General features: G+C 42.8%; 1 protein-coding gene across 1 annotated transcript; it reads right to left on the bottom strand.

Annotated features, from left to right (window-relative positions):
* Positions 1 to 25,751: 25,751 nt before the first annotated feature.
* Positions 25,752 to 85,846, bottom strand: LOC115106817 (solute carrier family 13 member 2-like). The gene is made up of 12 exons (XM_029629930.2): positions 85,469 to 85,846; positions 69,781 to 69,909; positions 69,466 to 69,602; positions 68,431 to 68,684; positions 67,893 to 68,073; positions 63,129 to 63,251; positions 31,446 to 31,655; positions 31,170 to 31,285; positions 30,138 to 30,256; positions 29,874 to 30,035; positions 29,551 to 29,688; positions 25,752 to 29,255 (listed from the first exon to the last, which is right to left on the bottom strand). Exons 1-12 carry the CDS (start codon positions 85,565 to 85,567, stop codon positions 29,121 to 29,123), a joined length of 1,803 nt encoding a protein of 600 aa, XP_029485790.2. The 5' UTR covers positions 85,568 to 85,846; the 3' UTR covers positions 25,752 to 29,120.
* Positions 85,847 to 109,876: the final 24,030 nt, after the last annotated feature.

Genomic DNA, 109,876 nt, shown 5'->3' with positions numbered 1-109,876 from the left:
CCCTTAGCCCCCAGCTGTGCCCTGGACACCATATTTGAATTGATTGCCCCCCATCTATCTTCAGAGTTCGTACTGTTAGGTGACCTAAACTGCGACATGCTTAACACACCGGCCATCCTCCAATCTAAGATAGATGCCCTCAATATCACACAAATTATAAAGGGGACCTACCAGGTACAACCCTAAATCCATAACCATGGGCACCCTTTTAGATATCATCCTGACTGCTTCCGTAATTGGTCCGCGGGTCAAACGACCACCCCTCATGACTGTCAAACGCTCCCTAAAACACTTCAGCGAGCAGGCCTTTCTATTCGACCTGGCCAGGGTAACCTGGAAGGATATTGACCCCATCCCGTCAGTAGAGGATGCATGGTTGCTCTTTAAAAGTGCTTTCCTCGCCATCTTAACTTCTTCAATATAGGGGGCGCTCTTTTAATTTTGGGATTAAAAAAAACGTTCCCGTTTTAAACAAGATATTTTGTCACGAAAAGATGCTCGACTATGCATATAATTGACAGCTTTGGAAAGAAAACACTCTGACGTTTCCAAAACGGCAAAGATATTATCTGTGAGTGCCACAGAACTGATGCTACAGGCGAAACCAAGATGTAACCTCAAACAGGAAATGAGCTGAATTTCTGAAGCTCTGTTTTACTATCGTCTCCTTATATGGCTGTGAATGTGCTGTGAACGAGCTTATGCTCTCTGCCGTTGGTCCAAGATGTCTGCAGCATTGTGACGTATTTGTAGGCATATCATTGGAAGATTGGCCATAAGAGACTACATTTGCCAGGGGTCCGTCCGGTGTCCTTTGTCTAAGTTGGTGCGTAATTCCCAGTGGCATCATCATTTTACCATGCGATAACAGAGGGAGAAGCACACTTCCAGGAATGATACATCATTGAAGAGATATGTTAAAAACACCTTGAGGATTGGTTCTAAACAACGTTTGCCATGTTTCAGTCGATATTATGGAGTTAATTTGGAAAAAAGTTCGGCGTTTGGATAACTGAATTTTCGTTTTTTTTTTGTAGCCAAAAGTGACGCACCAAACGGACCGAGTTCTCCTGCACAAAAAATCTTTCAGGAAAAACGGAACATTTGCTATCTAACTGAGAGTCTCCTCATTGAAAACATCCGAAGTTCTTCAAAGGTAAATGATTTATTGAATGTTTTTGCTGGTTTTTGTGAAAATGTTGCCTGGTGATGCTAACGCTAAATGCTAATGCTAAATGCTAACGCTAAATGCTAGTTTTGCTATGGTAGAGAAGCATATTTTTGAAAATCTGAGATGACAGTGTTGTTAACAAAAGGCTAAGCATGAGAGCTAGCATATTGATTTCATTTCATTTGCGATTTTCATGAATAGTTAACGTTGCGTTATGGTAATGGGCTTCAAATCAAATCAAATGTTATTTGTCACATACACATGGTTAGCAGATGTTAATGAGAGTGTAGCGAAATGCTTGTGCTTCTAGTTCCAACAATGCAGTAATAACCAACAAGTAATCTAACTAACAATTCCAAAACTACTGTCTTATACACAGTGTAAGGGGATAAAGAATATGTACATAAGGATATATGAATGAGTGATGGTACAGAGCAGCATAGGCAAGATACAGTAGATGGTATTGAGTACAGTATATACATATGAGATGAGTATGTAAACAAAGTGGCATAGTTAAAGTGGCTAGTGATACATGTATTACATAAGGATGCAGTCGATGATATAGAGTACAGTATATACACATATGCATGTGAGATGAATAATGTAGGGTATGTAACATTATATAAGGTAGCATTGTTTAAAGTGGCTAGTGATATATTTACATAATTTCCCAACAATTCCCATTATTAAAGTGGCTGGAGTTGAGTCAGTGTCAGTGTCAGTGTGTTGGCAGCAGCCACTCAAAGTTAGTGGTGGCTGTTTAATAGTCTGATGGCCTTGAGATAGAAGCTGTTTTTCAGTCTCTCGGTCCCAGCTTTGATGCACCTGTACTGACCTCGCCATCTGGATGATAGCGGGGTGAACAGGCAGTGGCTCGGGTGGTTGATGTCCTTGATTATCTTTATGGCCTTCCTGTAACATCGGGTGGTGTAGGTGTCCTGGAGGGCAGGTAGTTTGCCCCCGGTGATGCGTTGTGCAGACCTCACTACCCTCGGGAGAGCCTTACGGTTGTGGGCAGAGCAGTTGCCGTACCTCGATTGTGCATCTGTAGAACTTTGTGAGTGCTTTTGGTGACAAGCCAAATTTCTTCAGCCTCCTGAGGTTGAAGAGGCGCTGCTGCGCCTTCTTCACGATGCTGTCTGTGTGAGTGGACCAATTCAGTTTGTCTGTGATGTGTATGCAGAGGAACTTAAAACCTGCTACCCTCTCCACTACTGTTCCATCGATGTGGATAGGGGGGTGTTCCCTCTGCTGTTTCCTGAAGTCCACAATCATCTCCTTAGTTTTGTTGACGTTGAGTGTGAGGTTATTTTCCTGACACCACACTCCGAGGGCCCTCACCTCCTCCCTGTAGGCCGTCTCGTCGTTGTTTGTAATCAAGCCTACCACTGTTGTGTCGTCCCCAAACTTGATGATTGAGTTGGAGGCGTGCGTGGCCACGCAGTCGTGGGTGAACAGGGAGTACAGGAGAGGGCTCAGAATGCACCCTTGTGGGGCCCCAGTGTTGAGGATCAGCGGGGTGGAGATGTTGTTGCCTACCCTCACCACCTGGGGGCGGCCCGTCAGGAAGTCCAGTACCCAGTTGCACAGGGCGGGGTCGAGACCCAGGGTATCGAGCTTGATTAGTTTGATGACGAGCTTGGAGGGTACTATGGTGTTGAATGCCGAGCTGTAGTCGATGAACAGCATTCTCACATAGGTATTCCTCTTGTCCAGATGGGTTAGGGCAGTGTGCAGTGTGGTTGAGATTGCATCGTCTGTGGACCTATTTGGGCAGTAAGCAAATTGGAGTGGGTCTAGGGTGGAGGTGATATGGTCCTTGTCTAGTCTCTCAAAGCACTTCATGATGACGGAAGTGAGTGCTACGGGGCGGTAGTCGTTTAGCTCAGTTACCTTAGCTTTCTTGGGAACAGGAACAATGGTGGCCCTCTTGAAGCATGTGGGAACAGCAGACTGGTATGGAGATTGATTGAATATGTCCGTAAACACACCGGCCAGCTGGTCTGCGCATGCTCTGAGGGCGCGGCTGGGGATGCCGTCTGGGCCTGCAGCCTTGCGAGGGTTAACACGTTTAAACGTCTTACTCACCTCGGCTGCAGTGAAGGAGAGTCCGCATGTTTTCGTTGCAGGCCGTGTCAGTGGCACTGTATTGTCCTCAAAGCGGGAAAAAAAGTTATTTAGTCTGCCTGGGAGCAAGACATCCTGGTCCGTGACTGGGCTGGATTTCTTCTTGTAGTCCGTGATTGACTGTAGACCCTGCCACATGCCTCTTGTGTCTGAGCCGTTGAATTGAGATTCTACTTTGTCTCTGTACTGACGCTTAGCTTGTTTGATAGCCTTGCGGAGGGAATAGCTGCACTGTTTGTATTCGGTCATGTTACCTTGCCCTGATTAAAAGCAGTGGTTCGCGCTTTCAGTTTCACACGAATGCTGCCATCAATCCACGGTTTCTGGTTAGGGAATGTTTTAATCGTTGCTATGGGAACGACATCTTCAACGCACGTTCTAATGAACTCGCACACCGAATCAGCATATTCGTCAATATTGTTATCTGACGCAATACGAAACATATCCCAGTCCACGTGATGGAAGCAGTCTTGGAGTGTGGAGTCAGCTTGGTCGGACCAGCGTTGGACAGACCTCAGCGTGGGAGCCTCTTGTTTTAGTTTCTGTCTGTAGGCAGGGATCAACAGAATGGAGTCGTGGTCAGCTTTTCCGAAAGGAGGGCGGGGCAGGGCCTTGTATGCGTCGCGGAAGTTAGAGTAACAATGATCCAAGGTTTTTCCACCCCTGGTTGCGCAATCGATATGCTGATACAATTTAGGGAGTCTTGTTTTCAGATTAGTCTTGTTAAAATCCCCTGCTACAATGAATGCAGCCTCCGGATAAATGGATTCCAGTTTGCAAAGAGTCAAATAAAGTTCGTTCAGAGCCATCGATGTGTCTGCTTGGGGGGGGGGATATATACGGCTGTGATTATAATCGAAGAGAATTCTCTTGGTAGATAATGCGTTCTACATTTGATTGTGAGGAATTCTAAATCAGGTGAACAGAAGGATTTGAGTTCCTGTATGTTTCTTTCATCACACCACGTCACGTTAACCATCAAGCATACGCCCCCGCCTCTCTTCTTACCAGAAAGATGTTTGTTTCTGTCTGCGCGATGCGTGGAGAAACCAGCTGGCTGCACCGATTCCGATAGCGTCTCTCCAGTGAGCCATGTTTCCGTGAAGCAAAGAACGTTAGTCTCTGATGTCCCTCTGGAATGCTACCCTTGCTCGGATTTCATCAACCTTATTGTCAATAGACTGGACATTGGCGAGAAGAATGCTAGGGAGTGGTGCACGATGTGCCCGTCTCCGGAGTCTGACCAGAAGACCGCTCCGTTTCCCCCTTTTACGAAGTCGTTTTTTTGGGGTCGCCGGCTGGGATCCATTCCGTTGTCCTGGGTGAAAGGCAGAACACAGGATCCGCTTCGCGAAAGTCATATTCTCGGTCGTACTGATGGTGAATTGACGCTGCTCTTATGTTCAGTAGTTCTTCTCCACTGTATGTAATGAAACCTAAGATGACCTGGGGTACTAATGTAAGAAATAACACGTAAAAAAACAAAAAACAATTGCATAGTTTCCTAGGAACGCGAAGCTGCCTGAAGTATGGAGTCAGTTTGTTGTTGCCAGCCATAGCTTTCCCCCAGCACCGTACCAGCCTCCAGTCCAACCAGCTCTGGGATGTTGACCTGTCACAGTGCTGTCCTTCACAACACCAGCAATCTCAGACAAAGTGTTCACTCTGTTCTTTCTGAAGCGCTGCTTGATGAGGTCGAAGCACCAGCCATGGGCAAACTTGGTGTGGCCTGTGTTCAGGAAGTGAAGGTCCAGATTGTGGTGGAGGTTGTGAATACCATTGCACAAACTTGTTCTTGTTTTGGCCACTGCAGTTATCACAATTCAGGTCCACGGGTGTTTTCCCAACTCCGTATTTGAAGAAATGGTGCCTGTAGTTGATGACAGTGCTGCTGCCTTTGATTGCTTGGGCCAGCTCTCTTTTTGATGACTGGTGAATTAGAGTCAGGTGAGTTCTACTGATTGATGCTGACAGACAAATTCCAGATACAAATATTTTAGCATTATTTTACAATAGATGCAAAAAAATGGCATTCTGCTTTATCACTACACACAGTTCAGACAGGGAATGTTAACTAGCATTACAGTTAGCTACAGTAGCTAAAGCTTGCTAACAGATTTGCTAGCTATGACAATGTTAACTTCTTTGGGGTAGTGGGCAGTATTTTCACGTCCGGATGAAAAGCGTGCCCAGAGTAAACTGCCTGCTACTCAGGCCCAGATCATAGGATATGCATATTATTAGTAGATTTGGATAGTAAACACTCTGAAGTTTCTAAAACTGTTTGAATGATGTCTGTGAGTATAACAGAACTCATATGACAGGCAACAACCTGAGGAAAAAAATCCAACCAGGAAGTGGGAAATCTGAGGTTTGTAGGTTAACTCTTTGCTTATCCAAGATAGTGGAAATGGGGTCATGTTGCAATTCCTAATGCTTCCACTAGATGTCACTTTGTCCGTACTTTCTGCTGGACTTAAATTCTGTACTGATCACGCGAACAACAAGGAGGAATTTGGACATAATCGAACAAATCAAACATTTGTGGAACCGGGATTCCTGAGAGTGCATTCTAATTAAGAGCATCAACGTTAAGTGAATATTTAATGCTATTTCTGACTTCTGTTGACTATAACATGGCGGATATCTCTTTGGGTTGATTTGTCGTCTGAGCGCCGTACTCAGATTGCATGGTTTGCTTTTCCCGTAAAGTTTTTTAAAAATCTGACAGCGGTTGCATCAAGGAGAAGTGGATCTAAAATTCCATGTATAACACGTGTATTTTCATCAACATTTATGATGACCTTCTAGAAATTGATGTGGCTCTCTGCAAAAATCACCAGATATTTTGGAACTACTGAACATAACTCGTCAATGTAAACTCAGATTTTTCTATATAAATATGATCTTTACCGAACAAAAACATACATGTATTGTGTAACATGAAGTCCTATGAGGGTCATCTGATGAAGATCAAAGGTTAGTGATTAATTTTATCTATATTGTGACTCCTCTCTTTGGCTGGAATTTTTATTTATTTTTTCTGTGACTTGGCTCTGACTTAACATAATAGTTTGGTTTGCTTTCGGCGTAAAGCCATTTTGAAAATCGAACACTGTGGCTGGATTTACAACAAGTGTGTCTTTAAAATGGTGTAAAATACATGTATGTTTGAAGATTTTGAATTTTGGGATTTCTGTTGTTTTGAATTTGGTGCCATGCAGTTTCACTGGCAGTTGACGAGGTGAGATGCTACCGTCCCACATACCCTAGAGAGGTTAACCAATAGGTTCAATATTAGCTAGCGAACATTAGGCTATCACTTGCCATGTGAAATACCATTCTGAGAAAACTACACCAACGTTACACACACTTAATTCACATAAGTTAACGCCTAGTTTCCTGAATCAGGTCACAAAGTAACCCGTTTTTCCCACATACAAGTCTCTCAACTGAGCCCTACCTCTATTCTGTCTGGTCCATTTCTCCCACCAGTACAGCAGGAGCATGAGAGAAGTTTGAATGTTCTCTCTCCATACTCACTCCACATGTGTGGTCTCAGGACTCATGACGCACTCCTGCTGCCCATACCCAGGTTACAGATAGGAGTGTTAAAAGTCACTTTCGCATTGAAAGCCTTGGTTCTTTCTTCAGCCGGTTAGGGAGGGGTTTTAGGTTCACACTGTTCGGTTCAATTATCTCTTTCATTCATTAAGATACCATCTGATGGCCCTCCCGAGTGACACAGTGGTCTAAGCTGTGCCACTAGAGATTCTAAGTTTGAGTCCAGGCTCTGTCGCAGCCGGCCGCGACCGGGAGGCGGCGCACAATTGGCCCAGCGTCGTCCGGGTTAGGCCAGCAGGGATATCCTTGTCTCATCGCGTACTAGCGACTCCTGGGGCGGGCCGGGCACAGTGCACGCTGACACGGTTGCCAGGTGTACGGTGTTTCTTCTGACACATTGGTGCGGCTGGCTTCCGGGTTGGATGGGCATTGTGTCAAGAAGCAGTGCGGCTTGGTTGGGTTGTGTTGCGGAGGACGCATGGCTCTCGACCTTCGCCTCTCCCGAGTCCGTACGGGAGTTGTAGCGATGAGACAAGACTAACTACTACCAATTGAATACCACAAAATTGGGGAGAAAAAAGGGCTGACAAATACAACAAAAAAAGATACCGTTTCACATTTGCCATAACTGGAGTGAGAACAGAGCAAAACAATCTGTTTAAGACACTTTGAATCTGGAAATCCAGACCATCCATTATGATAAATTATATTCTCAATACCAATATCTCTAAGAAAAATGTCAGAGTATAACATGCGGTTACTGTTGAAACCATTTTCAAAATGTAATCATACTCCCTTTTCTTTTTACTGGCCACCTCTCCGAAGAGTTACCAGATCAGGGCGTTAGTACCCCAACCCAAGGGGGGGTCCCAAACAATCCAGCAGACCCAATCTGGTGAAATTTGTATCGAAACGAAGACAAAAATTAAGTCAGCAATACACATGTCACAATCCATTTGGAGTAACTGTCATCCCTTAACATATTTTTCCTTCTATATACAGTGTTGCCGCCTGCTACCGACCCCCCTCAGCTCCCAGCTGCGCCCTGGACACCATTTGTGAATTGATTGCCCCCCATCTAGCTTCAGAGTTTGTTCTGTTAGGTGACCTAAACTGGGATATGCTTAACACCCCGGCAGTCCTACAATCTCACACAAATCATCAAGGAACCCACCAGGTACAACCCTAAATCTGTAAACAAGGGCACCCTCATAGACGTCATCCTGACCAACTGGCCCTCCAAATACACCTCCGCTGTCTTCAACCAGGATCTCAGCGATCACTGCCTCATTGCCTGTATCCGCAGTCAAACGACCACCCCTCATCACTGTCAAACGCTCCCTAAAACACTTCTGTGAGCAGGCCTTTCTAATCGACCTGGCCCGGGTATGTACCTCCTTTTTGTTCAGCATTTAGTACAGTAATCCAAATGCGCAGGCACAAGGTCCAGACAAGTCAAAAAGTTATATCATAGTTCGTAGAAACATGTCAAACGATGTATATAATCAATCTTTAGGATGTTTATCATAAATCTTCAATAATGTTTGGGAACGGATGAAAGGGAACGGAGCTAACTCACGGGCCATGACTCAATCAGCTCTCATTCTCTCCCACTTCACAGTAGAAGCCTGAAACAAGGTTCTAAAGACTGTTGACATCTAGTGGAAGTCTTAGGAAGTGCAATATGACCCCAGACACTGTATATTGGATAGGCCAAGACTTGAAAACTTCAGATTTCCCACTTCCTGGTTGGATTTCTCAGGTTTTTGCCTGCCATAGGAGTTCTGTTATACTCACATACATCATTCAAACAGTTTTAGAAACTTCAGAGTGTTTTCTATCCAATACTAATAATATGCATATATTAGCATCTGGGACAGAGTAGCAGGCAGTTTACTCTGGGCACCTTACTCAACCAAACTACTCAATACTGCCCCCCTGTCACCAAGAAGTTAATGGGGTTGTGCTCAACGTATTTGCTGCATTGCATCAGAAATCCCTGACATTTCCCAGGTGAACAGTCATATTTTACAGGCGTGTGTATGAACAAAGGAGGGCTATGGGTTACGATACCTGGCATCAGAGGAGTAGGGATAGGCTGGCAGAGAAGATGGCACATTTCCTCCATAAACTCCTCTTGCTGGGTTAGGCGCATTTCCTCCATAAGCTCCTCTTGCTGGGTTAGGCGCCACTGTAGCTCCGCTGAATCCATTCCATTTTTAGGTGAGAGTGTGTAATGGATACTCATGCAGAAAAAAAAGTGTTGATACACACGCAGAGCGTGGCATATGTTTATTAAGCCTTCGCAGAAGGCAGGAATCGTGATCGCAGGCAATGGTCAAACACAGGTAGGCAGTCAAAAACAATACCTCACAACCATACAAACAGAAAGAACTGAACTAAATAGGGAGCTGATGAGACCAGGTGAGAAATGAACAAAAATTCAAGACAGGGCTACGTTCCAGAAAACAAAGAAACAGGGCTAAGTTCAAAGAAAAAGAAGACAAGGTTGACTAAGAAAAGAAAAGCAGAACCTTACACAACCCCAGTTCAAACCCCCGATGTTCCCTTTATGAGACCTGCTAGATGTGAACTACATGACCAAAAGTATATGGACACTTGATCATCGAACATCTCATTCCGAAATCATGTGCATTAATATGGAGTTGGTCCCCTCTTTGCTGCTATAACAGACTCCACTCTTCTGGGAAGGCTTTCCACTAGATGTTGGAACATAGCTGTGGGGCCACAAGAGCAGTAGGAAGGTCGGGATCTGACGGTGGGCGATATGGCCTGGCTTTCAGTCAGCATTCCAATTCATCACAAAGGTGTTCGATGGGGTTGAGGTCAGGGCTCTGTGCAGGCCAGTCCAGTTCTTCCACACTAATCTCAACAAACCATTTATGTATGTATTGACCTCGCTTTCTGCATGTGGCCATTGTCATGCTAAAACAGGAAAGGAACTTCCCCAAACTGTTGCCACAAAGTTGGAAGCACAGAATTGTCTAGAATCTTATTGAATGCTGTAGTGTTAAGATTTCCCTTCACTGCAATTAAGGGTCCTGAACCATGAAAAACAGCCCCTGACCATTATTCCTTCTCCACCAAACATTACACTTGGCACTATGCATTGGGGCAGGCAGCGTTCTCCTGGCATCCACCAAATCCAGATTTGTCCGTCGGACTGCTAGATGGTGAAGCGTGATTCATCACTCCAGTGAACATATTTCCACTGCTCCATTTTCCAATGGCGGCGAGCTTTACTCCATTCCAGCTGACACTTGTGTGGGGCTGCTTGGCCACGGAAACCCATTTTATGAAGCTCTCGAAGAAAAGTTATTGTGCTGACGTTGCTTCCAGAAGCAGTTTGGGTACTGAGTGTTTCAACCGAGGACAGATGATTTTTACACGCTACGCACTACAGCACTCGGCGGTCCCGTTCTGTGAGCTTGTGTGACCAACCACTTCACGGAGACATTTCCACTTCAGCTCTAGCAGGGCAGACATTTGACGAACTGACTTGTTAGAAAGGTGGCATCCTATGACGTTGCCACATTGAAAGTCACTGAGCTATTCAATAAGGCCATTCTAACGCCAATGTTTGTCTATGGAGATTGCATGGATGTGTACTCGATTTTACATTCTTCTCAGCAACGGGTGTGGCTAAAATAGCCGAATCCACTAATTTGAACGGGTGTCCACATAGTTTTGTAGTATTTATAGTGTGTGTAGTTTACATTTACATTTAAGTCATTTAGCAGACGCTCTTATCCAGAGCGACTTACAAATTGGTGCATTCACCTTATGACATCCAGTGGAACAGTAGTGCATCTAAATCTTTTAAGGGGGTGAGAGGGATTACTTTATCCTATCCTAGGTATTCCTTAAAGAGGTGGGGTTTCAGGTGTCTCCGGAAGGTGGTGATTGACTCCGCTGTCCTGGCGTCGTGAGGGAGTTTGTTCCACCATTGGGGGGCCAGAGCAGCGAACAGTTTTGACTGGGCTGAGCGGGAACTGTACTTCCTCAGTGGTAGGGAGGCGAGCAGGCCAGAGGTGGATGAACGCAGTGCCCTTGTTTGGGTGTAGGGCCTGATCAGAGCCTGGAGGTACTGAGGTGCCGTTCCCCTCACAGCTCCGTAGGCAAGCACCATGGTCTTGTAGCGGATGCGAGCTTCAACTGGAAGCCAGTGGAGAGAGCAGAGGAGCGGGGTGACGTGAGAGAACTTGGGAAGGTTGAACACCAGACGGGCTGCGGCGTTCTGGATGAGTTGTAGGGGTAGTCTTCAAACAGTGTATGTCTGTTTCATTAGATCCTTACACAACTAAAAGCCACACCCTGTGGTTACTGACAGTGTACTGCCGGTCAGTTCACAACTCTGTTTAATGTAATCCTTACTGTGTGTATTTACAGCAGCATCCTGGTTCTTATCCTGAGTGGCTCAGTGGAATAAGACCAAGCCCTCATTGGTCAAAGGCCAGTTTGGAGGTTCAGGGTGATGATGTCATCAAAACAGTGGTAGTGAATGGTATCATCATCATACTCCATTACATTTCCAGGTGTGGGGAATTTGGGTAGAGAGGTGAGGTGACCAGAGTGAGCGAGCAATTCGAGGGCAGAGACAGACAATTATGTTTCCATGATAACACTGTTGACAGTGATAAGAAGGCCATGCATCCCAGAGTCAGTTGGCCTTGTTAGGGCCGTCATGGTGATTAATTATACAATTATAAGTGGGTCTCCTACTCATTCAAGGGTTTTTCTTTATTTTTACTATTTTCTACATTGTAGAATAATAGTGAAGACATCAAAACTATGAAATAACACATATGGATTCATGTAGTAATCAAAAAAAGTGTTAAACATATCAAAATATATTTTATATTTGAGATTCTTCGAAGTAGCTACCCTTTGACTTGATGACAGCGTTGCACACTCCTGGCATTCTCTCTACCAGATTCACCTGGAATGCTTTTCTTGAAGGAGTCTTGAAGGAGTTCCCACATATGCTGAGCACTTGTTGGCTGCTTTTCCTTCACTCGGTGGTCCGACTCATCCCAAACCATCTCAATTTGGTTGAGGTCAGGGGATTGTGGAGGCCAGGTCATCTGATACAGCACTCCATCACTCTCCTTCTTGGTAAAATAGCCCTTACAAAGTTTGGAGGTGTGTTGGGTCACTGTCCTGTTGAAAAACAAATGATAGTCCCACTAAACCCAAACTAGATAGGATGGCGTATCACTGCAGAATGCTGTGGTAGCCATGCTGGTTAAGTGTGCCTTGAATTCTAAATAAATCACAGACAGTGTCACCAGCAAAGTACCCCCACACCATAACACCATCTCCTCCATGCTTTACAGTAGGAAATACACATGCGGAGATCATCCGTTCACCCACACCGCATCTCACAAAGACATGGCAGTTGGATCCAAAAAATCTCCAATTTGGACAGATTTCCACCGGTCTAATGTCCATTGCTCATGTTTCTTGGCCCAAGCAAGTTTCTTCTTCTTTTGGTTGTCCTTTAGTAGTTGTTTCTTTGCAGCAATTCAACCACGAAGGCCTGATTCACATAGTCTCCTCTGAACAGTTGATGTTGAGCTGTATCTGTTACTTGAACCCTGTGAAGCATTTATTTGGGCTGTAATTTCTGAGGCTGGTAACTCTAATGAACTTATCCTCTGCAGCAGAGGTAACTCTGGGTCTTACATTCCTGTGGCAGTCCTCATGAGATCCAGTTTCATCCTAGCGCATGATGGTTTTTGCTACTACACTTCTTGAAATGTTGCATATTGACTGACCTTCGTGTCTTAAAGTAATGATGGACTGTCAATTCTCTATGCTTATTTGAGCTGTTCTTGCCATAATATGGATTTGGTCTTTTACCAGATAGGGCTATCTTCTGTATACCACCCCTACCTTGTCACAACACAACTGATTGGCTCAAATGCATTAAGGGAAGAAATTCCACAAATTTACTTTTAACAAGGCACACCTGTTAATTGAAATGCATTCCAGGTGACTACCTCATCCTTCAGGGCCTGAGCTACAGGCAGTTTGGTTAAGGTATGTAATTTTAGGTGAAAATTTTAAAAAGGGGCTAATCCTTAAGAGATTTTTGAATGACTACCTCATCTCTGTACCCCACACATACAATTATCTGTAAGGTCCCTCAGTCGGGCAGAGATTTTCAAACACAGATTCAACCACAAAGGGAGAAAAACAGACATTGAATTTCCCTTTGAGCGTGGTGAAGTTATTCATTACACTTTGGATGGTGTATCAATACACACAGTCACTACAAAGATAGGAAACCGCTCAGGGATTAACAATGAGGCCAATGGTGACTATAAAACAGTTACAGAGTTTAATGTCTGTGACAGTAGAAAACTGAGGATGGAGCAACCGCATTGTAATTACTCCACAATACTAACCTAATTGACAGAGTGAAAAGAAGGAAGCCTGTACAGAACACATATATTCCAAAACATGCATCCTGTTTGATACAAGGCACTAAAGTAATAACAATAAAAATGTGGCAAATAAATTAACTTTTTGTCCTGAATTAATACAAAGTATTATGTTTGGCGCAAATCCAGTACAACACATTACTGAGAATCCGAGAGGAAAACCTGGTTCAGTCTGCTTTCCACCAGACACTGGGGGAGATTAATTCACCTTTTAGCAGGGCCAAATCTACACCGGAGTTGCTTACCAAGAAGTCAGTGAATGTAACTGAGTGGCCAAGTTACAGTATAATTGTCACGCCCTGACCTTAGAGAGCCTTTTTATGTCTCTAGTTGGTTTGGTCAGGGTGTGATTTGGGTGGGCATTCTATTCTATGTGTTGTATTTCTTTCTGTTTGGCCGAGTGTGGTTCCCAATCAGAGGCAGCTGTCTATTGTTGTCTCTGATTGGGAATCATACTTAGGTAGCCTTTTCCCCATCTATGTTGTGGGATCTTATCCTTGTATTGTTGCTGTTGAGCCCTACAAGGCTGCACGTGACGGTGGTTCTCTTTTTCTTGTTATCAGTAAAGAATATGATTAACCTACCCCACGCTGCATCTTGGTCTAATTCCACGAAAGCCGATCAGTACAATAATAGGCAAATATTGTACAATCCAGGTGTGGAAAGGTCTCACTTACCCAGAAAGACTCACAGCCGCAATTGCTGCCAAAGGTGATTCTAACATGTGTTGACTCAGACTTATGTAAATTAGATATTTCTGTATTTCATTTTCAATAAATTTGCGTGGATCTGTTTCTACATCTGGATTGCTGGCTGTCTTGGGTTTTAGGCTGGGTTTCTGTACAGCACTTTTTTACATCGGCTGATGTAAAAAGGGCTTTATAAATCAATTTGATTGATAGTGAACCACATCAAGTTCCACTCTCGCTCTCTCTCTCTCTCTCTCTCTCTCTCTCTCTCTCTCTCTCTCTCTCTCTCTCTCTCTCTCTCTCTCTCTAGTGAACCATGGGAAATTTCCTAAGCAGGAGGACTTGCATGCGTTCGAGGAGGACAGCAGCAGTGGCAGTCTGTCTCCAGAGCAACACCACAGTGATGAGTCACAGGGGTCCGCATGCCTAAGTGCAGCACCAGCCCTCAATAGCCCTAAACAGGTAATAGTCCTTCTCCTCCCTCTTACCTCTTTCCTTACCAGACCCAAATAGGCCTATCGTCCTCTCATTTCCCCTCCATCTCTGTTTCCCTCTTCTTCTTGCTGCTTCTTCTCTTCATTATCCTCCTCCCTCTTGATAATGTATCATAACATAAACTATCCTCCATGAGTGCACACACTATGAACAAAAGGTGCACCAAAGCCTCCCCTATTCATTCACAAACATAACCAAGTAAGTTATATGGTGTATGTTAGTTATAGTTATATGGTATACATTTTGAGCTTAACAAACAAGAACCCTCTACCTGGACACACAGTCCCAAATGGCACCCTATTCCCTTTATAGTGTACTACTTTTGACCAGGGCTCATTGGGCACTATATAGGGAATAGGGTGCCATTTGAGATGTGTGCGCAGTCATCAGTCAAATGATTTGTTAAGGACATTGAATTGTTGTGATCTTATTGTCTGGATAAGAAACTGTTAAAAATGACAACCATATAGATCCATGCAACACAAAATCATGTAGCCTAATATGTGATGATGCTACTGCATATTACATATTGTATCTGGTTCAAAAAATAACCACAATAACAAGTTCAAAGTACAAGTAGAATTGTATTCATTTAATTTAAACGTATTCACAGTGCCGATACCATGCCCTCTGCTTTAGCTATAAGAATATATGTTGAGGATCAATAACTTTTTTACATTTATTTAACCTTTACTACACTGTAAAAAATGTTTTTGCATTTAAGTTAAAATAACTTTATTTAATCTATTCAAGTCAATTAAATGTGAAAAAATGTGTTGATTTGACAAATCATGTTAAGTTGACTTCAATTCAACAAAAGCTGTAAAAATAAAAATAAATTAGTTCAGTTAGCAAATAACAATTTGCTCAGTCAACTTTCAAATCAGAACTAATAAGTCAAACTAAAACAAGATCCTAGTTGTGCTGACGAAAAATGGCAAGTTATATATAATAACTACAAGTCATTACATTGTCTTAACTTGTGGCGGCAGGGTAGCCTAGTGTTTAAAGTGTTGGACTAGTAACCAAAAGGTTGCAAGTTTGAATCCCTGAGCTAACAAAGTACAAATCTGTTGTTCTGCCCCTGAACAGGCAGTTAACCCACTGTTCCTAGGCCGTCATTGAACACAAGAATTTGTTCTTAACTGACTTGCCTAGTTAAATAAAGCTAAAATAAATAAATAAAACTTACAAAATCAAGTTGAATCAGCTATTAACTATGTGTTCACTCAACTTTCAAATTAGATCCAATAAGTCAAATGAACTAAATAAAGACAACAGTTGTTTTGACTTTATACACACATGACTTTACTTACAAAATTAAGTTAAATCAGCTAAGACCTGTGTTTATTTATTTTATTTATTTCACCTTTATTTAACCAGGTAGGCAAGTTGAGAACAAGTTCTCATTTACAATTGCAACCTGGCCAAGATAAAGCAAAGCAAGTCATGTGTGTTTATAAATGTGTTTATAAAGCAAGTCAGAACCAATAAGTCAAATCAACAACACCAACATAACAGTTGTGTTTACTAAATATTTCAAGTTATGATAACTACAATGAATTACACTGTCTTAACTTACAAAATCAATTTGAATCCCCTAAGAACAATTTGTTCAGTCAACTTACAAAAAAAAAAGAAAGTTAAATAAACTAAAACAAGATCCCAGTTGTGTTGACAAAAAATGACATGTTATATTAAGTCATTACATTGTCTTTGCTGATTCAACTTGGTTTTATAAGTTATGAACTATGTGTTCCCTCAACTTTCAAATTAGATCCAATAAGTCAAATTAACTAAATGAAGACAAAAGTTGTCATGTCTTTAAATGTCAAGTCAGGATAACTACAAATCTGTACATTAACTAACTTAAAATTAATATGTGCTTATTTAACTTCTAAGTCAGAACCAAGAATCAAGAAGTAAAATCAGTGGTCTGTGCAACTGCCTCCGGTGCACATGTACTGGTGTGTGGGTTGGAGTCTGGGTTTGAACTTCTTAATTATAGCCCAAATAGTGCACCCATTGCTAGTGGAAGCCATTTTTTTTGTTGTGTGTTTTTGCCTTTCCACATTGTGATTGATGAAAAATGCCTTATTTTTAAATCCCAGTTAAAGGGAGCCATGGAAGGGCACAATAGAGTTCCTTTTTTCATACGTAAGAATCCCTATTGGGTGCCAACAATTGTTCCAATTGTCATTTTGTGGATGGTTTGTTTTAAATCGAATTTGATTGGTGCAACTTTGCTGGAGTGACTTCCCCCATATTCCTTGCAGCCAATAAATTCATTTTTTGTCTCTGAGGGCAAAAGTCACATGTAATATCTCATTTTCTCATTTCTGACACCACTGCAGCTAATGTTAAAGAATATGGAGCCACATAGCATGAACTGTGCCAATTGTATGGGTTATGGGTTCATTGTCACGCCCTGGTCTAAGTATTTTGTGTTTTCTTCATGTATTGGGTCAGGCCAGGGTGTGGCATAGAGTTTTTGTATTGTGGTGTGTTTTGTCTTGGGATTTTGGAATGTGTGTATAGTGGGATTGTAGCTTAGTGGGGTGTTCTAGGAGAGTCTATGGCTGTCTGAAGTGGTTCTCAATCAGAGGCAGGTGTTTACCGTTGTCTCTGATTGGGAACCATATTTAGGCAGCCATATTCTTTGGTTGTATTGTGGGTGATTGTCCTGTGTGTCTTGATGTCCTGGTTAGAGGTTAGTAGACACTTGTATAGGCTGTTTTCGGTTTTCGTTTCGTAGTGTTAGTGTGTTACGTTGGTTTATTAAAGATGAATCACAATAGACACGCTGCAGTTTGGTCCGACTCTCCTTCACCATTAGAAAGCCGTTACAGAATCACCCACCACAGGACCAAGCAGCGTGTCAACAGGCAGGAGCCACAGGAGAAGCAACAGAGGCAGCAGCAGCAGGAGCAGCAGCAGCTACAGTGGGAGAGATTGCACTACCTGGAGAAATGGACATGGGAGGAGGTACTGGACGGTAAAGGACCCTGGGATCAGCCTGGAGATTATTGTCGCCCCAAAGCCGAGCTGGAGGCAGCAAAAGCAGAGAGGCGGCATTATGAGGAGCTAGCACGGCAGAGCGGATGGAAGCCTGAGAGTCAGCCCCAAAAATTTCTTGGGGGGGGGCTCACAGGGAGTATGGCTACGCTAGGTAGGAGACCTACGCTAACTTCCTGTGGTTACCGGGGGCTAGAGAGACCGGGCAGGCACCTTGTTATGCAGTGGTGCGCACGGTCTCCCCAGTGCGGGTGCATAGCCCGGTGCGGTATATTCCAGCTCCTCGTATCGGCCGGGCTAGAGTGGGCATCGAGCCAGGTAAGGTTGGGCAGGCTCGGTGCTCAAGAGCTCCAGTGCGCCTGCACGGTCCGGTCTATCCAGTACCACCTCCACACCCCAGCCCTCCGGTAGCAGCTCCCCGCACCAGGCTTACTGTGCGTGTCCTCGGTTCATTACCACCAGTGCCAGCACCACGCATCAGGCCTACAGTGTGTCCCGCCTGTCCAGCGCTGCCGGAGCGTCCCGCCTGTCCGGCGCCGCTGCCGGAGTTCTCGCCTGTCCGGCGCCGCTGCCGGAGCCTCCCGCCTGTCCGGCGCCGCTGCCGGAGCCTCCCGCCTGTCCGGCGTCGCTGCCGGAGCGTCCCGCCTGTCCGGCGTCGCTGCCGGAGCGTCCCGCCTGTCCGGCGCCGCTGCCGGAGCCTCCCGCCTGTCCGGCGCCGCTGCCGGAGCCTCTCGCCTGTCCGGCGCTGTCAGAGCTACCGCCCCTCATGCCAGAGGCACCAGTACTCCTCTGTTCAGCGCAGCCAGAGCTGTCAGCCTGCATGAAGCATCCAGAGCTGTTAGTCTGCCCAGCGCCGTCTGAGCTACCCGTCTGCCCAGCGCAGTCTGAGCTACCCGTCTGCCCAGCGCCGTCTGAGCTACCCGTCTGCCCAGCGCCGTCTGAGCTACCCGTCTGCCCAGCGCCGTCTGAGCTACCCGTCTGCCCAGCGCCGCCAGTGCCGCCAGTCTGCCCAGAGCCGCCTGAGCTACCAGTCTGCCCAGCACCGCCAGTCTGCCCAGCATCGCCAGTCTGCCCAGTCTGCCCAGCGCCGCCAGTCTGCCCAGCGCCGCCAGTCTGCCCAGCGCCGCCAGTCTGCCCAGCGTCGCCAGTCTGCCCAGCGCCGCCAGTCTGCCCAGCGCAGTCTGAGCCACCCGTCTGCCCAGTGCCGCCAGTCTGCCCAGCGCCGCCTGAGCTACCAGTCTGCCCAGCGCCGCCAGTCTGCCCAGCGCCACCAGTGCCGCCAGTCTGCCAGGATCAGTTAGATCCGCCATTCAGCCAGGATCCGCCAGTGTGCCAGGATCCGCCAGTCAGCAAGGATCCGCCAGTCAGCCAGGATCTGCCAGATCCGCTAGTCAGCCAGGATCCGCCAGTCGGCCAGGATCTGCCAGATCCGCTAGTCAGCCAGGATCCGCCAGTCGGCCAGGATCAGCCAGGATCCGCCAGTCAGCCAGGATCTGCCAGATCCGCTAGTCAGCCAGGATCCGCCAGATCCGCCAGGATCCGCCAGATCCGCCAGGATCTGCCAGATCCGCCAGTCAGCCAGGATCCGCCAGTCAGCCAGGATCTGTCGGAACCACCAGCCAGCCAGGATCTGGTAGATCCATTAACCTGCCTGAGCTTTCTCTCACTCCCGAGCTTCCTCTCACTCCCGAGCTTCCTCTCACTCCCGAGCTTCCTCTCACTCCCGAGCTTCCTCTCACTCCCGAGCTTCCTCTCACTCCCGAGCTTCCTCTCACTCCCGAGCTTCCTCTCACTCCCGAGCTTCCTCTCACTCCCGAGCTTCCCCTCAGTCCCGAGCTGCCTCAGTCCCGAGCTGCCCCTCAGTCCCGATCTGCTCCTCAATCCAGTGGGTTTCTGGGTGAGGACTACTAGGCCATGGTCGGCGGCGAGGGTGGACTATCCAGGGACGCGAGGAGAGGGGACTAAGACATTAATTGAGTGGGGTCCACGTCCCGCGCCGGAACCGCCACCATGGACAGACGCCCACCCGGACCCTCCCTATTTGTTTTGAGGTGCGTTCGGGAGTCCGCACCTTAGGGGGGGGGGGTTCTGTCACGCCCTGGTCTAAGTATTTTGTGTTTTCTTCATGTATTGGGTCAGGCCAGGGTGTGGCATAGAGTTTTTGTATTGTGGTGTGTTTTGTCTTGGGATTTTGGAATGTGTGTATAGTGGGATTGTAGCTTAGTGGGGTGTTCTAGGAGAGTCTATGGCTGTCTGAAGTGGTTCTCAATCAGAGGCAGGTGTTTACCGTTGTCTCTGATTAGGAACCATATTTAGGCAGCCATATTCTTTGGTTGTATTGTGGGTGATTGTCCTATGTGTCTTGATGTCCTGGTTAGAGGTTAGTAGACACTTGTATAGGCTGTTTTCGTTTTTCGTTTTGTAGTGTTAGTGTTTTGTTGTGTGTTACGTTGGTTTATTAAAGATGAATCACAATAGACACGCTGCAGTTTGGTCCGACTCTCCTTCACCATTAGAAAGCCATTACATTCATATTGTGTTAGCTGAGAGTTACAGGTTTTTACTGCATGAAGGTCTACACGTGTAAGCTGCTTGCTTAGTAAGTAGGCATATTGCTTATTCCTGTCAGACTAACTGTTAGTCGCTCTGGATAAGGGTGTTGATTGATAGGGGATATTGATCAAACTTAGTTTTCAGTGGTAATTTATAGGCAGCGGCGCATTTCAGGAAGCGGATTGATCAAGACCACGCTTCGGCAACTCCTATACTGCATTCAACGTCTTTCCAAGCAGGAGTGAGTAGCTTGGCAAAATGTGTTTATAAAAATAATGACAACTTTTCAGCACAAGAATAGCAAGGACATTAGCCACTGTGTTACATGCTAGCTAGCTGGTTAGCACCACACACACCATGTTAAAATGGTAATTTGGTTAAATTAAGAAAGAAAATCAGATGTTTGGCAAATAGTATTTTACTATATCAGTTAAAATCAGATTACTTGTGCAATTCTGCTATGTGTACTGTAGTATAATTGCAGCTAAGCTTGCTGTTATCGTGCTGTTAAATAGCACCTCTCTAGCTAGCAGCACACATGGCGCCAACTGACTAACTAACTAACTTGTCATTTGTTTGATAACCTGCATAACAGTAGCTAGCTACAAAAGCCAACTGTAGCTATGCTTATAGTTATAATTACTATTAGATTGGGTGGTAATGCCCTGTTATCAGTTTATTTTACTATTGTGGTTATATTCAGTGACTTGCTCGTCAAAAATCGAAAAGTCAAGCTAGTCAAAAATCAGATATCAAACATCAAACAATAGCATGGTTGTGCTGCCATCCTGTTAGAAGGTAATATATTATTTTATTACAATGGTTAACCTTTCAGGGCCACATGATCCCCTTTGGGATCAAGCCCCACCCCCCCTGAGCTGTAATGTGGCGCAGGGAACGCAAGAAATAATCCTAAAAATATTTAACCCCCACAGAATCGCTTGAAAAATGGCTCAAATGAAAGTTATTTATCTACCCAGCAAGTCAGATTTCTAAAATGTTTTACGGCGAAAACATAGCACATTTATGTCCAACCACCACTGCATACATACCTCATTAGCTTAGCCAAGTAGGAAAAAATATGCAATCAACAAACGCAGGATTAAAAGAAAAATCATTTCACTAACCTTTTGAAATCTTCATCAGATGACAGTAATATAACATGTTACACAGTACATTCATTTTTTTTTCAATAATATGCAATATATATCCATAAATCTCTGTTTACAATTATGCATCGTTCAAAAAATGCATGTTTTACATATGTATGGCAAGATAAACTTCTTCTAAATGCAATTGCTATGTTACAATTATTTTTAACGTTACATTTGGCGTTTACTAGGCTATAATAGAGAGTCGGCGCTCTCATTTAGCATGCTGACTCCTCTATCATGGAGTCGACAGAAACCCAAAATGAAGACGTAAATATTCCCTTACCATGGCTGTTCTTGCTTCAGAAGACGTGGAAGGGTTAATACTCACCAAGTTAGCGTTCAGTTTTCAAGTCTGTCTTTCCGTTCTCAAACTAGACACTTTTCGGTCGAAATGTATGCAAATTTCAAGTGGATGCGCACCAAAACGTCGAAAGTATACATTATATTTCGAGTAAACTTGTCAAACTATGTTTATAATTAAGCCTTAGCATGTTATAAAGGTCTACAGCAATCGTGAGGGCGAACAGATTAGCACACGTTGTTCAGTCTGTCCTGGGAGAAAGAGAGAAATTTCCCATCTACCATTGGTGAAACTTTTTTTTTGCGTCACCGGGACGTTTGGTCACGCTGAACGTCTCGTGAGCGCGCGATTCTCACAGTTACACGCCTCATCGAAAGCAGGCTTCACGCTGAAGACATAGAAAGTGTTTCCATGGTTATAGCTGTTTGGGAAGTGTGTATACGATGACGTCAAAGTGATGGCAACTTTTCCCATTACAAGAGAGACTTTGGGAGAATGCATGCCCTGAGACTTCTGCTTTAGCTAGAGACAAAATTTTAACGGTTTTATAAGCTTTAGAGTTTCCTATTCGATAACAATTTTTAATTGCATATATTAGCAACTTTTGACAAAAATTTATCATGGTTTATATGGGTGCCGAATTCCTCCAGAAGGGGCAGTAATTCAGGCCTGTCCCTATGTTAAGGTGGATTTTCATTGTGTTCCATGGTATTATTCGCCCCCTAGTGGAGCTTTCTGGTACTTAGAAAGACTGTACGCAAACAAGAAGTAGAGAATTTGTTCTGCACGCTTAGAAGCAGCTAAAAACAACGCTACGGTGCAGGTCTTTTAGTGTAGTTATTTCTTGTTACTCTTCAGCCTCGGAAAATATTTGTTTAAGTTCAATTGAAGCATTTAGCTAGTGATGATAATCTTGTTATTGATGGAGTTGCTTACATATCAATGTTAGTTGGTTGCATTTACTCACACAAATTGCAATGCCTTTCATGTATGCCGTTAGCTGTAATACTTTGCTCATGTGTCATGCAAACTAATTGTAAAATATACAATACTGTAGTTTTGTTACTGTTTTCTAGTGTAACATGCTTTGTTATTCTACAGAGATGGTTGTACATTATTAGAGTAATGAAAGGAGTTAGCCAATTACCATATAAGTAACAATTAGCTATATGGTTTGGCATCATGCCAGATGCATGGTACCTTAGCACGTGCTTTGTATTTATGCAACTTCAAATGTATAATGTACAGCTATAGTATGTCGGTGTGAATTGAATAATAAAGTATATTCTTTTCTGTATTTTGCAGTTTCACAACAAACGTTTTGAACATATTCATTCAAGAAAAGTCACGCCTTGGGAGTTTTATTGAAGACTTAGTTTTTAGCTATCTGTCTAGTTTTGCATGGGAAAGCAATTCAAGGGCAGAATAATGGTATTATTTCACTCTAATAGCTACTATAAATTGGACAGTGCAGTAAGATTAACAAGAATTTAAGCTTTTTGCCAGTATCAGATATGTCTATGTCCTGGAAAATGTTCTTGTTACTTACAACCTCATGCTAATCGCATTAGCCTACATTAGTTCAAGCGTTCCATGGAAGGGACACCGATCCCAAAGAAGATTTATAGGGTTTTTTAACAAGTGTTTGAGTTTATTGGCTAATTGGCTATTTTGCTTGATGGCCTTTAGTGCCCAGGCTGATTGTTTTGGTGCACTGGCAGATTAATCACCCCTTAAGACATAGTGGCCTTGTCCCTAAAATTCATTTCCTGGTATGTTGTGTTCTTCAAACAGGTTGCTCTGGAATTCATGAGACTGGTATCTGTGGACCTCAAGAAGATATTTTATGAAGGCCTGGACAGTCATCTTTCCAAGCTCCTTGAATTCTACCGGGGCAAGACCGATGGAGGGATGGAGCTAAAACACCTTTTTGACAAAGACATAGGTTCCATTATATTCACATTAAAGTATTTTGTAAATGTATTACCTACGTTTTGCTGTATTGATAATTGCTACTTTTTTAAATACACATCAATATTGGGGGTGAGACCTTAATATTGACAACTACATTAACAATGTTGTAAAACATCCAATCAAAGGAAGAGAGAGGCTGTGCTCCGAGGATTGCCATACTTCCTGCGAGAAGACCCTATAATTTTTTTTTAAAGATGTGAGGCATACAACTCTAACGTTCAATGGGGTCAAGTTGAATGTCTGTCACCATCTGAAGTGATTGTAGCACACAGGCCAAATCAAATGTGAACCAACTACAGTATATAAGGGCATCTCTTTTAGCAATGTTTTAGATGTTTTACTTTTACTCCCTTGCTAGACATTCAATTGAGAATAGTGATTTAGCATGCTTTTTGTCCAGAAGAAACTAAGTCTTTATCTTGGACAACTTCATCTTGGACTGCAAAGCAAAAATCAGGACCATACATTAAACACAATACTAGGTTTGGGCGATAATACCTAACTACCATGTAAACTACTATTGATAGCTGTTGTCGACGGTTGTTAAATGTAAGTATGCGCAGGTTTTTGGATATTTAAATGTATTAGACATCCCGTGTGTCTCCAGCACACAATACTGCTGTGCCCTTAGTGATATGTCAAATTACCCATTACACAATTAACAGAATTAAAGTGGCACTGTGAGGAATTCCAAATTCTATACCAAAGCTGTAAAAATATGTATTATTGATGGGACAATTAATCCCTACACCATGCAGTGCTGATTTTGCCATTTGAACAAGAATTGCAATCCGTTTTGCTTCAACATTGTTTGTCAGTGGGCTCGCTCCGGTCCGTCTTCAATATAAACTTAGCATTTTAGGCTATACTTTTGTGTAACAAACGAATTGCTTAATGTAGGGAATCATTGTCCTATTTTTAACATTTCTAGAGAGATAGTTTTTGCAGCTTTTGTAAGCTGGTCATTTAAAAAGAAAGTAGAGGTGGAATTCTACATAGTGCACCTTTTAATATAATGAATGTTGTAGATTGCTAAAACAGCACTGAATGATGCTTTACATGGTTTTTTCCCTTAGGGTAGCCTAGTGGTTAGAGTGTTGGACTAGTAACCGGAAGTTCAAACCCCCGAGCTGACAAGGTACAAACCTGCCATTCTGCCCCTGAACAGGCAGTTAACCCACTGCTCCTAGGCCGTCATTAAAAATAAGAATTTGTTCTTAACTGACTTGCCTAGTTAAATAAAGTTACAATGTAAAAAAATTCAGTGTTGAATGAACGTAGGCCTTTGCGGCGTTATAGCAGACAATCCAAAAATTTGAGAAAATAGGAAAATAACAGACATGTTTTACCTCAACTAAGAACACATTATTTCTAGACCTGGGAGCAATCATGGTTAACTGACGTGCTTGAGGACCATGCTTGTTTACTGGCGCAACGCTCTTGACCACTAGGCTACCTGCCACCCCACTTGCCTGCATCAATATGCAACAGTACATTTGCTGACATTTCCACAGAAAAAAATGTATTGTAGGATGTTTTGTAGGGCAATGGCTTTATTCTTTGCCTCTTTTTGTTCTGTTTTTCAGAAGACCACTGATTCTGAGGAAGTCACCCATGGATTGAAAATACACTTGTCGTTGTGGTTGGAGCTGCAGCAGATGACCCAATGCCAGCTGACAATGTGGACGTTGCCCTTGTGATAGAAGAGCAGGTGATCATACATGAGCTTCACAATGTCCCAAATGCCTTTGCCACTTTGATTGGACTTCTTTATTGTCTGAACATGGGTTACCCAAAAATGTTTGAGGTAGTTCAGAAAATATTCTTGAAGATCTTGGTGCAGAAAACTACAGCAGAAGTGCATGGGCTGAAGAACCGTCTTCGTTATTTCACCTAATTGGTGTGTTTTTTTTGTTTTTTTTCGCAGTAGTTGAGTTAATTCCGAGGACAATGATGCTGTTATTTGCCTAAATCTTACAAATCTCAATTTTGGGAAGACTTAAGTTACCCTATTTTTACGTGTGAACTTCAGTCTACAAACTACAACTGTCTTTTGTTAGAGACCATTGATTTGCTATCATCTCTTCCCATTAACTACAGTGCATTCTGAAAATGTTTACAGCATGTTATAGAATTTCTTTTCACAGTCAACACCCACTTCTCTTAGAAATCATTGTGAAGGCTGTCTTTGCTCAGTGTTTGAATTATTAATTACCGTGCCATAAAACCATGCTTTAACGGTGCCATTTACAAATGTGTATGGGTTTATTGGACAGTGGAATAAATAAAACTTTGACAAAACATTTTATCTTAATTTTTTCTTTTTTAAAATCTTCCCTGATATTGGTTAAAATACCAATTAGTGACAGCAGAATTTGGCTGCCCGTTTAAATGCACCCAAAGACATTAATCTAAAAATATGCGTTAGATTTATTTTTAATAACAATAAAAATGCATTCTAGGGAACGATACATTGTTGCAAATGTATTTGTTAATACATAGTGTAATAAATGTTCTGAAATACACAAAAGGACTATTTTGTCATTACAAGCTAGATAGAATGAATTGATTTCAATGTAAGTTGTTGAATCGATCAATGTCCTCTTGATAGTAAAACAATCATTGTAAATATTAAGTCATTTTAAAATGGAGATAAGCTTTACTAAATCTGAACTTTGTTCAACTGTACATGCGGGGTTATATTAAGTTTACAATTTGTATTAGTCAGTCATTTTGTTGAGTTAAAACAGTGGTTCTCAACCTGCAGCCTATGGCAATCTTGTCTGTCATTAATAGTATAGTTATTTATTTGTGTGTGGCCTGCTTGACTTGCTCGTAGCCACAGTCTAGCGCCACCAGCCAAACAGGTTGAGAACTATGTGTTACAATAACTCAGTATGACGTAGGCTTGACTCTTTTTTAAAATGTGACATTCAATTAGATAACTCACACTTTAATGTTGTTTCAACTTGTTATTTCCAGTCATCTAGTTGCGTGGCCTTTTTCAAGCTCAGAGCACTTAACATGTCACGTTATCCTTGCATAGACCATTTTGTTATGTAAACTTTAAATGTAGTTACGACAACTATTACTAGTTACAGTAACTTAATTGAAAGTTGACTTAACAAAATGTGAAATTGGCAACAATAATGTAGATTTAGTTATTAGAATTCCACATTTATTGTTAACATAAAAGGTTTAAGTTGATTCAAATAATAATATTAAATTAACAATTTACAAACATCAAATTAACAATCTATTGTTAGTCAAAATAAATGTAATCAAAGCGAGGATACCGTGAAATGTGAAGTACTCTGAGCTTGAAAAAGGCCACTGGAAATAATAAATTGAAACAAAAAATATTTTTTTTACAGTTATGTAAGTCAGTTAAGAACAAATTCTTATTTACAATGACAGCCTACCCCGACCAAACCCTCCGCTAACCCAGACGAAGCTGGGCCAATTGTGCGCCTCCATATGGGACTCCAGATCACAGCCGGTCGTGACAAAGCCCGGGATTGAACCACTGCGCCACTCGGTCTACATTCCTACTTATATGCTATATTTCTATATATATATATATATATATATATATATATATATATATATATATATATATATATATATATATGTATATATATATATATATACATATACACACATACACATTCCTGCACAATGCTTGCTTTGAAGAAGTAGTCTCGTTTTAAGGATATCCTTGTCTGGAACTGGGACAGACTCGATTCAAAGGAGTGCATTACTGTGTTGAAGCACCATTCAACCCTATTCTGCTTCACCAGATTTACAATTACATGTAATGAACACTAGGGGGCAATGGTACTGTATTGTAATGTATGGCCCAGTCCAGGAACCACGAAGACCCTAGTTCCCTAGCCCCTTGCCCTGACCACCTAGGCACTTTTAACAGCAGACTTAGCCTATCAGAGGGCAAGGTAGAGCTGCAACCATATTGTATATGGTATCTTATTTCTAAACTGTCCTAAATTAAGGAGAAGATACTGTAGCTGGTGTACTTGTTCATTGTCACTTCAACATTATGTGTGTGTGCTTAATCTCCCTTTCCCATTCGCTTTGTCTCTCTCTGTCTATGTCTGACTTTCTGTTTGCCTGTCAGTCCACATTTACAGTACCAGTCAAAAGTTTGGACACACCTACTCCTTCAAGGGTTTTTCTTAGTTTTGCACTATTTTCTACATTGTAGAATAATAGTGAAGAAATCAAAACTATGAAATAACATCTATGGAATCAAGTAGTAACCAAAAAAGTGTTAAACAAATCAAAATATATTTTATGTTTGAGATTCTTCAAAGTAGCCACCCTTTGCCTTGATGACAGCTTTGCACACTCTTGGCATCCTCTCAACCAGCTTCGCCTGGAATGCTTTTCCAACAGTCTTGAAGGAGTTCCCATAAATGCTGAACACTTGATGGCTGCTTTTCCTTCATTCTGCGGTCCAACTCATCCGAAAACCATCTCAATTGGGTTGAGGTTGGGTGATTTTGGAGGCCAGGTCATCTGATACAGCACTCCATCACTTTTCTCCTTGGTCAAATAGCCCTCACACAGCCTGGAGCCACACATGAGATCATCCATTCACCTACTCTGCGTTTCACAAAGACATGGCGGTTGGAACCAAAAATGACAAATTTGGACCATCAGACCAAAGGACAGATTTCCACCCGTCTAATGTCCATTGCTCGTGTTTCTTGAACCAAGCAAGTCTCTTCTTATTGGTGTCCTTTAGTAGTGGTTTCTTTGCAGCAATTTGATCATGAAGGCCTGATTCACAAAGTCTCCTCTGAACAGTTGATGTTGAGATGTATCTGTTACTTGAACTCTGTGAAGCATTTATTTGGGCTGCATTTTCTTAGGCTGGTAACTGTAATGAACGTATTCTCTGTAGCAAAGGTAACTCTGGGTCTTCCTTTCCTGTGGTGGTCCTCATGATAGCCAGATTCATCATAGTGCTTGATGGTTTTTGCGACTCCGCTTTAAGAAACTTTCAAAGTTCTTGAAGTGTTCCATATTGACTGACCTTCATGTCTTAAAGTAATGATGGACTGTCATTTTACTTTGCTTATTTGACTTGGTCTTTTCCCAAATAGGGCTATCTTCTGTATGCCCCCACCACCTTGTCACAACACAACTGATTGGCTTAAAAGCATTAAGCAGGAAAGAAATTCCACAAAATAACTTTTAACAAGGCACACCTGTTAGTTGAAGTGCATTCCAGGTGACTACCTCATGAAGCTGGTTGAGAGAATGCCAAGGCAAATGAGAATACCCGGGCAACTGGTGGCTACTTTGAAAAATCTCATATAAAATATGTTTTTATTTGTTTAACACTTTTTTGATTACTACATGATTCCATTCACATTTTTGATGTCTTCACTATTATTCTACAATGCAGAAAATAGTAAAAATGAAGAAAAACCTTGAATGAGTAGGTGTGTCCAAACTTTTGAATGGTAATGTCTGTCTGCCTGCCTGCCTCTCTCTCTCTCTCTCTCTCCCTTGCTCTCGTTGGTGCTCATATCAAAATCCTCCCTCCATCCTCCTCCTTCCTCCTGCCTCTCTCTCCTCCCCCTCTCAGGGCTTGGTCCCATGTGTGATGTTGGCCCAGTCAGGGAAAGTGCTGAGCTGGAACATTGCGTCTCCCCAGGTGTTGATGCCCATGTTGATGGTCAGGATCCCGATCATGTTCAGCATGAAGCCTGCCTTCACCTGGACAACACAACAACACAAATTCAGGGTATACAGTAAACACTGTTGTATCTGAATGTGTAATAACATAATATATGCCTTTTAGCTGACACTTTAATCCAAAGCGATTTACAGTAGTCTGTGCATACTTTTCAGTGTATGTGACCCCAGTGGGAATTGAACCTAATATGTTGGTGTTGCAACACTATGTTACCATCTGAGCAACACAAAACCACTACTATGGTTGTGTGTCTGTGTCTATCCATTTGTGTGTGTGCACTTATGCACCTGTGTGTGTGCATGTGTTGGGTCTCACCATGTCCATGACTTTGAGATTTCCATAGGAGAAGACGATGGCATTGGGAGGTGTTGCCACAGGCAACATGAATGCCAACGAGGCACAGATGGTGCAGGGCAGCATCACGTACAGAGGATGCAGCTTAATAGCTGTGGCCTGATGGGAAGTAGAAAGGAACACACCAAGTCAGTCAACACACTTGGACATGTGTATGAGAGAGACAGTCAGAGAGAGGGAGTGTGTGTGTGTATGCAAATGTGCATGCATGCATACGTGCATTATTGTGTGTGTGCGTTCGTTCGTGCATGAGTGCGCATGTGTATGTTTGTGTGTGTGGTTACCATAGAGGCCAGTATGGGCAGGAACAGTGTGGTAGTAGCTGTGTTGCTGGAGCACTCAGTGAAGGTCCCCACCAACAGACAGAGTAGCAGAGAGATACCGAAGGGAGGAATGGACTGTAGAGGAGCTAGACTCTCACCCAGCCATTGAGACAGACCAGATGCCTAGAGAAACAGATGGGGTGGGCGAGATGAGGGGGGTGAGTGGAGGTGAGAGCGAGAGAGACAAGATACAGGGAATTTTGAACTAGATGCCTGCACACAAACCTCGCTACCGCTGGCCAAAGCAAAACCTCCTCCCAGCAATAGGATGATATTCCAGGGCATGCGTTCGTGGACCACATGCCAGTTCAACAGAGCAGCTGGGGCCTTTTGCTTCTTCTTGCCTGGAGAGTGGGAGGGGAGTAAGAGAAGGAATAAGTGAAGTTAACATTAACAATGCAAATTAAAGGCCTATCTCTTCATTAGAGAGTGAAACTGAACTTTGTCTCATTGAGTCTTCTTAACTGAAAAGAATCTGCAGACAAAGATACAGTTGAAGTCGTTTACATACACCTTAGCCAAATACATTTACATTTAAGCTCAGTTTTTCACAATTCCTGACATTTAATCCTAGTAAAAATTCCATGTCTTACGTCAGTTAGGATCACCACTTTATTTTAAGAACGTGAAAAGTCAGAAACATAGTGTAGATTGATTTATTTCAGCTTTTATTTCTTTGATCACATTCCCAGTGGGTCAGAAGTTTACAAACACTCAATTAGTATTTGGTAGCATAGCCTTTAAATTGTTTAACTTGGATCAAACGATTCGGGTAGCCTTCCACAAGCCTCCCACAATAAGTTAGGTGAATTTTGGCCAATTCCTCCTGACAGAGCTGGTGTAACTGAGTCAGGTTTGTAGGCCTCCTTGCTCGCACATGCTTTTTCAGTTCTGCCCACATATTTTCAGTTCTGCCCACATATTTTTAGCCTATCAGAAGCTTCTAAAGCCATGAAATCATTTTCTGGAATTTTCCAATTTTAACGGCAGTCAACTTAGTGTATGTAAACTTCTGACCCACTGGAATTGTTTTCAGTGAATTATAATTTAAATAATCTGTCTGTAAACAATTGTTGGAAAAACTACTTGTGTCATGCACAAAGTAGATGTCCTAACCGACTTTCCAAAACTATAGTTTGTCAACAAGAAATTTGTGTGGTTAAAAAATGAGTTTAAATGACTCCAACCTAAGTGTATGTAATATTCAGAATTCAACTGTATTTGTTATTGTGTCTCTTTCATTGAACCCCCCCTCACCTTCCTCCCCAGCCTCTCCATCCTCTTCCTCAGCACTCCCACAGCAGAACGGCCGTGAGGGGATAATGAAGAAGAGCGTGGACATGAAGATGGCAACTGTCCCGTCTGTCACAAACCTGAAGGACACAACACAGCGAAAGAGTTTAGAATTCAGTTAGAAGAACAGACATTCACATTTTATTGGTGTGTGTTTGTGTGTGCGTGCATGCATCTGACTGCATGCCTGCCTGTGCCAGCCTGTGTGCATGAATGTATCTGTATGTGTGTGCTACTCACGCTCCATCCTTGTTAAACAGTACAGTGGCCCAGCCTGGCATGAAGCCTGGTTCTCTGGTGAACCACATCACCACGAGCAGGACAAAGATGGTCAGCACAGCCCCCTCGGCGAAGGTCATGCTCCCCAGCTTCCTGTACTCCTCCTTCATCACTGCGAACGCCTCCTTGTCTCCCTCGTTCTTCTTCCCGCAGCCAAATGACTTCTTCATGCTGTCAACGACACACACGGACAAGGAGTGAGACCTCACAGAATCAATTCATATTAAACTTAATTGAATTAGGAGCTATTAGTTAGAAGTAATGTAGCATGTTCAGTGGCTTCTGTTAAAGTGATGTTTCACCGCTGCGCTTTCGATGTACATGTCCATTAATTTGTTATTTAAAAAAAAGTAGAGAATTGCATCACTACACAGAAATACCAGTGTTTCCTCTGTTAATTGTCCTCATTATTAGGACTATGATTTACTCCTCATATTGTAGCATACAATATGTGTCTCCACACACCTAGGCTATTGATGGATTCAAGACAACGTTGTTTTCATTGATTTCAGATAATCAGTTTGTCAGCCTGACTTTTTGATCATTTGTGCTTTCAAGACAAGAAAAAAAATGAGGTCGAATCATGACGTCAGTGATCTTCAGGTCGGAACTTTGGGCATTTAGAAAGAGGCCAGGGTTCCCCACTTGAAATTCTGAGTTGGCTGACCATTCAAACATATTTTCCCAGTCGGAGATCGTTTTTTCCCGATTTCCCAGTTGTTGAACGCACTGAAGTTGGAAGTCTGAGATTTCCTAGCTCTGAGTTCCCAGTTTTGAACATGACATTAAAAAGATTATGCCTATGTCTCCAATCACGTAAAATGACATAGAATTGCATAAAATACATTTATAAAAGGCAACAAAAAAATCCCATGTGTGCAACTTCTGTAAGTGCCTCTACTCTACTGCTCTATACCATTTCGCAAATGTGATGATATGCATGCAATGCTTTACTACCAAGGTAAAAAATAATTCTCATGTTTTCCAGTCCCCAGGTCACCCCCCCCCCCCCCCCCCCCCGTCTCACACTCACTTTTTGTTCCATCACCTCCCGATTTACAAATTAAGCACTGGCTGGCGGCAGTAGAGAACGCTGCCTATGATGTGAAACCTCCTGTGGAGAAATATCCAAGTGTGTATGTTGGTTGCCAGCACTTTCAGCCAGAGAATTTCGAAACAGACCTGAAGTCTTAACTGATGGGGTTGCCAGGTCGTAGAACATTGAAATGTGAAGCTATTCCATCGATTTGCACCTTCACTTCAAAGAGGAAGCATTCCGATCAGCCAACATCAGCGCAGCATAAAATAAGTCAAGCAGCAGTAATGTAGTTAACTAGCTAGCCAGTGGCGACCCGTCATTCAGGGCAGATGTTCACCTGTTTTGAGCCCCACCTGTAAAACATTATTTTTTTGCAGTAATTTGTGTCATATCAATTTGCAAATAATGTAAAAACAAATGTATTGAGTGAATAAAGCCACATTCTCTTTTTCTTGCATTCTTGAGTAAGGCAGCTCCAAAATGCAGGTGTTTCAGCCTAGACCAGTGCTTTCTATGGTGGAAGGGCAGCCAGTGGAAAATACAGAGCGTAGGTGTTGGTAATCTTCTCTTCTCAGTGTTCTGTCATTCATGGGGACACTACGTCACCGCGTAATCTACAGGGAGAGCTAGGCAGTTGAAGCCCCCTTGGGTGCTGCCATAGATTTACATTAGAAGTTCTCATCCAAGAAGGCTCGAGGTCATAGGCCACAGATAAAATGACTTTAAATCACGTTATATGTGCTGTAGTTTTGATTGGACTGATCGTTGTCAACATCATACTTTCAAAATCTTAACTAGACATCAGGAATCACCTCGACAATCTACTGGCAAATCCTTTCTAATCCTTATCGTATGAAGAGAAATGATAGATAAAAGGTATTGGTGCTCATCGGCCATTGGACCGAAAATTACAAATTCAACAATGAGTGGATTGGAGGAAATAAGTGGCTAACTGCAAGAGTTGCAAAGCACTCACCCTGCCTGCTATAAGTTTGAATACATTGGCCATGCTGTGACTCCAGCATGACTTCTGCCAATTTCAAAACAACTGGAAACTCAGAACTGGGAAATCTCATACTTCACTAAGTTCAAGACAACTGGGAACTCTGGAAAAAAATTATCTCAGACTGGTGAAAATACATCTTGAATGGTCAGCCAACTCAGAATTCCAAGTCGAGAACTCAGCCTCTTTCTAGAGCTCTGACCTGAAGTCATGTTTCGACCATGTCATGATTCGAGTTCCCAGTTGTCTTGAAAGCATCATAAATCCAGAGAATGTCAGACTTTTATGACAAAGTTTGATGATAAAGGACCGCTGCGCCACCTTCCTGTTCAAGTGGGCACAGCACAACGAAGGTAGTACAAAAATGTATTGTATGCTGCTGCATCAATGATGTAATATGCCAGGGAGATATGTATACTGTAGATAAGAAAGTAATACTAAGTGTATGTTGTGTAGTAAGCTGTTACTATACCATGTGCTTCACCCTAATAATGTTGTCCCTTTTTCCCCCTTAGCACTTGGTGGTGCACATGTAGCCTATAGCCTGTTTTAGAGAAATGTCATCATCAAACATTGTAAGAGCTTTCTTTGTCTGCTTATATGCCCCCTTTATTTATCCTATGTTTCTGACTTGGTGTACATGGAGAACACTGTAAAAATGGCCCATGTTCTGAATTCTGTCTCTGTACATTTCAAAAGTGCTGAACAAATAGTTATATTGACTAAGTCCATATTGGCTTGGTCATTAATGTCTTAATCGAAATTACGGATTGCCTCGTCTGCTAATCATTCGCTTTTGCCATAGTTTGTACATCTCAACAGTCTCTTCCCATTCAATTATTTGTTTCAACAAACAGTTCAGTAATAGACCCATGTAATTCAGTTGATATTGCGAGGGTTGTTCTGTTTGCGCAATGCGCTGTCTGTGAGTCTGTGTATTGTCTATAAAATAGATCTTCATGATTTGTATTTTAGTTTGGGTGACTGACGGGTGTCTGTTGGGGGTAGGTATTGTGAGGGAAGGTCAGTGTGCATGATCTATTGATACGAGGGAGATGGATGCTTATAGTACAGTGCCTTCAGAATTTTTTCCGTCCCTTTACTTTTTCCACATTTTGTTGTCTTACGGCCTGAATTTAAAATAGTTTAAATGGAGATTGTGTGTCACTGATTTACACAAAATACCCCATAATGTCAGTGGGATTGTGTTTTAAGAAATGTTTAACAAATTAATAAAAAATTAAAAGCTGTCTTGAGTCAACCGGTTTAATGGCCAAACAAGGAGTAAAGATGTGCTTAATAAGTTGCATGGACTCTGTGTTTTAATAATAGTGTGTAACATGATTTTTACATAACTACCCCAGCTCTGTACCCCACACATATAATTATCTGTAAGGTCCCACATTCGAGCAGTGAATTTCAAGCACAGATTCAACCACAAAGAATAGGGAGGCATTCCAATGGTTCTCAAAGAAGGGCACCAATTGGTAGATTGGTAAAATAAACAAAAATCAGAAATTGAATATCCCTTTGCGCATGGTGCAGTTATTAATTATACTTTGGATGCTGTCTCAATACACCCGGTCACGACAAAAATACAAGTGGCTTTCCTAACTCAGTTGCCGGAGAGGAAGGAATCCATTCAATTGATTTTAACTTAAAAAACTAAACATGGCGGTCTCGCCTTAGCAATCTCACTGCAATAAAGACCTCCTCTGTTCCTGTTATTATTGTAAGAGATTGTGATATCTCTCAACTCAAAATAGAGCTAGTCACTTCCAAGGCAGTCAGTCAGTTAACTAATAACTGATCATAACATTGATGTGATTGGCCTGACTGAAACATGGTTCAGTGGGGTTCAGTGGGGTTTGTCCAGCATGTCTAAGGACCTACGCATTGCCACAGTCATACCCTGGATCTAGGTTTGTCTCGTGGAATACAATTTGTGAATCTAAATGTTTTTCCTGATAATCCTGGACTATCGGACCTCCATTTTATTACAATTGAAATCTCTAAAAAAAATCTGCTAAAACCCCAACAAACTGTTATTAAAACCTGCAAAAAAATTATCGGACGACCCAAAGACTCCCTCCACCTACCCAATGACACCGGAGTACAACAATCAGTTAACCACCTACATTTAGGCTTGCATAATACCCTAGATGCAGTCACACTTCAAAAAACATTTTTCAAAATAAATGAGCTCCCTGAAATACAGAAAATACCCGACCCTTGAGGCAAGCTTCCAGAAAATTGAAACGGAAATACGCTCCACTAAACGAAGTCTTCCGACTAGCTTGGAAAGACAGTAAAGTGCAAGATTGAAGAGCCCTCACTGCTCCTCGATCAGTCTACTTATCCAACCTGAGTAAGGAGAATAAAACAATCCAAAACATATTGTTGATACTGTTGCAAAGCTAACTAAAAAGCAGCAATCCCCAAGTGAGGAGGGCCTTCACTTCAGCAATGATGAATTCATGAACTTCTTAGATTAAAACATTATGATTATTAGAAAGCAAATTACGGACTCCTATTTAAATCAAGTCAGGTAAGGCAGGTCCTCACCAGACACCAACGGCAACAATGTCGCCTATGGGCACAAATCCACCATCGCTGGACCAGACAGGACTGGCAAAAATTGCTCTTCACTTCTTCGTTACACCGAGGCTTGTACTCTGGAGCGGGATCGATTTTGAGGTGGAGGATCCGTCATGGTCTGGGGTGGTGTGTCACAGCATCATTGGACTGAGCTTGTTGTCATTGCAGGCAATCTCACCTCTATGCGTTACAGGGAAGACATCCTCCTCCCTCATGTGCTACCCATCCTGCAGGCTCATCCTGACATGACCCTCCAGCATTTCACCAGCCATACAGCTCGTTCTGTGTGTGATTTCCTGCAAGACAGGAATGTCAGTGTTCTGCCATGGCCAGCGAAGAGCCCGGATCTCAATCCCATTGAGCACGTCTGGGACCTGTGAGGGTGAGGGCTAGGGCCATTCCCCCCAGAAATGTTCTGGAACTTGCAAGAGCCTTGGTGGAAGAGTGGGGTAACATCTCACAGTAAGAACTGGCTTATCGGGTGCAGTCCATGAGGAGGGGATGCACTGTAGGACTTTATGCAGCTGGTGGCCACACCAGATACTGACTGTTACTTTTGATTTGGACCCCCCTTTGTTCAGAGACACATTATTTCATTTATGTTAGTCACATGTCTGTGGAACTTGTTCAGTTTATGTTTCAGTTGTTGAATCTTGTTATGCTCATACACATATTTACACATTAAATTTGCTGAAAATAAACGCAGTTGACAGTGAGAGGACATTTCTTTTTTTGCTGAGTTTATATCGGCCTATATTGAATCTTCCTTTCCTGTCAAAATTTTTTGAAAAAGTTGTTTAGCAGCTACTCACTGCCTTCCTGAGGACAAATAATGTATATGAAACACTCAAGGCTGGTTTTAGACCCCATCATAGAGACTGCACAGTCCCCTCTATATTGGGTTCCTGTTAAGGCTAAGGCTGATTTCAAGGTTTTACTGCTAACCTAAACAGCAATAAATTAACTTGCTCCTACCTATCTCTCCAATTTGGTCCTGCCTTACATATTTACATGTACTCTATGCCACAAGACACAGGACTCTTTATTGACCCTAGAATTTCTAAGCAAACATCTTGAGGCAGGGCTTTCTCCTATAGAGGTACATTTTCATGGGATTGTCTGCCTATTTATGTGGGAGACGTCTCAACCTTTAAGTCTTTACTAATGATTAATCTCTTCAGTAGGTCCTATGATTGAGTGTAGTCTGGCCAAGTGGTGCGAAGGTGAACGGCAAGGCACTGGAGTGACAAACCGTCCTTGCTGTCTCTTCCTGGCAGGCTCCCCTCTCTTCATTGGGATTCTCTGCCTCTGACGCTATTATGGGGGCTGAGCCACTGGTTTACTAGTGCTTTTCTATTCCATCCCTAGGAAGGGCGATGGACTAGAGTGGGTTGAGTCATTGATATTGATATCGCTTTAGTGGTTGGGGGCTATTCCCTGGCAAAGTGGGTGGGGTTATCTCTCTCTCTTTCTCTCTCGGTCTACCTCTGGCTCTCTCTCTGTTTCTCTCTCTCCTTCTTTCTACCTCTCTACTGCACCTGCTGTCTCTGAATGCTCGGCTATGAAAATCCATTTGACATTTACTCCTGAGGTGCTGGCCTGTTGCACCCTCTACAACCACTGTGATTATTATTTGACCCTGCTGGTCATCTATGAATGTTTGAACATGTTGAAGAACAATCTGGCCTTAATGGCCATGTACTCTTATAATCTCCACCCGGCACAGCCAGAAGAGAACTGGCCACCCCTCAGAGCCTTCTTCCTCTCTAGATTTCTTCCTAGGTTCCTTTCTTTTCTAGAGGGGTTTTCCAAGCCACCATGCTTCTACATCTATATTGCTTTCTGTTTGGGGTTTTAGGCTGTGTTTCTGTATAAGCGCTTTGTGACATCTGCTGATGTAAAAAGGTCTTTATAACTACATTTGATTTGATTTGACATTGAATGTTCCTGAGTGGTCTAGTTACCGTTTTGACTTAAATTGGCTTGAAGATCTATGGCAAAATTGACCATTGCTGTCTAGCAATGATCAACAACCAACTTGACAGAGCTTGAAGAATTTGTAAAATAATAATGGGCAAATATTTTACAATCCAGGTGTGCAAAGCTCTTAGAGACTTACCCAGAAAGATTAACCGCTGTAATCGCTGACAAAGTGTCACGCCCTGACCTTAGACTCTCTAGGGTAGGGGGCAGCATTCGGAATTTTGGATGAAAAGCATGCCAGAATTAAACGGCCTGCTACTCGGGCCCAGAAGATATGATATGCATATAACTGGTAGATTTGGATAGAAAACACCATCACTAGTTTCCAAAACTGTTACAATAGTGTCTGTGAGTATAACATAACTGATTTGGCAGGCTAAAACCTGAGAAAAATCCATTCAGGAAGTACTTTTTTTGTTGGTTTTGTAGTTTTCTATTCAATGCCATTACATTAAGCCTACCCCTTACTTTTTCGAACATTCTGTTAAAAATTTCAGCGTCCTGCTACTCATACCAGGAATATAGTATATGCATATGATTAGTATGTGTGGATAGAAAACACTCTGACGTTCCTAAAACTGGTTAAATCACGGCTGTGACTATAACAGAATGTGTGTTTCATCGAAAAGCGCAAGAAAAACTGATCACCGAAAACTGGAAAAAATATCAATCAAATTACAAATGTACAAAGCATCACCAATCACGACGTGGCCTTATCTCCTAAATGGAAAATATTTCGAAGCCAAAACTTGGTGAGCATAGGTTTGGCATAATGGGCAGTTGGCCCCGAATAAGAGGACGTCTAGGTTTTTGAGTTATGGCCATTTTTCGGGGATAAAAGTTCCAAAATGAAAATAGAGCAATAATTTTTCCGCTTCACATCAAAGTAAAGGAACCTACGGTGTCAATAAAAAAAGAACCAGCCATTTATCTATAGTCATTTAAGAGAAATCGTACAATGTCAAATTAGTGATGTTCAAAAATAGTTTTTTTTTTTTTTAAACAGTTATCGATCCAGTTGCAGCATGTTCATACGAATCTTTTTAAAGTGTGCTTCGGAGCTCTGCGAGATTTCTGTGATTTTCTGAAATAATAAACATTCACTAAACCCTCCGCAAATAAGTCAGTTCTTAATGTAAAGACTTAAAACTCAATATTCTATAATTGTCTACCCCAAGGAGGATATGTGTTCACTTTCAGCTTCCTGTGTAAACTGGAAGTGCCTTAAAATGGTGTCATAGGTGCTGTTTCGAAGGGTTTCAAAACTTCATATGTGTGATTAGGCAACCCTCATGAACTGTATGTCAGTCATTTCTCCCAACAGATATCAAAGGGCGGCAGGGTAGCCTAGTGGTTAGAGCATTGGACTAGTAACCGTAAGGTTGCAAGTGCAAACCACCTTGCTGACAAGGTACAAAGCTGTCATTCTGCCCCTGAACAGGCAGTTAACCCACTGTTCCTAGGCCGTCAATAAAAATAAGATTATTTTCTTAACTGACTTGCCTAGTAAAATAAAGGGGGAAAAAATCTCTCTCACACACACACACACAGCAAGGATGGAGTGACAAAGTGCAGTGCTTAAAGACACACAGAGCCTGCAATGGCATTTCCATATTCTCAAGGCTGTGCCGAGTTCAACGAGATGCCCCGCTTGACCATAGCACGCTCTGAGTGCAGTGACCGTGAAAAAAGTAGGCCCAAAATTAAGCCTGGCCCTAAATGTCATTTGCTTTTGGGTGACAGTGAGAGAAGGGTTAGGGTGAGAAACACAATTCGACCTCAGGTACGTTCCTGAGGTCCTCCCGATCTGTGCAAGCCTAACCTTGACCGTGGCATTAACCCTTTAACAGTTAATCAGGGTTTTTTGATCTCACAGATTACAATGACATCTCTCCCCATAGGAATACATTGCCTGCTCCTCTAAAGTCAACCTGAAGCCTATGTGGGTTATGAATGCCCTATGAACCTGTCTTCAATGACAATCCATCAGGCCACTATGAGGTCTACCTGTGTTGATTCTAAGCCTTCCTGGAGCAACCGGAAGTGGTTAAAATCACCCTAAAAATGTTTTTCCATACCCAAGCAGCAGTTTGTGATAAATAGTGCATTCAACCCTGTGTAAATTGGTCAGTTCTTAACGTAAACACAGTAAAGATTCTGTAAAGGCATATCCCAATCAGGATATGTGTTTACTTATAGCTTCCTGTGCCAATCGGAAGTGCCTTAAATGGTGTCATAGGGGCTGATTCAAAGGGTTAACTTCTTCGAGATATGGGGCGCTCTTTTAATTTTTGGATAAAAAACGTTCCTGTTTAAACAATATATTTTGTCACGAAAAGATGCTCGACTATGCATGTAATTGACAGCTTTGGAAAGAAAAAACTCTGACGTTTCCAAAACTGCAAATATATTATCTGTGAGTGCCCCAGAACTAATGCTACAGGCGAAACCAAGATGAAATTTCATACAGGAAATGCCCCAGATTCTGAAGGCGCTGTGTTCCAATGTCTTCTTATATGGCTGTGAATGCGCCAGGAATGAGCCTGCCCTTTCTGTCGTTTCCCCAAGGTGTCTGCAGCATTGTGACGTATTTGTAGGCATATCATTGGAAGATTGACCATAGAGACTACATTTACCAGGTGTCCGCCCGGTGTCCTGCGTCGAAATTATTGCGTAATCTCCAGGTCCATGCGCGTTCCATTTCTTCAGAGGAGAAACTAAACTGCCACGAATGACTTATCATCAAATAGATATGTGAAAAACACCTTAAGGATTGATTCTAAACAACGTTTGCCATGTTTCTGTCGATATTATGGAGTTAATTTGGAAAAAAGTTTGCGTTTTAATGACTTAATTTTCGGGTTTTTTCTTACCCAAACGTGATGAAGAAAACGGAGCGATTTGTCTATAATATTTTTGTAAAAACTGAACATTTGCTATCTAACTGAGAGTATCCTCATTGAAAACATCTGAAGTTCTTCAAAGGTAAATTATTTTATTTGAATGCTTTTCTTGTTTTTGTGAAAATGTTGCATGCTGAATGCCAGGCTTAATGCTAGGCTATCAATACTGTTACACAAATGCTTGTTTAGCTATGGTTCAAAAGCATATTTTGAAAATCTGAGATGACAGTGTTGTTAACAAAAGGCTAAGCTTGAGAGCTAATACATTTATTTAATTTCATTTGCGATTTTCATGAATAGTTAACGTTGTGTTATGCTAATGAGCTTGCCTAGAGAATTACACTCCTGGATACAGGTTTTTTTCGTAGCCAAACGTGATGAACAAAATGGAGCGATTTGTCCTACACAAATAATATTTTTGTAAAAACTGAACATTTGCTATCTAACTGAGAGTCTCCTCATTGAAAACATCTGAAGTTCTTCAAAGGTAAATGATTTTATTTGAATGCTTTTCTTGTTTTTGTGAAAATGTTGCATGCTGAATGCTAGGCTAAATGCTATGCTAGGCTATCAATACTCTTACACAAATGCTTGTTTAGCTATGGTTCAAAAGCATATTTTGAAAATCTGAGATGACAGTGTTGTTAACAAAAGGCTAAGCTTGAGAGCAAATATATTTATTTAATTTCATTTGCGATTTTCATGAATAGTTAACGTTGCGTTATGGTAATGAGCATGAGGCTGTATTCACGATCCCGGATCCGGGATGGCTAGAATCAAGAGGTTATAAAGGTCAGATCTTTTCAAAACTTCATATGTGTGATTAGGCAACCCCCATGAACTGTAAATCAATCATGTCTCCCATAAAGTTTCCAAGAAAAAAATCACACACACACACACAGCTAGGACAGGGGGACACAGTGTGGTGCGTAGAGACAGACAGTGCCTGCAATAGTTACCTTTGTTCGAGCTAAAAAATAACCGTCAGACTTAGAGTTCTGAAACTTTAGAAACCTGTTCTAGACCTCAGGTCGATAGTGCATGGTGAGTTACTTGGCTCTAGAAGGTTCTCGGACCGAGAAAAAGCCTCGTACATTTGCTATGACTTCAATTCATTTTGACCATTACGAAAATGACGACATTTAGAAAAGTCTCAGAGACACAAGACTAGGTGCATTGAAACCGGCTCGGCCCATAGAGACGGACCCCAACGTTTCTGTCCGATAGCTCATTCATGGACCCCGTAGCAAGGCATGGAAAAAAGTGGATTTTCAGCACCAATTAAGGTCTTGCTCGGGCACCGAAGGACCTATTGAGCCGAAACTCGGGATTCGGGGTCGCCTCATATAGGCCTACACATAATGTCAGAACTGGACCCGCAGCTAGAACGTAACTATGTGTTTTACGTTTTTATTATGTTTTAAACTGAAGGCGCTGTGAATTATGGGCCTGCTCTGATATATGTGATAGTTGGCTTCTAAATGAGTTGGAAAAAGTGGGTTTGGTGTCAGATGGTATCAGTTTGGTGTCAGAATGACATCTAATTGACTGACGGACACTGACTTGCTAGTTAACCTTTGTACATTTGCAATATGTTTAAACGGAGAGGGACCAACGGATCACCAAAATGGCATTCTGAAATCAACACTAAAAATGGAATAACCATAGTCTCCAGACTGTGCTGAGTTCAATGAAACACCCGATGGACCATAGCTCGCTCTGAGTGCAGCAACAGTGGAAAAAAAGCAGGCTCAAAATGAGGCCTGGTCCTAAATTTCAGGGGCTTTTGGGGGACAGCGGCGGAACCGTTAGGTTTAGATAGCCTAGCATAGCATTTTGTCCAGCTAGCAGCAGGTAACTTGGTCACGGAAATCAGAAAAGCAATCAAATTAAATCGTTTACCTTCGATGAGCTTCGGATGTTTTCACTCACGAGACTCCCAGTTAGATAGCAAATGTTCCTTTTTTCCCAAAATATTATTTTTGTAGGCGAAATAGCTCCGTTTGTTCTTCACGTTTGGCTGAGAAATCGCCCGGAAATTGCAGTCACGAAAACGGAGAAAAATATTCAAAATTAGCTCTATAATATCGACAGAAACATGGCAAACGTTGTTTATAATCAATCCTCAAGGTGTTTTTCAAATATCTATTCGATAATATATCCATCGGGACAATACATTTTTCAGTAGGACCGATTGGAGTAATGGCTACCTCTGTATTTTACGCGAGAATCTCTCTGGGAGCATCAGGTGACCACTTGCGCAATGTAGCCACCTATGGGTATTCTTCAACATAAATGCGTAAAACTACGTCACAATGCTGTAGACACCTTCGGGAATACGGAGAAAGAGTAATCTGGTTGATAGCCCATTCACTGCTCAGTAGGGATGTATTGGAACGCAGCGCTTTCAAAACATGAGGCACTTCCGGATGGGATTTTTCTCAGGCTTTCACCTGCAACATCAGTTCTGTTATACTCACAGACAATATTTGTACAGTTTTGGAGACTTTAGAGTGTTTTCTATCCTAAGCTGTCAATTATATGCATATTCTAGCATCTTGTCCTGACAAAATATCCTGTTTACTACGGGAACTTTTTTTTCCAAAAATGAAAATACTGCCCCCTAGTCACAAAATGTTTTAAGAGTAGTAATTATAATTTGATTTTCAATGTTGTTTTTTACACATGAATCAGGTTGTGAGTCGTGTGTCAAAATGGGGGAGTTACCAGTCCTTTAAGGTTTTGGATTGAAGTTTACACACCTAAGAGAGACCACTGCAAAATGATCAGTTTCTCTGGTTTTACTATTTATTGGTATGTGTTTGGGTAAAATTAACATTTTTGTTTCATTCTATAAACTACTGACAACATTTCTCTCAAATTCCAAATTCAAATATTGTCATTTAACCTCCTGTCTGGCGCAGGCGTACTACAAATTCTATCAAATTTTTTTGAAAACAAGCCTGAAACTCTTTCTAAAGACTGCTGACAGCTAGTGGAAGCCCTAGGAACTGCAATCTGGGAGGACTTGCCTCATTATCATTTACATTTACATTTAAGTCATTATAAAGATGACAGCCAATTGTAATTTTTTGGGATGGTTTTTCCTCTGGGTTTCGCTTGCCATATCAGTTTTGTTATACTCACAGACATAATTTTAACCGTTTTAGAAACTTTAGAATGTGTCCTATCCAAATCTACCAATTATATGCATATCCTAGCCTCTGGGCCTGAGTAACAGTTTACTTTGGGCACGCTTTTCATCTGGACGTCAAAATACTGCCCCCTAGCCCAAAGAGGTTTTAAAGCATTTACTTGCAGACAACTGGTCAAAATAGAAAAAACAATGTCGTGTTGTCAGACCTTGAATAATGCAAAGAAAAACATTTAATATTAATTTTTAAACAACACAATACTAATATTTTAACTTAGGAAGAGTTCAGAAATCAATATTTGGTGGAATAACCCTGATTTACAATCACAGCTTTCATGCATCTTGGCATGCTCTCCAGCAGTCTTTCACATTGTTGTTGGGTGACTTTATGCCACTCCTGGTGCAAAAAATAAAAAAGTTCAAGCAACTCTGCTTTGTTTGAAGGCTTGTGACCATCCATCTTCCCCTTGATCACATTCCAGAGGTTTTCAATAGGGTTCAGGTCTAGAGATTGGGCTCGCCATGACAGGGTCTTGATCTGGTGGTCCTCCATCCACACCTTGATTGACTTGGCTGTGTGGTGTGGAGCATTGTCCTGCTGGAAAAAACAATCCTCAGAGTTGGGGAACATTGTCAGAGAAGAAGGAAGCAAGTTTTCTTCTAGGACATCCTTGTACATGGCTTGATTCATGTGTCCTTCACAAAGACAAATTTGCCCCAATTCTAGCCTTGCTGAAGCACCCCCAGACCACCAAATTTCACAGTGGGTGTGAGACCTGGAGAGGCCTACAAGCCACAGTGTCTCGCACCTACTGTAACATTTGGTGGAGGATAGAGATAGGCTGGAGGAGTAAAACAAAACCTTATTATTCCTGGCATCTGGGATACAGCACCACGTGCCGTTAACCAGCCGATGAACCTGAGGTGGCTTATGATGCCCTCCGATCTGCATTAGAGGGGTAGAACCAGCCATGACTAAAACATTTTTTTACTTGTTATGGCTGAAATCCCGCTACCGGGATCGATATGACAACAGCCAGTGAAAGTGCAGGGCACCAAATTCAAACAACAGAAATCTCATAATTAAAATTCCTCAAACATACAAGTATTTTACACCATTTTAAAGATAAACTTGTTGTTAAACCCACGACAGTGTCCGATTTCAAAAAGGCTTTACACCGAAAGCACACCAAACGATTATGTTAGGTGAGTGCCTAGTTACAAAAAAACACAGCCATTTTCCAGCCAAAGAGAGGAGTTACAAAAGCACAAATAGAGATAAAATTAATTACTAACCTTTGATGATCTTCATCAGGTGACACTCATAGGACTTCATGTTACACAATACATGTTTGTTTTTTTCGATAAAGTTCATATTTATGTCATATTTATGTCCAAAAATCTCAGTTTATATTGGTGCGTTATGTTCAGTAGTTCCAAACATCCAGTGATTTTGCAGAGAGTCACATCAATTTACAGAAATACTCATAATAAACATTGATAAAAGATACAAGTGTCATACATGGAATTTTAGATCCACTTCTCCTTAATGCAACCGCTGTGTCAGATTTCAAAAACACTTTACGGAAAAAGCACACCATGCAATGCTCTGAGTACAGCGCTCAGACACAAAAACAAGCCATACAGATACCCGCCATGTTGTGGAGTCAACAGAAGTCAGAAATAGCATTATAAATATTCACTTACCTTTGATGATCTTCATCATAAGGCACTCCCAGGAATCCCAGTTCCACAATAAATGTTTGTGTTGTTCGATAAAGTCCATCATTTATGTCCAAATACCTCCTTGTTGTTGGCGCATTTAGTTCAGAAATCCAAATTCATGAGGCGCAATCACTAGGTCCCGACGAAAAGTCAAAAAGTTCCGTTACTGTCCATAGAAACATGTTAAACGATGTGTACAATCAATCTTTACGATGTTTTTAACATAAATCTTCAATAATGTTCGAACCGGAGAATTCCTTTGTCTTTAGAAATGCAATGGAACGCAGCAACCTCTTAGGCGAGCCCGCGTGATCAGCTCATGGCAGACACCTGATTGAAAGAGCTCTCTTTCTCTCCCCCTTCACAGCAGAAGCCTGAAACATAAGACTAACATCTAGTGGAAGCCTAAGGAAGTGCAATATTACCCCATAGAGACTGTATATTCGATATGCAATGACTTGCAAAAGTACAAACCTCAGACTTCCCACTTCCTAGTTGGATATTTTCTCATGTTCTTGCCTGCCATATGAGTTCTGTTATACTCACAGACATCATTCAAACAGTTTTAGAAACTTCAGAGTGTCTTTCCAAATCTACTAATAATATGCATATCCTAGCTTTTGGGCCTGAGTAGCAGGCAGTTTACTCTGGGCACCTAATTCATCCAAGCTACTCAATACTGCCCCCCAGCCATAAGAAGTTTTAACTCTGCAATGTCTGTAAGGTTAAGCTCTCGGCAACACACACTTCAGAGTGTGCAGTCGGCCAGATTCATTATTGCAATAATTAATCGAGCTTAAATAAAGATTAATTGTTTGAATAGAGGTCCAAGTTTCTCTCAGTATACATGATTTTCCATATTATAGTATACTATTCTTTTCCATATTTTTCAGGAGTTGAAAGCTCTCCCACCGGAAACAGCAAGGAGGGAGGGGAAGCTACAGCCACATACTGGACGTCGTATGTGGTGATGGATGAAGTGCTGCAGGTGCTGCCACTCCATCACCACACCGGTCATCATCTCCTTCTCTCCCTCCCAGAGTGGTCCAGATGAGGATGTGGGAGAAGGAGGTGATTTCTGTTTTCTCATCAAAGTGTTCAGTAACAATTTATTTTAAGGGGTTCTTATTACAGTGTAAGTATTGTAGTTACACTGTAATAACGACATGGTGGTAATTGCAGTTTGTAATTACAGCGGCATAACAATGAATGCTTGTTAAATGCAAGCATTTTAAAATGGGCAAGTTTACACTAAATTCACCAATGTAGTGGTTAGTTTCTTCTCAGCTGCATCCATTTGTACATTTGAGTCATTTAGCAGACTCTCTTATCCAGAGTAACTTATAGTAGTAAGGTCATACATTTTCTTATACTGGTCCCCCGTGGGACTCAAACCCACAACCCTGGCATTGCAAGCACCGTGCTCAACCAACTAAGCCACACAGGAGCATCCAGTTTATTAATAACTGTCACAGATCGCTGGGTGTCCAAAAAATCCTAAGGTTGAAGGCACTATAGACTCTGATTACCTACCCGTGAATGCGCACTCTTCAAAATCTCCACTCAATGTTGCTAGCTCTTGCCCCCAAAACGTGTACCATCAACTTTCTTGAGTTTACCAAAACAGATCAGACATAAATCATCCTCACTGGCTGGTGTCAACGATACGGGCATCATCCCAGATTATAATAAACAATTATTTGTAATATTTAGAAAAGAGGTACAAAATTATGAATATGTTTGTTCCCCATTTCAACAACCTGAACCTCCTTTCTGTACAAGTGAGAGGATAAACCAACAAGTACATCACAAAGTACATATCTTCATAAGGACAATATAATTACTAGGTGTTACACAGGATATAGCTAGTTAAAATGAAGTGTATTTTCAGGGGTACTTACTTGTAACTAGTGTGTACTTATATAGTACATTACCCATCCTGACAGCAAATGTATTTGGAATTAACTAGAAGTAACTAGTTACAATCTTACTGTCACGTCTATTCTCCCTCCCTGGCGCTCGAGGGCGACAGTCTGCCCTTCATTAAGCACACCTGTTATAACGTCTGCTTCCAACTCACACCCTCAAACACATAGATCCCTTAATTAAACGCAGCTCACTTTCCAGCCCACTTTCCAGCTCACACTCTCAAACACCTAGGTCCCTTGAACGCAGCTCACTCTCCAGATCCCAATCACCTGAATTCTAATCACCTGTTCACACACCTGTATGTCATTATCACACAATATTTAGTTCAGTTCTTTGCACCCCAACACTGTGAGATATTGTTTGTTTTGTGACACACGTCTTTCGGAACTCTGTTTTTCCCTGTGATTTATTCCTCCCATGTATGATAGTTTTTGCCTGCCTCACTAACGATGCCTTTGGCATATTCCCAGTCTTTAGCCTATCGGATTTCCTGTTATCTACCTATTGCCTGATCTCCTGGACTACATTACTAGCCTTTTCCCTGCCTGTACTTTAGCCTGTTGGATTTCCTGTTATCTACCTATTAACTGATCACCCGGACTACATTACTTGCCTTTTCCCTGCCTGTACTGTTGCCCTTTTGGACCCCCTGTGTATAACCTTCTGCCTGCTCCTGGACCCAGCTACCTGCCTCCTCCTGTGGTCCATTGCGATAAACACCTGCTGCGCCCTGCTCTTGAAACCAGCTCTCTGTCTCCCCCCGTGTTCATTATACCTGTCACCATCATTACGCACAGCAGCGCTCATTGGACTCACCTGGACTCCTACCCTTTGTTGATTACCCCGTCTATAACTGTCTGCTCCCCCCGTTTGTTCCCTGTGTCTGCATTATTGTCGTTATGTGTTCATGTCCAGACGCTGTCCTGTCCTGTTTCATGTGTGTTGCCATTAAATGTTCACTCCCTGTACCTTCTTCTCGTCTCTAGCAGCGTTGATTCTTACACTTACTGCTATAGAAAATGGTGAAGGGACATTCAACATTCATTCATTTGCAAGTAAACGTTTCAATAAAACTAGATTGGTCTGTCAATATAGGAAATAGTTTAAACATGGCTTGTATGCAAGACAACATTTATTTGTGAGTTTACACAGCAGTATGCAGGGACAGTTAGGACCACCTGCTCTTTCCATGACAGACATTACCCCTACAACTCATCCAGAACGCCGCAGCCCGTCTGGTGTTCAACCTTCCCAAGTTCTCTCACGTCACCCCGCTCCTCCGCTCTCTCCACTGGCTTCCAGTTGAAGCTCGCATCCGCTACAAGACCATGGTGCTTGCCTACGGAGCTGTGAGGGGAACGGCACCTCAGTACCTCCAGGCTCTGATCAGGCCCTACACCCAAACAAGGGCACTGCGTTCATCCACCTCTGGCCTGCTCGCCTCCCTACCACTGAGGAAGTACAGTTCCCGCGCAGCCCAGTCAAAACTGTTCGCTGCTCTGGCCACCCAATGGTGGAACAAACTCCCTCACGACGCCAGGACAGCGGAGTCAATCACCACCTTCCGGAGACACCTGAAACCCCACCTCTTTAAGGAATACCTAGGATAGGATAAAGTAATCCTTCTCACCCCCCCTCCCCCTTAAAAGATTTAGATGCACTATTGTAAAGTGGCTGTTCCACTGGATGTCTTAAGGTGAACGCACCAATTTGTAAGTCGCTCTGGATAAGAGCGTCTGCTAAATGACTTAAATGTAATGTAAATGTAAAGACGGACCAGGTGAATCCAGGTGAACGATATGATCCCTTATTGATGTCACTTGTTCAATCCACTTCAATCAGTGTAGATGACGGGTTAAATAAGAATTTGTTAGCCTTAAGACAATTGAGACCTGTATTGTGTATGTGTGCCATTCAGAAGATGAATGGGCAAGACAAAAGATTTAAAGTTACTTTGAACGGGGTATGGTGGTAAGTGCCTGGCGCACTGGTTTGTGTCAACTCCAATGCTGCTGAGTTTTTCACGCTCAACAGTTTCCTGTGTGTATCAAGAATGGTCCACCACCCAAAGGACATCCAGCCAACTTGACACAACTGTGGGAAGCATTGGAGTCAACAATGGGCCAGAATCCTTGTGGAACTGTAACGGATTTCCTCCTCTTCGTCTGAAGAGGTGTAGCAAGGATCGGACCAATACGCAGCGTGGTAAGTGTCCATGTTCTAATAGAAAAGACTGAACATGACACAAATACAAAATAACAAAGTGAAACGGAAACGAAACTGTCCAGTGTGGCACAAACACTGACACAGGAAACAATCACCCACAAAATACCAAAAGAATATGGCTGCCTAAATGTGGTTCCCAATCAGAGACAACGATAAACACCTGCCTCTAATTGAGAACCAATCTAGGCAAACATAGACCTACATAAACACCTAGATGGAAACAACCCCATAAATCTAAAAAAAAACTAAATAGTACAAACACCCTAGAATTAGACAAAAACGCACGTATCACCCATGTCACACCCTGACCTAACCAAAATAATAAAGAAAACAAAGAATACTAAGGTCAGGGCGTGACAGAAACGCTGTCAACATCTTGGCTGTTCTGAGGGCAAAAGGGGGCGAAACGAAATATTAGGAAGGTATTCCTAATGTTTTGTACACTGTGTATATACAGTTGTTGAGAATATATACTACTAACACCTATAATAAATACTACAGTTCTACAAAGGGAATACCTGGATATGGCGTGTTTGGCCTGTGTAGTGAGGTGTTACAAGGGGAGATTGTTGTTATGGGACCTTTCACATCTCCTCTTGAGAGTAATTGACACGCAGGGAAAGGGATTTGATTCCCCTGCCTAGATTCTCGTCACATAGAACCAACTCCAAAAATAACCTATAGGCCAACAAGCGGTATTGTCTGTAAGAGATTGACAAAAACGCTATTAGCTTTTCACGAGCAGTCCTTGTGTACTGTCTGTATTCCTATTGTAGCAGCACAGTGCAGAATATGACATCTCACAAACACGTTGGTTAGCTACAACACACATGTAGTTACTCAGACTAATATGAGTCATAAAGCCAAAGTCATTACTTTTTTGCTCCTAATGAGATGCTCTGAGGCTAGCTAAGCTAGGTAGCTAATGTCAACCTACAGTACATTTTGGGTATTGCAAACAAATCTAGCCAGCTCAACTTGGCTAGTGGTACCAGCAAGCCCTGTTATGGCTGAATTGATCACAAAATTATACTGTACTGAACAACACCGTCTTGTGTAAAAAGATAGCTTATATTGCTAGCTAGTTACCGACAGCAAAACAACTTACTTGTTTGTGATTTGCCCTCCTGGTCCAGCTGGTCAAGGCTGCCGCCACCAATTGATCTTGGAGGTTCTGAAGAACGTCCCCAGCACAATTGGACAAGGAAGTAAAACACAATTGGACAAGGAAGTAGGGCTCCCGTCACATTGTAGTCTCTATAAAGCCAGGGAAAATGAGTCAACCTACATTTACATTACATTTAAGTCATTTAGCAGACGCTCTTATCCAGAGCGACTTACAAATTGGCGACTTACAAACCTAGATATCCTGCAATGTCATGGCAGATTGGAACATTGTTGAGATGCAATGGCTATATTGAAAGAGGAAAACCATCTCTACCTGCTGCTAGCGTGATTGTGCAGTCAGCGAACAAAGGCCACGATAATTGCTACAAATCATGACTCATTTTTAGATAAGGCTCAATCAACTGATGACGTCATTGGTTGAACTCTCGGAAATGTTAAAATACAGCTATAGTCCATAATTATGTCTGAAACACCTATCATCACTCATAATTATGTAGGGAGACTGGAAACAGCCCAAATAGTGTCTACTGATGAAGTTTCTGTTAAGCGGAGTGGAACAGGGAAACCCAAGAGCAGACTGGGATGAAGTAACCAAGGTATTTATTGAAACCCAGGGGGAAGATGGAGTGTAGGCCAGGGGAAGCTCTGGCGGGTTGCAGGAAACCAGGTGTGGAGGCTGAGGCTGGAGTGAGAGGGGTTGGGACAGGGTAAGCAGGTCTGTAAGGGAATCCAATGCAGCAGTGTGGGGAATCCAGGGCAGAGTAGCAGGATGAGGAGACGTGGGACTGGAGACGGGAACCAGGGTCAGAGTATTTGAAGGTCTTGATTATGGAACAGGTTGCAGCTGGTGGGGATCTGCTCTGACTCCAGCACACATGTCTCCACCCACACAATCACACACACACAGAGACAGAGAGACAGAGAGACAGAGAGACAGAGAGGGAGAGAGAGGGCACTGGGGGAGTGGCGGCAGGTCAAGGAGACACAGGATGAGCAGTAGAGGGTGTGACGAGCAAATGTAACAGTTTCCCTAAAATAAACCCTTTCTCAAAGTTGTGTAAGGACAGACGCTGGAGACGAGAAGCAGGTATGAGGAGTGAACATTTAATGAAACATGGACATGAAACAGATCACAGATTGCGTCTGGAAAGGGCAAATGTAAACGACAAGAATGCTGACACCGGAACCAACAGAGGAACAGACAGATAAATATGGGGCAATCAACAAAGTGAAGGTGACCGCTTAATGACGGTGACAGGTTTGCGTAATGAAGGGCAGGAGCAGGCGTGACAGTACTCCTCCCTCTAGGGGCGCTACCTGACGACCCACCTGCGCGAGCCTGACATGCTGGCCGAGGCATGGGCACTGGACAAGCCGGCTGGGGCGTAGAAGCCCGACAAGCCAGTATAGGCGTGGGAGCCTGGCGAGCCGGCAGAGGCAAGGGAGGGAGTCGGGAGCGAGAGGGAGAGCGGGACCAGGCATGACAAGTTGTGTCTTAAATTTTACTCTTATTCCCACAATAAAGCAGTACACTAGTGATCTGATCAAAATGTGTGCACTTTATGGGGAATAGGGTGTCATTTGAGCTGCAGGCTTACAGTTAGTGGTTTTTGTGGTTATTGTGAGTGTCTGACAATTATTTATATATACACTAGATGACTAATAGGGGGATCTGTTTTGAAGCAAATACACCTCCATCTTGGCACTTCCCCACCATTGTAAAACATATGTTGGATGCTATAGAAATGCATTTATTAAAGGGCCAATCAGCAACAATAACAAAGCACCACTGTTTCGGTAAAAACCTGAGGGATGAGGCAGGAAAAACGTAATCACTATCAACTTCTTATACAAAGCAATGACTGCAAGGACTGAAAATCCATGATATCAAAATTAAAGTTTAACCATGCTTTGAGGCCATACAGTGTTTGATTACATTTACTTTGTTTGCAAACGTTGTAAGTAAACAAGCTTAGAATTTGGGTTCTGACAGGGTACAAAAGTTTAACTAAGCTCATGAGGCATTTAAACTACATGACCAAAAGTCTGTCAAACATCTAATTCCAAAATCATGGGCATTAATATGGAGTTGATACCCCCTTTGCTACTAGAACAGCCTCCACTATTATGGGAAGGCTTTCCACTAGATGTTGGAACATTGCTGCGTGGACTTCAATCAGCCACAAGAGCATTAGTGAGGTCGGGCACTGGTGTTGGGCGATTGGGACTGACTTGCAGTCGATGTTCCAATTCATCCCAAAGGTGTTCGATGGAGTTGAGATCAGGGCTCTGTGCATGCCAGTCAAGTGCACAGGGGGCATTGACATGCTGAGACAGGAAAGGGCCTTCCCCAAACTGTTGCCACAAAGTTGGAAGCACAGAATCGACTAGAATGTCATTGTATGCTGTAGTGTTATGATTTTCCTTCACTGGAACTAAGGGGCCAGGTCCAAACCAGGAAAAACAGCCCAACACCATTATTCCTCCTCCACCAAACTTTAAAAGTTGGCACTAGACATTGGGGCAGGTATCATTCTCCTGGTATCTGCCAAATCCAGATTTGTCCATCGGACTGCCAGATGTGTTTCATCGCTCCAGAGAACGTATTTCCACTGCACCAGAGTCCAATGGCGGTGAGCTTTACACCACTCCAGCTGATGCTTGGAATTGTGCATGGTGATCCTAGGCTTGTGCGACTGCTCGGTCTTTGAAACCCATTTCATGAATTCCCGACGAACAGGTCTTGTGCTGACGTTGCTTCCAGAGGCAGTTTGGAACTCTGTTGAGATTTTTACACATTACACATTTCAGCACTCACCGGTCCCATTCCGTGAACTTGTGTGGCCCACCACTTCGCGGCTGAGCCGTTGTTGCTCCTAGACATTTCCACTTCACAATAACTGTACTTACAGTTGACCGGGGCAGCTCTAGCAGGGCAGACATTTTACAAACGAACTTGTTGGAAAGAAGGCATTCTACAGTATGACGGTTCCAGTCACTGAGTCACTGTCACTGAGCTCTTCAGTAAGGCAATTCTAATGCCAATGTTGGTCTATGGCGATTGCATGGCTGTGTGCTCGATTGTATACACCCGTCAGCAACGGGTGTGGTTAAAATAGCCAAATCCACAAATTTAAAGGAGTGTCCACATACTTTTGTATATACAGTGGCTTTGGAAAGTTCTCAGAACCCTTGACTTTTTCCAAATTTTGTTACGCTACAGACTTATTCTAAAATGGATTAAATAAAAAAAATCCTCATCAATCTACACACAATACTCCATAATGACAAAGCAAAAACCGGCTTTTAGAATTTTTGGCAAATTTATAAAAAAAAAAACAGAAATACCTTATTTACATAAGTATTCAGACCCTTTGCTATGAGACTCACAATTGAGCTCAGGTGCATCCTGTCTCCAGTGGCGCAGCGGTATAAGGCATTGCATCTCAGATTGGGACTCCCATAGGGCGGCGAACAATTGGCCCAGCATCGGTCGGGTTTGGCCGGGGTAGGCCGTCATTGCAAATAAAATTTGATCTTAACTGGCTTGCCTGGGTAAATAAATGTTAAATAAAAAATCATCCTTGAGATGTTTCTGCAACTTGATTGGAGTCCACCTGTGGTAAATTAAATTGATTGGACATGATTTGGAAAGGCACACTCCTGTCTATATAAGGTCCCACAGTTGACAGTGCATGTCAGAGCAAAAACCAAGCCATGAGATCGAAGAAACTATCCATAGAGCTTCGAGACAGGATTGTGTCGAGACACAGATCTTGGGGAGGGTACCAAAACATTTCTTTAGCATTGAAGGTCCTCAAAGACACAGTGGCAGCGTCATGCTGTGGGGATATTTTTCAGCTGCATGGACTGGGAGACTAGCCAGGATCGAGGCAAAGATGAACAGAGCAAAGTACAGAGATATTCTTGATGAAAACCAGCTCCAGAGAGTTCAGGACTGGGGGCAAAGGTTCACCTTCCAACAGGACAACAGTCCTAAGCACACAGCCAAGACAACACAGGAGTGGCTTCGGGACAAGTCTCTCAATGTCCTTGAGTAGCCCACCCAGAGCCCGGACTTGAACCTGATTGAACATCTCTGGAGTGACCTGAAAGTAGCTGTGCAGCAATGCTCCCCATCCAACCTGACAGAGCTTGAGAGGATTTGCAGAGAAGAATGGGTGAAACTCCCCTTATACAGATGTGCCAACCCGATTAAATTTGAGACAGTAATCACTGCCAACGGTGCTTCAACAAAGTACTGAGTAAAGGGTCTGAATACTTATGTACATGTCATATTTCAGTGTTGATTTTTTATAAATTCACAAAAAGTTCAAATAAATCAGTGTTTGCTTTGTCATTATGATGTAGGGTATGGTGAGCAGATTGATGAGGAAAAAAAATATTTCATCCATTTTAAAATAATTCTGTAACGTAACAAAATGTGGAAAAAGGGTTCTGAATACTTTCCAAATGCATTGTATAGTGTACGTTAGATTCTTCAAGAATCAGTGGACTTAATTTATGTCCACACATTGATGTAGCAACTGCTGATTGGCCTTTTAATGTCTACATTTGTTTTTGACATGTTTATTCTCTTACAGATACCTTCATGCAGTCCTGCCCAACCCTCTTCCTGGAGATCTACTGTCCTGTTGGTTTTCAGTCCAACCCTAATTTAGCATATCTGATTCAGCTAGTTAAGGTCTTGTTGAGCAGCTAATTAGCAGAATCAGGTGTGTTAAATTAGGGTTGAACTGAAAACCCACAGGAAATTAGATCTTCAGGAAGAGGGTTGGGCAGCCCTGCCTTAATGCATACTTTTAAATGCTATTATGTGAGCTAAACATAACAAAAAAAGGAATGCAATTTATAAAACATTTTCATTCAAGTATTTAAAAAAAAAAGTTTGAATGTTTACTGCCCCAACTACAACAAGAAAAACACTTAAATACAGTACAAAACTGTAGAATTCCATTCGTTTTTTTCTGGGGAGTGCCAATATGGCCAACCGATGGCTTCAAAGCGTCTTATTGGCCAATACATAGCATCAGCATTCCAAGGTTGATACAGCAGGTCTATAAATATTTGGACATTGACCAAGTTATTATTATTTTAGGTGTCTACCACAGCATATTGGAATAATGAATATGAGCTGAAAGTGCATACTTTAGGGATAGGGGGCAGCATTTTCACTCTGGATGAATTGCGTGCCCATAGTGAACTGCCTCCTACTCTGTCCCAGATGCTAATATATGCATATTATTATTACTATTGGATAGAAAACACTCTGAAGTTTCTAAAACTGTTTGAATTATGTCTGTGAGTATAACAGAACTCATAGGGCAGGCAAACTTCCAAACAGGAAGTGGAAATTCTGGGGCTGGTTGATTTTCAACTCATCGCCTATTCACATCCAAATAAGATATGGATCGGTTCGCACTTCCTATGCCTTCCACTAGATGTCAACAGTCAGTAGAACGTGGAATGAAGCCTCTAGTGTGATGTGTGACCGGATGGCAGGTACTTGAGTCACTGGTCTGGCAGAATGCCAGTTCCTGGTTACGCACAGTACTTATTATATCGCCTTGCGTTCCATAACTCTGTAGACAAAAACGAATGCTCCGGTTGGAACGTTATAGGATATATATGATAATAACATCCTGAAGATTGATTCTCTACTTAGTTTGACCAGTTTATTCGACCTGGAATATAACTTTTTGAAGTTTTCGTCCGAGTTCGCCTGGACCAGCGCCAGCTTTTGGACATGTGAACTAAACGTGCTAGCAAAAGTAGCTAATTGGACACAAGTAATGGACATTATGGAACAAAACAACAATTTATTGCGGAACTAGGATTCCTTGTACTGCATTCTGATGAAAGATCATCAAAGGTAAGGGAATATTTATGATGTAATTTCGTATTTCTGTTGACTGCAACATGGCGGAGAAATATATTTACGTCTGAGCGCCGTCTCAGATTATTGCATGGTATGCTTTTTTCGTAACGTTTTTAAAAAATCTGACACAGCGGTTGCATTAAGAACCAGTGTATCTTTAGTTATATGTAAAACATGTATCTTTCGTCAAAGTTTATGATGAGTATTTCTGTTATTTGACATAGCTGTAATTACTCCGGATATTTTGGAGGCATTTCTGAACATGGCGCCAATGTAAACCGAGATTTGTGGATAGAAATATGCATATTATCGAACAAAACATAAATGTATTGTGTAACATGATGTCATATGAGTGTCATCTGATGAAGATTATCAAAGATTAGTGATTAATTTTATCTCTAATTCTGCTTTTGTGACTATCTTTGGCTGGGAAAAATGGCTGTGTGTTTTGGGGGATTTGGTGGTGATCTAACATAAATACATGTTGTGTTTTCGCTGTAAAGCATTTTAAAAATCGGACACGATGGGTAGATTAACAAGATGTTTGTCTTTCATTTGCTGTATTGGACTTGTTAATGTGTGAAAGTTAAATATTTCAAAAAAATATTTTTGAATTTCCCATGCTGCCTTTTCAGCGGAATGTTGGGGGGGGGGGGGGTTCTGTTAGCGGAACCTGTGTCCTAGTGTCCTAATTTGAGGGTATTTACATCCAAATCGGGTGAACATTGTAGGAATTACAGCACTTTTTATATGTGCTCTCCCCCTTTTTAAGGGACCAAAAGTAATTGGACAATTGGCTGCTCAGCTGTTCCATGGCCAGGTTTGTATTATTCCCTCATTAGTTTACATTTACATTACAATAGTTTACATTTACAAGTAAGCAGATGAAAGGTCTAGAGTTGATTTCAAGTGTGACATTTGCATTTGGAATCTGTTGCTGTTTACCCTCAGTATGAAGTCCGAAGAGATGTCACTGCCAGTGAAGCAAGCCATCATTAGGCTGAAAAATCTAAACAACCCCAACAGAAAGATAGCAAAAACATTAGTTTTGGCCAAATCAACTATTTGCTCCATTCTTAAAATGAAAGAACTCACTGATGAGCTCAGGAACACCAAAAGGCCAGGAAGACCACAGAAAACAGCTGTGCTGAATGACAGGAGAATTCTTTCCCAGATGAAGAAAAAACCTTCACAACAGTTGGCCAGATCAATAACACCCTCCAGGAGGTAGGTATACCTGTGTCAAAGTCAACAATCAAGAGAAGACGTCACCAGAGTAAATGCAGAGGGTTTGCCAGAAGATGTAAACCATTGGTAAGCCTCAAAAAAAGGAAGACCAGATTATCATTTGCCAAAAAACATGTCAAAAAGCCTGTACAGTACTGGAACAACATCCTATGGACAGATGAGCCAAATATCAACTTGTACCAGAATGATGGGAAGAGAAGAGTATGGATGATCCAAAGCATACCACCTCATCTGTGAAGCATGGTGGAGGTAGTGTTATGGCGTGGACATGTATGGCTGCCAATGGAACTGGTTCCCTTGTATTTATTGATGATGTGACTGCTGACAAAAGCAGCAGGATTTATTCTGAGGTGTTTAGGGCTATATTATCTGCTCAGATTCAGCTAAATGCTTCAAAACCTATTGGATAGCGCTTCAGAGTGCAGATGGACAATTACCCAAAGCATACTGAGAAAGCAACCCAATACTTTTTTAAGGCAAAGAAGTGTAATGTTCTACAATGGCCAAGTCAATCACCTGACCTGGATCCAATTGAGCATGCATTTCACTTGCTGAAGGCAAAACGGAAGGCATAGCATCCACCAGGGGAGAAACCAAGCATCTGGTGATGTCTATGGATTCCAGACTTCAGGCAGTCATTGACTGCAAAGGGTTTGCAACCAAGTATTCAAACTCACAATCTAATTTCTGATTACGTTTATCCAATTACTTTTGAGCCCCTACAATTGGGCGGCTGTGTTTAAAAATAGTTTTAATTCCTACATGGTTCATATAATAAGTTTGACAAAACCCTTATATTAAAGACGAAAGTCTACACTTCAAGCGCATCTTGATTGTTTCCTTTCAAATCCATTGTAGTGGCGTACAAAGCAGAAATTATGCAAATTGTGTCACTGTCCAAATACTACATTGGTTTCGCACAGTGATTACGCATGTCAGCTTTGAAGGAAAAAGACGCCACTGCAGTGGATAGTAGACATGTTTTTCTTACTTACTGATCTGAAGTTTTATATCACCACCATCATATCCTGTGACCGAAAACAGCTTCATGACAACAGAACAGCAGTCACTAACCTCAATGTGGATTAACATTTCTACTCCAACTAGTTGACAGCTCTGGATGTTCTGCTTACACTGGACCAGACCATAATTCCCGGGAATCGAAAGAGGAAGCGTCGGCGAAAGAGGCAGGCGGGGCAGCATCCCGCTGATACTATGCCGGTGAGCAAATAGACCATTGTCTTCTGTTCTATTACCGAACGTGCAGCAAATGATGGATGAGCTCCGTTCGAGACTATCCTATCAACAGGTCCTGAAAACTGTAAAATTATATGTTTCTGAGTTGTGGTCGAATGAGGACATCAATAATGTACTGTACATCTTTCTGATTTTTCTATGCATGGTCAAGACAACCGACCCAGACATCACCCACCCCTCTGCGCTTCTCTCTCACATTCACATTCAACGAGAGACAGACATTAACACAGTTGTGCGGGGGCTGGTGTGGGCATCTGCGGCCACGGAGGGAGCATCTAAGTCCCCAGCGGAGCCAGGAAACGTTTGTTCCCTTGGACTGTTGGCGTGCAGCAGTGAAAACTCATTTGAATATGCTGGGTACTCACGTTCTATCAACTGTATAATCTGCAACATGTTCGTTGTTGTCACAACGAAAGGTCTGATGGATACCTTCATTTGTGAAAAATGTATAGAACTTAATGACGCTAAAGAAAGGACTATTTAACCTTGTGCCTTGAACTGAATAAGGATGCTTTGAGACTATCGGTATCTTTAAACGATTCCTATCAAAACACCCAAGAGGATCATAATGGGACCTTCCTGGACTGTGATCTATTTCCACCACTGCAGCCCTCTACTAGCTTGGACCAGAAAATGGTTGCTCATTATTTGACTCCAGGTGAGTGAAAATTAAATGCGTATCTAAACCAGAAAGAAGGAGAATAATCGTTCTCGGCATGCCTGCCTTCTTCCCCCGCATCCGGACTTAAAACTTTCAAATCGCTTTGAGCCCTTGTACCAGCTGTCTTCTGCCGGGGGCTTGGGTGTTCCCTCCATGGCTGTGGATGCCCCTCCAGCTACCTCTTCCTGTCCTAGTCAATCAACAGCCTGGGCACAGCCTGGACCAAGGTGGCCCCTTTTGGCCCCGCAATAAGCCTGTTACCAACCCTTAGTAAACTTTTAGTATACTGTTATAACACACACAAATGTGTGTTATAACAGGATCCCAAACTATTTTACAGTAATCAAATTGACAGACTTTCAGCAAGCTTATAGGGAAGGACATTCAACAAGCACAGCACTTACACAAATGACTGATGATTGGCTGAGAGAAATTGGTGATATAAGATTGTGGGGGCTGTTTTGTTTGACTTCAGTGCGGCTTTTGACATTATAGATCATAGTCCGTTGCCGGAAAAATATTATATTGTGGATAAAGAGTTACCTGTCTGACACAACAAAGAAGGTGTTCTTTAATGGAAGCCTTTCCAACAAAATCCAGGTAGAATCAGGAATTCCCCAGGGCAGCTGTCTAGGCCATTTGATTTTTTCAATCTTTACTAACAACATTGTGGAAAGCCAGTATGTCCATGCATGCGCATGACTCAACACTATACACGTCAGCTACCACAGTGACTGAAATGACAGTAACAAAGAGCTGCAGTTAGTTTCAGAATGGGTGGAAAGGTATAAGTTAATCCTAAATACCTCAACTAAATCTTGAAATTAATAATGTTGAAATTGAGCAAGTTGAGGAGACTAAACTGCTTGGAGTAACCCTGGAATGTAAACCGTCTTGGTCAAAACAATCTGTCTATAATAAAGCGCTTCTCTAGATTCTTAAGAGCACTATCAGCAAGGCAGGTCCTACAGGCCCTAGTTTTGTCGCACCTGGACTACTGTTCAGTCTTGTGGTCAGGTGCCACAAAGAGGGACTTTGCAATTGGCTCAGAACAAGGCAGCACGGCTGGCCCTTGGACGTACACAGAGAGCTAACATTAATCATATGCATGTCAATCTCTCCTGGCTCAAAATTTACTTCATCACTACTTGTATTTGTGAGAGGTATTGCCATGTTGAATACACCGAGCTGTCTGTTTGAACTACTGGCACACAGCTCAGATAACCATGCATACCCACAAGACATGCCACCAGAGGTCTCTTTACAGTCCCCAAGTCCAGAACAGACTATGGGAGGTGCACAGTACTACATAGCCATGACTACATGGAACTCTATTCCACATCAAGTAACTCATGCCAGCAGTAAAATTAGATAAAAAAACAATATAAATATACGCCTTATGGAACAACACAAGCATAGACACATGCACACTATAACATACGCACTATACACACATTTACACATGGATTTTGTCTAATAGATACGTGGTAGTAGAGTAGAGGACTGAGGGCACACAGTTAATATGTTGTGAAATCGGTTATGAATGTATTGTAACGTTTTTAAAATGTATAACTGCCTTAATTTTGCTGGACCCCCGGAAGAGTAGCTGCTGCCTTTGCAGCAACTAATGGGGATCCATAATACATTCAAATACAAATACAAAAGGAGCTGATCATGGACTACAGGAACCGTATGAGCGAGCACGGCCACGTGAATGATGCTGTAGTAGAGTATGTCGAGATGTTCAATTTTCTTGATGTCCACAACACCTTAGTGTTAACATTAACATTTTCCACACACACCCACACAGTTGTGAAGAGGGCACAACAGCACATCTTCCCCCTCAGGAGGCTTAAATATTTGCCATGGGCCCTCAGATCCTCAAAAAGTTACATAGCTGTACCATTGAGAGCATCTATGCATAACCGATTGGTACGGCAACTGCATGTCATCCGACCGTAAGGCACTACAGAGGGTAGTGGGTACGGCCCAGTACATCACTGGGGCCGAGCTCCCTGCCATCCAGGACCTCCATAACATGCAGTGTCAGAGGAAGGCCCATATTTTTTTTGGGGGGGGGACTTTTTTCAAAGACTCCAGCCATAGATGGCAAGCGGTACCACTGCACAAACTCTGTAACCAACAGGACCCTGAACAGCTTCTACCCCCAAGCCATAAGACTGCTAAACAAGACTGATAAATAGCTAATCAAAATGGCTAACCGGACTATCTGCATTGACCATTTTTTGCAATAACTCTTTCACTGACTCTGTACACACACACTGGACTCTACCCATACTTACACTGACACCCCAATACACACACACACACACACACACACACACACACACACACACACCTTTACACTCCCCGCATACACTGCTGCTACTGTCTATTTCCATCAAGTTGCCTAGTCACTTTACCCCCTACCTGTATGTACATACATGTAGCTACCTAAATTACCTCGTACCCCCTGCACATCGATCGGTACTGGTACTCTCTGTATATAGCCATGTTATTTTTTACTTATTATTAATCTGGTTTGAATGTTGTACAGGGATGACATGCGAAGTGAGCCTTGTGAATGTCGCCCAGTGAGGACCCATGATGTGAGCATTGTGAATGTCACGCGTTCAAAACAACTGGGAACTCGGAACTGGGAAAATGGAAATCTCCAACTTCTGACTTTTTAACATTTTTATTAAACCTTTTTTTTTTAAACTAGGCAAGTCAGTAAGTAACAAATTCGGCGTGTTTAAACTACTGGGAACTTGGAAAAAAAATAGTTCTGACTGGGAAAAATCGAGTCGAATGGTTCTGAGCTGAAGATCACTGATTTGACCTCCCATTTATCTGTTGTTCCCAGTTGTTTTGAATGCAGCATTACTTACTTGAAGCCCATGTACATGAACTGCAGCCAGAGCCAGGACAGGATAAGCATGATGATCATGTTGGGAAAGGCAAAGCCAAACCATGACGCAAAGTTGATCACATCGCCATTACCTGGGAAGATCCTGTAGGGAGGAGGAGAGGGGGAGAAGGAGGAGAAAGGAGAGGGGAGAAGGGGGAGAGAGGAGAGGGGAGAAGGGGCAGAAAGGAGAGAGAGAGGAGAGGGGAGAAGGGGGAGAAAGGAGAGAGAGAGGAGAGGGGAGAAGGGGGAGTCAGGAGAGAGAGAGGAGAGGGGAGAAGGATGGGGAGGAGATTTAGATATGGCCCGATTTTATCTTCATCAAGACTGTATGAACATTATGGTCATGTACTCAATGTCATATTTATGGAGTGTGCGAGCATGAATGCATGCACGAACACATGTGGGTATCTGTGTCTGCTATGTTACACCCTTATTCTAAAATGGATTCAATAGTCTTTTTTTCTCATCAATCTACACACAATAACCACAATGATCACACATTTGCAAAAGTATTCAGAACCTTTACTCAGTACTTTGTTGAAGTCCATTTGGCAGCGATTACAGCCTTGAGTCTTCTTGGGTATGACACTACAAGCTTGATACAACTGTATTTGGGGAGTCTCTTTTCTGCAGATCCTCTCAAGCTCTGTCAGGTTGGATGGGGAGTGTCGCTGGACAGCTATTTTTAGAGAGATGTACGATAGGGTTCAAGTCTGGGCTCTGACTGGGCCTCTCAAGGACATTCAGAGACTTGTCCTGAAGCCACTCCTGCATTGTCTTGGCTGTGTGCTTAGGGTTGTTGACCTGTTGGAAGCCCCAGTCTGAGGTACTGAGCGCTCTGTAGCAGGATTTCATTAAATGCTGAGCTGTAGTCGATGAACACCATTCTTACGTAGGCATTCCTCTTGTCCAGATGGGTTAGGGCAGTGTGCAGTGTGATTGCGATTACGTCGTCTGTGGACCTGTAGTAAACTGTGGTAATTCCATTGATTCGACAGGATTTGGAAAGTCACAAACCTGTCTATATTTAAGGTCCTACAGCTGACAGCGCATTTCAGAGCAAAAACCAAGTCTTGAGGTCAAAGGAATTGTCCATAGAGCTGAGACAGGACTGTGTCGAGGCACTGATCTCGGGAAGGGTACCAAAAAATATCTGTAGCATTGAAGGTCCCCAAGAACACATTGGCTTCCATCATTCTTTTATTTAAAAAATGTACCCATTACACCCCCACCCCTCTTCGGAAGACACATACCTTGTATGTTTTTTACAGCTTTTCTGCTACATATACACTACCATTAGAAGTTTGGGGTCACTTAGAAATGTCCTTGTTTTTGAAAGAAAAGCTATTGTTTTGTCCATTAATTGTTAGAGAAGTGCTCCCGCTGTGGGGATCAAATCAGCAGAAATGCTCAAGAGCGCCACCATAGAGGTTGATAAACCTCAAACTTTCATTAAAATTGACATACAATATACTGAATTAAAGCTACACTCGTTGTGAATCTATTGCCAAGTCAGATTTGTAAAATGCTTTTCGGGGAACGCATGAGAAGCTATTATCTGATAGCATGTAACACCACAAAAGACCCGCAGGGGACGTAAACAAAATAATTAGCATATTCGGCGCTACACAAACCGCACAATAAAATAGAAAACATTCATTACCTTTGACCATCTTCTTTGTTGGCACTCCTAGATGTCCCATAATCACTATTGGGTCTTTTTTTCGATTAAATCGGTCCATATATAGCCTAGATATCGTTATATGTAGACTGTGTGATCAACGGAAAAAAAACTGCGTTTCATAACGTAACGTCATTTTTTAAAATTCAAAAAGTCGACGATAAACTTTCACAAAACACTTCGAAATACTTTTGTAATGCAACTTTAGGTATTAGTACACGTTAATAAGCGATAAAAATCCTCAAGAGGCGATGTGAAAAGATTAGCTTGCCTGTGGAAATATTGCTGTCTTGAAAAAGTCGAACCAAAATCTGGGCGGGGACAGTAGGAAAGGAGTTCCTTTGTTTCGGTTAGACCAAGAATCAATTGCGCAACAAATGACGTGACTTTAGACAAGCTGGGGAAGCTGTAGCCAATGAAAACTCGGCTCTATGTAATTCTGTTCGCTTTTAACAATTGCCTGTCGTAGCGGAAGAATATATTTTTCCATTTTCAGTGAACAGATTTTCATGCACTATTTGACGAAACGCACGTTCTGTAAATGGCACAGGCGTGATTTAAACAGTTTTGGAAACGTCTGAGTGTTTCCTATCCACACACACTAATCATATGCATGTACTATATTCCTGGCATGAATAGCAGGGCGCTGAAATGTTGCGCGATTTTTAACAAAAAGCTAAGAAAATGGTTAATGTTGTAAATCACTATTGTAGCTGGAAATATTATGGAATATCTACATAGGCGTACAGAGGCCCATTATCAGCAACCATCACTCCTGTGTTCCAATGGCACGTTGTGTTAACTAATCCAAGTTTATAATTTTAAAAGGCTAATTGATCATTTGAAAACCCTTTTGCAATGATTTTAGCACAGCTGAAAACTGTCCTGATTAAAGAAACAATAAAACTGGCCATCCTTAGACCAGTTGAATATGTGAGGCATCAGCATGTGTGTGTTTGATTACAAGCTCAAAGAGGCCAGAAACAAGAACTTTCTTCTGAAACTTGTCAGTCTATTCTTGTTCTGAGAAATAAAGGCTATTCCATGCGAGAAATTGCCAAGAAAGTGAAGATCTTGTACAACTCTGTGTACTACTCCCTTCACAGAACAGCGCAAAATGGCTCTAACTAGAATAGAAAGAGGTGTGGGAGGCCCTGGTGCACAACTGAGCAAGAGGACAAGTACATTAGAGTCTAGTTTGAGAAACAGATGCCTCACAAGTCCTCAACTGGCAGCTTGATATGGGCAGATATGCATTCTCATTAATCTAACTGCACTGTCCAGTATACATTAGCTATTACAGTGAAATAATACCATGGTTTTGTTTGAGGAAAGTGCACAGTTATGAACTTGAAAATGTATTAATTAACCAATTAGGCACATTTGGGTATTCTTGATAGAACATTTTGAACAGAAATGCAATGGTTCATTGAACAGTCTAAAACTTCGCACATACACTGCTGCCATCTAGTGAACAAAATCAAAACTGTGCCTAACCTGGAATGGTACATTATGGCCTTTCTCTTGCATTTCAAAGATGATGGATTTTTTTTTTTATAAATGCATGTTTTTCTTTGTATTATCTTTTACCTTATGTAATGTGTTATATTCTCCTACATTAATTTAATTTCACTTTTCCACAAACTTTAAAGTGTTTCCTTTCAAATGGTATCAAAAATATGCATTTCCTTGCTACAGATCCTGAGCTACAGGCAGTTAGATTTGGGAATGTCATTTTTGGCAAAAATTGAAAACAAGAGCATGATCCTTAAGAGGTTTTAATTAATACCATAGTACCCAACAAAGTCGTCATCCCTGGGTCTCGACCCCGCCGTGTGCAACTGGGTCCTGGACTTCCTGACGGGCCGCCCCCAGGTGGTGAGGGTAGGTAACAACATCTCCACCCCGCTGATCCTCAACACTGGGGCCCCACAAGTGTGGATTCTTAGCCCTCTCCTGTACTCCCTGTTCACCCATGACTGCGTGGCCATGCATACCTCCAACTCAATCATCAAGTTTGCAGACGACACTACAGTGGTAGGCTTGATTACCAACAATGACGAGACGGCCTACAGGGAGGTGAGGGCCCTCGGTGTGGTGTTAGGAACATAACCTCACACTCAATGTCAACAAAACAAAGGAGATGATCGTGGACTTCAGGAAACACCAGAGGGAGCACCCCCCTATCCACATTGACGGGACAGTAGTGGAGAAGGTGGAAAGTTTTAAGTTCAATGGCGTACACATCACGGACAAACTGAGGCACTGGTCCACCCAGTGCCTCTTCAACCTCAAGAGGCTAAAGAAATTTGGCTTGTCACCAAAAACACTCACAAACATTTACAGATGCACAATCGAGAGCATCCTGTCGGGCTGTATCACCGCCTGGTACGGCAATTGCTATGCCCACAACCGTAAGGCTCTCCAGAGGGTAGTGAGGTCTGCACAACACATCACTGGGGGCAAACTACCTACCCTCCAGGACACCTACACCACTCGATGTCACAGGAAGGCCAAAAAGTTCATCAAGGACAACAACCACCCGAGCCACTGCCACCCGAGCCACTATCTCAAGGCCATCAGACTTTTAAACAGCCATCACTAACATTGAGTGTCCGCTGCCAACATACTGACTCATCTCTAGACACTTTAATAATGAAAAATGTATGTAACAAATGTATCACTAGCCACTTTAAACAATGCCACTTTACATGTATATAATGTTTACATACCCTACGTTACTCATCTCATATTTATATACTGTACTCTATACCATCTACTGTATCTTGCCTATAACGTTTGGCCATCGCTCATTCATATATCTTTAGGTACATATTCTTATTAATTTCTTTACAGTTGTGTGTAAAAGGTAGTTGTGAAATTGTTAGATTACTTGTTAGATATTACTGCATGGTCTAACTAGAAGCACAAGCATTTCGCTACACTCGCATTAACATCTTCTAGCCATGTGTATGTGACAAATAAAATTTGATTTGATTTGGGAAGGGTTCTGAATACTTTCTGAATGCACTGTATGTGTGTGCCTGTGTGTGTGTAACTTACTCATCCACCTGTCCCTTGAGGATGAGGTTGGGTGTGGTGCCAGTGAGGGTGGCTGTGCCTCCGATACTGGCAGAGTAGCACACACTCAGACTCATCCCTTTAGTCAAGAGCTGGTACTTCAACTCTCTCTCTTTTCTTCTCCTCTCCAGAGGTGAGTCCGCATCCTTCTCCTCATCCTTGTCTGGAGGGAGGGAAGATGAGGAAGGACAGAGAGGGAAAGGAGGGGTAGAGAGAGAAAGAGGAATGTGGTTAGCGGGCTAGGGGGGAAAAAGGGCTAGGTTTGAGAGTTAGTCAGGAATAGGGTCACATTAAACGAGACATGTTCCTGTCTCAGAAGAATCATTAACACTGTATTCAGGGTACTCTTTTCAACTTATTTAAACATATTGAAAACATATTGAAAATGGTTCTAGGAACCATATCAGGCAATAATGGGTTGTTCTTTATAACATCACTTTTAAGTTTTTAAGAAAGAACCATAAAACTCCCCTTAAACAGATTACATTCAGGAAAGAAAGTACTGTATCTTTACACTTACACATATAATCCTGCTGAATCTTGACCAGGTCCTGTTTGGTGTTGATCTCTTCTTCTTGGGGTGCTTTGGTGTCCAGTTCAAAGGCCTGGTTGTCTTTCCCTTCAACCTGCAGCTCCCGCTCATCCTGCATGGCCTCTGTGGCACACAGCTGTCCTAGCACAGCCTGGGCGATGGGCACCATCATGGCTGTGGTGGCTGTGTTACTGATCCACATGGAAAGGAAGGCTGTCACACCCATGAACCCCGACATCAGCCTGGAGAGAGTGAGATGGGGATGGTGATTGCATATTCAAACGTTACTTTTGTATTGCATGTCATTTCTATCTGTATTGTTTTTTTTATACCTAAGGTAGGCCTACTTCTAACATTGTTCTCATTGTTTAATGTGATACAGTAGCTAATGTTGCTAACTCTGACTGTATTTTGGAGGACGATAGCTAATGTTGCTAACTGTCACTGCAATTTACAGTACAGTACCTAATATTTCAAAATCTGGCTGTATTTTGTAGGATGGTAGTTCATTTTGATAACTCTGACTGTATTTTGCATTACTGTAGCTAATGTTGCCAAATCTGACAGTATTTTGTGGAACAGTCGCTAACGTTACTTACTCTGACTGCATTTTGTATTACGGCTCAGACACAAGAGGTATGTGGCAGGGTCTACAGTCAATCACGGATTACAAAAAGAAAACCAGCCCCGTCACGGATCAGGATGTCTTGCTCCCAGGCAGACTAAATTACTTTTTTTGCCCGCTTTGAGGACAAAACAGTGCCACTGACACGGCCCGCAACCAAAACATGCGGACTCTCCTTCACTGCAGCCGACGTGAGGAAAACATTTAAACGTGTTAACCCTCGCAAGGCTGCAGGCCCAGACGGCATCCCCAGCCGTGCCCTCAGAGCATGCCCAGACCAGCTGGCTGGTGTGTTTACGGACATATTCAATCAATCCTTATCCCAGTCTGCTGTTCCCACATGCTGACTGTAAATGCTACTGTATTACAGTGGCTACTAGCTAACTTAGTGTACTTACAGTGCCGGTCGTACCCCCACCACTAGTAGTACTCGGAGGGCGATGCGTTTGTGAAGATTCCAGTTCTCAACAGCGATGGCCACCAACAGACCACCGATGAACAGCATGTTAGAGTCCTTTAGGTACTGGACACACACCTGGAAAAGGTAACATGCACGCACACGCACGCACGCACACACACACACACACACACACACACACACACACACACACACACACACACACACAGGTCAAGACCTAGTCAGCCCGCTGACTAAAGCGTAGACATCAGGTTTCAGTCATTTGTTTTGATTTGTTTGTGTAATGTTTGCGTACTTCTGCAGACTCCATGATGCCCATCATAGGGAAGAGGACAACAGGCAGTAGGGCAGTCACAGCCAGGGGCATACACTCTGTACACCAGTACAGTGCCATCAGGATGATAGCATAGCCACACTTAGCCTCCTGTACACAGACACAAATGGAGAGAAAGAGAGAGAGAGTGAGAGGAATAAAGGGGGGGGGGTTAGAATACAAACTTGAAACAGAATATGGCCAGTTTCATTACACGTTGAACCACAATAGCAACTGCCAAGTTCTCCATTAGACCAGAAAGGGATTGATTTTCACTTGTGGGTTCTGGGATTGCTAAACTGACTGAATTAGAAAATGTATAGCACTACTACTGTTTCTCTGTATTAAGTCTTTCTCTTAAACATACATGCACATAATCTTAAACACACACACAACAGAGAAATAGTAAATAGCTGTAACCTTGGATTATAAAAACGAACAGTCATCCATGCGCTTGTCTTTTATGACACACTTTATGGGCCTGAGGGAGAAATACAAACTCATGGAGATTATTTAACCTCCCTGGCTGAAAACTTTCCATTCCAACACATTGGTTTAGAACAGATAACCTTTTACAACAAACCAGGAGAGAGTTACAGTAGAAAGGAAACAGTATGAAAGGTAATCATAATAGTAGCTAGCTAGTTGACCTAAGGTCAGGAATTCAGCTTTGAACTGAGCTTTCCTTTATCCCTTGGTCTACCATGTAGCCTTGGGTTTGGGTTCTCTCTCTCTCACACACACACACACACACACACACACACACACACACACACACACACACACACACACACACACACACACACACACACACACACACACACACACACACACACACACACACACACACACACACACACACACGTTACCTTAGTACCATGGTCACCTCAGAGAGTCCAATGAGCCAACATATCCATTACAATTTCATCATGTTATTGCTGTCAGCTGTACTCTTGTACAATTCCATTGACTGTGCTATTCAGTTTCAGGTTGTGTCAGTGTGCCACCGACAAAATGTGTATGGGCAGAATGCAATATACTGTATGTATTATGTATGTGGTGGTACAAGATGTGTATGACATGGGCAATGTCCACTGTATGTATTGAGCATTTGTTGAGTGTGAACAGTGCAGATCTGGGTTCAAATACTATTTAGGGTATTTCAATTACTTTCAAATACATTTTGACGTAATTTTTCTTGAAAATACAAGTAGTTGAATATGATTGATTGATATGATTTATTTAAGTCTCTGAAAATCTACCGGTGCCCAGCCACATGGGCTTACAAGACACTACGAAACACAATACCATTTTCCTTGTACTGAAAGCCAAATAACATTTGACAAATTATACACATATACAATAATTATGTACAGCTACCATCTAGCCACATTATACAAATAGTAAATTTCTCCTCCTCCTCCTCCTTCTCCAGGCATTGTGAACAAACTGAGCAAACTAAACATAATGCAAGCCTCCTACTGAAGAGTTGATCTATCTACAGCTATTCATTTGGTCTCGCAATCCAGGGTTTTAATCAAGCCCTGCCCTGCTTAACTCTGATATTTGTCACTGACTACTACCAATGTGCTATCCTGAGAATGATTATTGAGAGATCTCTTAATAACTAAATATATTCACTGTTGTTTTCGAAGTCAATCCAACATTTTGGTTTAAAAGAACAAATTAAATGTAACCATACTTCATTAGTCACACAGTCATTTCGGAAAGTATTCAGACCCCTTGACCTTTTTCACAACTTGCGTTACAGTCTTATTCTAAAATGGATTAAATAAATTAAAAATCATCAGCAATCTACAAACAATACCCCATAATGACCAAGCGAAAACGTGATTTTTAAAACAGAAATAACGTATTTACATAAGTATTCAGACCCTTTGCTGTGAGACTCGAAATTGAGCTCAGGTGCATCCTGTTTCCATTGATCATCCTTGAGATGTTTATACAACTTGATTTGAGTCCACTTGATTGGACAGGATTAGCAAAGGCACACTCCTGTCCATATAAGGTCCCACAGAGCAAAAATCAACACATGAATTGGAATTGGAATTGTCTGTAGAGCTCCGAGACAGGATTGTGTCTAGGCACGGATCTGGGGAAGGGTACCAAAAAATATCTGCAGCATTGAAGGTCCCCAAGAACACAGTGGCCTCCAACATTCTTAAATGGAAAAAGTTTGGAACCATCAAGACTCTTCCTAGAGCTGGCCACCTGGCCAAACTGAGCAATCGTGGGGAGAAGGGCCTTGGTCAGGCAGGTGATCAGGAACCCGTTGGTCACTCTGAAAATAGCTCCTGAGTTCCTCTGAGGAGATGAACCTTCCAGAAGGACAACCATCTCTGCAGCACTCCACCAATCAGGCCTTTATGGTAGAGTGGACAGACGGAAGCCAGTCCTCAGTAAAACTGCACATGGCAACCCGCTTGGAGTTTGCCAAAAGGCACCTAAAGATTCTCAGATGAAACCAAGATTGCACTCTTTAGCCTGAATGCCAACCTTCACGTCTGGAGGAAACCTGGCACTATCCCTACGGTGAAGCATGGTGGTGACAGCATCATGCTGTGGGGATGTTTTTCACTGGGCAGGGACTGAGAGTCTTGTCAGGATTGAGACTGGGGCGAAGGTTCACCTTCCAACAGGACTTGAATCCGATCGAACAGCTCTGAAAATACCTGAAAATAGCTGTGCAGCAATGCTCCCCATCCAACCAGATAGAGCTTGAGAGAATCTGCACTGAGGAATGTAAGAAACTCTCCAAATACAGGTGTGCCAAGCCTGTAGCGTCATACCCAAGAAGACTCGATGGTCTAATTGCTGCTAAAGGGTCTGAGTAAAGGGTCTAAATACTTATGTATGAATACTTTCCGAAGGCACTGCATATCATCAATGATATTATTTAAGCCTATATATCATTTGAAAAGTCACCAACAGCTTTTGCTTCAATTCAACCCAGGGTTTAACAAAAAAATGCACAATCAACTCAGCAGAAAAATAAAAATACCTTTTTCAGGACTCTGTCTTTCAAAGATAATTAGTAAAAATCCAAATAACTTCACAGACCTTCATTGTAAAGGGTTTTTAACACTGTTTCCCATGCTGGTTCAATGAAACATAAACAATGAATTAACATGCACCTGTGGAATGATTGTTAACATCTTACAGACGGTAGGAAACTAAGGTCACAGTTATGAAAACTTAGGACACTAACGAGGCCTTTCTACTGACTCTGAAAAACACCAAAAGAAAGATGCCCAGGATCCCTGCTCATCTGCGTGAACGTGCCTTGGGCATGCTGCAAGGGGGCATGAGGACAGCAGATGTGGTCATGGCAATAAATTGCAATGTCCGTACTGTGAGATGCCTAAGACAGCGCTACATGGAGACAGGACAGACAGCTGATCATCCTCGCAGTGGCAGACCATGTATAACAACACCTGCACAGGATCGGTACATCCGAACATCACACCTGCAGGACAGACACAGGATGGCAACAACAACTGCCCGAGTTACACCAGGAAGGCACAATCCCTCCATCAGTGCTCAGACTGTCCGCAATAGGCTGAGAGAGGCTGGACTGAGGGCTTGTAGGCCTGTTGTAAGCAGGTCCTCACCAGACATAGCCGGCAACAACGTCGCCTATGGGCACAAACCCAATGTCGCTGGACCAGACACGACTGGCAAAAAGTGCTCTTCACTGACGAGTCACGGTTTTGTCTCACCAGGGGTGATGGTCGGATTCGCGTTTATCGTCGAAGGAATGAGCGTTAAACCGAGGCCTGTACTCTGGAGCGGGATCGATTTTGGAGGAGACTAAATTAAATCAATCCTTAAATGTACTTTACATAAAGTTTGATGTGATTATTGGTTGAGATGGAGTCGTAAATCCAACATATCAATTCTTAATTTGTAGAAAAACTGAAATTGAAGCCAGACTAAGTCACCTGTACAAAATATACGTCTCCTTCAAATGTTGATATTTGGTTGAGTTGACTATCAAACACAATTCATCATTTTTATATATTACTTTTGTAATACAGTAAATAGCCAAAAGTTAATCTTACAAACTAATATAACAGCATTTATTTAACCTTAAAATGAGTAACGGCCACATTGAGGGTAGCCTATATTAACTATGAATATAAATATCTTCTAATGTAATCATGGAGCGTTTGCATGTTCAAGATAACATGCAAAGATCGCAGGTCGGTGGAGACTTTTAATGTAATCTCAACTGGATACCATGTCATTTGGTTTTGCTGTTAGATGAAGCACAGTGATAAAACATCACGCTTTTGTATGAATAAAAAATATCTGACATTGTATTCCCATTTGAACTTTCTTTTGCTTTTAAATGGTTGAAAGTGCAGTAATAACACATTTAGATGACCACTAAACCAAAAATCAGACATTGTTATTCCATTGTAATTTGCTTGGGGTTTTAGATGGTTGAAAGCATAGTGATAACACATCGGGAATTCAACAATTCTGGCTGTCTTTTTGAATGAGTGAATAAAGGTTGAAATCTCATTGATCAATGTCTCAGCCAAATTTGACCCACATTGAAATGCTGTGGTATGTGTGCCCAGTAGGAGTGTACATTCTAAGTTGAAGTTTAAACCAAATATCAGCTTCCCATTTTTCCTTGTGGATTAGAAAAAGTTTATCCTTGATTTGGGTTACACCACATGATAATTTGTTCCTGAATATTTATACTGAAAATCAGTTTCACAAAAAATAGATAACAATTCTCTAGTCCACGGATTGTTGTTATGAGTAAGGTCCCAGTCTAACTCTTTTTTTGTGATTCTGTGTTCTGGCAGATTTATCCGTCTGCGCCATAGACATACCATGTCACCTTTTTGCCTAACCACACATGGTTCCCAACCCATATCTCCACAGATGGCCAGGTTTGGAGTCAGTTCGCGCCCTACAAGAAAGCAGCGGATTTCTCTGTTTTGAACATTGTTACAATTAGTATGCACGTTGGATCCCCATACCCCAGCAGCATAGTCCATCACTGGAAAAAACAAAGGGTTTATGCATCTGAGAATAAGCACACAGTAAAAACACAATATTGTGTATTTAGAAATACACTAGCAAATTATTGGCATGTATTTTCAAATATTAATGTTTAAATACTCCCATGCATTTGAACCCGTGTCTGTTTGGTATTTCAAATATTGTATTTGGAAATAAGTATTTGAAAATAGTTCAAAAGAGTATAGTAAATTATTTGAAAATACTTAAAAATACTTCCAATAGAAGTAGTTCAGGGATTCATGAAAGTCTGGAAAATGTATTTTTATAGGTGAAAAAAGTATGTTGTTATTTGAGCTTACCTTTAGGGGGAATTTTTTGAAGGTGAAAGATTTGCTTTTGGTATTTTCTACATATTTTCAATATTATTCATATCCATGTCGGCTCCATGCCCAGAAATGCCCATGTCCGGAGTAAAGGATCCCAATTTCAAGCGCTCCCCCAAAAAGTTTTTACTGTTTTAAACTGTGTCCAGAGATTTGGTCAACTCAGTCAAATTTGTCTACAATCCTAAAATAATCAGGAATGAGCAGGGAGCTACATTATTCGTGGGCAGGACCCCTTATTCATGTCCTCATTACATGTAGTGCAACACGACCTCATGGTCTGTAAAGTTATATTTTTTTTGATTGATTTAAACAAACAATATTGAAATTATTATAAATGGTCAACTCCATCTCCCTGATAGATTAAGATAGGATGTACACTTTTTTGTTTATTTTAATTAGGTTTTAGAGTCATAAAGCAATGAAGGGAGCGTGTGAGAGAGAGAGAGAGAGAGAGAGAGAGAGAGAGAGAGGAGGGAGAGAGAGAGAGGAGGAGAGAGAGAGAGAGAGAGAGAGAGAGAGAGAGAGAGAGAGGAGGGAGAGAGAGAGAGGAGGGAGAGAGAGAGAGGAGGGAGGAGAGAGAGAGAGAGAGAGAGAGAGAGAGAGAGAGAGAGAGAGGAGGGAGAGAGAGAGAGGAGGGAGAGAGAGAGAGACACAGCTGCATGTGAGCTCTCACATTTTTTTATAAGAAGATAGATTTAGAGTTAGGTAAACTTGCATTTTTCGGGTAGGCACATATACAGGATACTACCCTCCACAGCTTAACCTTTAGTCCGCTTTCAAAACTCCAAACCTAAAACCACATTTTTGGACAAAATGACCTTTATGTAACGATTCTCGTTGGTGGAAGAAGGAGTAGACCAAAGCGCAGTGTGGTACGTGTTCATGATGCCTTTAATAAACTGAACACTGAATACAAAACATAGAATGCCCACCGCAACTCACACCCTGACAAAACTAAAATAGAGACATAAAAAAGGAACTAAGGTCAGCACGTGACACTTTAAGGATTACTACTATCAAGGATTCTTTCTTCCAAGCTAAACAAACAGCAGAAACCTGAGGACACCACCCAACCTGTGACAAGACGAGATACAACTTCTATTAGCACTGAGGTGTGAAGAGAGAGGTGTCGAAGCCTTTGAGCCCAACAAATGGCAGGAGTCTCTCACAGCCTTCCACACCCAAATCCGAAGGCCTTTGAAGCACCCTCCCACTGTTAAAAAACCATTCAGTGGTATTTTCTTCAAGAAATCTGCCTCCAGATATAAAAGCTTCTCCCAAGTGGGTGTGACACCTACTCCCATTACCTGCTGCGCTGCTGCTTGGATTCCACCTGGTGATCTGTTCACCGTCTGCACTGTTGACTCTGAACTTACAATGGCTAGCCCCACGTCGTTATTTTTTTTTCTTGTGCGTTTTCCTATTTTGCTATTTGCCTCATGACTCCTGCATGCTTTGTTGACTATGAACGTGCTTGTTTACCCAACCGTGGGATAGACTATGTTTGTTCCCACACTCGGGACTCTGACTCTATTGGTTACACAGACTTTTGGCCTCCCATCCTATTCTAACCACCTCTCGCCAGCTTGATATTCATGTTACCTGATGACATTTCTGTACAATATGATCTTGTTGCCATCTAGCTCACATTCAAATGTCATAAATCAGCACTGCAGAGCTCTCCCTGTCCTTGATTGTATTACTTCTGATGATATCTAGAAATGTACATGTACACCCTGGCCCATCTACTGTTGCTAGCCCCAATTCTGACCCCAATTGTGCTCTGATATCTGCTTCACTGATTTCTGCTCTCGTAAAAGCCTGGGTTTTCTGCACGTTAACACGAGAAGCTTATTACCTAAAATTGATCAATTGAAAGCGTGGGTTCACAGTTCCAATCCAGATGTGTTGGTCATTACTGAGACGTGGTTGAGGAAATGTTTTGAATACTGATGTTAACCTTTCTGGTTGTAACCTTTTTTAGCAAGACAGATCTTTCAAAGGTGGTGGAGTGGCAATCTTTATCAAGGATCACCTTCAGTGCTCGGTTGTCTCCACCAACTCTGTCCCCAAACAATTTGATGTGCTGGTTTTAAGCATTACCCATTCAAATAGCTCTTTGTTGACTGTTGCTCGTCCTCCATCAGCAACCAGCCTGTACCCTACCTGCCCTAAGCTGGCCCCTTACACTAAGTCTGAATTTGTCCTCCTAGGTGACCTAAACTGGGACATGCTTAAAACACCTGACCAAGTCCTAAAGCAATGGGACTCCCTAAATCTTTCTCATATTATTACCAATCCCACAAGGTATGACTCCAAACACCAGAAAAGGCTACTCTCCTCAATATTATCCTCACAAATTAACCTGATAGGTATCAGTCTGGTCTTTTCTGTAATGACCTTAGGGATCACTGTGTTATAGCCTGTGTTCGTAATGGGCGCTCAGTGAAATGACCTGTCCTGATTTGTCATACACGCTTGCAAAACAACTTGGGCAAGCGTTCCTTCGTGACCTGGCCTCTGTAAATTGGTATAGAATCAGCTTGATCCCTTGTGTTGAACACACTTGGACCTTCTTTTTTGATATTTTCAGTGGTACTGTTAACAAACACACCCCATAAATAAAATGAGAAATAGAAACAGGTTCAGCCCCCGGTTCATCCGTGATCTTGCAGAGTTACTCCACCTCAAGAATTTAATTTGGCGAAAGGCTCGGCACACGCACACTCAGGCTGATGAGGAATAAGTGCACTCAGGCTATCCGGAAAGCCAAAGTTAGTTACTTTAAGGAGCAGTTCTCTCTCTGTGGGTCTAACCCCAAGAAGTTCTGGAAAATGGTCAAAGACCTGGAGAAGAAACCCTCCTCCTCACAGCTGCCCATGTCCCTTAATGTTGATGTTGATGTGATTGTTATTGACAAGAAGCACATGGCTGAGCTCTTTTTTCACCACTTCATTAAACCAGGATTCCTATTTGACTCAGCCATGGCTCCTTGCACGTCCAACATTTCCTCACCTCCCACCCCTTCTAATGTGACTAGCCCCGATGCTCCTCCCTCTTTTCCCCCTGCCCCACTACAAAGTTTCTCCCTGCAGGTGGTCACTGAGTACGAGATGCTAAAGGAGCTCCTTAAACTTGATCCCAAAAAAACACCTGGGTCAGATGGTTTAGACCTTTTCTTCCTTAAGGTTAAGGTTGCTGACCCTATCATTGCCAAGCCGGAAGGTAGCCACAGCGCGTCCTTTATTTAAAGGGCGAGATCAAGCTGATCCTAACTGTTATAGGCCTATTTCTATTTTGCCTTGTTTACTGACTGGCTTTCTTGATGTCTATTGTATTCTCTCTGGTATGCAATCTGGTTTCCGCTCAGGTTATGGATGTGTCATTGCAACCTTAAAGGTCCTCAATGATGCCACCATTGCCCTTGATTCTGTGCAATGTTGTGCTGCTATTTTTATTGACTTGGCCAAAGTTTTTGATACGGTAAACCATTCCATTCTTGTGGGCCGGCTAAGGAGTATTAGTGTCTCTGAGGGTTTTTTAGCTTGGTTTGCTAACTACAGTGGTTGGTCCACTAAAAGGTTTGCGATTATGGACGTAGAGGTAAATTGTGGTTTAGTACGTTACCTTGTGCCGCCACTTCTTGGCTCCAGACAAGTGCAAAGGGGGAGTTAGAGCACTGATTATGCTTTCAGGTCCTACTGTGTCTCTAACTGACAATGAATGGGTGACATAAACCTAAATAGAAACTGATAATTGTGCACAACTTCAGTATTACTTACTAAAACTGTTGTTACACTAAGGTTTTTATTATTTTCTTTTGTTAGGATTATTTTAGCTTTTACTGTAGTACTGTAGCCCACTCTTGACCAGTCACATTGTACAGCGCCTGAGTGGCATAATGGTCTAAGACACTGTGTTGCTACAGCTGTGTCGCTACAGATGTGTGTTGCTACAGATGCTGGTTCCATACTTGTGCCGGCCTCGACTGGGAGACCCATGAGATGACTGTAGGTTTTTGTTTTGTCTCTCCCTAAAAAGATAAATAATTAATTCTAAATAACAACGGGCTTTATTTACGAATTAGTAACAATGTCTCACCCCATATTCAAGAATGGCCTTTTTCCTCGCTCAATTTACATTATATATAACAAATTACATTATAACAAAATCATATCCAACATATTGTTATTTTTTATTATTATTATTATTCATTTAGAATAATATAAAAGCCCCTTGGATATTCTGACAGATATATTATTTACCCTGTTATTAGCAGGACAATATATATCCACATCGACTGGACAGTAGCGCAGAAGGTGGAACGTTTTAAGTTCCTCGGCGTACACAACACAGACAAACTGAAATGGCCCACCCACACAGACAGCGTGGTGAAGAAGGCACAGCAGCGCCTCTTCAACCTCAGGAGGCTGAAGAAATTCGGCTTGTCACCAAAAGCACTCACAAACATTTCAGATGCACAATCGAGAGCACCCTGTCGGGCTATATCACAGCTTGGTATGGCAACTGCTTCGCCCACAACCGTAAGACTCTCCAGAGGGTAGTGAGGTCTGCACAATGCATCAAGGGGGCCAACTACCTGCCCTCTAGGACACCTACACCACCCGATGTCACAGAAAGGCCATAAAGATCATCAAGGACAACAACCACCCGAGCCACTGCCTGTTCACCCCGCTATCATCTAGAAGGCGAGGTCAGTACAGGTGCATCAAAGTTGGGACTGAGAGACTGAAAAACAGCTTCTAATCTCAAGGCCATCAGACTGTTAAACAGCCACCACCAACATTGAGTGGCTGCTGCCAACATACTGACTTATCTCTAGCCACTTTAATAATGTAAAAATGTCTGAAAAAAATGTATCACCAGCCAATTTAAACAATGCACTTCGTATAATGTTTACATACCCTACATTACTCATCTCATATGTATATACTGTACTCTATACCATTTACTGCATCTTGCCATCTTTATGTAATACATTTATCACTAGCCACTTTAAACAATGCCACTTTTATATGTTTACATACCCTACATTACTCATCTCATATGTATATACTGTACTCGATACCATCTACTGCATCTTGCCTATGCCATTCTGTACCATCACTCCTTCATATATTTTTATGTACATATTCTTCATTCCTTTACACTTGTGTGTATAAGGTAGTTGTTGTGAAATTGTTAGGTTAGATTACTCATTGGTTATTACTGCATTGTCTTAACTAGAAGCATAAGTATTTCGCTATACTCACATTAACATCTGTTAACCATGTGTATGTGACAAATCAAATTTCATTTGATATTATTATTTGTTGCAGGCAAATGGTAACAGTTGAATAAGATGAGAATTAGTTTTCTACTGAATCTTGAAAAAAATCCCAAAACAATCAAAAATTATTTTCCCTGGAGCATTATATAGCACTACAACATAAAACTAAAAGGAGATTGGAGAGATTTGGAGATTTGTATGAAATATTTGAATAATCTAATGTTTATCTAATAGAACAACCAACCAAAAACTTGTTGAACAATAAATGAAATGCCAGACTGTTGGCAGCAGCCACTCAATGTTAGTGGTGGCTGTTTATTAACAGTCTGATGGCCTTGAGATAGAAGCTGTTTTTCATTCTCTCGGTCCCTGCTTTGATGCACCTGTACTGACCTCGACTTCTGGATGATAGCGGAGTGAACAGGCAGTGGCTCGGGGGGTTGTTGTCCTTGATGATCTTTATGGCCTTCCTGTGACAACGGGTGGTCTAGGTGTCCTGAGGGCAGGTAGTTTGCCCCCGGTGATGCGTTCTGCAGACCTCACTACCCTCTGGAGAGCCTTACGGTTGTGGGCGGAGCAGTTGCCGTACCAGCCCGACAGGATGCTCTCAATTGTGCATCTGTAGAAGTTTGTGAGTGCTTTTGGTGACAAGCCGAATTTCCTCAGCCTCCTGAGGTTGAAGAGGCGCTGCTGCGCCTTCTTCGCGATGCTGTCTGTGTGGGTGGACCAATTCAGTTTGTCTGTGATGTGTACGCCGAGGAACTTAAAACTTACTACCCTCTCCACTACTGTCCCATCGATGTGGGTAGGGGGGTGCTCCCTCTGCTGTGTCCTGAAGTCCACAATCATCTCCTTAGTTTTGTTGACGTTGAGTGTGAGGTTATTTTCCTGACATCACACTCCGAGGGCCCTCACCTCCTCCCTGTAGGCCGTCTCGTTGTTGTTGGTAATCAAGCCTACCACTGTAGTGTCGTCCGCAAACTTGATGATTGAGTTGGAGGCGTTCGTGGCCACGCAGTCGTGGGTGAACAGGGAGTACAGGAGAGGGCTCAGAATGCACCCTTGTGGGGCCCCAGTGTTGAGGATCAGCGGGGTGGAGATGTTGTTACCTACCCTCACCACCTGGGGGCGGCCCGTCAGGAAGTCCAGTACCCAGTTGCACAGGGCGGGGTCGAGACCCAGGGTCTCGAGCTTAATGATGAGTTTGGAGGGTACTATGGTGTTAAATGCTGAGCTGTAGTCGATGAACAGCATTCTCACATAGGTATTCCTCTTGTCCAGATGGGTTAGGGCAGTGTGCAGTGTGGTTGAGATTGCGTCATCTGTGGACCTATTTGGGTGGTAAGCAAATTGAAGTGGGTCTAGGGTGTCAGGTAGGGTGGAGGTGATATGGTCATTGACTAGTCTCTCAAAGCACTTCATGATGACGGAAGTGAGTGCTACAGGGCGGTAGTCGTTTAGCTCAGTTACCTTAGCTTTCTTGGGAACAGGAACAATGGTGGCCCTCTTGAAGCATGTGGGAACAGCAGACTGGGATAAAGGATTGATTGAATATGTCCGTAAACACACGGACATAAAGACTTTGGTCTTTCCAAAAAATATGTTTGAAATGTTGTTAATATTAAGAAATATATATTTGAAAAAAGTAGAGATGGTTCTGTATTAAAGAATCCCTGAGTTGATTCCGGACACATTATTTGAAAATTATCAAACACAGAGAAAATACGTATTTCAAATACAAATAATCAAATACACATGCATTTGAATCCAGGTCTGGAAGAGTGTATATTTAAGCAATAAGGCCGAAGGACGTGTGGTATATGGCAATATACCGTGGCTAAGGGCTGTTTTTATGCATGGATTATCCGCTGTATATTGACCATATACCACAACCCCCCGAGGTGCCTTACTGTTATTATAAACTGGCTACCAACATAATTAGAACAATAAACAAGTAATGTTGCATCATACCCATGGTATAGTGTCTGATAAAACTGGCTTTCAGCCAATGAGCATCCAGGATAGTTTTTTATACAGCACTACTGACAATTTCCATGAACAATAAAGCATATCCCATCTTATTGCCTTATTATCCCCCTATCTATCCACATGTAACCACCTAATAGGACATGCTTTGTGTTCAGTAGGCATGAAGTAAGAGAAAACAGTTTGAAACAGATGAGATATGTTACTAAATGTCCTGAACCTGACCAATAATAACACTAATTTGATTTAATTGTTCTTGTTTCAAAATCTTTCAACATGTTTTTCAATCTTGTGCATACTGAGCATGCGATCACAGTTTTATTTTTTTATGTTTGATTCTCTTCCAGGCAAACTAGCATGGTGAGGAATATTTGGTAGACCCTAGATGTCACACCTTGACCATAGAGAGCCTTTTTATTCTCTATTTTGGTTAGGTCGGGGTGTGACTACGGTGAGTAATCTATGTTGTTTTAATTCTATGTTGGCCTGGTATGGTTCCCAATCAGAGGCAGCTGTTTATCGTTGTCTTTGATTGGGGATCATATTTAGGCAGCCATTTCCCCACTGTGTTTGTGGGATCTTGTTTCTGTGTAGTTGCCTGTGAGCACTTCACGTATCGTTTGCTTTTTTTTATATTGTTTTGTGCGTTTCAAGAATAAAAAGATGTGGAAGATATAAAAAGATTGTGACGGAATATATATATTTTTATATTTAATGTATATCTACTAGTATCTGCTGTTATCTAATAATGAACCTTGGTATTTTGGAGCCTCGCTCCTCACAGTGTTTTGCACTTGATGACATCAACATGTTCCCTCCTCAGAACTGCTGGCTCATTCTGATTTAGGACCTCTTTCTCTTCATTATGGATACCAATCAATATCCCTCTAACCAGGCAAGCTCCTCTGTGTTCACATCACTAAGGATTTCACATGGTCCACACACAAATGCACCACTGAGAGCATTTAAAACTTCTTATGGCTGGGGGTGCAATTTCACGTTCGGATGAAAAGCGTGCCCAGAGTAAACTGCTTGCTACTCAGGCCCAGAAGCTAGGATATGCATATTCGTAGATTTGGATGGAAAACACTCTGAAGTTTCTCACATTGTTTGAATGATGTCTGTGAGTATAACAGAACTCATATGGCAGGTGAAAACCTGAGAAAAATCCAACCCGGAAGTGGGAAATCAGAGGCTTGTAGTTTTTCAAGTCATTGCCTATCCAATATACAGTGTAAAATTTGATCCGATTGCACTTCCTAAGGCTTCCACTAGATGTCAACAGTCTTTAGAATTTAGTTTCATGCTTCGACTGTGAAGGGGGAGCGAATAAGAGCTGTTTGTATCAGGGGTCTGGCTGAAAGCCATTAGTTTAGTCACGTGCGCGGCCTTGAGCACGAGCTCTGTTCCTTCTCATTTCTAAAGACAAAAAGGAATTGTCCGGTTGAAACATTATTGAAGATTTATGATAAAAACATCCTAAAGATTGATTCTATACGTCGTTTGACATGTTTCTACGAACTGTAATATAACTTTTTTGACTTTTCGTCTGGACTTAGTGCTCGTGCCTTGTGCATTTGATTTACTGGACTAAAAGGAGGTATTTGGACATAAATTATGGAGTTTATCGAACAAAACAAACATTTATTGTGGAACTGGGATTCCTGGGAGTGCATTCCGATGAAGATCATCAAAGGTAAGTGAATATTTATAATGCTGTTTCTGACTTTTGTTGACTCCACAACATGGCGAGTATCTGTTTGGTGGCTGAGCGCTGTACTCAGATTATCACATGGTGTGCTTTTGCCATAAAGCTTTTTTGAAATCTGACAGCAGTTTGCATTAAGGAGAAGTATATATTTAGTTCTTTGCATAACACTGTATCTTTCATCAAAGTTTATGATGAGTATTTATGTAAATTGATGTGGCTCTCTGCAAAATCACCATATGTTTTGGAGGCAAAACATTACTGAACATAACACGTGTAAACTGAGATTTTTGGATATAAATATGAACTTTATCGAACAAAACATACATGTATTGTGTAACATGAAGTCCTATGAGTGATCATCAAAGGTTAGTGATTAATTTTATCTCTATTTCTGCTTTTTGTGACTCCTCTCTTTGGCTGGAAAATGGCTGTGTTTATCTGTGACTAGGCGCTGACCTAACATAATCGCATGGTATGCTTTCGTCGTAAACCCTTTTTTAAATCAGACACTGTGGTGGGATTAACAACACGTTTATCTTTAAAATGGTGTATAATACTTGTATGTTTGAGAAAACTTTATAATGAGATTTCTATTGTTTGAATTTGGCGCCCTGCACTTTCACGATCCCGTTAACGGGATTACATCCGTAAGAAGTTAACTGGTCGCATCACTGCTTGGTACAGCAACTGTTTGGCTTCTGACCACAAGCCGCTACATAGGGACGGACCCCTGCCATCCAGGAACTCTATACCAGGCGGTTTCAGAGGAATGCCTAAAAATTGTCAAAGTCTCGAGCCACCAAGTCATACTGCTCTCTCTGCTACCCCATGGAAGCGGTACTGATGCACCAAGTCTGGAACCTTAAGACTGATAAATAGTTAACCAAATAGCTTCCTGGACTATCTGCATTGATCCCCTTCTGCACTCTTTTGACTCATTACATACCCTACTGCTACCGCTTATTGTCGATCCTGTTGCCTAGTCACTTTTCCCCTACCTATATGTACATATCTACCTCGTACCCCTGCACATCAACTCAGTAGTGATAGACTGTGCATATAGCCAAATTATTGTTACTCATTGTGAATTTTCTATTGTTTTTCTTTTTTCTCTCTGCATTGTTGGGAAGGGCCGGTAAGTAAGTATTTCACTGTTAGTCCACACCTGTTGATTACGAGGCATGTGACAAATAACACTCGATTTGAAAATACTTTTTAATAAGAATGTAAATGCTAGCAACACACACACACACACACACACACACACACACACATACACACACACAACACACTTACTGGTGTGGGGATGAGCAGAGGCAGAGGCAGGAGGAGAAGTGGGGTGAGGAAGATAATGAGGTAGTTCCTATGGCTCCATATCCAGCTACACCCAACCATGGCTCTCCAACAGACAGGTAACCCAGAGACAGAAACACACCTGGACCACAGGTAACCTAGCGTTAACTTACTACTAACCTACAGGTAATACGAAAAACAGTTTGGTCAGGTATACACCTGGGCACCAGATAGCTCAACCTTCAGGGAACCAAAATGTAACCCGGAAAGCAGTGAACAGAAAGGTACATCTGCACTCCTGGCTGAGCCACAGGTCAAATACAGGTAAGCCTCAGGTTAGCTACTGGTAAGGTAGTGGGGAAAGGTGTGCTCCAGGCTGACAGCGTTTGCAGAAAATGTGCCTAATAAGACTGTCATTTACTGTTTATATCACAGAGAAAGTATTAATCATTAACTCAACCACAAGGGAGGGTGATCACAGAGAGTGAGAGAGAGATAGGAAAATGAGAAAGAGGGAGGGAAGGGTAAAGGATAAGAGAAGTGAGGGAGGGAGGGAGAAAGAGAGAGTGATCTCCAAACTATAGAGGATTGATTTACCAGACAATAAAGTTCTTTCAACTTTATCTAAATGTCCAATTCCAATGATTTATCACACACACTATTATTGGAAGTTACTTGAAGAAGCCCCTTTTCATCTCTTGCCGTGGTGATAAGCAAGTGGGTTTACTCTGGCACACACACACACACACACACACACACACACACACACACACACACACACACACACACACACACACACACACACACACACACACAGTGCCTTTGGAAAGTATTCAGACCCCTTGACTTTTTGCACAATTTGTTAGGTTACAGCCTTATTCTAAAATTGATTCAATTGTTTTTATCTTCGTCAATCTACACGCAATAACCTATAATGTCAAAGCGAAAACAGGTTTTTAGACATTTTTGCAGATTTATTCAAAGTAAAAAAATAAATATCACATTTACAGAAATATTCAGACCTTTTACTCAGTTCTTTGTTAAAGCACCTTTGGCAGCGATTACAGCCTCGAGTCTTCTTGGGTGTGACGCTACAAGCTTGGCACACCTGTATTTGTGGAGTTTCTCCCAATCTTCTCTACATATCCTATCAAGCTCTCAATTGCTGACCCTTATTTAAAGCCCTTGGTGAATACCTTTTTTCGCTATTCTACTCGAACGCGTGTTTGAGATTGTAGTACTTAAAAAAAAAGAGGACAAACAAATGAATGATTTTTAAGCTATTCTCACAGTTAATTAATAATAATAATACAAAATATATATAATTATTTAACCTTTATTTTCTTATTTACAATGGCGGCCTACCGTCAAGATCCAAATACACACAATGATCCAATTATACATTTCCTGTCTCTGTAGTTGTGTTTGCTGTGGGATCTTAGAACTCTGCTTTTGACATATACAGCACACTATTGTAACACTCATGTTGCAGTCGGAAAGCAGCATCAGTGCATTGTTGACACACAAAGGATATAGTATGTGTGAATGCGATCCAATGATGTCAACAAAGTGGTATTCCAACCATTTTATCAGTATTCTGTGGACTGTCCCCCAAACTGGTCGCTTTCACATAATCAGTTGTTTTAATATGTTGTAACTGTTTTGTAATACAAAGGCAGACAAATTGGCAGACATATTAGATATTATGACATTTATTTGACCATTATGGTTTGGAAAGAATTAAAATGTTACCATTTGAATTTGACCAAAGGAACAACCTTACGATTTGACTTTGGACGATGCAGTGCAAACACAGTGTAAACAGTGTAAATCTTTTGTCTGAGAACACACAGACACTGTGAATTCGTAAGAACTGTAAGAACAGTACGTGCTAATCCACTTATTAAGAAATCAATACTAATGTTCCTGCTTTAAGATCATAAATCCTTACATACTGTAAGAACACTGTGTCCCTTTCTTCTCTCAACAACTTTAATTAAGTCGTAAACTACAGCGCCAAAGCTGTAAAAATATCAAATAAATGCTTACACTCCCACAATTACAGAACGCTTGACCAATGGTGAAAACATAATGAGGAAGAATTCTAGCCCCTTTGGCACTAAATACCATATCGTGTAATATTACACTATATATACACAAACGTATGTGGACAACCCTTCAAATTAGTGGATTTGGCTATTTTAGCCGAATTTTATATACCTTTGATGACAGGTATATAAAATCGAGCACACAGCCATGAAATCTCCATAGACAAACACCGGCACTAGAATGGCCTTATGAAGAGCTCAGTGACTTTCAATGTGGTATCGTCATAGGATGCCACCTTTCCAACAAGTCAGTTTGTCAAATTTCTGCCGTTATTGTGAAATGGAAACATCTATGAGGAACAACGTCTCAGTCGCGAAGATAAAAGATAGAACAGCACACTACGGACTCTCTGTGCATATTTATAAACAACAGCTGGTGCACAAAATCTAAGGAAGTCTATATTATCTTGTGATAAAATACAGACCACACTATTTACCAAGATAATTTTCAGCTATACTTTTCATGGCTGTTTATTTACCACCACAGACGGATGCTGGCACTAAGACCGCACTCAGTCAGCTGTATAAGCAAATAAGCAATCAGGAAACCGCTCACCTAGGTGCGGCGTTCCTAGTGCCTGGAGACTTTAATGCAGGGAAACTTAAATCAGTTCTAGCTCATTTCTATCAACAGGTTAAATGTGCAACCTGAGGGGATAAAAAATCTAGATCACCTGTATTCCACACACAGAGACACGTAAAAAGCTCTCCCTCGCCCTCCATCTGGTAAATCCAACCACAATTATATCCTCCTGATTCCTGCTTACAAGCAAAAATTAAAGCGGGAAGCACCGGTGACTCGGTCTATAAAAAATTGGTCAAGTATGCATATGCTAAACTATATGACTGTTTTACTATCACAGACTGGAACATGTTCCGGGATTCTTCCGATGGCATTGAGGAGCACACCACATCAGTCACTGGCTTTATCAATAAGTGCCTCGAAGACGTCGTCCCCACAGTGACTGTAAGTACATACCCCAACCGGAAGCCATGGATTTCAGGCAACATTCGCACTGAGCTAAAGGGTAGTGCTGCTGCTTTCAAGTTGCGGGACTCTATCCCAGAAGCTTATAAGAAATCCTGCTATGCCCTTCGACGAACCATCAAACAGACAAAGCGTCAATACAGGGCTAAGATTGAATCGTAATACACCGGCTCCGACGCTCGTCTTATGTGGCAGGGCTTGCAAACTTTTACAGACTCGAAAGGGAAGCACAGCCGCGTGCTACCCAGTGACACAAGCCTATCAGACGAGCTAAATCACTTCTATGCTCGGTTCGAAGCAAAGAACACTGAGGCATGCATGAGAGCATCAGCTGTTCCAGGCGACTGTGTGATCACGCTCTCCGTAGCTGACATGAGTAAAACCTTTCAACAGGTCAACATTCACAAGGCTGCGGGGCCAGACGGATAAACCAGGATGTGTGCTCTGGGCATGTGCTGATCAACATGCCCCTGGTTGAGTCTGTAATACCAACATGTTTCAAGCAGACCACCATAGGCTCTGTGCCCAATAACAAGGCAATCTGTCTAAATGACTACAGACCCGTAGCACTCACGTCCTTGGCCAGGAAGTTCTTTGAAAGGCTGGCAATGGCTCACATCAACACCATTATCCCAGAAACCCTAGACCCACTACAATTTGCATACCGCCCAAACAGATCCACAGATGATGCAATCTCTATTGCACTCCACACTGCCCTTTCCAACCTGGACAAAAGGAACACCTACGTGAGAATACTATTCATTGACTACAGCTCAGTGCTCAACACCATAGTGCCCTTAAAGCTCATCACTAAACTAAGGATCCTGGGACTAAACACCTCCCTCTGCAAATGGATCCTGAACTTCCTGACGGGCCGCCCCCAGGTGGTGAGGGTAGGTAGCAACACATCTGCAATGCTGATCCTCAACACTGGAGCCCCTCAGGGGTGCGTGCTCAGTCCCCTCCTGTACTCCCTGTTCACCCATGACTGCATGGCTATGCATGACTCCAACACCATCATTAAGTTTGCAGACAACACAACAGTGGTAGGCCTGATCACCGACAATGACCAGACAGCCTATAGGGAGGAGGTCAGAGACCTGGCCATGTGGTGCTATGACAACAACCTATCCCTCAACGTAACCAAGACTAAGGAGATGATTGTGGACTACAGGAAAAGGAGGACCAAGCACGCCCCCATTCTCATTGCGGGGCTGTAGGGGAGCAGGATGAGAGCTTCAAGTTCCTTGGTGTCCACATCACCAACAAACTAGAATGGTCCAAACACACCAAGACAATCGTGAAGAGGGCACGACAAAGTCTATTCCCCCTCAGGAAACTAAAAAGATTTGTCATGGGTTCTCAGATCCTCTAAAGGTTCTACAGCAACAACACTGTTTGCATCCCTGCCTGGTACGGCAATTGCTCGGCCTCCGACCGCAAAGCACTACAGAGGGTAGTGCGTACAGCCCAGTACATCACTGGGGCTAAGCTGCCTGCCCTCCGGGACCTCTACACCAGGCGGTGTCAGAGGAAGGCCCTAAAAATTGTCAAAGACCCCAGCCACCCCAGTCATGGACTGTTCTCTCTACTACCGCATGGCAAGCGGTACCGGAGTGCCAAGTCTAGGACTAAAAAGGCTTCTCAGCAGTTTTTACCCCCAAGACATAAGACTCCTGAACAGGTAATCAAATTGCTACCTGGACTATTTCCATTGTGTGCCCCCCAACCCCCCTTTTACGCTGATGATACTCTCTGCTTATCATATATGCATGGTCACTTTAACTATACATTCATGTACATACTACCTCAATTGGCCCAACCAACCAGTGCCCACACACATTGGCTAACCGGGCTATCTGAATTGTGTCCCGCCACCCGCCACCCGCCAACCCTATTTTACCCTACTGCTACTCTTTGTTTATCATATATGCATAGTCATTTTAACCATTTCTACATGTGCATACTACCTCAATCAGCCCTACTAACTGGTGACTTCAACTGATAGACCATGAGTACCATTCATTTTTTCAATTTCCTTTCTTTCTACTCAGAACTCACTTTCTCTATGTTACTTTCACTCGTCTGCATTGTTTCCTTCAACTCAGACTCTTCCACCCTTTCCAACACAAAAGCCTTCTAAATCCCCATTAATGACAACATTTCTTGTCCCCTCTACATTTACATTACATTTAAGTCATTTAGCAGACGCTCTTATCCAGAGCGACTCTAAAATCTCTACCTCTCTCTTTCCCTCTAACACTAATTTACCAGGTGAACCTTATTGGAAGTCTTACCCTACATTTTAACTGTATATATATATATTACCAATCTCTGTGGGGTATTCATTATTTACTTCACACTCAACATCTATTATTTTGAGATTAACATGTAAAGCGCACAAATTTTTAAATGCATCAGCCATAATCTAATGTTCACTCAATTAAAATGAACTGGATGGATTAAACTACTCCTTACTGCTTCACACAACCAATCACTCATTATGCAATTTGTCAGATGACTTAAAGAGCTTCACATTAAAATCAGACAAGAGCATTGTGCTATGTCAGAAAATGTTCACATAAACATGGCTACTGCCTTCCCAGCCTTATCAAACTAATTTAAAAGAGCTTATTATTTTGCTTGAAATCTATCTTCAAATCTGCAGCATGTGCGTAACTGGCTGCAGGGAAGTCAGGCCAGGAGAGCAGAATTGGGTAGCAAACGGAGCAGTTTATTTCGGTGAACAAAACACACAACACTAAACAGCTAAGGGTAGACATACCCCAGCGCAAAGCAGTCAGACGTGCCCATACGAAACAACAAACAATTCCACACACAGACATGGGGGGGGGGGACAAAGGGTTATATACACAAATAATGGGGATTGAAACCAGGTGTGTAGGAAAACAAGATGAAACAAATGGAAAATGAAAGGTGGATCGGCGATGGCTAGAAGACCGGTGACGTCGACAGCCGAACGCGGCCTGAACAAGGAGAGGAACCAACTTCGGTGGAAGCAACCCGCATTGACGCTCGGCTCCAGCAGCGCGCCGACACCGGCCTCGGGGACAACCCGAGGTGGAATTAATGCAGCATTGAAGGGTCCAACACATCCTCCACCGGAGGATTGTTTCCTTCAACTCAGACTCTTCCACCCTTTCCAACACAAAAGCCTTCTAAATCCCCATTAATGACAACATTTCTTGTCCCCTCTACATTTACATTACATTTAAGTCATTTAGCAGACGCTCTTATCCAGAGCGACTCTAAAATCTCTACCTCTCTCTTTCCCTCTAACACTAATTTACCAGGTGAACCTTATTGGAAGTCTTACCCTACATTTTAACTGTATATATATATATTACCAATCTCTGTGGGGTATTCATTATTTACTTCACACTCAACATCTATTATTTTGAGATTAACATGTAAAGCGCACAAATTTTTAAATGCATCAGCCATAATCTAATGTTCACTCAATTAAAATGAACTGGATGGATTAAACTACTCCTTACTGCTTCACACAACCAATCACTCATTATGCAATTTGTCAGATGACTTAAAGAGCTTCACATTAAAATCAGACAAGAGCATTGTGCTATGTCAGAAAATGTTCACATAAACATGGCTACTGCCTTCCCAGCCTTATCAAACTAATTTAAAAGAGCTTATTATTTTGCTTGAAATCTATCTTCAAATCTGCAGCATGTGCGTAACTGGCTGCAGGGAAGTCAGGCCAGGAGAGCAGAATTGGGTAGCAAACGGAGCAGTTTATTTCGGTGAACAAAACACACAACACTAAACAGCTAAGGGTAGACATACCCCAGCGCAAAGCAGTCAGACGTGCCCATACGAAACAACAAACAATTCCACACACAGACATGGGGGGGGGGGACAAAGGGTTATATACACAAATAATGGGGATTGAAACCAGGTGTGTAGGAAAACAAGATGAAACAAATGGAAAATGAAAGGTGGATCGGCGATGGCTAGAAGACCGGTGACGTCGACAGCCGAACGCGGCCTGAACAAGGAGAGGAACCAACTTCGGTGGAAGCAACCCGCATTGACGCTCGGCTCCAGCAGCGCGCCGACACCGGCCTCGGGGACAACCCGAGGTGGAATTAATGCAGCATTGAAGGGTCCAACACATCCTCCACCGGAAGCCAGCATCTCTCCTCCGGACCGTACCCCTCCCACTCCACAAGGTACTGAAGGCCCCTCGCCCGCCGCCTCGAATCCAGTAGGGAGCGATCGGCATATGCCGGGGCCGCCTCGATGTCCAGAGGGGGCGGAGGAACCTCCCGCACCTCAGACTCCTGGAGCGGACCAGCCATCACTGGCCGGAGGAGAGACACATGGAACGGTAATCGGGGGGAGCTGTAACCTGTAACACACCTCATTCAGTCTCCAAAGGACTTTGAACGACCCAGCTTCCAGGAGGGCAGGTGGAGGGGCAGGTGGAGGGGCAGGTGGAGGGTCGAGAGCCAGACCCGGTCCCCTAGTGCTAACACTGGGGCCTCACTGCGGTGACGGTCTGCACTGGCACCTTCAGCACGACGCACTGAAGGTGAACATGGGCTGGTACTCCAGTACGCACTGGAAGGGGGGAGGTTAGTGGAGGAGTGGTGAAGCGAGTTCTGGGCCATCTCTGCCCAGGGCACGAACGCCGCCCACTCCCCTGGCCGGTCCTGGCAATAAGAACGCAGAAACATACCCACATCCTGGTTAACCCTCTCCACATGCCCGTTACTCTCAGGGTGAAAACCCGAGGTAAGGCTGATCGAGACCCCCAGACTTTCCATGAACGCCCTCCAGACCCTCGAAGTGAACTGGGGACCCCTATCAGACACTATATCCTCAAGCACCCGTAGTGCCAGAAGACGTGCGTAAACAAGGCCTCCACAGTCTGTAGGGTCGTAGGGAGACCGGGCAGAGGAAGGAGACGGCAGGACTTAGAGAAATGATCCACAACAACCAGGATCGTGGTGTTTCCCTGTGATGGGGGAGATCGGTCAGGAAATCGATCGACAGGTGCGACCATGGACGTTGTGGAACGGGTAAGGGGTGTAGCTTACATCTGGGCAGGTGCCTAGGAGCCTTACACTGAGCGCACACCAAGCAGGAGTAAACATAAACCCTCACGTCCTTAGCCATAGTGGGCCACCAGTACTTCCCACTCAGACAGCGCACCTTCCACCCGATGCCTGGATGACCAGAGGAAGGTGACGTGTGGGCCCAATAGATCAGCCGGTCACGGACAGCAGACGGAACGTACAGATCCCAAGCGGGACACTGGAGGGGAGCGGGTTCTGCCCATAGCGCCTGCTCAATGTCCACGTTCAGCTCCCACACTACCGGTGCCACCAGGCAGGAGGCATGGAGTATGGGGGTGGGATCCATGGGCAGCTCCTCTGTGTCATACAGCCGGGACAGTGCGTCTGCCTTCACGTTCTGGGAACCTGGTCTGTAAGAAAGGGTGAAAACAAAACGGGTGAAAAACATTGGCCCACCTTGCCTGGCGAGGGTTCAGTCTCCTCGCTGCCCGGATGTACTCCAGATTGCAGTGGTCAGTCCAATAGGCCGGGAAGCACTTCCTACTGGAGAACTGATCTATCTACAGCTGTCCTTTGGTCTCCTATCCAGGTTGGGCAGCACTTCCTACTGGAGAACTGATCTATCTACAGCTATCCTTTGGTCTCCCAAACAGGTTTTTAACCAAGCCTTGCTTAACTATGATATTTGTCACTGACAATGTCCCATTGTGAGAGTGATTGTTGAGAGCCCACTTAAATCTACCCTTTGGAATGACTTCGATAGATACAGGGAATCAATTATTATTATTTTTCCACTTTTATTTAACCAGATAGGCTAGTTGAGAACAAGTTCTCATTTGCAACTGCAACCTGGCCAAGATAAAGCAAAGCAGTTTGACACATACAATGACACAGAGTTACACATACTATCAATTATACAGTAGAAGAAATCTATATACAGCATGTACAAATGAGGTAGGATAAGACAGGTAAGGCAATAAATAGGCCATGGTGGCAAAGTAATTACAATATAGCAATTAAACACTGGAATTGTAGGATGTGCAGAAGATGAATGTGCAAGTTGAGATACTGGGGTGCAAAGGAGCAAGATAAATTAATAAATACAGTATGGGGATGAGGGAGATTGGATTGGCTAGGCTATTTACAGATGAGCTATGTACAGGTGCAGTGATCTGTGAGCTGCTCTGACAGCTGTTGCTTAAAGCTAGTGAGAGGTAAGAGTCTTCTATGTATGTTTTAACAGAGCAAATTAAATATGACCATACTTTACCACTCATATCCAATGATGCTTTTAAGGCCTACACGTAAGTATTCAGAAACCTTTATTCAGTACTTTGTTGAAGCAACTTTGGCAGCGATTACAGACTCTTTTTTTCAACTTTATTTAACCAGGTAGGCAAGTTGAGAACAAGTTCTCATTTACAATTGCGACCTGGCCAAGATAAAGCAAAGCAGTTCGACACATAAAACAATACAGTTACACATAGATTAAAACAAACATACAGTCAATAATACAGTAGAAAAATAAGTCTATATACAATGTGAGCAAGTGAGGTGAGATAAGGGAGGTAAAGGTTAAAAAAAGGCCATGGTGGCGAAGTAAATACAATATAGCAAGTAAAACACTGGAATGGTTGATTTGCAGTGGAAGAATGTGCAAAGTAGAGATAGAAATAATGGGGTGCAAAGGAGAAAAATAAATAAATACAGTAGGGAAAGAGGTAGTTGTTTGGGCTAAATTATAGATGGGCTATGTACAGGTGCAGTAATCTGTGAGCTGCTCTGACAGCTGGTGCTTAAAGCTAGTGAGGGAGATAAGCGTTTCCAGTTTCAGAGATTTTTGTAGTTCGTTCCAGTCATTGGCAGGCAGCAGATAACTGGAAGGAGAGTTGGCCAAAGGAAGAATTGGTTTTGGGGGTGACCAGAGAGATATACCTGCTGGAGCGCGTGCTACAGGTGGGTGCTGCTATGGTAACCAGCGAGTTGAGATAAGGGGGGACTTTACCTTGCAGGGTCTTGTAGATGACCTGGAGCCAGTGGGTTTGGTGACGAGTATGAAGCGAGGTTCAGCCAACGAGAGCGTACAGGTCGCAGTGGTGGGTAGTATATGGGGCTTTGGTGACAAAACGGATGGCACTGTGATAGACTGCATCCAATTTATTGAGTAGGGTATTGGAGGCTATTTTGTAAAATAGATCGCCGAAGTCGAGGATCGGTAGGATGGTCAGTTTTACAAGGGTATGTTTGGCAGCATGAGTGAAGGATGCTTTATTGCGAAATAGGAAGCCATTTCTAGATTTAACTTTGGATTGGAGATGTTTGACGTGAGTCTGGAAAGGAGAGTTTACAGTCTAACCAGACACCTAGGTATTTGTAGTTGTCCACATATTCTATAAGTCAGAACCGTCCACAGTAGTGATGTTGGACAGGCGGGCAGGTGCATGCAGCGATCGGTTGAAGAGCATGCATTCGGTTTTACTTGTATTTAAGACCAATTGGAGGCCATGGAAGGAGAGTTGTATGGCATTGAAGCACGCCTGAAGGGTTGTTAATACAGTGTCCAAGGAAGGGCCAGAAGTATACAGAATGGTGTCGTCTGCATAGAGGTGGATCAGAGACTCACCAGCAGCAAGAGCGACATCATTGATGTATACAGAGAAGAAAGTCGGGCCAAGAATGGAACCCTGTGGCACCCCCATAGAGACTGCCAGAGGACCGGACAACAGGCCCTCCGATTTGACACACTGAACTCTATCAGAGAAGTAGTTGGTGAACCAGGCGAGGCAATCATTTGAGAAACCAAGGCTGTCGAGTCTGCCGATGAGGATGTTGTGATTGACAGAGCCGAAAGCCGAAAGCCGAAAGTCTGTAGCAGTTTGGGTCAAGAGTGTTACCCCTTTGAAGCGGGGGATGATCGGAGCTGCTTTCCAATCTTTGGGAATCTCAGACGACACGGAAGAGAGGTTGAACAGGCTAGTAATAGGGATGGCAACAATTTCGGCAGATCATTTTAGAAAGAAAGGGTCCAGATTGTCTAGCCCGATTTGTAGGCGTCCAGATTTTGCAGCTCTTTCAGAACATCAGCTGACTGGATTTGGGAGAAGGAGAAATGGGGAAGACTTGGGCGAGTTGCTGTGGGGGGTGCAGTGCTGTTGACCGGGCTAGGGGTAGCCAGGTGGAAAACATGGCTAGCCATAGCGAAATGCTTATTGAAATTCTCAATTATAGTGGATTTATCGGTGGTGACAGTGTTTCCTATCTTCAGTGCAGTGGGCAGCTGGGAGGAGGTGTTCTTATTCTCCATGGACTTTACAGTGTCCCAGAAGTTTTTTGAGTTTGTAGTGCAGGAAGCAAATTTCTGCTTGAAAAAGCTAGCTTTGGCTTTTCTAACTGCCTGTGTATATTGGTTTCTAGCTACCCTGAAAAGTTGCATATCACGGGGGCTGTTCGATGCTAATGCAGAACGCCAGAGGATGTTTTTGTGTTGGTTAAGGGCAGTCAGGTCTGGAGAGAACCAAGGGCTATATCTGTTCCTGGTTTTACATTTCTTGAATGTGGCATGCTTATTGAGTCTTCTTGTGGATGATTTTAGTCAATGCCACTCCAACATCGCTCAATCTACAATTTATATATTTCTTAATTCCATTGTTTTACTTTTAGATTTGTGTGTATTGATGTGAATTGTTGGAGCTAGGAGCACAAGCATTACAAGCTTGGTACACCTGTATTTAGGTAGTTTCTCCCATTCTTCTCTGTAGAACCTCTCAAGCTCTGTCAGGTTGGATGGGGAGCGTCAATGCACAGCTATTTTCAGGTCTCTCCAGAGATGTTTGATCGGGTTCAAATTCGAGCTCCTGCTGGGCCACTCAAGGACATTTAGACACTCGTCCCAACCTCATGGATTGGATTTTTCTCTGACATGCACTGTCAACTGTGGGACCTTATTTAGACAGGTGTGTGCCCATCCAAATCATGTCCAATCAATAGAATTTACCACAGGTGGACTCCAATCAAGTGTATCTGGGAATGTATCGTTTTCTGCAACCTGACTCGGGGTGAGTAAAGAACTCCCTCTTCTGGGATCAGAGTTTTCAGATGCTATTCTATCAAATAGGTGGCCCACTGAGGCAAAGCAGTTATTAGAAAGAAGCACCACAAATGTCTGTCTAATCTGTTATGGGACCAGAAGCTGTCATAACTTGCTGAGATAAGTTTTGGAGTTCTGTTTCAGGGATTTGACTACTTTCATGAAGGCAGCTGGATTCACACCAATCTCAGATACACAGTTCAAGAACTATGTCAAATTTCTTCTGAACAGGGATAGACATCCATTTCTCAAGCGTCTGAATGACTGCCAGTCAGACGTAGAATCAGTCTAGCCTTAGCCCAAGCTACATTTTTCTATGGATGTTTACATTTACATTTACATTTAACTTCTTGCTCCTACCCTCTACTTTTTTGAACATTTTGTTAAAAATCGCGCAACATTTCAGCTCCCTGCTACTCATGCCAGGAATATAGTACGTTCATATGGTTAGAATGTGTGTATAGGAAACCCTCGGACGTTTTTAAAACTGGTTAAATCACGACTGTGGCTATTACATAACGTGCGTTACATCGGAAAGCGCAGGAAAACCTGATCACAGAAAATGGAAATAAATATCCTTGCGCCACTTCCAGCAATTGTTAACAGTGAGCCGAATTAGATAAGACCGAGCATTCAACTCCCACAGCATCCCCATGTAGTCGAGTATCTTGTGAATTTAATCCTCTTTGATTCTTGGTTGAACCGAAAGAGGGGCACGACGTACCTCCGGTCTCCGCCCAGATCATTCCGGAAGAGCTCTCTCCTGAAATTTTTTCCAAGACGACAGCTAATGATATGTACATCGCCTACGGATGAATTTTATCGCTTATTAACGTTTACTAATACCTAAAGTAGCATTACAAACGTATTTCGAAGTGTTTTGTGAAAGTTTATCGTCTACTTTTTGAATTTAAAAAATGACGTTACGTTGTGAAATCGCTGTTTTTTTCGTTTATCACACAGTCTACAAATAACGATATCTTGGCTTTATATGGCCCGATTTAATCGAAATAAAGACCCAATAGTGTTTATGGGACATCTAGGAGTGCCAACAAAGAAGATGGTGAAAGGTAATGACTGTTTTCTATTTTATTGTGCGGTTTGTGTTGCCTGGATTCACAACCCTGCATGTGTATTTTAATGAACTTTTGAGTTTTAACTAATACTATTAGCATTTAGCGTAGCACATTTTGCATTTCCAGAAATGCTAATTATTTTGTTTCCCCTGCTGTGCTTTTCTGTTGTAGTGTATTGGTGCGTCCCCTGCTGTGCTTTTCTGTTGTAGTGTATTGGTGCATGCTATCAGATAATAGCTTTATCCTCATGCAGGTGTCTCCGGAAGGTGGTGATTGACCGAAACCAGCCATTTTGAAAAATCTTCCTCAGACTTGTTGCCTGGATTCTGAGGTGCACAGCTCCGTAGTGGTCTTGTAGCTTTAATTGGAGAGATACCTTGGGAAGGTTGAACACCAGACGGCTGCATGAGTTGTATTTTAATGAACTTTTGAGTTTTAATAGTATTAGTTAAAACTCAAAAGTTCATTAAAATACTGCATATCAAATTAAAGCATTTCAGATTTTTAAAATGCTTTTCGGCGACAGCATGAGAAGCTATTATCTGCATTACACTACAACAGACAGCTAAACAAAATAATTAGCATTTCGGGTTACACAAACCGCACAATAAAATAGAAAACAGTCATAAATCTTTTTGTTGGCACAAAACACTATTGGGTCTTTATTTCGAAATATATAAAGCGTTTTATATGTAGACTGCTAAAAAAACTTTAGGTTTTTTTAAAATTCAAAAAGTAAATAAACTTTCACAAAACACTTCGTTTTGTAATGCTACTTTGGGTATTAGTAAACGTTAATAAGCGATAAAACTCATCCGTAGGCGATGTAAAAATCATTAGCTGTCGTCTTGGAAAAAATTTCACGAGAGAGCTCTTCCGGAATGATCTGGGCGGAGACCGGAGGTAAGTGGTGCCCCTGTTTCGGTTCAACCAAGAATCAAAGATGATTCAATTCACAAGACTCTAGACAACATGGGGATGCTGTGGGAGTTGAATGCTCGGTCTTATCTAATTCGGCTCACTGTTAACAATTGCTGGAAGTGGCGCAAGGATATTTATTTCCATTTTCTGTGATCAGGTTTTCCTGCGCTTTCCGATGTAACGCACGTTATGTTATAGCCACAGTCGTGATTTAACCCGTTTTAAAAACGTCAGAGGGTTTCCTATCCACACATTCTAACCATATGAACGTACTATATTCCTGGCATGAGTAGCAGGGCGCTGAAATGTTGCGCGATTTTTAACAAAATGTTCAAAAAAGTAGAGGGTAGGAGCAACTAGTTAATGGCACAGGCAGGGAGCCCAGCCAACAGCGAGTTGCAGTAATCCAGACGGGAGATGACAAGTGCCTGGATTAGGACCTGCGCCGCTTCCTGTGTGAGGCAGGGTCGTACTCTGCGGATGTTGTAGAGCATGAACCTACAGGAACGGGCCACCGCCTTGATGTTAGTTGAGAACGACAGGGTGTTGTCCAGGATCACGCCAAGGTTCTTAGCGCTCTGGGAGGAGGACACAATGGAGTTGTCAACCGTGATGGCGAGATCATGGAACGGGCAGTCCTTCCCGGGAGGAAGAGCAGCTCCGTCTTGCCGAGGTTCAGCTTGAGGTGGTGATCCGTCATCCACACTGATATGTCTGCCAGACATGCAGAGATGCGATTCGCCACCTGGTCATCAGAAGGGGGAAAGGAGAAGATTAATTGTGTGTCGTCTGCATAGCAATGATAGGAGAGACCATGTGAGGTTATGACAGAGCCAAGTGACTTGGTGTATAGCGAGAATAGGAGAGGGCCTAGAACAGAGCCCTGGGGACACCAGTGGTGAGAGCACGTGGTGTGGAGACGGATTCTCGCCACGCCACCTGGTAGGAGCGACCTGTCAGGTAGGACGCAATCCAAGCGTGGGCCGCGCCGGAGATGCCCAACTCGGAGAGGGTGGAGAGGAGGATCTGATGGTTCACAGTATCGAAGGCAGCCGATAGGTCTAGAAGGATGAGAGCAGAGGAGAGAGAGTTAGCTTTAGCAGTGCGGAGCGCCTCCGTGATACAGAGAAGAGCAGTCTCAGTTGAATGACTAGTCTTGAAACCTGACTGATGTGGATCAAGGAGGTCATTCTGAGAGAGATAGCGGGAGAGCTGGCCAAGGACGGCACGTTCAAGAGTTTTGGAGAGAAAAGAAAGAAGGGATACTGGTCTGTAGTTGTTGACATCGGAGGGATCGAGTGTAGGTTTTTTCAGAAGGGGTGCAACTCTCGCTCTCTTGAAGACGGAAGGGACGTAGCCAGCGGTCAGGGATGAGTTGATGAGCGAGGTGAGGTAAGGGAGAAGGTCTCCGGAAATGGTCTGGAGAAGAGAGGAGGGGATAGGGTCAAGCGGGCAGGTTGTTGGGCGGCCGGCCGTCACAAGACGCGAGATTTCATCTGGAGAGAGATGGGAGAAAGAGGTCAGAGCACAGGGTAGGGCAGTGTGAGCAGAACCAGCGGTGTCGTTTGACTTAGCAAACGAGGATCGGATGTCGTCAACCTTCTTTTCAAAATGGTTGACGAAGTCATCTGCAGAGAGGGAGGAGGGGGAGGGGGGAGGAGGATTCAGGAGGGAGGAGAAGGTGGCAAAGAGCTTCCTAGGGTTAGAGGCAGATGCTTGGAATTTAGAGTGGTAGAAAGTGGCTTTAGCAGCAGAGAGAGAAGAGGAAAATGTAGAGAGGAGGGAGTGAAAGGATGTCAGGTCCGCAGGGAGGCGAGTTTTCCTCCATTTCCGCTCGGCTGCCCGGAGCCCTGTTCTGTGAGCTCGCAATGAGTCGTCGAGCCACGGAGCGGGAGGGGAGGACCGAGCCGGCCTGGAGGATAGGGGACATAGAGAGTCAAAGGATGCAGAAAGGAGGAGAGGAGGGTTGAGGAGGCAGAATCAGGAGATAGGTTGGAGAAGGTTTGAGCAGAGGGAAGAGATGATAGGATGGAAGAGGAGAGAGTAGCGGGGGAGAGAGAGCGAAGGTTGGGACGGCGCGATACCATCCGAGTAGGGGCAGTGTGGGAAGTGTTGGATGAGAGCGAGAGGGAAAAGGATACAAGGTAGTGGTCGGAGACTTGGAGGGAGTTGCAATGAGGTTAGTGGAAGAACAGCATCTAGTAAAGATGAGGTCGAGCGTATTTCCTGCCTTATGAGTAGGGGGGAAGGTGAGAGGGTGAGGTCAAAAGAGGAGAGGAGTGGAAAGAAGGAGGCAGAGAGGAATGAGTCAAAGGTAGACGTGGGGAGGTTAAAGTCGCCCAGAACTGTGAGAGGTGAGCCGTCCTCAGGAAAGGAGCTTATCAAGGCATCAAGCTCATTGATGAACTCTCCGAGGGAACCTGGAGGGCGATAAATGATAAGGATGTTAAGCTTGAAAGGGCTGGTAACTGTGACAGCATGGAATTCAAAGGAGGCGATAGACAGATGGGTAAGGGGAGAAAGAGAGAATGACCACTTGGGAGAGATGAGGATCCCGGTGCCACCACCCCGCTGACCAGAAGCTCTCGGGGTGTGCGAGAACACGTGGGCGGACGAAGAGAGAGCAGTAGGAGTAGCAGTGTTGTCTGTGGTGATCCATGTTTCCGTCAGTGCCAAGAAGTCGAGGGACTGGAGGGAGGCATAGGCTGAGATGAACTCTGCCTTGTTGGCCGCAGATCGGCAGTTCCAGAGGCTACCGGAGACCTGGAACTGCGCGTGCACGCTGGGACCACCAGATTAGGGTGGCCGCGGCCACGCGGTGTGGAGCGTTTGTATGGTCTGTGCAGAGAGGAGAGAACAGGGATAGACAGACACATAGTTGACAGGCTACACAAGAGGCTACGCTAATGCAAAGGAGATTGGAATGACAAGTGGACTACACGTCTCGAGTGTTCAGAAAGTTAAGCTTACGTAGCAAGAATCTTATTGACTAAAATGATTAAAATGATACAGTACTGCTGAAGTAGGCTAGCTGGCAGAGGCTGCGTTGTTGACTATGTAGGCTAGCTGGCAGTGGCTGCGTTGTTGACACTACACTAATCAAGTCGTTCCGTTGAGTGTAATAGTTTCTACTGTGCTGCTATTCGGGGCTAGCTGGCTAGCTAGCAGTGTTGATTACGTTACGTTGCGTTAAAAGAACGACAATAGCTGGCTAGCTAACCTAGGAAATCGCTCTATACTACACAATTATCTTTGATACAAAGACGGCTATGTAGCTAGCTATGTAGCTAGCTACGATCAAACAAATCAAGCCGTTGTACTGTAATGAAATTAAATGAAAAATGTGATACTACCTGTGGAGCGAAGCGAAATGCGACCGGGTTGTTGAGTGCGGAAGTTCTGTTCGGTAGACGTTGGCTAGCTGTTGGCTAGCTAGCAGTGTCTCCTACGTTAAGGACGACAAATAGCTGGCTAGCTAACCTCGGTAAATTAAGATAATCACTCTAAAACTACACACTCTAAACTACACAATAATCTTGGATACGAAGACAGCAAAGACAACTATGTAGCTAGCTAACACTACACTAATCAAGTCGTTCAGTTGAGTGTAATAGTTGTGCTGCTAATCGGTAGACGGTGGACGTTAGCTAGCTGGCTAGCTGCAGGGCAGATAGCAGTGTAGACTGCGTTAGGACGACTAAATACGATAATTACGCAATTATCTATGATACAAAGACGGCTATGTAGCTAGCTAAGAAGAAATTGCTAAGATTAGACAAATCAAACCGTTGTACTATAATGAAATGTAATGAAATGTAATACTACCTGCGGACCGAGTGCGGATGCGACCGCTCGCTCCAACCCGGAAGTTGTTTCTCGGATAGTGTTACGTTACAGCCTTATACTAAAATTGATAAAATAAATATTTTTCATCCTCAATCTATACACAATACCCCATAATGACAAAGCAAAAAATGTTTTTAGATATATTTGCAAATGTATAAAAATAATTACCTTATTTACATAGGTATTCAAACCCAAAATTGAGCTCAAGTACATCCTGTTTCCATTGATCATCATTGTGTCTAGGCACAGATCTGGGGAAGGACAACAAAAAATGTCTGCAGCATTGAAGGTCCCCAGAAACTCTGTAAAAAGGCACATGACAACCCGCTTGGAGTTTGCCAAAATGCACCTAAAGACTCTCAGCCCATGAGAAACAAGATTCTCTGGTCTGATGAAACCAAGTTTGAACTCTTTGGCCTGAATGTCAAGCGTCATGCCTGGAGGAAACCTGGCACCATCCCTACGGTTAAGCATGTGTTAACAAACCTCCAGACGAGCTTCAATGGCATACAACTCTCCTTCCATGGCCTCCAACTGCTCTTAAATGCAAGTAAAACTAAATGCACGCTCTTCAACCGATCGCTGCTCGCACCTGCCCGCCAGTCCAGCATCACTACTCTGGACGGTTCTGACTTAGAATATGTGGACAACTACAAATACCTAGGTGTCTGGTTAGACTGTAAACTCTCCTTCCAGACTCACATTAAGCATCTCTAATCCAAAATGAAATCTAGAATCGGCTTCCTATTTCGCAACAATGCATCCTTCACTCATGCTGCCAAACATACCCAGGTAACCATCCTACCGATCCTCAATTTCTGCAATGTAATTTACAAAATAGCCTCCAACACTCTACTCAACAAACTGGATGCAGTCTATCACAGTGCCATCCGTTTTTCACCAAAGCCACATACTACCCACCATATACTACCCACCACTGCGACCTGTATGCTCTCTTTGGCTAGCCCTCGCTTCATACTCGTTGCCAAATCCACTGGCTCCAGGTCATCTACAAGTCTTTGCTAGGTAAATCCCCGCCTTATCTCAGCTCACTGGTCACCATAGCAGCACCCACCCATAGCACACGCTCCAGCAGGTATATTTCACTGGTCACCCCCAAAGCCAATTCTTCCTTTGGCCGCCTTTGCTTCCAGTTCTCTGTTGCCAATGACTGGAATGAACTGCAAAAATCACTGAAGCTGGAGACTCATATCTCCCTCACTAACTTTAAGCACCAGCTGTCAGAGCAGATCACTGCACCTGTACATAGCCAATCTTTAACCTCTTCCTCCTACCCTCTACTTTTTCGAACATTCTGATAAAAATCGCGCAACATTTCAGCGCCCTGCTACTCATGCCAGGAATATAGTATATGCATATGATTAGTATGTGTGGATAGAAAACACTCAGACGTTTATAAAACTGGTTAAATCACGGATGTGGCTTTACCAGAACGGGAGTTTCATCGAAAAGCGCAGGAAAACCTGATCACTGAAAATGGAAAAATATATCCCTGCGCGACTTGAACCCATTGATAAAGGTGAACCACATTTAATGGGGCTGAGGTTGCAGTACCTACAGCTTCCACACGGTGTCTAGAGTCTTGTCATTTGCCTACTCTTTGTTTCTTGGTCAAACAGATGCAAGGCAGCACAGTTCTTCAGGTCTCGGACCGGATATTTTGGTTGAGATTCTACCCGGACATTTTTCCAGACGGACAGCTATAGAATATACTTCGTCTTGTGATTAATTTGATCGCTTATTAACGTTTACTAATACCTAAAGTTGTATTACAAAAGTATTTCGAAGTGTTTTGTGAAAGTTTATCGTCGACTTTTTGAATTTTAAAAAATGACGTTACATTATGAAACACTTTTTTTTCCGTTTATCACACAGTCTACATATAACGATATCTAGGCTATATATGGACCGATTTAATCGAAAAAAAGACCCAATAGTGATTATGGGACATCTAGGAGTGCCAACAAAGAAGATGGTCAAAGGTAATGAATGTTTTCTATTTTATTGTGCGGTTTGTGTAGCGCCGAATATGCTAATTATTTTGTTTAAGTCCCCTGCGGGTCTTTTGTGGTGTTACATGCTGTCAGATAATAGCTTCTCATGCTTTCGCCGAAAAGCATTTTAAAAATCTGACTTGTTGCCTGGATTCACAACGAGTGTAGCTTTAATTCAATACCCTGCATGTGTATTTTAATGAACGTTTGAGTTTTAACTAATACTATTAGCATTTAGCGTAGCGCATTTGCATTTCCAGAGCTCTAAATGGGACGCAAGCGTCTCAGTAGGAGCAAGAGGTTTTAAATAGCCCATCCAACTACCTCATCCCCACACTGTATTTATTTATCTTGCTCCTTTGCACCTCAGTATCTCTACTTGCACATTCATATTTTGCACATCTATCACTGCAGTGTTTAATTGCTATATTGTAATTACTTGTAATTACCATGGCCTATTTATTGCCTTATATCCCTTATCTTACCTCATTTGCACACACATGTATATAGACTTTTTCTACTGTATTATGGACTGTATGATTGTTTATTCCATGTGTAACTCTGTGTTGTTGTATGTTTCGAACTGCTTTGCTTTACCTTGGCCAGGTAGCAGTTGTACATGAGAACTTGTTCTCAACTAGGCTACCTGGTTAAATAAAGGTCAAATTAAAAATTTAAAAATGATGGTGGCAGCATCATGCTGTTGGGATCTTTTTCAGCTGCAGGGACTGGTAGACTAGTCAGAATTGAAGGAAAGATGAATGGGGCCAAGTACAGAGAGATCCTTGATGAAAACTTCCTCCAGAGAGCTCAGGACCGCAACGTGGTGCGAAGGTTCATCTTCCAACAGGACAACAACACTAAGCACACAGCCAAGACAATGCAGGAGTGGCTTTGGGACAAGTCTCTGAATGTCCTTGAGTGGCCCAGCCAGAGTCTGGACTTGAACCCGATCAAACATCTCTGGAGAGACGCACCCCATCCAACCTGACAGAGGATGAGGATCTGCAGAGAATAATGGGAGAGTCTCCCCAAATACAGGTGTGCCAAGCTTGTAGCTTGGCGAATACAATTGCCAAATTACGAGCCTAGTTGGTTTAGCCACAGAAAAAGTGAGCAACCTTCGCGCTAGCCGTGATAAGAGATAATACTGAGATAATACTGAGATAATGAGTGGGCTGGACATGTTGAGAGATGAGTTTGGATTGGTCTGCGATATGGCACGTCTGTCTATTGGAGCTGGTCAGTATGTCTAGGTATTTGTGTCGAACACAGATTGTTTTTAAATGTTAGTTTGAGAGGCCAGAGTTATAATAAAGTACATTTTCAAGGTCAAGCTTCTGGCATTTACATGTATCAGCCCAAAGTCGCAGCTGCGGGATTTCACATCAGATGGACTCTCTAGTACAGGCATACTATGCTCAGTTGGTAACCCCTTTATTGAAAATACCATAGGTGTCACACCCTGATCTATTTCACATGTCTTTGTGCACCCTCCAGGTGTCGCCCATCTTCCTCATTATCCCCAGTGTATTTATATCTGTGTTCTCTGTTTGTCTGTTGCCAGTTGTCTGTTTGTCTTGTCAGGTCTTACCACCGTGTTTCCCATCTCCCTGCGTTCTCAAGTTCAGTTTCCTAGTTTTCCCAGTTCTGACCATTCATTCTGCCTGTCCTGACCCCGAGCCTGCCTGCCTGTTCTGTACTTTTTTTGACTCTGCCCTGGATTACGGACCTCTGCCTGCCTTTGACCTGTCTTTTGCCTGCTCCCTGTTTGGGTCAATAAACATCTGTGACTCTAGCTGTCTGCATCTGGGTCTTATTCTAAGTTATGATACTAGGACTAGCTTGAATTAGTATATACAATATTCTCTCAAACTTTACCATTGGGCCTATGCCTCGAGCGAGGATGTGGGTTAAAACAAGCGTCCATGATGGTTACCTGTTGCGGGCCTGCAGTATGATGATAATGCTGATACTTTTTGGTTGGGATTACCTGAGCAGGATTTGGGGTGTTGATGAGTTAAGATCAGGGTCCAGGCTCTAAAATGAATTCGATGGACCCCATCCTCTCTGTAGAACATCTTCTGTTTCAAAAAGGTCAAAGTTATCCACAAAACTCCAACAGAGCTATAGTGCCAGCAACCTACTGATTTTTCGCTACCATGACTCAGTGATGCCACTGGGGCTGAAATAATTGGATGTTTATTGGAGTCATTCAGAGTTCCAATTAGTTCTATAAAATCCCATTTCAGCTGATCCGAGCTAGCCATCCCAATGTCATTAGATCCTACATGGACTACGACAGCAACAGCCCATGTGTTCTGGAGTAGAACGGTAGGAATCAGCCTATTGATGTTCTGTACCCGAGCCTCAGGATAGCACAAGGTTTTTGCCTCAGGAACCAAGAAGTTTCTCACCATAGAGCTGCCAATGATAATGGCTAGTGGGATGGCAGAGGAGAAATGTTAGTTTTCGTGCCTGGAGCTAGCCGCAAAACCAAATGTGGCTGATGGAGGACCCGGTGTGTTAGACATCCTCGAGGTCCGGTGAGGTCCGGGATTCGTGTCCGAGTCCCCCCCCCCCCCCCCCCGGAATTTCGAGGATCCAAGTCTACGGAAGAATCTGAGACAGAATCCCCTGGGAAGGAGTCTGGATAGGGGCCGAGCTTTCCAACGCCAAAAAAGCTCCACCCGCCACATGCAGCTTCCCTCCATTTTGCCTACGGTGAGTGACACACTTCCATGGCCGGGCAGCAGGATTGGTGACAGTATCATCCGCTTATCCACCAGAAGCGACAGAACACGCTTCTGGTCAGAACTCCGGAACTCTGGTCGGTCAACATTGTCCCGGAAGAGAGCATAGTAAATACACCTCCTGCAGCGCATGAAGCTTGCTTTTTCCTCTGAACGAGAATCCTTCCATGAGAAGAGACATAGCAACTCAATCTGTGTTGCAGAGATAGCGATTTACAGACACAGTAAAACACATATGTATTTATCCGGACCTATGCAGGCCGTTGGTTAATACACCCGATACAAACCTTTAAATGAAACTAAATACACTCTAGCCTGTTACACTTAACTTTTTGGAGGAGAAAATGCAACAAACAGCACAGTGACATTGCGGAAGTCTGTGACCACAACACCATAATACATTAAGACATCAATCATTCATCTCTATAACATTGTTAACAATAGACAATTAGCAAGGCCACAGTGAATCATTGAGGAGACATCTCTATCACTTTAAAGTGACAATAGCTGAATTACAGCCATCGCCATTAACCCCAGGAATGTAATTTAGGGCATTAAATGCTGTTTAAGTGCTGTTATATGGTAACGCCTATCCTCAGAGGGATCAACCTCTGGTTTAATAGGCAGCTAGAATGTACAGCCTATCACAGGTATAACTCTTTTGGGATTCATGTAGAACCCTCTGTGGACAGGGTTATGAATGGAACTTTGAAGGGTTCTACCTGGAACCAAAAGGGTTCTTCAAAGGGTTCTTCTATGGGGACAGCCGATCAACCTTTTTATCTAAGAGTGCCGATGGGCAGGGTTTACAGTTTTGGGACTATGTTATTTGTTCTATTTGCCTGCCAAACTCAATCAAGCACAGATTAAGTATTTTAAATTATTTTGAATATTGTTTGAACCCAGGTCCGTTAGACATTGGTTCATTTTATGTTTAGTTATCATAGGATAAGCTGGCCAGTGTCTGGTAGAATGTAAATGAACTCTGGACTTTAGTGCCTGCCAGATATCGTATATGCGATTTAAGTTTTATATTATAATAATGAATAATCCCTGGGATTTATATAGCACATTTCAATGACTTGAATGTGATTTGTCCTGCTCTCTTTTTAAAACACAGGCTTTAGTACAAAAGAGGAAAGAGGACATGTGAACTGTCGTCTATGGAGACACTGACTGTAATGTAACAAGCATGTGTGGCACTTGGAGCGCTGGACAGGGCTGGGATAGGGAGAGAGAGATTATAAAGATTTATAATATCCACCAGACTAGACTAGACTAGACTAGACTAGAAAGATAGAGAGAGAGAGAGTGAGAGAGACAGAGGCCATATCGGATGGAGGTGAGAGGTGGATAGGGGTACACAAAGAAAGCTGAATGAATGACTCAGTAAACTAGAGTAACGTATGTGTCTCTCAAAGCTTGTCAATATTATGTCTGATTATGACTTGTTTTATGGGCTACCATTGCTTTGCAGAGTATTACAACCAGCTGTCGGAGCTAGAAAAGATGGAAAACAACAAAGCAATTTGTTTATTTCATCTGTTTTGGTTACAT

Source organism: Oncorhynchus nerka, linkage group LG23 (assembly GCF_034236695.1).
Source record: "Oncorhynchus nerka isolate Pitt River linkage group LG23, Oner_Uvic_2.0, whole genome shotgun sequence".
In the NCBI taxonomy this organism is placed as follows: domain Eukaryota; kingdom Metazoa; phylum Chordata; class Actinopteri; order Salmoniformes; family Salmonidae; genus Oncorhynchus; species Oncorhynchus nerka.
Note: the sequence above shows the minus strand (reverse complement) of the source record. Positions and strands in the feature narration are given on the sequence as shown.

Bases quoted from the DNA above. Each gene is read 5' to 3' on its own strand.
- LOC115106817 (XM_029629930.2), bottom strand. From the start codon at position 85,567: ATGGTTGGGTGTAGCTGGATATGGAGCCATAGGAACTACCTCATTATC. The intron at 68,074-68,430 runs GTAAGTGTAAAG...CCCTCCCTCCAG, and splicing joins GATTCAGCAGGATTATATGT to ACAAGGATGAGGAGAAGGAT. The intron at 29,689-29,873 runs GTAACCACACAC...ACTTCCCATCAG, and splicing joins TGCCCATACTGGCCTCTATG to GCCACAGCTATTAAGCTGCA.